Consider the following 143876-nt stretch of genomic DNA (forward strand, 5'->3'; position numbering starts at 1 on the left):
TGTGGTCGGGTGGAAAGACCATGCCTTCATTTTTCCACGGTGACACGTCACTATGGAAACTTGGAATACAAAACTCTGTGGCTCCCTTAACCCCTTCCCCTAAATGCTTTTTCTAGCTCACTTGCAGTATGAGGGAGGGAGTTCCACAGGTGAAAAGGAGAGAAGCTGGATTCCTGGGAGCCTTTGGCTGCTCAAGGCCCAGAGATCCGAAATCTAACCAACTCCCGAATCCCTGTATTCCAGAATTTGGGGGGACACAGGGTTGCCTCTTTGGACTCCACTGAGCAACAAAGTTTCAATGGAGCAAGTTGCCAAAATAAAGCGAGGCTTTTTGTAACCTTGTAACAGCAGACATCCTCCTGCGCTCACTTCCTAAGTACTAGGAGCACTTTTGGATTTCCCATGCCCAGCCCTTTGAGCCCCTTTCTACGCATCCCGAGGATTATTCCGTCTCGCTGTGTCATAGGAGGCGCAATGGTCTTTGTGCTCACGGTAAGCACTAGGGGAACCTGGAATGCCAAACACAAGGTGTTGTTCCTTCAAGGGAAGAAACGTGTAATCTGTTATCTGCCCAGAAAGCTGTGAGCAGACATGGTTAATAGCTCGGTGACCTTCACACTATCTGTGTGACAGAGACCTTATTACAAGTCAGCTTTCTCCAGGCAATCTGTAGCACTCATCTTTATGGACTTTACAAGGAGGTTTGATGTAGTCACATCGCTGTGGACTTAGCTTATTTTGTTCCTCTAAGAGATTTAAGTATGCTTTGTGGTGCACATGGGGTTGAGCTAATTAACACCAGAAGATGTTTTCACTAAATTGTGCAGTGCTTAAACATATCTAAAATGTACTACTTGGGGTCAGGCACCAGAAGTTTGAACAAACACTGGCTAGTTATGTACAAACACTGGCTAGTTGTTATGTATAAACACTGGCTAGTTATGTACAAACACTGGCTAGTTGTGTACAAACACTGGCTAGTTATATGTAAACACCAGCTAGTTATATAGAAACAGTGGTTAGTTATGTACAAACACTGGCTAGTTGTTATGTATAAACACTGGCTAGTTATGTACAAACACTGGTTAGTTGTGTACAAACACTGGCTAGTAATGTACAAACACTGGCTAGTTGTTATGTTTAAACACTGGCTAGTTATGTACAAACACTGGTTAGTTGTGTACAAACACTGGCTAGTAATGTACAAACACTGGCTAGTTATGTACAAACACTGGCTAGTAATGTACAAACACTGGCTAGTTATGTACAAACACTGGCTAGTTGTTATGTACAAACACTGGCTAGTTATGTACAAACACTGGCTGGTTATGTACAAACACTGGCTAGTTATGTACAAATACTGTCTAGTTATGTACAAACAGTGTCTAGTTGTTATGTACAAACACTGGCTAGTTATATGTAAACACCGGCTAGTTATATAGAAACAGTGGCTAGTTATGTACAAACACTGGCTAGTTATATACAAGCACTGGCTAGTTATGTACAAACACTGGCTGGTTATGTACAAACACCGGCTGGTTATGTATCAAGCACTGGCTGGTTATGTACAAGCACTGGCTAGTTATGTACAAGCACTGGCTAGTTATGTACCAGCAGTGGCTAGTTATGTACAAGCACCGGCTGGTTATGTACAAACACTGCCTGGTTATGTACAAACACTGGCTGGTTATGTACCAGCACTGGCTAGTTATGTTGAACCAAACTGGCCTCCCAGGGACCATCACGCTGCTGGCTGAGGTGGCTGCAGAGGCCGCCGCACTGTACACAAGGCACACTCATTCTTTTATTCAGCTTTGTAATATTTCTTCACTCCGAAGAACCAAAATTTGCTTGCTCTTCTCCTTTTGATGTGCAAGGGGCCAGCTTGCAAACACTCAGGTAACTGGGGCCGCAAAACCACCTCCTGCTCCTTTAGGCGTTGTGTATGAGAGGATTTACACCAGTCAGGGCGGGGGGTTTGCACGTGCTGTCTGCTTCACTCCACAAAGCGTCGGCAGCCAACCTTCCTTCCTAGGAGCAGGGGATGAAAGCGTCTGTCTGTCTGTCTGTCTGTCTGTCTCGGCGCTGTCACGGACAGCCCACTGCCATAGCTGTGAGAAGTGAGACATAGCATGGTCCTATGGTTCTCATTTACGATTCCCTCATAGTGGATGACACCTTCACACCTTCTTCAGGGGGCTGCTGGAAGTAATTCTTTTTTCTTATCAATAAGGAGAGTTATAACCCATTATAGGACTACTCTTCCTCTTCCTCTCCCCGCCCCTTCTCATCTCCTTCCTTTCTTTTCTCTCAGTTTGTTTAGGCCTCAAACATTCTCTCTCTCTCTCTCTCTCTCTCTCTCTCTCTCTCTCTCTCTCTCTCTCTCTAGTTTTATGAGGCAGGGTTTCACTGTGTAGCCTTGGCTGTCCTAGAACTCACTCTTTAGACCAGGATGTCTTTGAACCAGGAACTTTGAGTCCCTGCCTGTGCCTCCAGAATGTTGTGATAAAAGGCGTGTGCCACCACTGCCCAGCTAGAGCCTATCTTGTATCTGTTGGTGTTTTGCCTGTATGTATGAGGGTGTCAGAAGCCCTGGAACTGGAGTCAGGGGATGCTGTGAGCTGCCATGGGGGTGCTGGGAATTGAACCTGGGTCCTTGGAAAGACCAGTGCTCTTAACCACTGAGTGTCCAGCTGTGACACACATTTTTCAGTGGGGGAAATATATAATCTCGCAAGCTTTCTTTTAATAATTTTACAGTACCTATTTAATATTTAAAATATATCTATCCTGGTATTTTCTATTTAACTAGTTTGTAATTAATTACAGTATAAGATATAAGTATGTTTACTTTTTCTTAGTTACTTTTCCTTTTTATTAATTTTTAAGTTAGTATATGAAATAATGGGGTTTTATCATGTTTGATATATATAATTATAAATCATTTTACTCATATGTGCCTGTCCCTGCCATTCCTTGTCCCCCTTTTTACTTTTTACTCTTGTTAGTCTCTTCTCTTCTCCAAAATAGTCTTTGTGTGTGTGTGTGTGTATGTGTGTGTGTGTGTGTGTGTGTGTGTGTGTGTGTATTCCACACATGAGGGGAGAGAACACACATCTTTGTCCCTTGTACTGTTGCTTTGCTAAATGGTCGTGCAACAAACTGCCCTGACATGTTTCCATTTCTATCCACAGGTTTGGGGGAACTGCCTCCTGTAACGGTTCATACAGAGACTCAGAACTGGTCAAAGAGCTGAGAGTGAGTGACTCCTGACTACAAACGGGTCATTTGCACACGCACATCCACAAGCCTCAGGGAAGCCTTCAAGAGCTGCTGGTGGGGTTGCTATGGAGTTGACACAGCTGAGGCACTCAGAGACTCACTGCAGCTGTGACAACCTGCACACAATCAAACTGCACCTAAACATAGACTCTGCATGTGAGCGACATTATCTTCTGTCTTTCTTCCTCATCTCCCTGTCTTGCTTCCCTGTCCATGAAGTATTTCCTCCCTCTGTCTAGGTTCCTTCCTATTTCATATATATATAAACATATGTGTACAACAAATGTTTTAATAATTATGCACATTATAAACAGATATTATCTCTGTGTTTATAAATAGCATCTAGAGTCCTTTTGTGAGAGAAATATATTTGTCTAAATCTAGTTTATTTTGCTCCACACAATGATCCCCAGTTGCAGGCAGTTTCTGAAAATGGCATAATTTTGTTCATTATGGCTGAAGAAAACCTCACTGTGCTTACACACCACCTTTTCCTTATCCTTGTATCTGTAGATGGACATTTAGCCAGCTTCTGTAACTTGGTCTCTGTGACTAGGACTAGAATAAATATGGCTGTGCTGGTATCTCGGAAGAATACTAACACAGTCCTTTTGGGTGGGCTCAGGAGTGGTGTGGCTGGGCCATACAGTGGCTGTATCTTCAGTTTTCTGAGGTTCCTCTACATGGACTTCTACTGCAGCTTCATGAGTTTTGCTTTCCCACCATCTGTACATAGGGTTCCTCGCCACCCCCCACCTTGTTATCCCATGATAGCCATTCTGACTGGGGTGAAAAAAAATCAGTGCAGTTTTGATTAGCATGTCCCTGAGGACTAAGGATGTGAACATTTTTTTTCATATATTCGTTGGCCATTCTTGCTTCCTCTGAGAACTGTCCATTAGCTCATTCACTGGGCCCGACTCTCTCTGAGCCGACTCAGGCGTCTACTTCTGCTTCCTATAGAAATCCCACTACTGAGGGAGTATGTCAGCCAAACCAATACGGCTCTCACAAGGCCCTGCTGCCTTCTAGACCCTGGAGTCTTCATCCCTCCAAACATTAACTCTCCATGTTGAGAACTTGGTTTCTGTCTGATCATGGAGCATTTGGAAGCTTCTAGGGACCACGGTGACGTCTACCCCAATAAAGATGGCGGTGGAAGATAAGTTGACCCTGTATGGACACAAAGTGGCACACCGACCAGTGTCAACCTCTCCCGATAGCGAGACCCTCCAGACCCCTCGCATAAGGCGCATGCTCATCCCTGAGCGCAACAGGGGCGCTCCAGCTGTATAGGCAGATTTCTGTAAGTAGAATGGCTGTGGTCACCCTACCTCCTGCCATCCCTGTTACTGAAAAGTTGTACACTCTGCCTGAAGTCAGGAAGGCCTCTCTGGAGCATGAGTCCCAGAGGGAAGTCCCTGAAGCAAGAGGACAGCTGCCAGGGGTTTCCCAAGCTCTTCAAAAGAAAATAGCTAGAGGGTGAGTGGAGGAGGGCGTGAGAAGTCCAAAAGGAGAGGCCGGAAGTGGGGAGGTCGGAAGGGGCGGGGCTTGCATGATTCATTCATGCTCCCCTCCTTCCTCTCTTCAGTCCTTATCTCAGTAGTTGACTGAAAGACCACACCAGCCACCAGCTTCCTTCAGCTGTTCCCAGCTCTCAAACGAGCAACAACCCCCATGTTTTCGTTGGTTGCCATGGGGAGATAAGCATGGATGAGAATCGGGAGATGCCTGGGGCTCACAGATGGAAGAGAGCCAGGTATATTTTTAAGACATCGGGGGAAGCCCATCACTAGGGAAGGGGAGCCTTCTTCCCGGAGTAGCTGTCCAGCATCGTCCTTCTTTAAGGCCTCGTTTGCAAACGAAAAGTGGTAGAAATGTGGATTTCTTGCTTTAATTCACTACGTGTTTTAAGCAAAAAGCTATTTCGAATTTCGGTTTGGGTGCGATAAACATTGTTCACAATGAGCCCCCTCCGTCCTGACGAAGTATTTGTGAGTGCTCTAGCCTCACGGATGGCAAGTGGCCTAAAGTCATACCACTGTGAGAAACAAAAACCTTGACCCCAGGGAGCAGAGTACTGGAAGTGTTACTCCTGATGCCACTGGAGGGGAGAACGCTTGGTCCCCAGACTCGGCTTGTAACTATTCCAGATCCCTGTCTTCCCCAGGTCCTGAGTAACATTGAAATCCAGTGACTCACGTGGTGATGAGTTCAGAAAAACACTTCACCAGAACTTCGAGTTTCACTTTCTTCACTGTCAAGGGACTGAGGTAGCAGAATAAACTCCATTTTGTGCTTAAGACTCCATTCTAAGTTAATTTGCCCTTAGGGAGGCATGGCCCCCACCTTTGAGGTCTGAGGAAAATCATGAAATGTCCTTGGCAGTGGCAAAATAGACACAGCAGCTGCAGCTGGCTGACAACAACAGAGGGGGCTAAGGAAACCTAAGTCTTTCCCAGGTCAAGGTGCTCTTTTTGATGTAGGCTCCCTCCTTGTGGCTGTAAACCAATTAGCTGAAAAACCAACATTCCTTTACCCTCCCATAAAATTGCCAAGGCTTGGAAACCCCAGCTTGAGGTTTTTTTTCCCTTTAGAAACCCCTTCCCCTAGACCTTGGGGATGCTCTCCCATCCTGTTGCATCAGGAAGGTTTGTGGCCCAAGCTTGAGCTTGAATAAAGACTCTCATGGGCTTGCATCAGAGTTGTGGCTCCTGGTGGTCTCTCTGGGGTTTTCCAGGTCTGGACACAACAACTGCCCCACTGGGTAATAAACTGCTGGCAACCACACTCCACATCAAATCCCACAGCGTCTAAACAAAGAACAAGGCAAACGTGGCCCCTATGAGTGTCTAGACCTAGTGGTTGTAAATGTGACCTTCTGTGTGAAAGGGGCATTGTGGGTAACTAAGATACTTAGACTGAGGAGGCGATCCTGTGTTATCTGCCTTCCTAGATGCAATCACAAATGTTCCATTAAGAGCCAGGCGGAGGCTGGGGACGTAGCTACGTGTTAAAGTGCTTGCCTAAAAACGTACAAGCCCCTGGGTTCATACCCTAAGATCACAAACAAACACAGCAGACTGAGAAAGGAGAGTGAGAGGCAACATGTAGCATGGCTGTGTATGAACACAGAAAGAAGGAAAGAACCTGAGAACTACAGCTTAGCTCTAAAATGGCAATGGAACTGAGTCTTCCTTGGGCCCTTGGCCTCCACCCACTGGAAATCATCTCCAACTTTGGTCCTCTGGGACTGTAGGAAAGCTGGAGGTGATTCGTGTCCACGGGAAGCTAATGACGTAGCCCTGCAGTGAGCTGCAGCAGTGGTTTTCAGTGTGGACTGAGGACCTGAAGTCTGGAGGCGTCTGAAGCACCACAGAGATGCACGTGCTTAACCCCACCCTAGAACCCTCAGAACCAGAACCTCCTGGCGGGTCCCACGGGTCTGCATTTTAGCCTCACTGATTCTGCGGTTGGCTACAGTGCAGTGGTTAGCTATGGCTAAACCTTCTGATCACCAGGAAGACTTGAAATGTTGCCCATGCTAGGTGGGTCTAGCTCGTGGAGCCCAGCCCAGACCGTGTTATGGGGGGGAAACTGACGTGGAGTGCTGCCCTCCAGCACTGTGTTATGGGGGGGTCACTGTTACAGACTGCTGTTCTCCAGCACCATGTTGTGGAGGTTGCTGCCGTGGACTGCTGCCTTTTAGTTCAACTGTGCAGACCTTTGGGAATCTAGACAGACAGTCTGGAGGCTGTAAAGGGAGGGAAAGGCCAGCAGGACTTCTGCCCCCCGGGCTTACAGTCACACGCCCAGAGGGGCCCAAAGCAGCAGATACAATGAGAAGAGTGAGATGGGTGTAAGGCAGGTGTGAGGCAGGTGTGAGGCAGGTGTGATGCAGGTGTGAGGTAGGTGTGAGACAGGTGTGAGGCAGGTGTGAGGCAGGTGTGAGGCAGGTGTGAGGCAGGTGTTAGGCAGATGTGAGGTAGGAAGACATGGACTCTGGATGATCAGGAGCAGATTCTACACACAGTGGATGTGCCATCCCAAAAGGAGGGTTCAGGACCACCGGGTCAGTCAACATCCCAAGAGATTTGTTTTTAAGAGATGCCAGAAATATATTAAAATATAAAACCATCCACATTTTAACCATTAACAATTAAAACAACTTAACCTTCAACTCCCTGTTCTCTCCATGGTCCAAAGCATAAAGGCAGTGACCAGCAGTGACCAGCAGTGACCAGCAGTGACCAGCAGGCCAGCCAGGACAAGTTCTCACAGATGGCTGACAGAAGCTCCCTGTGGGTGGGATAATTGTGTCTGTGTTGACACATGGTTGGCTCTCATTGGAATTTGGCTGAACGAATAAATTCTCCCAGAGTATGTCTGTGGGACAGAGACTGCTCTGCTCATTTTACAGACAGGAACTTGAGGCTCACCCCAGTGAAGTCAACTCCCATCACAATTCAGTTCCTAGCCGTGATGATCAGCGCTCAAACCCGGGACCCCTTACTGTGGGGGATGCTGTAAGGAGCAGGTCCTTCTCTAGATGTCAGAGAGCTCTGCAATAGGGAGGTCTGGGGCATGGGCATTGGTAACAGTCATGGGCAGAACTCAGGAGCAATAGAAGCACATAAGGCAGGCTGGTCACCAGCCTCTTGTGTGTCACATGGAGGCCAGAGACTCTCAGTCCCCAAAGCAGTTATGCTGCTTTCGTGTGATTGTGCATAAGGGAGGCAGGCCTGGGTATCCCGAAAGGTAATGGGGAGGGATGGAGGGGAGGTCAGGATGGCCAAAGGCGAGCCTTCCACCTCCCAGAGCACATCTATTTTTATAGAGCTTGGTTGGGGGGGAGGCGGTGAGAAGGCCCCTGCTTCTATAGAGGTTTGGGATGGGGATGGCAGATGCTTGAGACCTCCTAGAGAGCCCTGTAACTTAAGAACCCTCCCTGATTTTATTATCCAGAGGAAATATGGGGAACTAAATGAGAGGAGATGGCTTGCAAGTGCATTATGGGACGTCAAGCAATAGCTGACCAGCATCAGACACAAACGACTGCCAAGAATCTGGATGTCCCCGAACGGTGGTCTGGCAGGCTTCCAGTAAGCAGAGTGTGTAGCTGGACATCGTAGAGACCACAAAAGTAACGACGGGGGATTCCAGCGCCCGAACAGAATCACGTCCTCCCCGGTGGTCACGCTCTACCGCACTAGATTTGTGCCTTTTCCTGATCTGGATTCTGAAATGTGGATCCGCAAATGTCCTGGAAAATGCCTTCCTGCCTGGCTGGGAAACCCTTATGGAGCTTTTGTCCATGTAGGCAGAGGGTAGGGTGGCTCGCAGGCCTGAAAAGGTTCGTGGAGGTTGCCTTGGTTACAAGGAGATCCCCATCGTCCAAAACACCCTAACTCACTCTGATTTTTAGGTTCCCACTAACATCAAAGTGTCAGAGAGATCGACCGGTGACAGGGCAAGCCACGCACACACTAACAAAGCAGTGTCAGCTGAACGGGGAGCTGTGTGTCTGAATTGGAGCACACGAGAGAGAAGATAGGGCAGCGACTGATACCTAGGCCACTCTGAGCTGTGTGGTGAGTTCAAGGCCACGAGGACAATAAGAGGAGATCAAAGCCGACAACAGCAGCAGCCACCTAAGTCAGGATTCAATTGTTGACTGGAACTTTGGGTACGGACCACTTGAGGACAAGGTAGGAGGGAAGGAATGACGAAGGACATAGAGGAGAGTTTCCGTGGACAGAGGGGCAGCCTCGAGGTACTGAGAAGGACACTTGTGCATTTATCCAGACCAGAAGCAGAGTCGGACTCCACTCTCCAGATCTCCCACAGCCCAGCTGTGTGGCCTCGGGTGAGTTCTCTAACTAACCTCTCTACGCCTGGGTATCTTTTTCAAAGAAGCAAGAGTTTGCTTCACCCACACCCCAGGCGTGTGATTATCACATGCCTCTTACGGGTCTATGCCTTATCCTTCTAGCAGCCACACCCATTGAACGTCTACCCGTAAGTGGACACTAGTACCAGGTTGGTCTATGGACCCAGACGGAACACAGCCAGCCAGGGTCAGCCCATAGCATGACAGATGAGATGACCTTCAAGTGACCCACAAGACATGAACTTCAGCAATAAATGATCCCAGCTTTAAGCGTCAGAGGGTAAGCTTATTACCCACCAAAATGGCTAAGGCAAGGCACTCCAAGCTCCTGGCACTTCTAACAGACTCTGTTCTGAGCTGTATCTGTCACTTTCCTGCCTTCAGAAGTTCAACAGTTCCTCAGTGTTTATCGGGCCATCCGTGATCACCACGACGAGAACCAGTTCCTACTCAGGGTCACCCACAAGGGTTGTGTTGTCTCATCCCCCTCAACCACTCTTTGTGGTCGAGAAACCATTCCCTAGTTCTTTACTGTTTTTTTCTTTCCTGCCCTGGTATTCAGCCCAGGTTGTCTCAAACTTGAGCTTCTCCCGCCCCAGGTCACGAGAGGGCTGGGTCACAGGTGTGCACCATCACACTCAGCACCCGCAACTAAGTCTGATGAACTAAGTTCTATCCCTGGACCTGTGTGGCGGAAGGAGAGAACCAACTCCTCTAAGTTGTCGTCTGTGCACCCCTTGCTACCACATTAATAAGTAAAAATGCTTGTCATTGTATCTACTGTAAGCAGTGTGCCAGCACGGAAGAGTGATGTTCAATGTTAACAGACTGAGGTGAGAGCCGAGATAGCCCGAGTTAGTAGTCTGTCAAGTACCTGAACTTAAGTGCTAGAATTGATGATGTCACAGGTGTGGCCTCTTTAGTGCTTTCTGCTCCCTGCCAGGTTCCTCTGCTGCCCTGGAGCCTGTCGGGTAATGTACACCTGATTCAGAGAGTTGGGGCCATTGTATGGTTTAGGAGAGGGGTCCTTCCTGAAGAAAAGGAAGGGTCATCCCCTGTCTGACCCCCACTGTCCCTTCTCCTGTCTTATGTCATGCCCGCCCCCCATGTGGGCAAGCTCTTCCTGCAATCCTGTGAGAGAACTTCTTCCGCCACAGTCCTGGAGGACTCAGAGCCGGCGCCACGGCACAATCCTTTAGAACACTGGCTGTGTCCTACTCTCCCAGTGAAACCCTGAAGGACTTTACACCCCATCAAGCACACAGCAGACTCTCCTAGGGTCCCGTGGACTGCAAGAAATGGTTTTCCTGGTGGCCATGTTTCAGCACCTGCACGGCTTACCTTCTTCAAAATGGTGAGAATCTGCAAAGCTTAGAACAGAGGAGGTCAGATGGAATCAGGTTGCTAAGTATTTTAAAGGACTCCTTATGGTCCTGACTCAGGGAACAGGTTCATTCCAAGGCCTGAATCCATTTCAGACTGATGCTTTGGACAGCCATGGCAACTAAATGAAGGGGACAGAGGGAAGTGACTCCCACAGGAGACCCCAGATACTTGTGCTAGAATGGTAGTGATTTCTCTGGTTGACCCCACTGTTTAGCCAAATTCCTGAAGCCCACATTCCCAGTCACCAGATCCAGGGTTAGCAAAGCATCTAGAGGTCCTTGTGTGGCTGGGGGTGTAGCCTAGCTGCAAAGTGCTTGTATGGCTTGTTCGAGGCCCTAGCCCCACGAAAAGGAATCCTCGGTACCTGTGCCCAGCACATTGACCCCACAGTCTGCGTCAAGGACTTCCATATTACTAGTCCTTGGCTTGGGGTTGGGTTGGGCAGTGGAAGGCTCTGCGATAGGTGGTTGGGCTGGGAGGAGAGAGGTGGGAGAGTTCCCTCCTCCCTGCTTTAGTCCCTCTGTGACATCACTTATGCTTGCAACCTGCTCCTGTAAGACACCAAGGCTTGTGGGATCTACTTCCCCACTTCCTTTTCCTGCCTTCTCAAGCAGAGTGGTAGTCAAAAATGCCTGTGTCCCTCAACACTGCAAGTGTCCTTGACCCCGTGCCCCTGAAAGTGAGCCCTTCATTCTAAGCTGCATCTTGTCACCGTGGTGTCCTGACCAGGACAACCTTCTAAAATCCCTTCTCTGAGAGAGGTCTCCATTGGGCGGGTTCTCTCCTAAGTGAGCAGGGCAAAGAAATTACAGGTTCTTTTCTGTCTAGATTTATGAAGGCCTTGTTAGTGACTTGGCTTTGCATAAGTTAAATAATTAAAATTTATGTAGATAACCCCCCCTCAATCCACAGATGCAAAGTTTTTTTGTTCTTTCATTCAACGAGTAGCTACTGGGCATCAGCAGATCCAGCTCTGACACTGGAAACATCTATAGCTATGGACACACAAGATGACACAGTCCCCGCCCCCATGGTGCACGGTCTACACGAGATGGTCTCCCAGAAGTCAGATGGCTCATGAGAGGCCGAGCTGAAACCAGAGAAGTGAGTTTCCCTAATTCTTTTAAGTCCTCAGCAGATTCCCAAAGAGATCTATAACCCGAATATAACACAGAAGCAAACATTAGGTCAGACCAAATTAGCTACCAAGTCCTCTTGGGATTTTTGAAACAGGGTCTCATTATGTAGCCCAGGGCCGTCTTGAACTCATCATCCTTCTGCCCCAGCTTCCCAAGAACAGCCTCAGGCGGGTGGCACCGTGCTCAGCTACCAAACTTCCCAGTGGATCAGAGAATAGTGAGCCACAGACTAGACGAACTCCTGAGAGATGTGCCTCCTGACACACACTCTTGGTGATACGGCCACCTGCTTCTTCTGCCTCCCCCGGTATTCTCTCCAGCCCTCTCCTCTTGTCTCTCTTCCCTGCTTCTTGTGTTTCTCACACTTTTATAATTAGCCTCACGGCAATCTCCCTGTCACTCCCTCGGGGCCTGCAGTTTGGCAGCACAGCCCATGAGCTGTTTTTATGAATGGAGAGAAAGGTGGGCGGTGAGTCCGGAGGAATGCCCTCCTTGTATTTCACCGGCAAAGACACTGAATCAACTTCAGTGCTTGGAAAATAAGGTGCTTAGAAAATAAGGACTAAGGGAGCCTTAGAGCAGTGGCTGGGATAAACTGAGGAGGGTGTGGAGAAAGCAGCAAGCCCTGGGGTCTGCTTGCTTCCTTGGGCCCTCTGAAAATATTAAAATTTCCTCAGAAAGGTTTGAAAAGGCCCCGCCAGTAACCCAATACTTCCCCTGTTCCAGGTCAGGCAGGACAAGGGCGACAGCCTGGTGGTGCCTGCAGAAAATGTTGCCTGGCTGGCTGACCAAGCAAGCCGTCTTCAACCTCCCAGCCCTGCACTCAGAGAGGCACATCTGGCTCCGGGTCCACTGACCCTCTGGAAGCCCTCGCCAGTCCTAGAACCTCTAGATGGGTTGTCAGAGCTGAAGAGAAGAAAGCCTAACATGAGAGCAACCAGGGCTGAGGAGACGGCAAAAGCCCTGCTGACAGTGGCCAGGCAGAATCCCCTGCCCTTCAGTGAGGTTGACAATTTGCTTCACAACATTCTAAGGTAAGCCCAACGGAGAGGAGATCAGAGACAGACTCATGGAAACACCGGGGACTCGATTCTCTAGAACTTACACTTCTCTATCCCTGGCTCCCAGTTCCCTGACCAAAATGATTCATGCGGTAAACAGGCAGCAGAGAGAGAGAGAGAGAGAGAGAGAGAGAGAGAGACAGAAGCAGTGGCTTAGAGTCTGGCTTTGAGCAGCTGAGTAGCGACGACGACGGTTGGAACAAGGACAGAAGGGGCTTTGGAGACAAGCTCGGGTGACAGGAAGCACCCTGGGGGTCACGGCCCCAGAGGCTTCCTCTGCTAAGAGCAGAATGGCAAAAATATCAGGATATTGCAAGACAATCTTGATTCCCCCCCAACCCCCTTCTGCCCCTGCCGGATGGAAGAGAGGGAAGGCGTGGTCATCAGTTACCTGCTGAGATTGGGAGGACACTGTTGATGAAAGTTGGCTGCGACACGATGGAGCAGAAGAAGAGTTGGAGATAAATTCCCAAAGTCATTGGATTCAGGACAACCATGCTGGCCGGGTCTGGTAAATATCAAGTCAGAGGGCAAGGCTGCTGGGAGCCTCTCCTAGCTCAGCTTTGTCCTAACTGCTTTTCCGCTCTCTCTCTCTCTCTCTCTCTCTCTCTCTCTCTCTCTCTCTCTCTCTCTCTCTCCTCTCCCTCTGCTTGCCTCCCGCTTGCCTCCCCTCCCTCTCTCCCTCCCTCTCTGTCCCCCATGCCTTTATCAAGAAAGAATGCCAGCCGTGTCCCATTAAACCTTCTCCGTACTACACAGGGTTATATTTATCTCAAGCGCTGGGTCAAATGCCCACATTAAAATTAACATGTCAGAATCTTCTCTCTTTTTTTTTGAGTCTGAGGTAAGTGGCTACGGAAAAGATGAGAAAGAGGGCAGCCAAGTCTCCAGTGTTTACCTCTCACTACCCTCAAGGGCAGATGGACTTCTTGCTCCATTGCCCACCATCAGCTATAGACTGGGAACGCACTGTCCTGCCCTACCACTGATCAAGTCTCTGGCATAAACTGCCTTCGGTGTGGACAAGCTGCAGGTCTGGGACAGTCTCGCCCACCAGTAGCAAACTCAAGTCTCGAGTTGAGCTGGGACTTTCTGCTGGGGAACTTGCATTTCCAAACAGCTGTTGCTATGAAAAGATACCCCACCCCCCACTCCCCACTCCCCACCCCTAGAGGCTGCAACCCTTTAACCTCACACAAAACAAAGCAGATGGAAACAGTGATCGAACGTTGAAGTGAGCCATTCGCTATCAAATTGTCCTTGGGGCAACGACATCACACCGTCAACTTAATCTTGGTTAGGCGAAATTTCCTGAAACAAAAGTAGTTCCAGGGGCAAGGGAGATGTCTCAGCAGTTAAGAGCATGTACACGCAAATTTTAGTTCCAGCCTCTGTGCACTGTAGCTCACAACTGCCTGTGGCCCTAAGAAAGGAGATCTGATGCCTCTGATGTCCCAGGGTACCTGCGCTCATGTGGACATACCCCACCCCTACCCCATCCTACCGCACCTCCCATAAAGATAAATAAAAAACAAAAAAATACTATTAAAAGAGTTTGCAAAGACTATTACGGTGATCCTTAGATTAAAAAAAAACAATTAAAATACTAATCCATATTCGATTAGTTTTAATTTATGTAATATACTCATTGTAAAGGTTTATTCAGATCCAGTGAGTACTGGTACTCATCTGGGGCAAGGTAAGCTGAGGCCCGGGCGGAGAGTATGACGATACCACGCTCTGCAGCTCGGAACCAGACTTGGCCCTGACCCAGATCTAAGTGGCTGGAGACAAACTGTTCCCCTGTATGCCTCTGCTGTCTCATTAGAGACAGAGATAGTTCCCTTCACAGGGTTGTTGGAAAGGTTAAATGAGATGCTGTGGGATGAACTGTACTCAGGCTAGAACTTAGAGGCAGGACAGTGAAATCCAAAGAGCTGTGGTAGGCGGGGTACAAAGATGCTCGCCCAAATACCTTACATCTCCGGTGTGTACGTCATTCAAGTACCAGAAAAAGAGCAGAAATAGATCACTGATATGACTGATAAAAAGCTGACGTGGTCACCACAGTGACAGCTGACCTTTGGGGCCCCTCAGAGACGTGCCTACAAGCCTCCACTCTTTAAGGAATTCTTAGGGAATTTCCGCTTGCCAGTGTATTTTATGAGCCTCTTTCCTATGATACTCCAACTAACCAAGGCAGAATGATCATTTTATTCAGACCCTCCCAGAAGGACTGACTCCTGCAGAATCTAGGAATCGAGGCCATGTGTCCATGAGGAAGTCACCTAGCATTTGAGAGAGGCTCACACCAATGAAGCCAATCAGAACCTGCCTCCTAGAGGGTTCAGATAGGAATGTTGGCTGGAGAATAATTCCTGTTAAACATAGGTACCACCGTACTGAGGAATTGTGGGAAACAGTCAACTGCCCAGTGGCTAGGTTCAAAAATATACATTGTTCATCAGAATGAAAATAGTAACCCATGGTATGCAGTCATATAGGAAGGGAATATACATCAGTGGTAGAGCACTTGCCAAGAATGCAGGTGGCCCTGGGTTGGGTCCCTAGCATAGAAAAAATGCAAAAATCTTTGTACCAAGAGGTGCTAGAAAAAAAATGGAACATCAACATACAAAACAGAAATGAAGAGTAGCTCTTTCTTACCTTAGCCCACTTGTTAAGAATTAGCTCAGGAGAATGATGGTTTGTATATGCTTGGCCTAGGGTGGCACCATTAGGAGGTATGACCTTGTTGTGTCACTGTTGGTGTGGGCTTAAGACCCTCATCCTGGCTGCCTGGAAGTCAGTCTTCTGCTAGCAGCCTTCAGATGAAGATGTAGAACTCTCAGCTCCTCCTGTACCAGGCCTGCCTGGACGCTGCTATGCTCCCACCTTGATGATAATGGACTGAACCTCTGAACCTGTAAGCCAGCCCCAATTAAATGTTGTCCTTTACAAGAGTTGCCTTGGTCATTGTGTCTGTTCACAGCAGTAAAACCGTAACTAAGACAAAGAGCTAGGGAGAAGGCTCCGTAAGGTGCTTGCTGTACAAAGCATGAAGACTCTAATGTAACCTATGTAAAAGCCAGACAGGGTGACACACACCCATAAACCCAGGGCTGGGAGTGGTGGATTCCGGGGGCTTGCTGGCCAACAGTGTAGAGGAATCGATGAGGTCTGGGTTCAGTGAGAGGCTCTAAAATCACCAAGATGGGAAAGTAAATGAGGAAGACAATGTCAACCTCTGATTCCACATGTGCATACGTATGGGCATGTGCATGTGCACACCCTTCCACGCTCCCACCAGACGCATGCACACACACACAAATAACACACACAACAAATGAGTAAGTAGGGACTGGAGAGATGGCTCATTGGTTAAGAGCACTGACTGTTCTTCCAGAGACCCAGCAACCACATGGTGGCTCACAACCATCTGTACTGGGATCTGATGCCCTCTTCTGATGTGTTTGAAGCGAGTGGCAGTGTACTCACATAACTAAAATAAATAAATAGACCTTTAAAAAATAAATGAATAAATATAATAAAAACAATTCGTTCAAGCTGGGCCTGCCTAGAATCACAGCTCTTGGGAGACTGCACAGGAGGGTCACAGGCTATTATAACGTATCCTAAAATACCAGTTCAAAAGAAACCATAGACCTAAATGCAGGATGGATCTTAGTGCATTGCCTTCCTACTCCCCTTGCTGCTGTGATGAACACTTGACAGGAGCAGCTCAGGGAGGTTTATTCTGGCTCCAAGTTTGAGGGTACAGTTTACCGTGGGGAAGGCATGGCAGTCAGAGTGTGAGGCAGTCGTCACATGGCACTGGCTGTCCGGAAGCAGAGAGAGAGATGTTGGTGCTCTAGGGGTTTTCTCCTTTTTATTCAGTGCAGGATCCCAGCACAGGGATGGTGCCACCACCAATCAACGTGGGTCGTCTCTATTCAGTTAAACCTCCCTGGAATTATTCTCACACGCATGCTCAGAGATGTATCTCTTAGTTGACTCTAAATCTCATCAAATTAACAACTAAGATTAGCCAATCGCCTTTAGTAACCTTAAATTATTATGTTAGAAGCACAAATCATGTGTAAGAACAGACAAAAAGACACGTTACACATGAGATGGCTAAGTGGGTAAGGTCTCTTGCCACCAAGCCCAATGACCTGAGTTTGATTCCTAGGATCCATGAAGTAGAAGGAAACAACCAGCTCCCAAAGGATGTTCTCTCACCTCCATACGTGTGCTGTGGCACACCCACACTAGTGCATGTGCTAACACACACTCACACACATGCACACTCACACAGGTGCATTTACTCACACATACACATGCACATACTCACACACATGTGCACTCGCAAACATGCACATACATACATGTACACTCACACACATGTGCACTTGCACACATGCACATATGCACACACATGTGCACTCACACACATGTGCACTCACACACATGCACACTCATACATGTGCACATGCTTATAAACATGCACACTCACACACATGCACACTCATATATGTATACATACTTACACACATACACTACACACATACACACTCACACATGTGCACATATGCACATGCACACTCACTCGCACATGCACATACACGCATACTCACACATATGTGCACGTACTTACACACATGAACAGTCATGCATGTGCATATACTCATGCACATACATACCCACATGCCCACAAAATAAATGCATAATTAAGTGAATAAATATTTTGAAGAGGAGGTTCAGACCTGTGTACTGGCACGGGAGGCTGTCCGTGGACTGCTGTGGCGTGTAAGGGATGTGGCTGTACGTCTTACTCTCCTCTCCGTATGCCACACACTCTTTTCACTCAGTCCTTTAACTGCTGAACAATTGGGCAAACTTTATTATTTATATTCACAAATAGAAAGATCTAGAATGTTGCACGTCCCACTAGAGACTTCCTTTTTTTTTTTTTTTTTTTTTTTTTTTTTTTTTTTTTTGGTTCTTTTTTTCGGAGCTGGGGACCGAACCCAGGGCCTTGCGCTTCCTAGGTAAGCGCTCTACCGCTGAGCTAAATCCCCAGCCCCCGAGACTTCCTTTTTAATCTTATAAATTGTTGTATTATGTAAATTTTTTACAGAAAAACATTTCACTTTGGTTTTTCCAGATATGGTTTCTCTGTGGAACAGCGCTGGCTATCCTAGAACTCACTCTGTAGACCAGGCTGGCCTTGAACTTACAGAGATCCACCTGCCTCTGCCTCCAGAGGGCTGGGATTAAAGGTGTGCGGCTCCACTGCTGGCCTTTTTTACGTTATGTTATTTGTATGTGTGCTTTGCACCACATGCATGCCTGGTGCCTAAGGAAGTGGTAAGCCTCTCCGTGTGGGTGCTGGGAATTGAACCCAGGTCCTTTGAGGAAACAAGGGCTCTTAACCACTGAGTCAACTCTCCAGCCCAAAATCTTACAAAATTTTAAACAATGCAAGGAATTAAATTCTATCCAACTGAGGAGTAAAGAAGAAAAAAAAAAATAGCATTTCTTCCGTAAGTCTCCAGTCCAAGTCCTTTGCCCACACGCCACAGGGGCGGGCAGAGTTCACACACAGCTCTGAGGTTTGTCTTTCTGGCACAGATCTAACTGTGGTTCGGTTCCACGGAGATCCCAGTGACCTCTGTCAGTGCACCAGCAGGCAAGACACAGAATTGGGCAGTGAGAGGCCTCAGTCTGTCCTCTGGAAACTTCTTGAATCAAGTCCAGAGCTGTAGGAAGGCGCCTCACAATATAAAGGGCTGTTTGGTGGAAAGCCGGGGCGCTCAGGCAAATCAAACACAGCGTGGGCGGCGGTCTGCAGTGGGTCAGGTTTCCTCTCTCAGGGAAGGACGATCCACACCTCCCGGAGCTCAGTCACAATAGTGGCAACAATCTTCCCCGGTACTGTGCTTCCTACACTGTGCTGGATGGGGAACTTGTTCTAAAAAGTGCTCCTCTAGAGGAGGGCGGGCAAGATGGCTCAGCAAGTTAAGCATTTGTTACACAAACCCAATCCCTGAGTTCCTCAAAAATCCACAGAGAACTGGAAGAAGAGAATCGGCTGCACCAAGAAGCTGTCCTCTGACCTGCACTTGCACCCCGTGACATGCAGACACCTATACATTGTGTCGTAATGACGTATAAGACCATGTATACATATCTATCGACATAGCCATCATGTACGGCACAATCCTAAAAGCTTTAAAATGATAATAAAGCAAAAGTCGAGGAGTTCTCACGTTGAGAATCGCTGCTGCTCTACGCTCTCAGGATGAGAACCCTACTGACCACTCGTACCCTAAATGTATCTGATGCTCAAACCCCCTTTTATTTAGTTCTATGCCTTTGCTACCATGGTAGACTGGACCTTCATAGTGTGAGTCAGAAAAATGCCTTCCTTACGTCGCTTTGGTCAATATTGTCAGACCAGAGACGGCAGCTGAGAGTAAAGTCTGCGGGCGGCAGGCGCAGCAATTCTGGAGAGACCGGCCCCGGCAGTCTGCCTAATACTGTCTTCTGTGTACGTTTTAGAGCCGTGAAACACGGATCAACCTTTACTAGAAACCAGATTCAGAAATGCTGAGAACCCAAGGACAGGTCAGTTCTGGAGATTGGGAACTACGTCTGGGTAGGGACATAGGACTGTTACGGGAGATCCTGAGTGGTTTATAACATCTGGGACTGATGATTCTGACCTTTCCCTGACTCCTGCTTTACCCCAAGTTCCTCTCAACTCCAGTCTCTCCTCCCAAGAACTTGTTCCCCTTGTGTTTCAAGTGACCAGGTGATGCAGGGAAAACCCATTTCGTTTACCTTGGCCCAAGGTTGCTTTCAAATAGTGACTCGAGGGCATGTGGTTGTATTTGGCAAGGCCTTAGAACTTGTGTTCCTAACCCGTGGAAAGTTCGATGCCGATCCAGACACCACAAGGCAGAGTGGTAAAGGGCTTTGCCCGCCCTTGGCACCTGTGATTCCACATACTGGGATCCCGGCTGTGAGAAAGGAGAGCTTGGCCAACCCTGGGCAACAGTCACTAAAGACACAGAGACTGTCACAGACCTGTCGGCTCACGATGCTTTCCCAGGGATTCTGTAAACCCTGGGGCTCTCACCCTGTAGACTGTGGTGGCGTAATCTGCAGATTCAATGTGGCCAGCATATTTCACCTACTGTTTTAGGCTTTGAAGTGCTTGAAGACACTTAGCCTACAGGGCAAGGTTTCTCCCCAGTGACAATATATATCCACTTACACAATCTGGAGCAAGAGAGGCAGATGCCCTTTTTAGAACTCTGGAATGATGAAGAAATCTATTTAATTACACAGATTGTGTAATAACATGTTTCCTCGCATACAGAATTATTCAATGTAACAGATACTTTTAAAGCACCACTTCGTGGGGTTCTATTTCCAGAACCCACAGTGGGGAGGTGGGGTGGTGGCTCACAACTGGTTCTAACTCCAGCTCTGGGGGTTCTGATGCAACCCACTGGCCCCCGCAGGCACCTATCTGCACATCGGTGGCATACACGCGCAGCGCATGTGCATTAAGAAAGGCAAAGCAAAACAAAGACAAGCCCTCCCCCCACAACGTATCCTCAGGGAATATTCTAAGTTAGAGGCGGGAACAAGCATAAGGATGACCCAGGAAAGTGAGAGAGAGGTCACGGGCTTCCTTCTGTAACCCGTTCTTTAGTAATGCATTTGACAGTGCTCTCTAAAGGGCTAAGTCTAGGAGCTGGGACTCGGCACGCCCAGAGCATGCAGAAATCCTTGTCCTTGCAGCTCGAAGGCTAAGAGGGTCTCAGAGCAGAAACAGGCCAGTAACATTCAGAGTAATGCAGAAGAGTGGAGAGAAGCATCAGAGTGGGCCACCCTGGTGCGGAAGCATCACAGAGACTGTGGGAATGTACCACGGATCTGGGGGGAAAGCCGTGGGCTTTCGAAAGCCATGTGCCACTGCTTCACCACAGTGATGGTGCCTTGTCCCCTGCCGCTCCAACCACCATGCCTGCCTTGTCCCCTGCCGCTCCAGCCACCATGCCTGCCCGCTGCCAGGCTCTCCCTTCGCCACAGTGATGGTGACTTATCCCCTGGAACCGTAAACCACAGTGAAGCCTTCCTTCTGCACGCTGCCTTGATCATGGTGTTCAGTCACGGCTACAGAAAGACACTGCCATGGCAGGCGTACGGCCATCTTTATGTTGCAGCAGAAGAAATGGAAGCCAACAGCACCGCCACCTTCCTAAGACTGCAGAGCTACAGAACGAAACTGGCCAGGCGCCTGAAACCTGTGCTCCTTACGCCACATTACTGTGTCCCAAAGCCAGTGGGTAAACGGGAGGCAGATAAGGGGTGCGGCCCTGCTCCCGGTGCAGGCGGGGTTTCTAGCCAGCAGGAGTGCCTCTTAGCTCGAAATCCCAGAGGGGACTATGAACTAAGATCAGAAGGTGAATGGCAGGCAGATTTTGGTGGCTTACCATATTGGAAGGTCGCCTCTAAGTTTAAGCAGCTGGACGATGGGGACTCACTTTATTTGACTCAGTGAATGTCAGTGCTCACTCCTGCCAGGAGCTGCCAGCAGGGACTTTAGTTTTCTACAGTCTGACAGCCAGTTCAGAGCCCCTGCTGGTCTGCCACTTACAGAGCCTCGAGCCTCACCATCCCCACTCCATCATGTTCAAATCCTCCTTATTCCCAATCTAACTGCCCCTGGCCCCAGCAGAGCCTTTGCCAAGATGGGTGTGGTCTTGCTTGGTTCACCATGGTTTCAGCAGCTAGCACTTGGCTTGAATCCTGGCTCTGCCAGGAATAAACAAGTGTGTCCGGGTTCAGAAAAGCTCATGTTCCTTTCCGAGGTTCTAATGATGTATCCAAGACTAGCATGGAGCCCCTCGGATGGGAATCATTGGATCCCAGCACCCAGACATGCCTGCTGCACTCGCTGTAGCTCTGCTATTTGTAGGCCCCTGGTTGAGCTGTGAAGACAGAGTGTGGCTTATGATAGAAACCAGGCAGCTCTCCACATGATGAGATGGGGGACACAGGCTGGACTGGAGGCTGGGGGATGCTCGGGGATGAGCAGGCAGCTGTCAGAGCCAGGACCTGGGTGAGCAGCAGTTCTCTGTTTGAGTGGCAGTCTCTTGGTTGATTGGCGGTTTCCAAGGCGATGTCTGTCCATACGCAAAGTGGCTCTGATCCATCAAGAGGATGGATCTATTTATTTTTGCTGAAAGAGTTGGCATGGATTTTGATGGGGCAGCCCAAGGTAGACATTTGAGGAGAAAGGTCTCTTCACCGGAGGCATGGATTTGGAATACTGTACTAGAATGCTTTAACCAATGCTTTGCCGTGTTGGACAAGCTGTTTAAAACATTCAGAAACAGAGATGTGTGTGCATACACACGTGCATGTGCATGTGCATGTGTTTGTGGGGGGGGGGGCTGCCAAGTTGTTTAATGGCTCTAGTTGATGCCTTCGAACTGGTAACATACTCCTGTTAGTCTTGTCAAGGCAGCTTGGCAAGAACCAGTCTCTCTTGCAGGTCTGGAGGCCAGAGCTGAAGACCAAGGCAAAGGCAGATTCAGCTCATTTCCTGGGTCTTGGTGCTGCGCTCCCAGTGAGTAGAAAGAGCTAGGGGTCTCCTTGGGGCTCTTTTATAAACACGCTCACCCCATTTGTAATGGCTTAATCGTCACAGCTAATCATCAGGCCGAGGTCCTATCTCTGCACACTGTCACGTCGGATGCCAGTTTCATATCTGAATTTACAGGGAACATAAATCTTCAGTCTGTAGCAGTAGGTAGATATGTGTTCTCTCCCTCTGAATAGATTGCTAACTTGTTGAGCAGAAAGCCCAACAGCAGGAAAAAGCACTAAGCTGTGTATAGGAGGATTCTCACCAGACTTATAGCAAATACTTCAGAAGAACCCTTTCAAAACAGAGAATACAATGCCATATCTAATGACTAAAACTAAAACAGAACAAATAAAGCAAAACAAAAACCCACTAGGAATACTCCCAGTGCAGGTGGGAGGAGCAGGCTGAAGGAGGACCTCTGAGGCCAGGAGGGGAGAGAGGGAGGAGTTGGTCCCCACAGCAGAAACAAGGGAGCTGCTGACTCCTGAGTATTGTCCCCTGGTCTCCACTTGCTCCTTACCCCACCACACTAAACTTTTAAAAGGTTAATCATTAGAAATAAAAGTATAAGCCAGGTGGTGGTGGTATATGCTTTTACTCCCAGCACTCAGGAGGCAGACAGATGTCTGTGAGTTCAAAGCCAGCCTGGTCTAGAGAGAAAAGTGGGGGGTGGTTCTAGGACAGCCAGGGCTACAAGGAGAAACCCTGGCTAGAAAGAAAGAAGAAAGGAAGGAAGGAAGAAAGAAAGAAAGAAAGAAAGAAAGGAAGGAAGAAAGAAAGAAAGAAAGAGAGAGAGAAAGTATAGGCCATTGGTCAGCATAGGTCAGGCATGGTATCACATGACTTTAATCCCAGCACTCAAGAGGCAGAGGCAGGCAGATTTCCGAGTTTGAAGCCAGCCTGGTCTACAGAGTTCCAGGGCAACCAGAGCTATATAGAGAAACCCTGTCTCAAAAACCAAACAAAAAAGAAAATAAAAGTATAATAACTACCAAAATGGATGCACACACACACACACACACACACACACACACGCACACACATATGCACACACACACATGCACACAAATACACACACATGCACAGGTACACACACAGACACACATGTGCATACACACACACACACACACACACACACACACACTCACACCTTACCAGATGAGTCAATGCTCCAGAATAGAAAGTGAAGGGAATATGCAGGATAACTAAACCATAAGATAGAAGAAAGGAGTAACAACAAGGCACAACTGCACAAGGCTGGGTGTGATGGTGCACACCCTTAGAACCAGCACTTGAGAGACAGAGGCGAGTAAACCTCTGTGAGCTCAAGGCCAGTCTAATTTACACTGTGAGTTCCAGGCGAGCTAGGACTACATACTGAGACCCTAACTAAAAACAAACAAACAAAAGTTTTAAGAATTAAAGTAAGGGAAACACTGAAATGGAAAGAAATGTGCCTGACGTCTTTCTACTAAAACCGGCAAACACACACGAAAGCAAACTATAGGTCCAGATACTTGATGAACATAGATGCAAAACTCCCCAATAAAACACCAGCAGGCTGAACAGAATAATAGCACATCAACGAGATCTGCATCGAGGCCAGCTAGGATTCATCCCTGGGTCACACGGATGCTCCAACAGAAACACACATGAATGTGATGCGTGAGGAGGGTGGAGGGGGAAAACACACAACCGTTTCAATAAACACAGAAAAAGCATTTGATAGGCTTCAGCATCCTTCATGACATGAAGAACAATAACTTAGCAGATCAAGTTAGGAGGAAAATCACACACACACACACACACACACACACACACACACACACACAATATCAGACTGAACATGGAGACCGAACAAGGGGGTTTGGGGGCACTGAAAACATTTTCTCCAAGATGTGGAACATGGCAAGCCTATCCACTCTCACCACTCTTATTTAATAAAGTATTGGGAGTTTTAACAAGAGCAATTAATCAGGAGAAACACATGGCGGCCAATTGGAAAGGAAGAACCATAATTATCCGCGTTTGCAGACGACATGATTCTATCCACAGAAGGAACAAGTACTCAATCAAAACTGTTGGGTTTATAGACATACTTAGATATTTAGCAAAGCTGGAGGGTACAAAGGCAGCATGTTAAAAACAGTAAGTTTATGCACAAATAATCAGCCTCATAAGGAGAAATTAGGAACACGATTTCATTCACGATATCCATATAAAAATTTTATGAACAAACTTACTGAGGAAATAAAAGATCTCTATAATAAAAGTTGTGAAATCCCGATGAAAGGAAGTGTAGTTCCAGAAGAAATGGAACAATACGTTCTAGTTCGTAAGCCAGAAAAATTAGTGCTGTCAAAGTAACCACATTATAAGAAAAATCTACAGTTTCAATGCAATTGTATGAAATACCAACAACTTCTTTTTCACAGAGACACAAAGCAATTCCTAGTTAATTTGGAACCTTAAAAAACAAACAAACAGGGCTGGAGAGATGGCTCAGTGGTTAAGAGCACTGACTACTCTTCCAGAGGTCCTGAGTTCAATTCCCAGCAACCACATGGTGGCTCACAACCATCTGTAAAGAGATCCGATGCCCTCTTCTGGTGTGTCTGAAGACAGCTACAGTGTACTTATATATAATAAATGAATAAATCTTTAAAAACAAACAAACAAACAAACAAACAAAAATCTGGAATGGCCCAAGCAATTCTGAACAGGGCCGAAATAAAGGGAAGGGGAAGGGGAGGGCAGAAAGGACTGGAGGCAGAGATCACCAAGTGAGGCCCGAGTTTAATCCCCAGCCCTGTCAGAAAAGCAAACGAACAAGCAAGAAAACACTGTCTCAGGAACCTGGAAGCATCACAATATCTAATTTCAAAACATAACACAAAGCTAGAGTTAGTAAGACAGCATGGTACTAGCATAAGAACAGACCCACAGGACAAAGGGACAGACTACAGAACCAGAAACTAATCCTCATTCACACAGCTGGCTTATTTTTTTTTTTCTTCCAAAAGCACCAAAAACATATATCTGAGAAAAGACGGTCACGTCACTAAATGGTGCTGGCAAAACTGGATCTGCATATGCACATGTTAAAACTAGATCTCTTCCTCTAGTGACAGGACACAGAAATCAACCCCAAATGCATCACAGGCCTAAATCTTAAACCTGAAATTGAACTTACTATAAGAAAGCATAAGGGGGGCACTCATAGGTATGTCCACCTCGAGACCTGCGGTCTGCATGCCCCCTAAGGTCAATGCAGCCCGACAGAAAATCATACGTTCTTAGGACATTTCGAGATTTCTGTGCGTTTTGTTTTTGTAATTCGATTGGGCAGGTCTTCAATATGAACTCACTGGAGGACGATGTCATGTTACAATGTCAAAAGGTCACACAAGGCCGGCTGTAGGCAACGATAATTTAGGTAGGACCGGAGGTAATGGGATTATGTCGGACTATATTATATACAAGAAACTCCTGCACAGGAAAGGAGATAATCAACAGAGCCAAGAGACAACCTACAAAACCAGAGAGTATATTTGTAAATTATTCATCTTATAAGGGATGATGCCAGAATTCCTAAAGCACTCAAAAGGTGACGAAGAACTAGGGACTTCTCACAAGAGGGCGCATGCAAATGTCCAGCTGGCGCATGAAGACAACGCCCAATTTCACTAATTGTCAGAGGTGCTCTATTCAGCCCTCTGAGCTGCCCCATCTTCATGAGATCAGCTGTGCCTATCCGCTATACTCCACCGCAAATGGGCCTGGCAACTCCCTTACTACTCTGGTCACTTCTCCCAGCCATTGTGTCAGTTCTACACAAGGTCCTGGGACTTGGGGCGGGGCTAGGGTGTGTATATTAGGGGAGACTCGATAGAGGGGCTCTGTGAGGACATGGAGATGCTGGGTGAAGACTTTGCACTGCAGCTGTTTTGGGGTTCCCCATTCCCCCATCAGTATCTCCTCATCCATGTTCTGTAAGTGAATCCAAGGAATTGGTTTTCTATTAAGAACGGTGGTGGGAATCTTACTTTGCATTTTTTAGGACCTTAGGGAAAGGGGTAGACTTTGTTCACATATCTAGGGAAGGAATTTTAGCCACAGATAACATCTCTACCACCTAGAACAGCCATGACTGGGTCCTGGGGAGATAGCTTAGTTGATAAGACGCTTGTAGCAGAAACAGAATCCAAATTCAATCTCTAATACTCACATAAACAGCCAGGCACTCCCAGCAGTCACGGCACTGCAGAGAGAGACAGGATCCCCAGCTTACTGGTCTGGCTGATCAGCCTACACTCTAAACAGCCAGCCCCAGGTCCCAGTGAGAGACCTTTCGCAAAAAACAGAGTGTTAGGCAGGGGAACGGCTCAGTAAGTCAAAGACCCTTTGCAATCATGAACACGTGAGTGGGATTACCCCAAACCCACATTAAAAAAAACGGGCAGTGCGGCCCATAACAGCAGTGCTGGCCTGCAACTCCTCTGTGGAGGCAGTGGAGGATGGGCGATCTCTGGGGGTTTGCTTCACTCAGTCTAGTCAAAGGACAAACCCCAAGTTCAGTGAAGAGCCCCATGTGTCAAAAGCTATGATGGACAGCCACAGAGGAAAACACCCAAAGTCAACTTCTGATCCCCACATGTATGCATTCACACACACAAGTGCACATACGTGTACCTGCCACATATACACAGGACTGCTATCATAAAAACGATGGAAAACTAGCCCAAGTAATAGTAAGGAATGAAAGATAAAAGTACAGCCTTCTAGCCAGGCGTGGTGGCACATGTCTTAAATCCTAGCACTCGGAAGGCAGAGGCAAGAGGATCTCTGGGAGTTCAAGGTCTGGTCTACAAAGCAAGTTTCAGAATAGCCAGGGCTATGCAGAAAAAACCCCATCTTGAAAAGCCTATATATGTATGTATGTATGTATGTATGTATGTATGTATGTATGTATGTATATGTATATATGAAATGCATATAAATACATATATGCATGTCTATATGCGCAGAACATATTTGAGTGCTAAAAAAAATGATGCCTCCATTATGACACCACAATGCTCAATTATGACATCACAATTCTATTATGCCATCACAAATGTGAATTGTGCCAAGTAGATGTTCCATTATGCCACCACCACATTAAATTATGACATCACAACTTGCCATGGTACTGCCACAATGTTGCAGTGTTATCAAAGGGCTCTACTTTACCATTACAAGGTAGCACTGTGATGTCACAATGTACCCTATGCGATCTTGCCCTGCTGTGTTGACACAATGGACATCACAATGCCCTCATTAGGACAAGCTTCACATTGTGATGGCCGCATGGTGCATTGGGAAGTGATAATGGAACATTCTTGTCCATAGCCAATGGGGCACTGTGCTGTCACAACAGAGCACTCATTGAATATTACACATTACAACGTCTCAATGATGATGTCACATCATGATGTCACAATGAAGCATTGGGTAGTCATGATACGACACTGTCCTATCAGAAGGCTGCATCACAGCATCACTGTGGGGCATTGTGCTCCGTGAAGACATCTGTCGGCTCTGGAGTGACACAAGGGAATGTTCTGACAGCAGAGAAGAGAGCATCGTGAGCACTGTGAGGTGTTACCACAACTCACCTTCTAATGACACAATGGTGAACTCTGACATCACAATTTAATATAGCAATGGCACAGTGGTGCACTGAATCATCACAATTTATATCTGTAATGCCACAGAATAGTGTGATGTCATAATCGAGCGTTTTAAAGTCACAGTGGGAGACTGGAGCATTCTAGTGTCCGAGTGGGGCAGACAGAGTGGAGAATTCTGATGCTACATTCACACCGGGACAGAAAAACAGTGCAGCAGGATCCTGATGGCGGGGTGATATATACACTGCCCTATCCCCCACGAACTCATCCTCAGAGGAGGAGGAAAGAAGCAAGTCTCTTAAGTTCTTATTGCTGTGACAAAAATACTTGAGAAAAAGATTAAGAAGGAAAAGTCTGTTTGATTCATGATTTCAGGTTTCAACCCTTAGTTGGCAGGATCCTTGCCTTGTGTGGGAGATGACAAAGAAGAAAGGAAAGGGGGGGACAGGGAGGAGAAAAGAGCTGGGGAGGGAAAAAGAACAGAGAGGGGAGGGAGGGAGAGAGGAGGGAGAGAAAGAGAAGGGAGAGAGAGAAAGAGAAGGGAGAGAGAGAGAAGGAGGGAGGGAGAGAGGGAAAGAGAGAGATTTAAAAGAGAGAGAGAGAGAGAGAGAGAGAGAGAGAGAGAGAGAGAGCAAGCATTGGGAATTATGTGAGTCTTTTGAAACTGTCCTTAGTAATGCACTTCCTCCAGCAAAGCCACACCTCCTAATCCTTCCCCAGTAGTTCCACTTGGGGCCAAGTATTCAAATACATGAGTCAATGTGGGCCATTCTCATCCACATCACTACAGCACCCTTTTGGCCTTCCCAAATAGCAGTCACACATATAGTACACACATGGTACATGAAGGCCAAACTTCCACATACATAAAATAAATTGAAAAGAAATGGAAATCACCCATGCTTTCTTCAAGACCATTGTCCCCCGTGATTAGAAGAGGAAGTTTTGAAACTATCTTTCACCTGTTCTTAAACCGCCGGCACACTGAAAACTTAACAAGGGTGGGGACTTGAACCAGTATGGCTGTGTGGGTCCCACCTGACAGATTCCAATATGCTCGATCAAGATTATCTGAGGACCCTTGCTTGGTTTCTGTGCTAATGCGGGCTGGGGACTCCATTCCTCACACATGAACAGACACAGCCCCACACCAGCAAAGGGCTTGCCAAACATCCATTCATTGACTGCAGCCAATTTTCTCTGATGTGCCCTAATAGGAGGGAACTGTCGCATGGAATAGCAGCCAACAAATAATTTAAACCTAATTTCTACTTGGTTTGGGAATGTAGCACGTGACTTCCTGGCTGCCGACTGACCTGGCTAATTCAGTTTGGTTCAGATGAATGGGCCTTTACTGAGCTAACAATGCAGCTCAGCCTTGTGCTGAGGTGTGGAAGGAAGACTGCCAAGTGCAGTGTGCCCTCCCCAGACTGTCAGACGCGGTCACTGTGCGATTGCAGGGACTGTGCTTACCAAAGGACTCCACAAGGAGACGAAGTGAAACTTCTGACCCGTTACTTTGTGGGTTGGGGCTCACCAAGTGAACAGAGGTGGGAGTGTGCTCTGTTTGCTGCTAACCGTTTCTGTGAGCAGTAAGTACACCACACGACTCTAAGTTCGGCTTTTCTATTACCCTCCCCAGAGAGAAGAGAAAGTGAGGCTCCCAGAGGCTGAAACCTACTAAAGCAGAAGTAATATGCACGCAGGCTGACCACGCACAAAGCCTTTCCCCCAAGGTACTATCTGTCTAAAATGCAGGCAGACCAGGTCAGACCCATTCTGTCCTGCAGAATGAACTCTGCCCCCAAACCCCGGGTTTTCATCTTGATCTAAAGGCAAGGAGACCTCAAGCATACGCTGGGGGCGGCCTAGAGACCCCTTCCAGGATGCACAACTGCAACAAGAGTCCCAGATGCTGCTCTGAAATCTGCCAGGCCTGTTTGTACTAAGGCCGCATCTTCCAGGTATTGTGCTATTCCCCACAATGAATCCAGCAAGGACTGGAAGGTGGCCCTGTTCCTGAGAGACATGGGACCTCTCTGGGAGAAGCTTGGCTTCATTTTCCTTGGCTTCCTCAAGCATGGACGCCTCCTCTGAGCCTTCCCCCTGAGGTCCCATTTCCATCATCACCTGAAAGCTCAGCCAGCTTTTTCAAAAGTTCCCCAGGTGTTTCCCTAGAGGACCTGGCACTAGTCACTAGTTTCCCAAGAGGACCCTGGCAAAGTCAATGAATTATCATTGGCCTGTCAAGAGGACCCTGGCTAAGTCAATGCATTATCATTGGCCTCTCAAGAGGACCCTGGCTAAGTCAATGCATTATCATTGGCCTCTCAAGAGGACCCTGGCTAAGTCAATGCATTATCATTGGCCTCTCAAGAGAACCCTGGCTAAGTCAATGCATTATCATTGGCCTCTCAAGAGAACCCTGGCTAAGTCAATGCATTATCATTGGCCTCTCAAGAGGACCCTGGCTAAGGACCCTGGCTAAGTCAATGCATTATCATTGGCCTCTCAAGAGGACCCTGGCTAAGTCAATGCATTATCATTGGCCTCTCAAGAGGACCCTGGCTAAGTCAATGCATTATCATTGGCCTCTCAAGAGGACCCTGGCTAAGTCAATGCATTATCATTGGCCTCTCAAGAGGACCCTGGCTAAGTCAATGCATTATCATTGGCCTCTCAAGAGGACCTGGGCTAAGTCAATGCATTATCATTGGCCTCTCACCCTGGCTAAGTCAATGCATTATCATTGGCCTCTCAAGAGGACCCTGGCTAAGTCAATGCATTATCATTGGCCTCTCAAGAGGACCCTGGCTAAGTCAATGCATTATCATTGGCCTCTCAAGAGGACCTGGGCTAAGTCAATGCATTATCATTGGCCTCTCAGGGGAACGTGCGTTACTTTACTTGTGCCTCCTATGGAGGAAGGGGAGGTAAAACTGTCATCCTGGCAAACTCACCAAAGGAAGTTGGCCAAGATTTTTAAAGGCTCAAACCACAAAATGAAACACAAACAAGCAAGCACCCAGAGCTGTTCCGTGTTTGCCTGTATCGCTGGCCTCAAGGCCCGATAGGAAGGCAGTGTAGGTAACAAGCAACTGACTGGCAATGGTGGAATTCACTCCCAATGTCCTTCTGTACCTTTGGGGCAGACACTTGATAGCTAGCTTTCCCAATGCTGTAATAAAATTCCTGAGAAAAATCAACAAAAGAAACATTGTCTCAGCAGATGGTTTCTGAGGGCTCAGTTTATCTTGGTAGGCCCCACTGTTTGGGGATCTATGGCAAAGTAGGGCATTTGTTAGGGAGCACATAATAGGGCAAAGCTGATGGGGTCGGGGACTAGGAAGCAAAACTAGAGGAAGGGTCAGGGTTTAATACACCCTTCGAGAACAAACATTCCCACGGCATCACTTCCTCCAATTAGGCCCCACTCTTTAAAGGTTCCTCCACCTCCAACAATACCACAAATATTTAGCATATGGGCTCTCAGAGAACACTTAAGATCTATACTGTAACAGTATGAAAACTCTGCAGCCTCGGGAAGTAATCACTGGAGGCTTCTCGGCATCTCTTGCTCCTGAAGGAGGGACACAGGTAGGAGCTGTGCTGACTCTCTAGAAGCGTACACCGACTTCTCGAGTACGAGCCACTGGGTGAGAAAGGGAACGTGTCCGGAGAATCCCCTCAGGGCTGAGGCTGTATGTCATGCACCAAACCCTGGCTTCCATTCCCAGCAATGGGTAAAGGGGGCGCAGTGGCGTGTGCTGTAATCCCAGCTCTTAGAAGGTGAAGGAGGCAGGATCAGAAGTTCACAGTCATCGGATGTGTGTCCAGGAACAAAGCTAACAAAAGTTCTGTAAGTCTGTAATGTCAGCGTCATAAAACCTTAAAAGTCTTGCTGAAGGACAAACAACGAGAAGCAAATAAAAGAACGACTTCAGGAAATTGGAAGATTGCTCTCTAATAGAAGGCGGGGCAGTGGTGGTGCGTGCCTTTGATCTCGGCACTTGGAGACAGAGGCAGGTGGATCTCTGAGTTCAAAGACAGCCTGGTTTACGCAGAGAAACCCTGTCTTAAGAAACCCAGAACAGGGGTTGGGGATTTAGCTCAGCGGTAGAGCGCTTGCCTAGCAAACGCAAGGCCCTGGGTTCGGTCCCCAGCTCCGAAAAAAAAAAAAAAAAAAAAAAAAAAGAAACCCAAAACAAAGACAAGCAAAACCTAAACAACAACCAAACACAAAGCAAACAAAAAAGCGAAGTAACAAATAAGACGCCAAACTTCACACATGTCCGTTCCCCTACTCGACCACGCAGGGATACTGTACTCAAACTACATCCTTTCCCTCCTGGAATTTGGATGCACTGACCTCCAGGGCTTGCCCCTCCCGGGATGCTCTGCTCCCAGAAAAGGCAAACTTCATCTGCAGTGGCCGTCTGCTCACTTTTCTTGTGTAAACCAAGCCCAGGCCGAGGATTTCCCCAGGTTTCCTCTTTGTGGCCCTCGTTTATCTGTTCTCCATTCTGGATCCTCCTCGAACTTTGTCAGGGCCACTTGGAGATAATCGGGAGCAGCCCCGCACTACCCAAGACCTGTCCCGGACCGGGTTTACCCAGCGTCACCTTTTCCTTCTGTCAAACACTAATTCAGTAATGCTCTCTGCTTGAGGTCTGAGCGTTGTCTCACGTATCTCTGTGGCATGTGGTACATCTCCTAGTCTCCCCTCGCCTCTTCTTTTACACATTACATCCTGACCACAGTTTCCCCTCCCTTCTCTTTTCCTAGCCCCCACTTCTCCCCCCTAACCACTCCCCTGTTTTCTTTCAAGAAAAGGGCAGGCCTCCGAAGGTTATCACCTAGCCGTGACTATCAAGCTGCAGTAAGACTAGGCAACTGCCCTCATATTAAGGCTGGACAAGGCAACCCAGAAGGAGGAAAAGGGTTCCAAAAGCAGGCAGAAGAAATCAGTCAGTCCCTGCTCTGTTAGGACCCCCACAAGAACACAGGCTACACAAGGACCGAGGTCAGACCCATAAAGGCTTCTTGACTGTCAGTTCATGAAAGAAAAAAACCTGAGTACAAAGAATCACAAAAAAACAAAAAAGCAAAAACCTGTGTGAGAGTGGAACAGAGGGTGACAGGGTGAGGGAATGGGAGGGGCCAATGGAGAGTATGGATACAGGAATGGTGTAACAGCTTTTTTTTTTTTTTTAATGTATATTGTAGGGATAAAATCCAGACTTTAGCACTTAAGTGTGAACGCAACATTTATTGTCACAATTGAACTTAAAATATGAACTCTATTTTGCCAAGGTAGAAACCTAAACTTCAATTAATTTGGGGCCTCACGTGCCCCAGCCTCTGCCCCTAGCATTGTGGGGTTTATTCAATATCCAGGCATTAGGACAGGTTTCTGGTTCTTCGACGATAGGTGATCCATCACCTCCGTACTTATTAAAAAGTCAGCTGTGGCTTCGGTGATGTAAGTCTCCTGAGTCTCTGGGGACAGTGATACTCTGTTGCTGTTTGCCTGATGTAAGTAATGTTAGTCACCATGGGGCTGATCAAACGGATGGGGGAGGTGACCTGGGCCACACAGGTGCTCACAAACAGGGAGAGATGGGAGTCAACTTCCCGTGTGCCGCACAGAGATGCTACAGTGTAGCCTGGGCACTAAAGAGCAGGCAGCGGTGCAGAAGTCCTGTGGGATAGGATGGGTGTTGGTACACAGCTCTCACAGCAAAAGTAGCAGGAGCTAAGCTGCAGCTGGGGTGAGACCATGCCCAGCTTCCTGACTCTCCCTTGACCATGAGTGGGAAGGCAGCCATCAGGAACACTTGGGGGCCAAGAGAACAAGCCTTAGGAGAAAAACCCCACGTGGGTGGAGACTAACCACACCACAGAGCCGGCTCCAGCGACAGCAGGAAGAAATGATGGATCTTGGATCTGTGGCTATTTCCATGCTATGGGCCAAACGTGCAAGCTTCCCTTCACACTGGAGACAGTGCAATTTCTAGGTGTGCCTTTCCTTGCTCCTTAACTGGAGGGGTTAGTGCTGAATTTGCAGTGGATTTGTTGACTAGCGATCCCTTTTTTCTGGACAAAAGGTCACCAGGAGGAGGGAAGATGGAAGATTGTCCAGTGGAATCTTCAAGCAGGGGCAGTGGTGCCTGTCAGAGCTGGATCCATGTCAAGCAGGGGCAGTGGTGCCTGTCAGAGCTGGATCATGGTGGTCTTCACTGTTCCTTCTACAGGTAGAGCGTGGCGGGCCATCAGTTGCTCGCTTCCGCATGACTCAGTTTTAGCTTAGTGACAGCAATCACCAAACAGACAACCCCCCAGTGGTTCACCCTTCCTCAGCATGCACTCCATTCTCTATGGCGGGCAGGGCAGGTTTCCTTCCTGCCATATCTCCAACTAGAACGTTTTCAGGCGTCTTCATACACTCCCATGGTGCTCTAGTGCAGTTGAAGTTTGCATTTATCTCACGACCTTCTTCATAGCAATGCAGTGCTGCCCCACTGCCTCTCTTAAAAACTACCGAGCACTTGGGAGGTGGATGCAGGAGGATTATGAGTTTGAAGCCAGCCTGAAGTACATACTGAGTTCCCGGGTCAGCCAATGGCAGGGTCTTGCCAAAGGAGAGGTGGGTAGGGGTGGCAGGCTAAGTTATTTTTACTTTTGATTTCTTTTTCCTTTGGCGTTCCAAGGGTTATCATTTTCTTGTAATGAACTTGAGACTTTTCCCTAAGGGGAGGGGGGCAAATCTACTGACCTCACACAATGTCCAAGATCTGGTTTTCACTATGAGTCCTCATACAACTCTTACTTAGTGAACCCCTGCAGACACGGTGACCCACTTTCCTGAAAATATCTACTGTACATGGAAGGAAGAACCACTTACTTCAAAAAGAAACCACTGCGCTTCATCCTGAATCACTGCTAGATTACAGCTGTGCTCCCTGCTGAGGGAACGCCTTTCCAAAGGCAGTGCATTCTCTGTGCCAGGCAAAACACTAGGGCTTTGGGGAGCTTTTGGGCTCCCCAAATAGCCCCATGAAATAAGACCGAGCACAGCGGGAGAGGAACTCATCCACGAGACCACATCTGAGTCATCACCAGGACTGTGTAAGCAGACGCTACTGGGCCATCAGAAGAGAATGTCTGAGACTTTGTTTTTCAGACAGGGTCTCCCTACATTAGCTCTGGTTGGCCTGTAATCCGAGGCTTTGACACTCAGAGCTCTGCCTGCCTCTGCTTCCCTGAGTGCTGAGACCGAAGAGGGGTGCTACCATGCTGAGCGTTATTTATGATTGTTGATTATCAACAAACCGACTCATATTAAAGGAGCTTTGTTTTTGAGACAAAGGGTCTTACTATATAGCTCAGGCCAACCTCGAATTTAAGATTCTAACGGTCTATCCTCCTGTGTCCTGGGATTAGAGGTACATACAACTAGAGAGAATTTCTCAAAATTTTGCCCTTCTGAGAAGTAACTCCATGATAGAATAAAACAAAGCAACACAACTAAGTACAAGGTTGTTTTTTTTTGTTTGTTTGTTTTTCTTTTTGTTTTTCTTTTTTTTTCGGAGCTGGGGACCGAACCCAAGGCCTTGCACTTTTGAGCTAAATCCCCAACCCCAAGGTTGTTTTACAAAATAAACCAGGAGTGGGTGAGCAGGTGTGTTCTTGGATTAGTGCAGACTGACCTCTGCTGGCCAGACTGTTAATTAGCCAACATTTTTTTCTTCTAAGGATAACACAGAAAAGGGGATATATTTACTCCTAATTATATCTAGCTGAGTTATACAGTTAAACGAAAACATACTAAGCACATACTAAGCCCTCCACATAACCTGTGTCAAGACTTTTTATCACATTTGGCTGTCAGGCAGGTGCCCACTGAGGTTACGTGGGCTACCCAAGCCAAACGCTCCTCTGTGATTCTGCCTATGCACTTTGGGCTCGCTACATCTAAAACTACATAAACCCGCTTGGATCAGGGCCCTGTCAGGGCCATACACTGCTTAGTGCAAAACTCTGGGTTCTCATCTAAACCTAGCTACTTCCCACACTGAGGTGGAATCTGGTACTAAGTTAGCCCATGCAGGCAAACCTAGTGTAATACATAGAACCTGAATTTTGATAGAAAGTCTTGTGCTCTGATTCATGAAAAACTCTGAAAATAACAGGTATATCCACTTTTAATATTTTAGTTCTATTCATTATCACCATCACCACCATCATCATCATTATCATTTTGATTCAAGCCCTGCATTTATCTATGCGTACAATGTGTACACCTGGTTCCCTGGAGGCCAGCAGAGGGCAGTGGGTCCCGTGAAACTGAGCATAGACAGTTGTGAGCTCGACGTGGGTGCGGGCGCTGAACCTAGGAACTCTGTAAGAGTAGCTGACTCAGAGCCATCTCTCCAGCCTCCTGTTCTAATATTTTAAAATATAGTTCTGATTTTTAAAAAATGTTTACTTTTAGTGAGAGAAATAGCTCTGTGGTAGACTCTTTGCTTAGCATGTATGAAGTCTTAGAGATTCAATTCCCAGCAACTGCAAAAACACTTTCAACATTTTCTTTTTGTTATTGGGCATTTATTGATTGATTGGTTGATAGATAGATTGATTTATCTATCTTTGTTTTTTGTTTGTTTGTTTTGTTTGTTTCTTTGTTTTTTTCCAAAACCGGGTTCTTCTGTGTAGCTCTGGATATCCTAGAACTTGCTCTGTAGACCAGGCTGGCCTTGAACTCACAAAGATCTGGCTGTCTCTACATCCTGAGTGCTAGGATTAAAGTCATGTGTCACCACTGCCCAGCTCACTTTTTAACATTTTCTAGAAGACAAAAATGATATAAAAATACTTCCATCACTAGATTGCATTAAACCTGTGAAACCCATGTTGAAGTCCTGAAATTCCAAGCTCCATTGTCATTTTCCCATAGTTGTGTAAACCCAGTTTGCGTGCACGGCCTTATGCCACGATTCTGTCTTTAAAAAGCTATTATCTGTGTGTGAGTGCATGCACGTATGTGGGTATGTGTGTGCTACAGTGTAGAGGTCAGAGGTCAGCTTTGTAGACTCCCCTCTACATTTATGTAGGCTTTAGAGATCAAACTCTGCAAGGCAAGTGCGTTTATGCTCTGACCCATTTGCCTGATTTCTTTCTGCTCGATTATCATTTATTTATTTATCCTCGGTGGCGCTGAGGATACTGAGCTCAGGCTTGGTGTGTTCGAGGCTAGCAAGCTACGTGAGCCAATCTCCAGCCTGGCGATTGAGGCCGTCTCTCCTTAAGCAGCTGAGCTCTCAGGGTGACTCAGGCTGCTGAGAGACACTTTTTAGCTCCCTTATAATCGTAAGGCAACATTATCATTGTGCCGTCTGTCAATGACCAAAACGTCCTTGCGTGGCACATGACAGTGTACCATGGATAATTTCGTGGGCGTCTGTGTAGCACGCATGCACAAGGTAGCTAAGCTCCGGTCGTTGGTTTGGAGGTGGTGTGACTTCTCTGGTTCAGTAAGTCCTTCCTGGGGAAAACATTCAACTCCTCATCTACAGGGCAAGCTCCACGACAACTGAGATTAGAACCAAGTCACCAGAACTAAAATACAAAGCAGCAGGAGCCCGCACTGCAGCAGAGAGAGCTCGGGAGCTCCGAACGCTACAGTTTTCATAGCTTCCATGGCTTTCTCCAGAAAATGACTTTAAAGGATACAGCTTTAACTTGGGGAATTAACTTGGATTTACATAAAAGGAAACCGGTGTGTAACTTGCAGTCAGACACTTACACGATGCTGTCATTTGGTTATTCATGTGATGGGATACTGTTGGTCAGTCTCTATCTCTTGACAAAATACTGGAGAAAATCAACTGGAAAGGGAGAAGTATTTATTTTGGTTCGCAGCTTTGTAAGCCGTAAGCTTTATTTTACTCTAACTTGTGTGTATGTGCACTCCTGTGTGGGTCTATGGATGAGAGCGTAGGTGCCAAAGGAAGCTGACGGCATTGACTCCCCCTGGAGTCCCTGCACTTGCAATTACAGGCAGTGGTGAACCAGTGCTGCTAAGACCCAAACTCACATCTGCTAGAGTAGTTTGTGCTCTAACCGCGGGGTCATCTTTTCAGCCCTTGCTCAGCTGTGAATGTTCCAGTCCATGGTCACCTCACCCTTTTGCTTTTGGGGCTGGGGTCCATCCTAACAGGGAAGTCATGAGAGGGCTTGCTCACCTCATGGTATGTGGCTTGAGGAGGGCATCACGCTGGGTCCTAGTGCCCAGTGACCCCACTCCCCCATCCATCAGTGCCAGGAGCTGTTGACCAAGCCTTTAGCACAGAAGCCTTTGCGACTATTTAAGATCTAAACTCAGGGGCTGGAGAGATGGCTCAGTGGTTATGAGCACTGGCTGCTCTTTCAGAGGACCCAGGTTCAATTCCCACTGTCTGTAACTCCAGTTCCAGGGGACCTGACACCTTCGCACACCCATACAAACACGCAGAATATCAACGTACATTTTTTAAAAAATCCAAAGTCATAACAAATAATGACAGCTTTAATCAATTTCTTTACTGTAAAAGACAATTTAAAGTGTATTTTTCAATACAATGTTAGCATCGTGGTAATTTTGCTATGAAAAGGAAATTCTACCTTGTAGGAAAGAGAAAATGCCTCAAAAAACGCCAAGTAGTTTATTCATATGTTGGAACGGGTGAGCCAGTGAAAATCCTAGAAGGAAAAAGAGACAGCATTCAGAAATGGTTGTATTACACTATGTCCTCACTATAATCCCTGTGAGACCTAGAAGAACTATACAGCTGTGGTAAAAAAAAAAAAGGTTTGTGCTTGGTTTAGTCAAAAAGAGCTGAAAATTAATTAGTGAGACCAGTTCATTAACACTGCCCAGCCCTCTGGGCCCAGACACAGGTTACTCTAGAGACTTAGATATCCCTGCAGAAAGCAGGAAGCAGCCAGCCATTGTGAGTCAATGGCGAATGGTGAGAGACATTCAATAAAAAAATAACAACTTGGAAGTGAAATCATATCAGAACCCCACCGGAGTGAAGATAAAAATGTTAAAAGACTGGATATAAGGATAACTGTACAGAACTACAAGTGGGGTGATAATTTATACTTTTCTGAAATATGCAAGTGATGCCCATAGGAACTAACTGCATCAGACGTTGAAGCGACCTTTAAAGGACTGGAAGGATCCCTGCCAATGCCACCGCCTGCTCCTCCTGACCCACTCCGTGTCCATCTGCATGACCGGCAGGTCCTGTTCTCAGCGTCTTTCCCCAGCTCTAATGTAAGTTCTGAGGACTCCCATGTCTACGTTTACACAAACGGACTTTCAGAAGAAGTCTATGCATCTGACGGTTTCCAAACTCGTTGCTTTGTATTTTATTGATCATTCATAAGAACCGAGAGGGGGACTAGAAGGTGGCTTCATGGACAAAGTGCTTGCTGTAAGGACTGGAGTTCAGACCCCTGGCACCACAGCAGTGCGTGTGGCCTCAGAGCTTGGGAGGGAAGCTGAGACCCCTCTGGGGTAACTTAGTCGTAGCAGTGAGCTCTGGGTTTAGGAAGAGACCCTGGCCCCGGGAAATAAGAAAGCAAAACACAATCAAGGAAGACATCTGAGGTCAGCCTCTGGCTTACGTAGTCACCGCACACGTGTGCACACACATACGTGAACATGTGCACAGAGACCACATACATACACACATGCTGGGGCAGGGAAAGGAGAGGGGAGAGGGAACGAATGATTGAGTAGATTTCTGCTCTGAAGAGAGGCTGATAGGCGGAGTGGACTCATGGGGGACAGGTATGCGGGAGCAAGCAGTGGAAGGTCCACTGTACTCAGATTAAGAATGGAAATGCGCTCACTCTGAGATGGAAGGGGGACATCACACGGCACACCTTGACGACCAGCTCACTACGGTAGCTACTGCACCGATACCCAGTAGGGTCACAGGGACTAAGTTGACTGCAATTGCACACACACTGGCTGCGCACACCCTGGCTGCACACACCACCGGCTGCGCACACCACCGGCTGCCACACCACCGGCTGCGCACACCACCGGCTGCGCACACCACCGGCTGCCATACCACCGGCTGCGCACACCACCGGCTGCGCACACCACCGGCTGCACACCAGCTGTACACACCACCGGCTGAAGACTCGCCAACACTGTGCTCACTGCATTTTTTTGTTTCCCTTCGGCTCCTCCAACTGGCCAGCTGCCTCTCAATTCAGAGCCCCAGCCCTCTCTCCACCTCCTCTCTGCTCATCATCACTGCGCAGTTCAAGCACCAGTGGGATTTCCTCTGACAGTGCATTTCCTCATTCACACTGAGGACATCACCCCGGCCTCCTGGTCCTGTGCTCTGTCACACAGCATGGAGCTGTGAGGTAGCCTACTGTCCACTTCCCCTGCTGGACGGTAGCTCTGAGTGATGAGGACAGCTTGCACTCGCTCACCTGTTACTCTAAACAGCACACACAGAAACAGCTCAACGAATACTTGGTTGTTGAATAAGCAAACAAAGCTGCCAAACTCAGAAGCAAGCTCGGCCGGCCTGGCCTGTGTGAGCTCGCCTTTCAGGAAGGAGCCCCAGAGAACACTCGTCTCCTCCCTTCTGCCCAGCAACTGGACCCACCTGGGCCTTCCGCGTGCTCTGCGGTTCGATCATGATGTTGATAAGACACGGTTTACTTGTGTCTTTCAGAGCCTGCCGCAGCGAGTCTTGGAGCTCCTCTGGCGTTTGTACGAAATACCCTCTGCCTCCAAACGCAGTCATGACCTGCTCGTAGTGTGCGTTTGGAAGCAGACACATTGGAGGGATTCTGAAAAGCAAGTTGTAAGGCAGCAAAATTAAAATCTTTAAGCTTCTAGAAACAAAGAATTCCCCAAGATTGTCTGCAAAAACCTTAAGTGGACCCACAGGACATACTTTTCTTCCAGAACAGCAGTGTGTAACAGCAGTGTGTGACATCAGTGTGTGACAGCAGTGTATACAGCAGTGTGTGACAGCAGTGTGTGACAGCAGTGTGTGACAGCAGTGTATACAGCAGTGTATACAGCAGTGTGTAACAGCAGTGTGTGACAGCAGTGTGTAACAGCAGTGTATGACAGCAGTGTGTAACAGTGTGTGACAGCAGTGTGTGACAGCAGTGTGTGACAGCAGTGTGTGACAGTGTAACAGCAGTGTGTGTGACAGCAGTGTGTAACAGTGTGTGACAGCAGTGTGTAACAGCAGTGTGTGACAGCAGTGTGTGACAGCAGTGTATACAGCAGTGTGTAACAGCAGTGTGTGACAGCAGTGTGTAACAGCAGTGTGTGACAGCAGTGTGTAACAGTGTATGACAGCAGTGTGTGACAGCAGTGTGTGACAGTGTAACAGCAGTGTGTGTGACAGCAGTGTGTAACAGTGTGTGACAGCAGTGTGTGACAGCAGTGTGTGACGGCAGTGTGACAGCAGTGTATACAGCAGTGTGTAACAGCAGTGTGTGACAGCAGTGTGTAACAGCAGTGTGTGACAGCAGTGTATACAGCAGTGTGTGACAGCAGTGTGTGTGTGACGGCAGTGTGTGACAGCAGTGTGTGACAGCAGTGTATACAGCAGTGTCTGACAGCAGTGTGTGACAGTGTATGACAGAAGTGTGTGACAGCAGTGTGTGACAGCAGTGTGTGACAGCAGTGTGTGACGGCAGTGTGTGACAGCAGTGTAACATCAGTCAGCAGTGTGTGACAGCAGTGTGTGACAGCAGTGTGTGACGGCAGTGTGTGATGACATCAGTGTGTGACAGCAGTGTGTGACATCAGTGTGTGACAGCAGTGCGTGACAGCAGTGTGTGACAGCAGTGCGTGTCAGCAGTGTGTGACAGCAGTGTGTGATGGCAGGGCGTGACAGCAGGGAGTGACGGCAGAGTGTCACAGTGGTTTATGATAGTGTGACATCAGTGCGTGACACGAGAGTGTGCACGCATTGAGTGACGGCAGTGCGTGACGGCGTAGTGTGACTGCAGTGTGTGACAGCAGTGCGTGACGGCAGTGCATGATAGTGTGACATCAGTGTGTGACAGCAGTGTGTGGCGGCAGTGTGTGGCGGCAGTGCGTGGCGGCAGCGTGGCGGCAGTGCGTGGCGGCAGTCGCGTGACGGCAGTCGCGTGACATCAGTGTGTGACAGCAGTGTGTGGCGGCGGTGTGTGGCGGCAGTGTGTGGCGGCGGTGTGTGGCGGCGTGTGTGTCAGCAGTGTGTGATAGTGTGACATCAGTGTGTGACATCGGTGTGTGACAGCAGTGTGTGGCGGCGGTGTGTGATAGTGTGACATCAGTGTGTGACATCATCAGTGACAGCAGTGTGTGGCGGCGGTGTGTGATAGTGTGACATCAGTGTGACATCAGTGTGTGACAGCAGTGTGTGACAGCAGTGTGTGACGGCAGTGTGTGACGGCAGTGCGTGACGGCAGTGTGTGACGGCAGTGTGTGATAGTGTGACATCAGTGTGTGACAGCAGTGTGTGACAGCAGTGTGTGACAGCAGTGTGTGACGGCAGTGCGTGACGGCAGTGCGTGACGGCAGTGCGTGACAGCAGGGCGGTGCGTGAGGGCAGTGTGTGTGTGACAGCAGTGTGTGACAGCAGTGTGTGACAGCAGTGGTGTGACGGCAGTGTGTGACGGCAGTGTGTGACGGCAGTGTGTGATAGTGTGACATCAGTGTGTGACAGCGGTGTGTGACAGCAGTGTGTGGCGGCAGTGTGTGGCGGCGTGTGACAGCAGTGTGTGGCGGCGGTGTGTGACGGCAGTGTGTGGCGGCAGTGCGTGGCGGCGGTGCGTGGCGGCGGTGTGTGATAGTGTGACATCAGTGTGTGACAGCAGTGTGTGACAGCAGTGTGTGACGGCAGTGTGTGATAGTGTGACATCAGTGTGTGACAGCAGTGTGTGACATCAGTGTGTGACAGCAGTGTGTGACAGCAGTGTGGGCACGGCAGTGTGTGAGGGCAGTACGTGTGACGGCAGTGTGTGATAGTGGTGATAGTGTGACATCAGTGTGTGACAGCAGTGTGTGACAGCAGTGTGTGACATCAGTGTGTGACAGCAGTGTGTGACGGCAGTGTGTGACGGCGTGCAGTGTGTGATAGTGTGACATCAGTGTGTGACGGCAGTGCGTGACGGCAGTGTGTGACGGCAGTGTGTGATAGTGTGACATCAGTGTGTGACATCAGTGTATGACAGCAGTGTGTGACAGCAGTGTGTGACGGCAGTACAGAACACACATGTCCTTGTCCTTCCTCTGCTCCACCTCAGGATTTTCAGGCACCTTTGGTGAGTTGGCTGAACTGCAGGCCTTTTATTACTAAAAGAACCTGCAGCCCTTCTGCCGGTGACGATATCCCTCACAGCTAATGTGCCATGAGCCGACAGTTCGCAGATGGCTAGTAAAGGCGGGCACCGCCACGCTGGCCTTTTTTTTTTTCCTGATAGATTTTTTAAAAATGTAGTTCTTCCCTGTAGGGCAAAACCAACCAACCAAACCAATCGAACCAAACCCAACCAAACAGTAAGTTGGCCACAGTTGTATGCAGCCTTAAAGCTGTCCCGCAGCCCTCGGACAGCACTTTAAATAGCCGTCTGCACGGTAACGGAGTCTCGGCTTTGCACAGGCTTTGGCTCTTGCTGACACTCACTTTAGTGTCCACGAGATCCAGACAGATTCGGCGTTTCTCAAAGGGGTACTAAGTCTGCGGGCTGTGGTCTGTGTGGTCACGTAAGTCATCAGGGTGCTGACTGGCAATGTTACAGAGCAGTCTGGCCCATCTTTCTTCCTTCCTTCCTTCCTTCCTTCCTTCCTTCCTTCCTTCCTTCCTTCCTTCCTTCTTTTTTAAAAAGATTTTTTTTTAATTCTTTTTTTTCGGAGCTGGGGACCGAACCCAGGGCCTTGTGCTTGCTAGGCAAGTGCTCTACCACTGAGCTAAATCCCCAACCCCTTAAAAAGATTTTTATGCATTATTATATGCATATGAGTACACTGTCACTGTCCTCAGACACACCAGAAGAGGGCACCAGATCCCATTACAGATGGCTGTGAGCCACCATGTGGTTGCTGGGAATTGAACTCAGGACCTCTGGAAGAGCAGTAAGTGCTCTTAACTGCTGAGCCATCTCTCCAGCCCCTTGCCCATGTTTCTTGTTCTCTGGTACAGCTGGCTCTTCACCTAGAGACCCAGCTGAGGGCACCGTATGGAAATAACACCATCAGAGCTGAGGTGTCGGTACACAAAACTGAACCCCAATTATCCTTGCTTGCTTTGGGACAGGGCCTTGCTATGTAGCAGACTGAACTGGAACTTAGTACATAGCTCAGGTTGGTAACCTCGACTCTGAATCTTCCCGTCTCAGCCTCCCAGGTTTCCCCCATATTTCTATTGAATCTGTGTGTGTGTGTGTGTGTGTGTGTGTGTGTGAGAGAGAGAGAGAGAGATGGGGTCTTGATATATCTTGGACCCATCGGCTTGAGTGGTCCTCTTGTCTCAGCCTCCAGAAAGAGTAGGTGGACTACACGTGTTTGTCACTACATTGCAGTCCCCTGTATATTTATGTTTATATAGCAACGTCTCAGAGAACTTTCTGTCATGACGGATGACTTACAGTATGCTGGCCACACACTACCTGTTACTAGGAGCACTTGAGATTTAACTAAACCAAGAAATTGGATTTTTAAAAAATATTTTATTTATGTATTGATTGATTGATTAAGATGGGGTTTTTTTTTTTTTTTTAGTAGCCCTGACTGTCCCAGAACTCACTCTGTAGACCAGGCTGGCTGGTCTCAAACTCAGAAATCTTCTTGCCTCTGCCTCTGCCTTTTGGCAACAGAAGATTTATTTTTATTTTATGTGACGTTAAACTGGCAAGTCGTTTGGGCACCACAAGTGTGCAGCGCCCAAGGAAGCCAGAAGAGAGCGTCAGCCACAGAGCCATCAACTATCAACAACCTCTAGCTATTAAGATGAGAGAAACTGAATTTTTTTCTTTTAAAATAAGAAACAGGGTTTTATGTAATTCAAACTGGCCTACACTTGCTGTAGTGGTTTGAATATGCTTGGCCAGGGAGTGGCACTATTAGGAAGTGTGTTCTTGTTGGAGTAGATGTGGCCTGGTTGGAGGAAGTGTGTCACTGTAGGGGCGGGCTTTGAGAGCCTCCTCCGAGCTGTGTGAGGAAGCCAGTGTCTTCCTGGTTACCATTCAGATCAAGATGTTGAACTCTCGACTCCTCCTGCACCACGCCTGCCTGGATGCTGCCATGCTCCTGCCTCGATGATAATGGACTGAACCTCTGAACCTGTAACCCAGCCCCAGTTGTTCCTTATAAGAGTTGCCTTGGTCACGGTGTCTGTTCACAGCAGTGAAACCATAACTAAGACATGTGCTATGTAGCTAAGGATGACCTTGAACTTTTGATCTTCTCGCCTTTAATAAAATTACAGGTGTGCCACAGCGTATCCAAGATAAGAAATACTGGGAGTCAAACTCGGGTGTTGTGCATGAAAAGCAAGTACTCTACCAACTAAACCACACCCTCGGTCTAGAAACTGAACTTTTCACTTTCAACTAAATGTAAGTAGTAACATGGGATTAGGAGCTACTCCACCTGTCAGCACAGTCTATATAATCAACTATAACGAAGGCAAAGAAAAGGCATGCTGTGGTGATCTGAATGAAAATGGCCGCCAGAGGCTCCTATGTTTGAATACTTGGTCCTCAGTAGGTGGAACTGTTTGGGAAGGATTATGAGGTGTGGCCTTGTTGGAGGAGGTCTATTACTGGGAGCAGGCTTTGAGGTTTCAAAAGATGCCATTCCCAGTGTGCTCTGTGTCTCCTCCCTGTGGTTCACAGTGTGAGCTCTCAGGGCTGCTCCATGCTTCGTTTTGTCCACCATCAGAAACTAACCTGTAGCCTGATTAAACTTCTTTTCCCATAAGTTGCCTTGGTTGTGGTATTTTATCCCAGCAATGAAGTAACTAATATGAATGGCTATGTGAAAACAACTGTGGAACTATCCATAAATGAAAACACCAGTGCTCTTCTTCATCCTCGGCTGTCTCGGAAACTTTTATCTGTATACCCATGGCCAGTTCTAACGGTCTTATGTTTGACTCTGCCATCAGATAATGAAGGTCTAGCTTTGTGGTAAAAGAAAGGAAGATCTTTAAGTTATAAGTAACAGGCCAGCACTGTGATGGCTAAGCTTGGCTGTCACCTTGACTACATCTGAAATCAACTAACATCTGGGCACGCCTGTAAGAGACTTCTCTGATTGGATCATTTCCGGTGGGAAGACCCACCCTCGGTCTGGGCACCCCTGGGGGACGTGGGAGAAGGGAGCTTTCTGTCTGCTTGTCCTCACTCTTGCTAGAAAGTCCATCGGCTTCTGCTGCTGAAGCATTCCTTCAGTGGCATGAGAGGCTGCTTCATCAGGATTCCAACAGACTAAAGACCTGCCCTGTGGACTGAACAACTAGTGGGTTCTTCTGCTGGGAGACAGCCATTGTTGGACTAGCCAGACATGCTACCACCTTTAAAGCACACTGATAAACTCCCTTGTAACATATGCTGGTTCTTATATACACCCATGAGTTCTGTTCCTTGAGAGAACCTTGACTAATAGAGCATCAACCGTCCTCCCTAGTGTGGTGTCAGTAACAGAACTACTGTTACCTAAGTGAAGGCATCACAGAGCTCGCTCTGAGTCTTTGCTGGTTCCCTGATTGTAAACGATCAACAGTCATGGGTAGTTGTATAAAAAGGAACCATGAAGAGAGAGAGATGGCTTCTGCCCTTTAAAGGCCTGAAGAACTAACCAAGTGTACGATACTGAGGTGCATTCCAACACAGCACACTGTTAAAAGACAAACTAAACACCGACATAATACAGTTATGGACATACTACAGTTATGGACATAATACAGTTATAGACATAATATAGTAACTATTTCGAGTTACTCACGTTGTAGCAGTTCCTTCAAAATTTAACATTTTCCCCCAGGTGTCAGCATCAAAACCTTGGTAAATTCCATTATTGTTCACTACCAAGATTATGATTGGCAAGTTGTACCTAAAGTGAAAATAAACTATGAAGATATCATTCTTTCTAAAGCAATTTCTTTTCTTAAAACTGAAATTTTTACTTAAAAGTGGACGTTCTCTGTAAGAAATTTTCAATATCAGAGAGGAAAAACAAGCATTTATTATCCAAATTAAAAAATACCAAACCACTGATAGAAACATCACCATAGCGGACTGTGTTCAAGACTTGGGGCTGGTGATCTGCTTAGCTGTGAACCCTGGGTAAATCACTGAGCTTTTGCAGCTGGTTACAAGAAAAAACGCCTCCCCCACTCCTCTGAGGCCTATTTCTAGGTGGTTCCTCGGACGCTGAAAAGTCTCCGTCTATGACTGTGCCTCGATGACAGCCAGCCCGTGCTGCACGCCGTGAGAGACGCCCAGACAACTACTTCCCAGTCCGCATCTCTGATCAAAAGCAGCCCAGCATGATCAGAGCGGAGAAAGAGCATCCAACAATGTCTTCAACAGGACAGCAAAGATAAAAACCTAAAAAGCTCCAAAGAATGGGCTTTGTTGTCTAAACGTATGTAACTTCTGAGGGCTTGGAGTCTCAATAAAACTAAGGAAACCAATGTGGTAACTGTGCTCTGTGCTTGGAGGGGTTGTCATCCCTAGAAAGCTAAATTCTCTCCGTACGTCATCCTTTTGGCATATGTCAATTGGTTGTCAATACAGACCTCTGACAGGCCACACCTTATAGGGTCATGTAGTCCAGGCTGGCCTTGAACTTGCCATGCAGCTGAGGATAACCCTGAACTCCAGATCCTTCTGCCTCTACTGCTACCTGGGGACTACACAGTGCATTGCCAAACCTGGCTTTCTTGATCTTGACAATTTTATATATAGAAGCTCTGAAAGTCCCAGAATGTGATTCACAGAACCCTACTGAAAGCTCTAAGCAGAACGGTTTTATTACAGCTCAAATACAGCTGGGGGAGGGGCTGACAGAGCCCTCGGCTGATATGGTGGGAGCTTCTCCATGAAACACTGGACGCTGCTGTGCAGGACCCCTGCTTGTGAAGCAAGCGAGTCTTGTAAGACTTGTAGTTATGAGCGTGAAATGCTATGATCTACAGCCCTGCTTTACCTGCAGATGGTTTCCACTTCCATGCCGGAAAAGCCAAAGGCACTGTCTCCTTCCACACCGATGACCCGCTGCCCAGGGCTTCTCTCCTTAGCCACCACAGCAGCTGCAATGGCAAATCCCAAACCAACTCCCATTGTTCCAAAGGAACCGGCATCCAGCCTGAGGTAAGAGCAGAGCTCAAGTTAAACCCTATACAAGCACACAGTGCAGTGTTAGCACAGACCTTTCGGTCTACGCGTATGTAGCTTGTGGGAAAAATGAATAGACAGTTTCCTTCTATATAAACTTTTAGGACATAAGGGGCTAATTTGTCAAGGAGAAGCAGCATGAAAGGAAGCAGCCACTCACACTTGTTTGGATGACGGTAAATCTACTCTTAGAGCACTGAGTATACAAATTATCACACGATACCAAGGACTAACACGCATGAAACTATGAAACTATTAAATCTCACTTCAGAACATACTTATGAGCAAGGCAGTGGTGGCCTGCGCCTTTAGCCCCACACTCGGGAGGCAGGGGCAGGCGGATCTCTGTGTTTGAGGCCAGCCTGGTCTGCAGAACGAGTTCTAGGACAGCCAGGGCCACACAGAGAAACTTCGTCTGGAAAAACAACAACAAAAGAAACCCACGTACGTGGGGCTGGAGAGGGCTCCAAGGTGAGCAGCGCTTGATGCTTTGATGACCTGAGATTTATTCCCAGGACCTCCATGGAGGCTTACAATGGCCTGTAACTCCAGTTCCAGAGGGTCCAAGAGCCCCTTTCTTACCTCTAAGGGCACCAGGCAGACATGTTGTACACATACAAATACAGGCAAGCCACACACATAAAATGAAATAGATCCGAAGAAAAATTTAAAGTACATTTTTTAAATGCGTTCCTATGCACTAGGCACGCACAGCTTTCAAATATTTTTCATAATTGGCTTCACTGGGGTTTCAAATCAGACATGTTGTCCTCTCTTTCCTGGAGTCTCACCGGTGACGAGGAAGGTAGTTCTGAAGCACAGTCCGTCCAATGTCCATGGTGTTTGCTCCCTCGCTCACTATGAAACAGTTCCTGGGCAACTGTTCTTGAACGTGGTAGAACACTGTGTAATAATTCATAGGGAGGGATTTTTTGGAAGCTAATTCCTAAAATAGCAGAGGTGAGTATTCAATAAATTATATTGGGACACCATGAAAATAACCAACGACAATAAACTATTATCATAGTTTAATACCACCAATAAGCTACGAGATTCCAAGACGGCCGCACAGCAGCTACTCTGAACTGTAACAATCCAGACCCACACTAACAACGATGTGCCCTACAGTCCCAGTTGGGACGAGCTGGGGAACCTCTCGTGTCCTGGAGAGTCGATGCACCTCACCCTATCAAACACCTGGAGAAGGCGCACAGTAAAGATGGCTGAGTGACAGTGGGTTCAACAAAACAGAACAATCTTACAGGTCACTCTTCGCAAAACACTGTCTTACGTAGTTTTCAGAATATTTCTATCTGAACTATGGCCCTACGTTTAAAACCAAGATGCTAGGATTGCAGAAGATGACCTGGGAGCCTCTCTCACACGCTGTAAAGGAGCTCTGTTACATCTGCTTTTAGAAGTCCCTGAGTGAGAGAGACATAGCAAGGTAGATGTCTGCAGACAGCCGCAGCCTGCCAGCACTGGGAGGAGCCACCGTGCTTTATTAGTACCAGTCCTGACTGGTCCCGGCACTCCAGCCTCGCCTGCGCTAAGCCCTCTGCTGGAGATTATATACCCAAGATGCACAGAGACTGCACACCCATACAGAGACAGAGGGGCAAACCCTGAGGGGATCCCGGGGCATTTACGATAACTGAGAAACAGAACTGAGCCTGCGTCCTGGCAGTAGAAATGGCCACAGTAGAGTTAGGCACATAAATTCTGCTGTGTTTGGCTGAAAATACAAACTTATTCTATGATGACAGATATATTAGGGAACAAAAATGCCCAACTCAAATATCGAATTTTCAAATGTATGATTCCATCGGGAGGAAATCCTAGGTCAGGCTGAAGAGGCGGGTCACTGGTCAGGGACGCTTGTTGCTCTTCCAGAGGACCCAGGTTGGGTTCTCTGTACACACACGGTGATTCACACCTACTTATAACTCTGCCCTCCGAGGGTACTAGGCACACATGGTGTACATACATACACACAAATACTCATGCATCCCACCCGCCAAAATAAAATAAGTGACTTAGAAAGAAGAAACCCTAGGTGTAGACTGAAGACTTCACCCAGCTGAACCAAGACACAGAAATACACAACACTAAAATTTAAGAAAGCAGCACCCCCTGACAATGAAGGAGTCTGTATGTACGATGATTCTGACCAGGAAACACCAAGCCCTGTGGAGGTGACTGACTCATGTGGTGCTAGCTAGTAGGGCTCAGGGTGACTTCAAAGCTCATCGCCAAATCCTTCACTAGGGGGCAAAGCTCCAAGGCCAGAGGGAAAGGCAGAAGAATTCCCAGCAGTGACATAAAAGTTAAATGGCAGCGTGTGTGTGTGTGTGTGTGTGTGTGTGTGTGTGTGTGTGTGTGTGTGTGTGTGTGTGTGTGTGCGCTTGCCTGCGCCATGCATGGGGGAGGATTATACACTGATGAAATTTTCCATTTTGAAGAAGGAACTAGCTATCACACTCACATGCCTTGAAGGAGAGATATCTCAAGGGCAGATGGCCATCTCCTAACATGCTCTGGGATATAACTGATATTCTGCACCAATCAAACTGACAACTTTCCAAGGTCAGACTTGTTTTCTTCTACCAGTTCCCACGGCACTCCCAAATCGTGACTCTTCGGATGCTCAACCATGCAGGGAACTCGAGGCTTTCAAGGTAAAGTACACACTAACATGTACACATACACAAGGGCATGTGCAGATTTTTTTTCTTATTTCCAGTTAAAAACTGACCTTTAGATTCAAAACAGGTTTTCTCTGTGTAGCCCTGGCTTTCCTAGAAACTCACTTTGTAGACCAGGCTAGCCTCAAACTCAGAGACCTGTCTGTCTCTGCCTCCAGCTAGGATTAAAGGTGTGCACCCTATGCCTGGCTTCATTACCATTTTTATCAGCTCTCACCCCACTTCTGGTTTGTGGACCTTGTGAGTACTGTGCCCCGGCTTTTTGATCCCCAAGCTTCCAGAGTAGTGCTTCCTACAACTGTCTACAACGTCAGGGAAGGACTAAGGAACCCATCAGCCTGACAGGATCTTGAATTTCAGCGTGCCCCGAGTTACCTTGGATACGGCTTCATTGTTCTTCCTTTTCTCCCTCAGAGTCTGCCACCATTTGCTGTCTGTGGGGTACTGCCATGGATTTTTAACAAATTGTTCTAAAAGCTAAAAGAAAAAATAAAAAAAACAAAACTTAGGGGTTGGGGATTTAGCTCAGTGGTAGAGCGCTTGCCTAGGAAGCCCAAGGCCCTGGGTTCGGTCCCCAGCCCAAAAAAAAAAGAACCAAAAAAAAAAAAAAAACAACTTTTCTTTCCTTTTTGAAAATAAACTTGAGTGGCCGGAACACAGAACTCCTCCTAAAGGAGGCTCGCCACCCACTGCTCTACCCTTCCCATGCTCACACGCCTGCTTCTCTGCCTGCAGAGAGCGCCTGACCGCAGGTCGGTGGGCAGTGAGCCCCATGACACAGACCAAGGGCTGCAAATCACCCAGTGGTTGCACACGTGACAGGGACAGTGCTTGCTTCTCAATGCTACGCGCTCCACATGACAACTGTACAAAATCAAGTGACAAAGGTGACCCTGTCTGACCTCCTGCTGCAATCAAATGTATAAATTATACAAATAGGAAGTCTGCCAAGTCACTGATTACAGCTTGAAGGGTAAAAAAAGATCTCTTTATTACCTGAAAATATACTGTTAAGATTTTTCCCACTGTGTGACAAGTCAAATTTAATTCCTTTAAAAGCTATCGAGTAATTTTTTTTTCAGAAAGCTAAATTCTACTTAACTGAATTCTGGTTTGAACGACCTTAAATTTTTATATGTTAAGTTAGCGTTCTAAAATGCTAATGTCCTCAAATATGAACAACATACAGCGAGCTGAATTTACCAAGTTCAAAGTGACACTTGGTTTTCCACTATAAATTTAGTTAAAAGTTGACGTCACTAGACATGCCACCAAGAGAATCAAAAGGAGCATTATCCAGAACTGATTGCTTTAGGGACCCATCCCCAGAAACTAAAACCCAGGGAAAGGCCCTTACCTGTTTAGAAACAGCATTTACATCTCCTAGCAAAGTCACCGAAGGCCTTACATTATTCCCCAGTTCTTCTGCACAGATATCAATCTACAAAGGAGGAAAACCCAAACAACAGCCATGTTCGGTCATTTTTGTTTTGAAGAAACGTTCGAAGGCAAACCTATTTTATTTTGTGTGTATGTGTTTTGTCTGCATGTATGTCTGTGTATCCCATGTGTGCTGGTATCCAAAGAGGGCATCAAAGACTGAAGTTACACATCATGGTGAGCTGCCATTGAGGGCTGGGAATTGAACCTGGGTCCTCTGGAAGAGCAGCCAGCTTACTGTGCTTGCTCTTAAAACCCTTTGAAAGACTGCTATGATGCCTCAGTGGGTAGAAGGACCTTCCATCAAACCTGATGACCAACCATAGGTTGTCCTCTGGCCTCAGCTTGTGCTAGGACATGCAAGTACACATACACATATACATGTACATATACACATACATGTACACATGCACATGCACACATACATGTACACATGCACATATACATGTATACATGCACACATACATGCACACATACATGTGCACATGCACACATACATGTGCACATGCACACATACATGTGCACATGCACATATACATGTACACATACACATACATGTACACATGCACACATACACACACACTAAAGAAATGTAGTTAATAAAAATAATAAGCAACAGTATTACTAAAAGCTTCAGGAAGGACTAGAGAGACTGCCTAGACGTTAAGAGCCGCAGCTGCTCTTCCTGAGGACCTGGGTTTGATCCCCAGCTCCTTCTCAGAGGCTCAGAGTCACTGCTAACTCTAGATCCAGGATCTGACGCCATCATCTGGCCTCAGGGCACAGGAGCACAGGCAGTCACGGGAGAGGAGAGAGCACTTTCCAGGGATTCAGTTTAATGGCAGGTGAAAGCAGTCATTTAGAGATTACAAAAGGCTGACAGTTTTGGCCTCTGAAAGGCATATTCACCCCTAACAAGCCTGAGGGTGTCTCTTCAACCACCATCCCACTTAAGCCTCTCTTTCCCTATCTTTAAATACAGTGGAACCATGAAGAGGCAAATTATCCTTTTCAAACTACTCAAAACTTGACTTTGAAAGCTTTTCTGGTTAGAATTAGCACAAGACACCTTGTAGGCTTGAAAGGGCAGCTTAACTCTGGTACCTGCAATTATGTTAGATAATTTGTAAAAATCTATTTTTGTCAGAAGAGAAAAGGTTCTTTACAAAAGCAGAGAAGAAAGCAGAGCTCACAGCGGCTGAGAGGGAGAACAAAGCCCATCTGAAGGCCCTGCTCTGAGTACCTGAATAAACTTCACGTCGGCCTGGTACCTTGGCGGCAGTCCAAAATGTAATATCCAGTTGAGTCTTGCACCAAACAACACAATCACATCAGCAAACTGCAAAGCCCTATTTAAAAAGAAAGGAACCTGGTTTAACAAGAGCGTACTAGTGACACTTTTTACGTGAGTTGTTCTAAACTTCTTAAAATATTTAAAAGTCTAAATAACTTGGAGCTTCTAGAGTAAATCTGATCTTTCAGACTAAAGTAAGTTTTGGGAAACTGGGAAGATGGCTCAGTGGACAAAATGCTTGCTGTGCAGGCATGAGAAGCCGAGTTCGGATCTGTGGCATGCACACAGGAGCTGACCACTATGCTACACATCTGTGTTGAGCACCGGGGGCAGGACAGGTGAATCCTGGGAACAGGTGCCTCGTCAAACAGGCAACTGCAGGTCCAGTGAGAGAGACGCTGCCTCAAAACTAAGGAGCACATGAAGGAGAGAGAAAGCGAAGATCAGCTTTGACATCCACATGTGCACGTGTGTGCATCACCCCAACACACACCCCATCTCACCTATGCATACACACAGGCACATGATGTGTTGCCAGTTTGTGTTGTTTTGAAGATAGGGTATTGCTTATTTAACTAACCCTGGCCTCTAACATGATCCTCCTCCCTGTCCCCTCAAATGCTGGGGTGACAGGTGTGTACCACTATGCCTGGATATGTTTTCTAGGAGCAGGTATTTATAAACATCACTCATATTCCAGAATTCCCCACCCACCCAAGACTCAGTATCACATAGCCCAGATTGGCTTCTGATTCTTTTTTTTTTTTTTTTTTTGGTTCTTTTTTTTGGAGCTGGGGACCGAACCCAGGGCCTTGCGCTTCCTAGGTAAGCGCTCTACCCCTGAGCTAAATCCCCAGCCCCTGGCTTCTGATTCTTGATGTAGGAGGATGACTTTGAACTTATGGTTTTCTTACTCCTATGACCTCGTGATAGGATTAGAGACACGTACCTCCATGCCTGATTCAGGAGTGCAAGACTTCACACCCTAGGTAAGTGCTCTCCTAAGAGAGCTACACCCTCACCCTAGAATTGCTTTCTAAAATACACCACGGATTTCCTAATGCACACATAATGGAGACCAGGCTGTGTGGTCACAAATTCTCAGTAACTTGCTCATCTAAATTCTGCTCCGTTGCTTTGTGAAAATTCCAAGGAGTCTGCAGGTGGCTGTATGTACAGATGCACACTAGGTGCCCGAAGGCGGGAACTGTGCTAGTGTGATTCCAGGTGGAGAAGTTTCACAAATACAGAAAAAGACAGAAACTGAGTAAGAGTCCAAACTCCCGAGTGAAGCCTGGAGGCACACACCCATCAAGGCTCCCAGTACTGTGCCCCGAGCCCTTCCATTTCTTCTGGTGAAGCCAAACTCATATTCATTCTGGGCTCTGCCACACCCTGTTCCCCACATCCTGTCCACCCCTTACCCCTCCCTCTCTTTCCTCTCAAATTCCTTCTCACAAAGTCACTCGAAGCCCTCCAGAGATCTTCCTTCCCAACTATATTCCTTCTCCCCTCCCTAGAGTTTCACTGTGCTGGCCACTAATCCTCCTGCCACCATATTTAGCTAAGAGAACCCTTGAAAGTAGCCAGAGGTAATGAGAGACTATGTTCAGGAGAACCGTGATACAAATAACTAAAGGGTTTCTTCTAAAACCACAGGGGCCAGGAAAAATAAGTAGTGTCTTTAAAAAATGGAAATGTTCAGAAAACAGGTATGTTCAAAATGACATGGGCTTTTTAGAACTCTTCTCTCAATTTATCAAGGTTGCAAAAAAAAAAAAAATTAATCCAGTGTAAAATCTGCCAAGCCATCGTACCTAAAACCCGAAACGCCACGCACCTGGATCTGGCCGCACCCACACAGTTTGGGTGGTTGTCAGGGACGACACCCTTCCCCATGGGAGTAGGTAAAAATGGCAGATTGCACAGCTCCACCAGTTTCCGGATGCTGTCCTCTGCATGGGAATAAGCAGCGCCTAGAATACATGCAGATCATGGGATGTCACGCTCTGTGCTCGGAACCTCAACCGCATCACAGGAATGTGCTTTCAGATCCCGAAGCCCCCTTCTGCGCAGAGCACCAGCTTGAAAGAGAAGTGGACGGTGGCAGTTGTTTGGAGGAACTACGTCTAAACCAAGAACTGTATCTACTCCCTGCTGCCGTCGCCTCCCTGCTCCCCGCTCTGGGCCTATTAAAGTACTACCCACAATTCCTGGGACACAGGTGGGTAGGGAAGACCTCTGCCCTGAGAAACAAAGACTGGAAACATTGCTCTACAAGTAAACCCCTTCTGCAGTCTGCTGTGCAGGGTGTGTGTGTGTGTGTGTGTGTGTGTGTGTGTGTGTGTGTGTGTGTGTGTGTGTGGTGTGTGTGTGGGGTGTGCGTGTGTGTGTGTGTGCATGTACTGTGTAGGATGTGGCTATAACAGGCTAGCCTAAGCAGTCTCATACCTGCTTTTACAACTATATGTTGCAGAATAAACCAAGCCCTCAATGACCCTGAAAACAACCGACTGTTTAGACATAGAGAATAATTTCATTTCTGAAGTCATCGTGACCACTACTGTCTTTAGTTACTTAATTTTTTATTCTTTAGAGCTAATAGCACACGATCCGTTTCTCTATGGAATCCTAGTAAGAAGTACAGTGTACATCCGGTTTCACTTCACACTCTGCACTAAGAGGCCATCTTAAGATTCTTTATTATGGATATGTGATGAAAAATTGTCTTTATTTCAGTCAGTAAGTCTTCTTTCTTTTGTTTTGTTTTGTTTTTTGGTTATTTTGTCTGTTTGTTTGTTTGTTTCTCTGTGCAGCCCTGGCTGTCCTAGAACTCGCTCTGTAGACCAGGCTGGCCTTGAACAGAGATCCGCCTGCCTCTGCCTCCCGAGTGCTAGGAAAGGTGGGCAGCACCACTGCCCGGCTCCAGACAATGTCCTTGCTCCCTCTCTTGTTTTCGTGTCTTTATTTATTCAGCCCTTTCCTCCTTCATGGCCTTCGCTGCCCTTGTCTATTGGAAAACTACTAATTTTCCATTGTCCAGCTATGGCGTCCTATCTCCTCTTGCACGTCACCTACAGAACCTCCCTTCCGGAACTGTCTCACTTCCCAGTATGCAGCGCACTCTAACAGGAGCTGTGAGGACGAGGAGGCAGCTCAGTCAGTAAGGTGCCCGTGGTGCCTGCATGAGGCTGAGTTTAAATGCAGGGCACACTTCTGTAACACTAGCACTGAGGGGAGGGGACAGGTGGATCCCAGGAGATCTCACCGGCCATGTTGTCTAGCCAAAAGGGGGAGTTCCAGGTTCAGTAAAAAATGCCAGAGGAAAACACCTGAAGTCAGCTTTCGGTATCCACATATGTACATACATAAAAATGTTCACACGCATACACCATACGCAAGAAATACAAAGAATTTAAAAGTGTACTCCTTTAATCCTAGCAGTCAGGAGCAGAGGCAGACAAAGCTCTGTGAGTTCAAAGCCCACCTGGTCTACACAGTGAGTTCTAGGACAGCCAGGACTGTCTCCAGCAAAACAAAACAAAATAAAACAAAACAGTAATAATAAAAACAATTAAGAGTTTACTAGCCCAGCATGGTGCACACCTTTAATCCCAACACTCAAGAGGCAGAGGCAGGTGGATCTCTGAGATTTTGATGCCAGTGTGGTCTATATGGTCAGCTCTAGGTCAGTGAAGACCATATTGAGACCGACCCTGCCTCAGACAACCAACAACCAGAGCACTGGCCTCCTATACCTGTTATGAGGTGCAGTTCCCTTTGGATGGAAATTACGATTTCACTGTATCCTTCATGAACTCTGCCACATTGTAAGCACTCGTCAATGAATGCTCCTCCAAGGAGGAATGAAGACTCAGCCCACCGAGTGCTTTCCACCCTCATTACTATTAATCACATCCTAGTTAGGTGGCCGCCATCCTTCACACGTCAGGTGATGAGGCTCCAAAGTGATTATCTGCCAGTCAAAAAAAATCAGTGCATCATACAAAGCACTGAGCGCAGCACTGAGGTTTCCTTCATTGCCTCCAGTGGGCTAGAAGCCAGGATTTAAAACCAAACGTCCTAGCCCCAAGGTGGGTCCTCAGCACCACCCTGGACTACAGCCTCAGCACCACCATCTTCTGTAAAACTCTCCTAAGCAGCTGAAATGGGTGAGCTTGCTCGCGGGCAATCCTAATGGTTCCAGGGGGGCAAGCAAGAACAGCAGCTGTATTCCAGCCAGCCATGAATCTGGGGTATATGTGAGCCTGAGGCTAACCTAGGCTACATAGGAGATCCCGTATCAGAAAAAGAACACAAAGGAAAGGAAAAACAACAATAATAAATATAAATATGTGTTGTATGACACCTAAGGGGTCAGCGATTGGAACACAGGACCAAAAGCCCTCCAGATATCCAAACCTTTTAATTTTCCTCTGGGACACCACCTTAAACCCTACCTATGGAAAAATCGTCACATAAGATTGTTTATCACAGTCGGCAAACAAACATTTGACAGCAAGTGTCAATGTGTATGCTTCAATGTTAAAATTGGGTTTAGGAAATAATTTAAAGAAACATATTTCTTCCAGGGGCGGTGGTGGTGTTTATACAGATCTTTAATCTGGAAACAAAGGTAGATGAATCCCGAGTTCGAGGCCAGCCTGGTCTACAGAGGGAGTTCCAGGAGAGCCAGGGCTACACAGAGAAAACCTGTCTCAAAAAACTAACGAAACAAACATACTGTAAACAGCTTACAAAAACACAAAGCTGCCTGTATAGCATGATCATAGTGTGTAAAATAAAGTACTAAGGCCAAGGCTGGGTCCCCAGATGGAGCGATCTCTTTTTTTCCTAAAAGTTTTGTATATTTTCCAAAATCTTTTGTAATGGAAAAAATACATTTACTTCTAAGTCAAGAAGTGAAACTTTTCTTCTAGAAGTGAGGTCTCTGGGTCACAGAGGGTAAGTTCTATGATTTGAAATCGGATGAAAAGACCACTTATCCCGATTACGAGCAGAGGGCACGTAACAGAGAGCAAGGAAGACGGTTTACGGTCAGCCTTCCCTCAGCCTGGGAGGTAGAGCTCCGACTACCTTTCCCGATGATGAGCAGGGGCTGCTTGGCGCTCCTAAGAACAGAGGCTGCCGCACACACAGCAGAGGTTTCTGCCAGGCTAAGTGGAGGTGGCATGCAGCACTCCTTGTACCTGGAAAGAAAAATGGTGTCATAATCTTTAAAAGAGGCTGTGGGGCTGGGAGATGGCTTAGCAAGCAAAGGCACTTGCCACCATGCCTGATGGCCTGGGGACCTGAGCTCAACCACTGGGCTGGTGAAAGGAGAGCGTGGAAAGCGAATGAACACACACACACACATGCACAAGCACGCACACACACGCATACACACATGCACGTATGCACATGCACACACACACGCACACACACGGACACACACACACACGGACACACACATGCACAGGCACACCCACACGTACATGCACGTGCACACACACAGGCACATGCACACATACACATGCGCACACACACGCACACACACATAAATGCTTTTGGCTGAGTTGTGGCTCACATCTCTCTAATCCCAGAACTCAGGAGGCAGAGGCAGGTGGGTCTCAGTAAGTTTGAGGCCAGCCTGGTCTATATAGTGAGTTCTAAGACAATCAGAGCTTAAAAAAAATGTTTGGGGGGCTGGATAGGTGGCTCAGTGGTTAAAGCACTGACTGCTACTCCAGAGGTCATTTCCCAGCAGCCACATGGTGGCTCATAAACATCCATAATGGAATCTGATGCCCTCTTCTGGAGTACGGTCATGCATGCAGAAATAGCACTCATACACATAAAATAAATACGTCTTTAAAAATAAAGAGGCTAGGGCTGGAGAGATAGCTCAGTGGTTAAGAGCACTGACTGCTCTTCCAGAGGTCCTGAGTTCAATTCCCAGCAACCACATGGTGGCTCGCAACCATCTGTAATGGGAACCGATGCCCTCTTCCGGTATGCATGAAGAGATCAACAGTGTATATGTGACATAAATAAATAATTTTAAAAAATTTAAAAAAAAGAAAAAAAAAGAGGCTAATTTTAAATTTTCTGACTGTGAAAATTTCAAATTTTTAAGGTAGAAAACAAATTAATACATTCTATATACTGGGCCATGCACGGTGATGCACACCTTTAATTCCAGCACTCAGGAGGCATAGGAAGGCAAATCTCTTTGAGTTTGAGGCCAACCTGGTCTATACAGATAGTCTGAGATACACAGACCCTACCTAAAAAGAAATGGCATAAACTCGGTAAAATTATGCAATGAGAACATCATTTTACCACATCTGTATCACTCACACACACATACACAGGTGCACAGAGCTCTCTCCCCCTTGAATCTTGAAATTCACAGCAGGAATCAGACCTTTTATTTTTAAAAGTTTGCAAATGCAACTCTAAACGATAAGGACCCACTTTTACACAACTATAAAGTCCTTATGACACATTAAGAGTTGTTCCTTAATATCAGGTAATAGCCAGCCAAATGGACAACTGGCAGAAAGAAAGTCTGGGCCAGGGGCACCCAGCAGGAATGTAGACGAGTGGTAGTTAGCATAGAAATGAGTGACTAGGTAAAGCTAGCTGCCATTTATTCTTGCGACTTTCAGAACACAAGGTGAGGTATTACTATTATCTCCTTCTCCAGGTTCCAGATGGCACATGGCAGAGATGGCCTGTACCAGTGTTCTGTCGCTGAGGTCCCTGCTGTCACCACCTCACCATTCCTGACTCCACTCACAAGTAAAATAAATTTGCACCACTAAAATAAAGTTAGTCAGGCATCACAACAGGCCTTACTAAGGACATTGTAACTCCAGAGTATCTCTGTATTGAAGTATCTGTGAAGGACAGCTCCTCGCAGTGACATATCATTCATTCTCACACAGAAAAATGGGAGGTTACAGATTTCTAACTTCCCTAAGGCTCACCATCCCTCATTCTCAGTATTATTGTGATGGCCATATTCAGGTAAGCACTCAGCTCTTGTGTTCTCAAAGGCGGAAATTACGCCAGGATACCGGATATCCTGACCACGGTCTGTAGCCATTAGAGAACCATTTCCATAACAGCAAGGCCCACAAGAGTCGATTTAAGAAATACTTTTAAAACAATGAGACACTGCTGGGTTGATGGCGCATGCCTTTAATCCCAGCACTTGGGAGGCAGAGGCACAAGGATCTCTGAGTTTGAGGCTAGCCTGGTCTACACGGCAAGTTCCAGGACAGTCAAGACTGCAGTGAGACACCGTCTCAAACACACACACACACACACACACACACACACACACACACACACACCAACAATGAAGCATGTTCTGGTGTTTAACAAGTAAACTATAGCAGGAATGGGACCTAAACAATGTGCATGAAGCTCAGGACAGCAGTGCACACCTGCAGCAGTGCACACCGGTAGTAGTACACACACCTGCAGCAGTGCACGCCTGCAATCCCAGTACGTGGGAAGTGAAGAGAGGATTGAGTCTGAGACCAGCCCAGACTATATAATCGATCCAGTCTCAAACCTCTGAAGACGAGGTTCACCACGCTGATTAAGAGCACTGTGGCTCTTCCAGGACCTGATTTGTCTTCCCAGCACCCACACGGCTTACAGCTGCCTGTAATTTCAGCTCCGAGATCTGACGTTTTCTCTGACCTCCACAGACACCCACACAAGCAGCATACAGCCACACGGACACACACACATATACACATAGATAGAATAGAATGAACATTTTAAAAAAAGAATTGTTTCTATACTTCTGGATCTTTCTAAAAATATTATAAGAGAAAGTGTATTTTATTCCTAAGACTAAAGAAGTATCACTTAGGGGATTGAGGGACCCCAGTAGCATCTTTATCAAAATGAATGATAGCGAGTGTGATTTTTTATACTTCTTTTACTCAGTGTCTAAGAAATACAAGTAGAGGACAAGCCTCAGAGCATCTTTTTTGGGATTAGCAGGCAGACACCTTTTCTGCTGAGCTTTTCAACAGAGGCTCCTGGGCAAATAACTGCAAGTGATGGATTCCAGGAATTAGATGTAGTAATGAATCCACAAACAGTTACCAGCTAAGACTATTTTAATGAAGAGAACTAAGCCTTTTGGCTGGGATTCAGTTTAGTTACAAAATCATCAAAAAATATTGAGACACTTGGAGATTAACTGATGAACTGCCAGCTAATTCTTTTTAAAGAGTTAAGTATGATAGCACAAAACTTAGGAGGAACTGTGACTGATTCTTACTTTATAGAAGTCGCGCTCTCCTGGAGGGTCACAAGATCTGCAGGAACGTCAATGTAACAAGCTCCCGGGCGACCATAGATACTGCTCCTCACTGCCTGTTTGTCACAAACAAAAGACTTTCAATGCTCAATTATCACATCTTCTTGAAATTAATTTAAATGGATAAAATGAACACTAATTTTTCTTGAGGTATTCTTAGTTGGAGAAAAAAGTTATAGTTAAAATAAAAATGTCCTTCATTGACTATATTTTGAAGGATATTTTCATCTTACAGAAGATAAAGAATTCCTGTGGGGCTCTGAAATGCATACTCTATCACACTTGAAGAATACCCATGAGGCCCTGCTTGGTTTACGTGGGAACACGGACTTTCCCCCACTTCTTAACCTTAATCACTTGGCAGAGATTTTAGACCATGACGATATGTGTCAAATCAACTGGTTTAGAAATAGCTCAAACTTAATTTCACGCAAAGCCCTTGCTAGCTAACACTAATTCACAGCATGCTATTTAATTAACTAAAAGAGAAAGATGTGCTTACATGCGGTAATCCCAATATCTTTGCAAATGCTGACACAATTACTACCCAGGACCTTGTTGTTCATCCATCTTTACTGTGCTTTAACTAAAACGATAATTTATGAAGCTAACATACAGGAGAAATGTTTTTCTAAAAATAACTTACTTTACCTCTGTTTCAATAATTAAATGTAATGGCAGTGAACATCAGAATGAAAATAGCTTTTTAACAATGTTATTTTCATATCTGGTATGTTCTCGTCTTTCCATTAAGAGCAGCAACAGCAGTGCTGGAGGTGTGGCTCTGTAGAGGCGCACGTGCTAGCCGTAGCGTACACGCGCTCAGCGTAGACGCGAGCCTGCATCCGTCCCGTCCCGTGCCGGAAGAGCCTTTCAGTAAGACGGTACCTTTTCAATAACAAAAGGAATGTGCTGAATGCTGCTTGGCCGGGCAGAGAACTTGGAATATAATCTGCAAGCTTCAACCTATACAGAAAATGAAAATTACTTAAAGTTAGCTCACCATATTATTGTTCTCGTAAAGGAAGACAAATGTTTAAGTCATTGCCGCTTACTATATTTAGAGGCGAGAGAAAACGAAATGTGGTTTTTGTTTTTATTTGTTTTTTTGAGATTACCTAAAAAAAAAAACAAAAAACAAACAAACAAAAAACCAAAAAAACCATTCAGATCACAATCAAATGTCTTCCTCAGGATAATTCTGGAAACAATTCAAAACAACACACTGTATTCAACTCTCGGGCTGGCAAAAATGAAGATAGCACACACCATGTACCACATCACAGAAGCACAGGCAGTCACTGACTGCTAAGGGAGCACAGGGAAGGCTCGCCCACGAGGCCCCGCTGCAAACATGCAAATCTGTCTGTTGCCTTGCTATGAGGAACACCGGAGTTGCAGGCTCTCCGACTCAGTGCCTCCGCGCGGTAATGGTCTCCGAAGTGCGAAGTGCGTGGAGAAACTTTCCCTCCATACTTTTAGTATGGAGTCTACAGAAAGGACGGCGGCCTCAGTCCCACAGGCTTGAGAGAGCCAATGTCATCCTTCGGGTGTCAGACGCTATGATCATGTCCTTCAGCTTTAAGAACTTACAATAAGTCTAAGATATTTGAATTTTGGGGTTGGGGATTTAGCTCAGTGGTAGAGCGCTTGCCTAGGAAGCGCAAGGCCCTGGGTTTGGTCCCCAGCTCCGGAAAAAAAGAACCAAAAAAAAAAAAAAAAAAGATATTTGAATTTTAAATCAAACTGTTTTAATTTTTAGTTTAAGCCAATAGACATTATTCCTTTTAGGAAGCTATACTTTAACAGCCGACATTAATTCTCTGTTCTTTGCTTCTTTTTTTTTTGGTTCTTTTTTTCGGAGCTGGGGACCGAACCCAGGGCCTTGCGCTTCCTAGGCAAGTGCTCTACCGCTGAGCTAAATCCCCAACCCCTGTTCTTTGCTTCTTATCAACATGATTATTGTAGTATCTTACTCTCAGTTCCTCCAGCTCCTTGTCTGCCTGCATGGCACCGGCTTCCCACCATGATGATAAGGGACTGAACCTCTGAAACTGTAAGCCAGCCCCAATTAAAGCTTTCCTTCGTAAGAGTTGTCGTGGTCATGGTGTCTCCTTACAGCAATGACACCCTAAGACTCAATGTATGTGGAGTGAGGAGGTAAGAAACACCACGTGGGTTCTGGGCTCTGGGCTTGAGGGCACGTACCCTACTCATTGTGCTATCCTCCCTGACCTACATTTTCTTTCTTTCTTTCTTCCTTTCTCTTTCTTTCTTCCTTCCTTTCTTTTCTTCCTTCCTTTTCTTTCTTCCTTTCTTTCTTTTTCTTTCTTCCTTCCTTTCTCTTTCTTTCTTTTTCTTTCTTTCCTTCTTTTCCTTCCTTCCTTCTTTTTTTTCTTTCTTTCCTTCTTTCCTTCCTTCTTTTTCTTCCTTCCTTCCTTTCTTTTTTTTTATTGTCATTTTGAGACAGGGTCTTGCCAACCTAAGATAGTATCAAATGTATGATCTCCCTGCCTTGGCCTCCTAACTGTTGGGAATATTGCTGTGTGCCAACACACCCAAATCTATCTCCAAATTTCCTTCCAATTATCAATTCTACTTTTCTGGATATATGGGCATCGCTTACATACCGTTGCTGTTACTTGATAATAAAGCAATAAACCTTTGTTTCCCAACAGTATAAAGGCATAATTTTCCACTAACGTACATAAAAGTGTATTTCCTATCATATAGAACTCTGTATGAGGCCTTGGGCGTGGGAGTGGGAAGGAACATGCACAGCTTCACTGCACTCTTGTGTCCCTTTCCAATCTGCATTCTGTGGCTATTTTTTTAGATTTATTTAATTCTGTGTGCGTGAGTGCTTTGCTCGAATATAGATATGCGTATCACGTATGTGTCTAGTGCCTGTGGAGATCAGAAGAGAAGGTCAGACCCCCTGGAACTGGAGTCACGAATGGTTGTGAGTCGATGTGTGGGTCCTGGGAACCAGCCCAGGTCTTCTGCAAGCACGAGTGCTCTTAACTGCTGAGCCGTCTCGTCAGTTCCCCCTGCGAATTATTTTTGGAGCTGCAACATTTTGTTGATGAATTTATTTTTTAACTTTTGAAATGCTTTTCTTTTCTCCTAAAATAAGAATAAATGTATACCAGATGTGATAATTTTGAAAAGATTTTTCTTTTAACTATTTCTGTAAAGTCCGAGGGATGCACCATTTTTACTCTTATATCTTTCTATGTCAAGGAATGGATTTCAGTTTACAAACCAGGATGATTTTGGAGGCACTGGAGAGAGGCCCAGCAGGTGATGGCACGCACTGCTCTTCCAGCGGGCCTGAGTTTGGTTTCCAGCACCCACATCGGGTAGCACCCACATCTGTAACTGCAGCCTCAGAGGTCTGACACCTTTGGTCTCCGCATTTACGGGCACAGACCCACATGAAGATAAACACAGACGCATAATTAAAAATAATAAAATAGATCTCCTTTAAGGGCTGGAGAAATGGCTCAGTGGTTAAAAGCACTCGCTGCCCTTCCAGAGAAACCGAACTAGATTCCCACCGCCCATATGGCAGACCACAGCCACCCATAACTCCAGTGCTAGGGGATCTGACGCCATCTTCTGGACTTCACAAGTACCATACACGCAGGGCACAGACATGCATGTGGCAAAGCACCCATATAAATAAATAAAATGAAAAATTCAAATCATGTCAATTTTGGTATATTTCTTTAGATGTTTTTTTTTAATTCAAATGTGTATTTGAGAGTGGTACCACAGGAGCTAGAAGGGTGCATCAGATTCCCCGAGAGCTGGAGTTGCAGATGGATGAGAGGTGCCGGGAGCTGTGCTCTCATCTCTGCAAGAGCAGTGTGAGCTCTCACTCGCTGACCCACCTCTCCAGCCCCTAAGCTCTTTCTTCGCACAACCTGATACGGTCTTATTCAGAAAACTACCTCACCCACTTGCAATTTTCCTTCTTTGTCTTTATTTTACAGATTAAAGTTTTTTTTATCATATTTGTTTAGCTCTGTAGTCTATGAGGTGTACGTGGTACACGTGGAGGTCAGAGACCAGCTTGTGAGAGTCAGTCTCTCTCCTCCTACCATGTGTGTTCTAGGGATAGAAGACTGGTGTTCAGGCTTGGAGGAAGGAGCCTTCACCCACGGAACCGTCTTGCCTGCAATACAGATTTGTACGTATGTATGTATGTATGTATGTATGTTTGTATGTATGTATGTATGTATGTGTGCATGCATGCATGTATTTTATAGATTTTTTTTAAGTTGAGTCTGTGCTGACACAAGCTACAGTCATTTGAGATGACTCCTCCGTCAGACTGCCTCTAGGCAAGTCTCTAGGGTGTTTCCGTGATTAATAACGGTTATAGGTGGGCCAGCATACAGGAGGGCAATGCCACCCCGGGGTGGGCAGTCCTGAGCTGTAGAAGACAGGCTGGGGAGCACTGAGCAGCAAGTCAGCAAGCAGCATTCCTCCCTGGCCTGTGCCTCAGGTCCTTCCTGACCTCTGGGTGATAAAAACAAACCTTTTCCTCCCCCAGCTGCTTTGGTCAGTGTGTTTCATCGCAGCGACAGAAACCCCAACTAAGATAGTGTTTTGCGTTAGTGGGACTTAAGGGTGGCTTGGACGTCAGCGGCAGGTGGATACCTGAGGAAACTCCTGGAAGGCTCCCATTGCTTCTTGATTCCTTTCAGAAGAACCACCAATCACAATCAAGGGCCTGAAACAGTAACGTTTTAGAAATGTTATTACACGTGAGAATATATGGGGGCTAGAGAGATGGCTCAGCAGTTGAGAGCACTGATTGTTCTTCCAGAGGACCCAGGTTCAAGTCCCAGCGCCCACATGGCAGCTCACAACTGTCCGTAACTCCAAGATCTGACACCCTCACACAGACACGCGGGCAGAACACCAATGCATGTAAAAAATAAAATAAAAAGAGACTATAGAAAGCATCCAGCAGTGTCCAGTGTACAACAAAGAATAACTGCGAGTGACTAAGACAGAGAACAGACAGAAAACTTCCCTGAAAAGCTAGAGGCTAAAGCAATCCAAGAAGCAAACTGATATGAGAAAGACTGTCCTCAAGTTCAGAAAAAATGAAAAATGTAAGGCAGAGATTCTCAGCCTGTGGTTGCGACCACTTTGGCGAACCTCTATTTCCAAAAATATTTACATTACAACTCATATCAGTAGCAAAATTACAGTTATGAAGTAGCAACAAAATTAATTTCATGGCTGGGGGTCACCACAGCACGAGGAACTGTATTGAGGGCCACGGTATTAGAAGGTGGGAACCGCCGACATATTTGCTTTTTCTTACATCGGCTTCTAGGCTTCCGGGCTGAGGGACAGGAAATGAATTTTATATCTTTACTGCTCCTGAGATGGGGAAAAGACATTTTCTATTTCCCTGTGAGTCTATTTGAAAAGGGAAAGATGAGTGAGAGTTCTATTCTGTGTCTTAATGCTTTTTTAAAAAAGCATAGTTAAAACTTAAAGTTATTTAAAAAAAACCCAAAACCCTAAGGTAGATTTAAAAAAAAAAAAAAAAAAGGCAAGGAAAGAAGACAGAACAAGGAGCTGGAAGGAGCACAGAGAAGGTCAGGCCTCGTGGATGAGGACCCTTGTTGCCAAGCCTGATGAAGTGCGTGTGAGCCTGGCGCCCAGAACCAACCTCTGTGGGTTATCCTCTGACCTTCACATGTCAGGTCCCGTGTGTGCACACATCACACAGAGAGACAGAGAGAGAGGGAGAGGGAGGGAGGGAGGGAGGGAGGGAGGGAGGGAGGGAGGGAAACAAGAAAGAAACTGTGCAAAGAATGAAAACGACACCCTTCACATTACAAAGAGACATTCTGAGTGGATTAGAACAGTGCGGTGGTTTGGCCCATAGACTCAGGTCTTGGCCACAGGGAGCAGCACTATTAGGAGGTGTGCCTTGTTGAAGGAAGTGTCACTATGGTGAGGACTTTGAGGTCTCAGATGCTCAAACTATACCCAGGATGATACATAGTCTCCTTCTGCTGCTTGCAGATCAAGATGTAGAACTAAGTCTCAGTTTCTTCATCCATGTCTGCCTGGATGCTGCCATGCTCCCACCATGATGATAATGGACTGAACCTCTGAAACTGTAAGCCAGCCCCAGTTAAATGTTTTCCCTATAAGCATTGCCATGGTCATGGTGTCTCTTCACAGCGATAAAATCCTAACCACGACAAACATAATCCCCTTCATCCTGATATTACTGGTAAAGTAGCTGAGAAAAGGTCAAAGGTAAGGCTGGAGAATCGGCATTAAGTAGCATATAAAGCAAATTTTAATATAAGAATATATAAATGTCTTACTAACCAGGCAGAACAAGATGAAGAATTAAACACGTCTATATACTGAGCTGGGGTGAAAAACAAGACAAAACAACAAAAACCAACCAAACTAACAACAGCAACAGCTCTTGGTTAGGTATGGTGGTACCGACTGAGGCAGGAGGATCACAAAGTCAAGGCCTGCTTGGGCTAAGGGATTCCAAGCCCGCCTTGGCCAACTTAATGAGATTCTGTCTCATACACACAAAAGCTTAGCTGAGCCTAGTGTCACATGCCTTTAGTCCCAACACTCGGGACACAGGCAGGCAGATCTCTTTAAGAACTCCAGACTTGCTTGGCTTGGTAATGCCTTGAATCCCAGTACAAGGGAGGCAGAGGCGGGTGGATCTCAAGGCTAGCCTGTCTACAAAGCAAGTTCCAGGACAACAGCAAGGGAGACACAGAGAAACCATGTCTAGAAAAAAGAGGAGGGAGAGGAGGAAGAGGAGGAAGAAGGGGAAGAGAAAGGGGAGGAAGAGGAAGGGGGAAGAGGAAGGGGAGGAGGAAGGGGAGGAAGAGGAAGAGTAGAAGTAGAAGTAGTAGTAGTAATTCCAGGGTAGCCTGATCCATATAACATAATGAGGCTCATTATGAGGTTAATTATTGGTTCAATAGTTAACCAATTTAAAAAGTATTTCTTCATTCAGAACCACATGCACTCTGCATGCTCACGTGCACAAATACACTGAGTGAGAAACTCTTTAATTATTTCTCTCTCAGTAAAGGAGTTAATAGAGTTTCTTCTTCCTCACAATGCAAATATTTAAAGAGCACACTGTGTTCTGCTATCCATTAACACTCGTCATGTCAGTTACTTTCTTATGTGTCATAGAAGTATCCATAATCCACTCTTCTACTCTTCCTAGCAAGTTTCTTTTTTAAAAGATCTATTTATTTTAGTTATATGAGTTCATTGTCGCTTTCTCCAGACACACCAGAAGAGGGCACCAGATCCCATTACAGAAGGTTGTGAGTCACCATGTAGTTGCTGGAAATTGAACTCAGGACCTCTGGAAGAGCAGTCAGTGCTCTTAACCGCTGAGCCATCTCTCCAGCCCGCAAGTTTCTACAGTTCAGGGTAAGTTTGTTAACTACTGTCCTCACGCAGCACACTGAACCGCAGGCTTTGCACCCCTCCGCCCCTTCTTCCTGAAGGCCAGACCACTTCCCAGTTAAGTACCCTCCTCTCTGTGTCTAAGCCCTGCAAAGGTTGGTTTTTCTCTCCCCAACTCTTCCCACCCTAGATCAGTTCTACTTGGTTAAATTATGCAAAGACACATTAAAAAGTGTCTTCAGCAAGAATGACTTAATTACCAACAGTTCATGTTTGCATTCGCCATGCCGCCCAAGGCGTGGATGAGGCCAGGACCAGAAACAACGAGGCATACTCCTGGCCTGGAAGTAAAGCAGAGTTCATCAACAGCAGATCAGACTTAATGGCTGGAGGAAAAAAAAAAAGAGGGTAGATGCCAGCAATCCCAGCTCGAAAGGACCAGCTACCTAGTCAAAGGATGTTAGGGTTTCCATGGAAACCTCTTGGCGGTCAAAGGAGAGACATGCAGGTCTTTACTATAATTGCTGAACAATTATTAGGATATCATAATTAAAAAAAGAGGAGCATCAGGGGTTGGGGGTTTAGCTCAGTGGTAGAGCGCTTGCCTAGCAACCGCAAGGCCCTGGGTTCGGTCCCCAGCTCCGAAAAAAAAACAAGAGGAGCATTGAGTGTAAGATAGAGTGCACACTATTACTTCCCCATTGTATTGTACTAACCTCCTCACAGTTTGCTCTAATTATATTTGGGTTAGGACAAGTTGACTGATTATAGAGGCGGATTTTGACAGCCACATATATTTTCTGTGATTTTTTTTTCATTTCCTAACAAATACATATACCAAATCTTTGTGAGAAAAGTGATCCTAAATACATGGTTTCCTCCAAATCTTTCTTTCTGAATGCTTTCTCTGGACATAACTTCCTGAGCTTAAAGCACTCGGTAATAAAGTGTCTCTAGGTCATTCAGTCGGTAATAAAGTGTCTCTAGGTCATTCAGTCGGTAATAAAGTGTCTCTAGGTCATTCAGTCGGTAATAAAGTGTCTCTAGGTCATTCAGTCGGTAATAAAGTGTCTCTAGGTCACTCAGTCTACCACTTTTCAGTTACAATGTAATAATCTTTTAGTCTTGAATAACATTAACACAATTCTCAGCAGAGATCAAACACCCAGAATGGAACCACTCAATAGAAAGTGCACAGTAGCCGCCATAGTCCCTGGGCGGTTTGCTATGACAGGGACTCCATGCAGTCACTGAACACTTACTGTGGCTAGTGCAGCGAGGAGCTCTGGTTACAATGTTCCTTATTTTGAATTAAATGTGAAGAGTCACCCATTGCTAATGCTGCAATACCAGTCAGTTTAATTCCAAAGTTTTCAAGATAAAATTTTCAAAATTAACTTTTAGCTTGCTAAAATAATTATCGGTCCAGAATCATGTAAGGCATAAATGACTATAATTTAAATGTTTTTTCGGGGCCAGCAAAAAAAAAAAAATTAAAATATTGTTTATGAGTAAATAAAGCAACAGAAGTAACCCAGAGACTGTTTTAGAGGACCGAGTTCTCCTCGGGCTCAAGTTCAGAAGGTTCCCATTAAAAAGGAAGGGCTGGGAAATCTTGTTTGATTATATAGCACTTAATTACTATCTTCAGTTTTAGAAATAAAAATGCTTAAATCAGTGGCAAGAAAGGGTAATACAAATGTTATCAGAGGCCCGAATTCCACCCAAAAACTATGTGAATGTAGAAAAAAAGTAGAATATATGAAAAAATCTTAACAGTTGTGGAAATATAGGATTTTAGTTTTTCTTCCTTATATATTTTCTAAAATGGTTATTTTTAAAAAGAATTAATTTTTAATAGAAAATGAGGGGTAACTGGTTAACACAAATAGACTGGACTATGCTCTGGCAACCTCACTTTGGAACCAAGCCTTCTGCATACAGTTCTCACTTCTTAGTAACACTATCTTCTATAATCTTCCTGAGACAACTAAGCTTTCAGTTGAAATATATATCTCACTATATACCCCACTCACTCAATGATGCGAATGAAGCAGCCTTTATTTACCTGCCCGTTAGGTATCCAACTGCAGAGGCAGCGTAACAAGCCTACAAGAAAGGACAGCAGGACTTAATGACACACACAGGACCCGTGGCATAAATACGAGGAATCTATTACTAAGAGACACGTGGAGCTGGCATGGTGGCGCACACCTTCGATCCCAGCACTCACTCAGGAGGCAGAGGCAGGTGGATCTCTGAGTCTGAGGCCAGCCTGGTCTACAGAATGAGTTCTAGGACAGCCAGAGCTACACAGAGAAACCCTGTCTTGGGAGGGGAGGTGGGGGGATGGGAAGGAAGAATTAAAACACTGCTCATATTTATGAGATGTGATAGTCGTAAACTTCAAGGACTGGCTTAAGTGTCTAGGGGGTCTAAATTTTAGTTTTTCAAGGAATTGTCATTACTACCATTCATACTATTCATTACTATTGATAATATCAACTTACAACTGCTTAAGTACCTTGGGGATCGATAGGAATTGATTTCTTATTGATCATGTCTGTCTTCTCACTCTTCTTTGAAGGGTTAATTTCTTTGTTTAGAGCCTGGTCTCATTACTTAGGCTGGCCTTGAATTAGCCGTGTAGCCCACGGTGATTCACATGTCTGAGCCTTCCAGGTCCTGTCATCTTTAGTTTTTATGCTTTTCTGTATTGTTTCCTAGCGTCCGCTCATATATTCGTTATGAGTTTGATTTGCTTTTCTCTTCCTGGTGCCTTGGAAAAAGAGCTGATGGCATTGGCTTTAAATCTTTACTAACGGAGTCACTTCAGCTATTTCGCCTAAAAGGTATTTTACCTTATGAATTATATTTGATGTGCATTTCACTATCATGGATTAGAAATATTCTCCATTTTCCACTGTGATTCTCCTAGCCCATTAGGGAGAATTTTGCACATTAGGGTCTATAACGATGTCCCATTCTCATTCTTCACACTGGTAATCTGTTTCCTCTGTCATCCCTCATCACTTTGGCTTGAAGTCTGCACATACCTATATGGGCTGGTGAGTGCTGCTCCATTTTATGTGTGGTTTTTCTGCTATCCCTGGTTCTGAGTTTGCTTCCACATGGTCAGGTTACGCATCATTTACTGTATATCTTCGAATTCTTAGCAAGCAAGCTGGTGACGTTCTCTTTACGGCTGTCATGGCTATTTTTGTTTGTCCTGTTTTGAGACAAGCTCTCACTCCATAGCCCAGGCTGCCCTTGACTGCATCAGAAGCCTCTTAAGCTTCGTGAGCTCTGGGATACATCTGGGAGTCACCATGCCTGGCCATTTTTCCCTGAACTGTGTCCCTCCAGTTAAGTTAACTTAACACTAAGTTAAACGAAATACAAGCTGCCCAGGAAAAACATTGAGTGCATTTTTAAATTATTCTTTGTCTAGAACATTATAGTGTTTACTTGTGTTATCTTAAAATAATAGTAAATTGCATAAAATGTTTGCTAAAATTAATATACTTGTTTATACGTTGGGAATGAGTGTCCACTTATAGCACAGTAAAATACAAAACATATACAGAAAAAACACTTCTCTGGCATATGCCAAACGTTGAGAAAGAACAGATGGCTGTTGTTGGTTGGGTTTTGTCGTTGTTTGTGACAGGGTCTCTCTGTGTAGCCCTGGCTGTCCTAGAACTTGTTCAGTTGGTAGACCAGGATGGCCTTCAACTCAGAGATCCACCTGCCTCTGCCTCCTGTGTGCTGGGATTACAGGCGTTAACTACCGCTACCCTACGAGAGACAGCAAACTTTACTATCATTAAAAGAAAACAAAACTTCCCTACCAAACTACACCCCTTCACAGTCCACACAGTTCTCAAGATATGTCTGGAGTCAAAGTGTTCTGATTTACAGCCTAGCTCTCCTACGCTCTACTGTGCAATTTTGACAAATTACTCTGCACACTGGCTTCCTCAGCTATCAAATGAATAAAATTCAGAGCTCTCCACGGAGGATAAGGTCAGGAAGCTCAGACATGTAAAATGCTTAGAATATAGCTAACTTCCTGGCAATCTCCTATCTTCTTGACTACTCTAAGGACCTGATAATAATCAATATCCAAGCACACCTTTCTCTTTAGCGCAAACCTGCTATTCTGAGCACTTTCAAATATTCCCTTTGAAAACCCCACCATTACACCTGCCATCTTCCCCTCTAAACGGTCTCCTCTCTCTATTCTAAACCTCAGTCAGTAGCCTTACCGTCTCGTCAGAAGAGCCCCTAACCTGGGGATCACCTCTAGCAGAGCTAGTCTTGTCCTTCGTAATAGGCAGTGCCTATTTCAAGACAGCTCCTAGGTCGTCCTCTGTGGGATGCTTTCTCAGAAGGCTACGCTTATTTGTGTGTTTATTCAAGTCTGCTGGTGTTGTACTAGGGAAACCCAGAGCACTTGGACGTGTTAGCAAAGTACCCTCCCACTGAAATCTTCCGTTTCAGCTAAGCAGCTACGGGACTGCAGTTGTGAGCTGTGGATTTCCCGTAACCGTCCTGAGGCCTCACTGCCCACCCTCACAGCCTGCCGTGCCTTTAACTTATACCAATGTAGCACGGACAGGCCATCACTCTATGAGCGATCTTCGCTGTCCCAGTGAGGACAGCCAGTCACTCTCTGTGAGACCACTATCCCCTTTATGTATCCCTCTTACGAAAATTGTTCTACACTGTCTTTTTGTGTCTTACCCTTATTTTCCCAAATGACCAACTTGGAGTTGGAAAATAAACCTTATTTCTTCTTTACATTCCCTTGTTCCACTGCTTATATATCAAGCATAGACACTTAGTGCACGTCTAATGCATGAAGAAGAAACACAGTCTAGAAAAATAGCAAACTACAGATCAGCTTCTCTACTTTCTCATGCAGGGAAAAGAATAGAAGGTTGGCTCCAAATAAGGAAACTGCACGTGTACAGTTCAGTGGCCAAGTGCTTGCTTAGTGCACACATGGTCCAGGGTTCAGCACTAGGGGGGGGGGGGATAAAAGTGTAAACAACACTAATTAATACCTACCAGTCTTCTGATTAAAGACACTCCCTGTAAATTTCAGACCTTGTTGATAAATGCCTTCCGATTAGCAGATAATGTAGTGAACACTTATATTACATAAAGACCTTGGTCAGTGCTGCGGGGTTTGAAAACAGATGAACCGTACCCACTGGAACTCACATCTGACGGCAGAGAAAAGGCGGCAAGAGGGGCCAAGAGCATAGATCAAGACAGCAGTGACGGCAGCGGAAGGGACGGCAGTGTGTGTGTGTGTGTGTGTGTGTGTGTGTGTGTGTATGTATGTATATGTGAATCATGTGTATGTCCATGGAGGCCAAAAGAAACCATTAGATACTTTGGAACCAGAGTTATGGGAGGTTGTGAGCCACCATGTGGATGCCAGAAATCAAATATTGGTCTCTGAAAATGCAACAAATACTGTTAACTGCTGCGCTATTTCTTCAGCCTCAATTCTTGATCTCTTAAATTATTTGTGTGTGTGTGTGTGTGTGTGTGTGTGTGTGTGTGTGTGAGAGAGAGAGAGAGAGAGAGAGAGAGAGAGAGAGAGAGAGAGAGGGGAGGAAGGAGGAGGGGGGAGGGGAGGGGAAGGGGGAGGGAGGAAAGTGAGGACAACTTAAGTCAGCCTGAGTGTGTGTGTAGGTCCAAGACAACATGAACCAGTAATCTCCTTCATTTTTCCAGTTAGGTCCTGGAGATGATATTCAGGCTGTCAGTGCTTTGAAGCACTTCGTCTGCAGCAGATACTTGATATTTCTGCCAGTGTTGCTGAGAGAGGTTGAGCTGCCAGAGAAAAACACTGCAAGTGGGATTCATAAAATGCCTCCTTTGCTTTTCCCTCTTCCGGGTACGCCCCCAAAAGCGGGGGTGGGGGTGGGGTGGGGGCAGAACGCTGAGGGAAAGCACCTGACCAGGTTAGAGAGCCCTGGGTTCCAATGACGGCACTGTCATCTGTAATATCTTCCACTTTATGTAGCATGAGCCCTGGCTTTCGATCATTAATGCCACATCTCTCTGACATCTATATCATGTATGTGAACCACACCAGATACTGGCAGTACACCTGCCTAATGATGAAGCAACATGGCTTCTCTGCTCGAACTCGCAGTCTAAAGTGAAGTGAGACCATCCCGTTCGATTCTGATATTTGTACACTACACAGCTCCAAACTCAGGAATGCCTGAGTTCAAATGACACTACCAAACGACTCACGTTGGTCAAGTTTGACTTAGTCGCTCTGCTTAGTCGAGAAGGATTAACGGTGGTACATGCAATGCTTCAGAAGCGATGGGACGCTGTGTGCACCGAATAGCATCGGTACCTGTGTCAACACTCACCGCTTGCTCATTCCTCATCCCAATGTACTTGATGCCCAGTTCCTGGGCAGCAAGGGCGATTTCGGTCACGGGGATGCCTACGACACCGAACATGTACTCCACATCCTGGGGATAGGATGGAAAAGGGCCGGTTGTCAGGTGGCCCTTGGGAGGTCCCAAGAAAAGACCAACAGGACCCCCGCCTCCTTGCCCTCCGTCTCTATGACACTAGGTCCTGGCCTGCCTCAGCAGAGCCTTTCACACCCGAGGGATCCATCGTACTTGCGTTTTTAGGGCCTGGGCGATGACTTTAGCACCAGACACCTGCTCCTCGCTTCTGTCGCTACCCTCTGCCGAGTTACTTTCTGACATCTTCCACCTAAAGCTACTTCAAAGCACTCTCGCGGCTTACAGATTCACTAGGCGAAGAGTTGGTCGCACGTTTGTTGTTGGTGACACCCGCTTCTGACGGACAGGAGGGCAGCCCAACGGATTTAAGCAAGCAGGAGAAGGGGCGGGACGAGAAGTCCGTCCTCGGTGAGGCGATCGTGCAAGCACGCCCATTCTCCAGTCAGTCTTTTCCGGACTCCGCCATCAGCTGGAGGCGGGACAAGCCGGAGACCGCGTCCTCTGCCGAGCAGGTAAGAAACCCAACCTCTGAGGCTGCCCGCCACGGTTTTGTCCCCCACTAGGGTAGCTACACAGCTCAGTCCCGCGTAGGTGCGGAGAAGGCACATGCGCGCCTGGAGGATGAAAGCAAACGGAGACCAAGCGAGGAGGGGGCGTGGTCCCAGCGCGCGTTCCCGCCCCCGCCGGAGCTTCCAGCTGATTGGGAGCAAGCTGCGCAAAGGCTGCTGGGACGCGGGTATCTTGGAGCGTGTAAAGTTGGGGAAAACTGGCTTTTGAGTACTGTTGTCATGCTCCTGTCTTCTGGTTTCACAACTTTGTGGTTTTGCACCGCACACCATGAGCACCTTATAGAAATCTGTGAGCCGAGGTGTGTCCTTAATCACAGATGACACCGAAATTGCTCGTCAAGAGATAATCTTATTAACACCGCAGCTGCTCCTGCCCTCTGCCTGGTTTATACTTATTTGTTCCAGTTCGGTATCACTAAGATCGTTAGAGCCATTAGTTAATAATTAATGCATGATTGCTTAAATTTTATCGAAGTAATAGTGTTGGTTGTTTTTCTACTTACTGGTTCAAAGCTAAGCCTGCTTGACCCTGGTATCGCACACTGTGTAGACAATAGTCAATCCATGGTACCTTACATGGATTCTTTTCTCAGAAGAATTACTGGCAGAACACTGTATGAAGTACAGAATGAACTCTGATGGGAATAAATCATTTGTTTTCTTTTAAGGATCAGTCTTCAACTGGCCAATTTTGCCATTTGGCAAAGAGAAAAACCACTGGGCCAGTTACTGCCTTGCAGTTCAAGGTACGGCATGCCATGCTTCTCTTGCCTGTTACAGATTCAGCAGAAATGTTGTGACTCCCTCTTCCAAGGCCAAAAGTCACTGCTGTTCCAATATAAGGATCCCAGCCAGCAGCTGTAATTTATGCAACGTACCCTGTGTGAACTTTGAGCATGTTAATTATACATACTCTCTTATTTTTGTTGGCAGTATGCTTGGAAGTCTCTCTGTTGGATATTTTGGTGAAATTTGGCATCGTAGAGCCAGATGTGGTGGCTCGCACATTTAATCCCAGCACTTGGAAGGCTGAGGCATATGGGTTTCTGTGGGTCTGAGGCCAGCCTGGTCTACCTAGTGAGTTGAGTTGTTTCAGGATAGTCAGGGCTATGTAGAGAGACCCTGTCTCAAAAAGAAAGAAAGAAAGGAAGAAAGAAAGAAAGAAGGAAAGAAAGAATTTTATTACTCAAAGAAAGACTAAATCTTAGAAAAAATACTAGTGATTGAGCCTAGGACTTTGTACTTATTAGTCAAGTACTCTACCCTGAACTACATCTCAGGCCCTAAATTTTAACTTTCTTAAAAATTAAAACGGGGTTGGGGATTTAGCTCAGTGGTAGAGCGCTTGCCTAGCAAGCGCAAGGCCCTGGGTTCGGTCCCCAGCTCCGAAAAAAAAGAAAAGAAAAAAAAAATTAAAACACAGAGGTTAGAGAGATGACTCAGTGTTTAAGAGCAGCGGCTGCTCTTCCAGAGAACCTGAGTTCAATTTCCAGCAACCACATGGTGGCTCACGACCACCTGTTATTGCAGTTGTTCCAACAGAGCCGGTGCCCTCTTCTGGCCTGTGAGGGCACCGGGCACACACGTATTATGCAAACATACATGCAGGCAAAATAGCCACACACATGTAATAAAGTAATACTACTAATAAAGGTAGCATTAGTGACCTGTTCTCCACCCAGCAAACCCAGGCTTCAGAGTTCAGATAGTGATTGCTTTAGGAATCCAGCTTTGGGATGGTGAGGAGTGGCTTGACAGCTTTCTTCCTTCTGAGGGGTGAAGATAATCTCTAGGGAGCTGGGTGATTTAGAAAGAGTTGTAGGCAGGGTGTGGTGAGGCAGGCCTATGGTACCTGTACTCAGGAGGCCAAGACGGGATCTCACGTTTAAAGCCAGCCTGGGCAACAGAGTGAGACCCTGTCTCAAAAATAAATGAGTTTTTAAAAGAGTTATATATAATATGTATAGAGAAGATTCAAAAGAAGGCAGCTTCTATAGGCAGTGACTCCATGGGTCCCCAAATTTTGATTTTTTATCTCAGTCAGTTCACAAAAACACTAGGAATCCTTGTGCTCGAGTTTAAACATAACCTGGCTGGACCTGTGAAGACCAATCCGTTCTTTACCAAAATGAAGCGCTCGGTCATCAAAGGAAGAATTAGGGTCATTTGTTCTCCTGACTTCATTTTGTTGTTATGGCAAATGCTATGAGTAAACGCATGTCCGGGGAGGGCAAAATTTATTTTTTTTCTTACACTGCCAAGTCACAGACCATCTTTGAGAGACAGTTGTCAGGGTAGGAACTCAAGGCAGGAACCACAGAGGAACCTACTTGCTGACTCCCTCTCTGACTTCTCCAAGACTGATGCTTAACTAGATTTCTCATGCAGCCCAGGCCCTCCTGCACTGGTTAATAGTCATCTTCATTCGTCCCTCACAGACGTGCCCACAGACCAGCCTGGTAACGTGAGTTACTTGATGGGGACTCATTTCTCAGGTGATTTTAGGCTGTGTCAAGTAGAATGGCTAAAAGTGAAATTGGCTGACAATTAATAGAAAATGGAAGCTGAATACTTCTATTATGTGGGTTGAGCCAGCATCTTGTGCAAGCCAGTGTTACTCTACCACAGGGTTACTCTAGCATGATAGTGTACTCTATCACTATAGTATTATAGGACTACGAAGTCTGCTTTACTAACCCTGGCCAATGCTAATTTTCTTTTTTTTTTTTTTTTTTTAAAGGTTTTTCCATGTCTTTTTTTTTTTTCTTAAGATTTATTTATTATATATGAGTACACTGTATCTGTCTTCAGACACACCAGGTCTCATTACAGATGGTTGTGAGCCACCATGTGGTTGCTGGGATTTGAACTCAGGACCTCTGGAAGAGCAGTTGGTGCTCTTAACCTCTGAGTCATCTCTCCAGCCCGCTAATTTTCTTTCTTATCTATACCACTATAGCAGTCGCCTAGTAGCTTAGTGTTAGTAGCCTGCTTTTCTGTGTTAAGACGAGGTTTCACAAAGCTGTCCTCCGGGTGGGCCTTTCCGTGTTCTCCGAGTAACTGAGATTACAGCACTGTGCCACCTGCAATCAAAAAGCCAGGAGTAAAAAATAAAGACGAAACTTATATAAAGCACTGTTTTTCAAAACAGCGCTTAACACCATACTGCCGGAAATGTGCTGAAGGAAACATGTCCACAGAAATAATGTAAGAAAATGGCCGGTTGGGTAAAACTGGTTAAGTTGACTTTGTTTACTTCTCCTGAAATTTATGAACTGTTCCGTAGCAAAGCTTAGAGATAGGCTTGAAGCAAAAAAAACAAAAAACAAAAAAAAACAAAAAAACGAGTAAACAATAAAAAACAAGTTTACGCTCTGAAGTTCTCAGGGACAGGTTAGTAATAACTCAGTGGTGAAGGTTGAAAGGCTCTGAGCCTCTTTTCCTAGTGCCCTCTGACCTAGAGAACACTGGATTCCTGCCCGAAGCCTGAACTTTGCTTAGCAGTGTAACGCACCTGGCACTGAGGCCATGAGCAATGTGGAAGAAAATAGGGAGAATCCGCTTTTCCTGCCTTATCTATTCTTTCTTTTTAAGGTAAAATTGAGAGAGTTTGAACACTAGCAGTAACCACCACAGTGATTTTCTTTCTCGTATATAAAACGGTGACAATTCTAGGTGTGGTTCGAAGGGTTGGGATGGCTCGGCAACACAGTGTTTCTCCTTGGAATAAACCCGCAAAGCTCCCAGGGTGTGGGGTTGGACTGGGGACAGTTCGTAATGAAAGACTTAAGTCCAAAAACATGTTTCTTCACAGTAGTCTTTGAGCTCCTCCTTGGGGCTTATCCACAACTTGCTGATTTCTTAGAGTTAATATTTATGATATCTTTCAGATGCATGGAAGGATCAGAAGTTACTCCATACCCATAAACCAGCCACTAGTCCATAAATACACAAATGGCCCCTCCCTGACTGCATCTCCCTTCCCATCCCATAGAGGAAGCCATTCCTTTGAATTTAATGTTTCTCTTACCTGCATTATCCACTTTTTATAGGGTCTTCATCTATTTCTGTTGTTGTAAGAGAGTGCATGAGAATAGGAATTAATGGGGTTGGGGATTTAGCTCAGTGGTAGAGCGCTTGCCTAGCAAGCGCAAGGCCCTGAGTTCGGTCCCCAGCTCTGAAAAAAAGAAAAAAAAAAGAGAGAGAGAGAGAGAATAGGAATTAATTTTTTGCTCTGTAGTGCTGGGAAGGTAGTTGCTCTACTTCTAAATTAGATCCCTCTCCTTTCCCCTCCTTTTTATTTTGAGACAGGGTCTGTTAGTTTCCCAGGCAGGCCTTGAACTGGTGATCTTTTGGCTTTAGCTTCCCAAGCAGTGGGGATTATGAAGTCTGCTTTACCAGCCATGGCCAATGCAAAGTAATTTACAAAGATGCTACTTTTTGCCCACTTGTCTAGCAGCTCTGAAGTCTAAGAGCCCATTGCTGGCATCTGTTTTTGGTGAGGACCTCAGAGCAGAGAGGCCAGCAGATATCTGAAGAGGAGGGAAACAGCAGGCCAAACTAGAGGTGGCTAACTCCTCCCTACAGTAAAAGTATTCATGAAGATGGGTGATTCAGACGTCTCCCAGGAGACCCACCTTCCAGCATGGCTGTGTTGACGGTTCCAACACATGATCTGAGGGAACATGTTCAAACAGGAGCAGGCGGTTAGGTTACTTACTTTTCAGGGTATGAATAATATGCTCTGAATGTATGTTTGTCACCTATGTGAGAGTTTCTGTGTATAGTACGGGAATGGAGCAGTTTTATCAGAGGTTGTCAAATTGTTCTCCAAAGCCATAAGAACGTCATGCCATCATTATGTGAGAACTTCCATTTTCTCTATTGGTTGGAAACGTAGTGTTTTTGTTTGTTTTTGTTTTTGTCACCACCGTAGCTGGGCTCATTCATGGGTCTCTGGTCATTTGCTTTTCACCTAGATTACTCTTACACTGGCAGTTGACAAACAAGTTTGCCATCCTGGGCACTTGGCATACCTGCCACTGAAAGAGGCGTCTCTCACTATCTAGACACCTCGTTTCTTCATGTGTAAACTGGAACGAGCCCCATTGTGTAAGCCTTTGTTCGTTTGGTCGTGTCCCATGAATTACATGGCTGAACTTAGACCAGACTCTGAGTTCATTACGTTATGAGGAAATAGGGAACTAACCGATTGCTTGTATAATAGTCCTTTTGTGATGATAGTTGTTCAAGCACCGTTTGCAACAGCTCATTCCTTTATCTTATTCCTTCAGATACATTTTATCACTTTAGATCATGCCAAATTTCATATGTGTGTTACTTTTCTGTTGCTATAAGATACTGTAACAAAAAGTGACTTCAAGAAAGAAGAGCATTTACAGTGCCAGAGGAATAGAGGCCAACGTGGCAGGGTAGCAGGACCAGGAAGCTGGCTGATGGCTGATCACATTTCCAACAGCTTGGGAAGGGGGATGAGGGGGGAAAAAGAGAGGATGGGTTACCATATGCAGGAAATGGAGTGAGGCCATTAGCCCTTAAAGCCACCCCCAGTGACATGTTCCTTCTGGAAAGACTCCACCTCCAAAAGGTACCATAACCCCCTCAAATAGTACCATCAACAGGGGTCAAGTGTACAAATACATGAACTGTGAGGTACATTTCTAATTAAAATCATATATATATATATATATGTATATATATATAGTCTATTTCCACATATATATTCTATGTATAATATATATATATTACACCAAATAAAACTTTCTATTATTTTCCTCATCTAATACTTATATCATACAGTTGTATTTGTCTATTTTGACAATGTGTTCATAGTTTTATTTTGTTAAGACAAGATTTCTCTATGTAGCTGAGGTGGGCCTGGACCTTACAATCCTCCTGGCTTAGCTTCCCAGGTGCTGGGATTGCAGATCTGAGCGTCCATGCCTGGCTTCTGCTGTGGTGTCTGTGTGTGTGTGTGTGTGTGTGTGTGTGTGTGTGTGTGTGTGTGTGTGCGCACGCGCACGCGCACACGCACGCATGCGTGTTATGCACATATTTGTGTGAACTATGCAGTTGTATGTTGAGGTAGATGTTGAATGTCTTTCTCAATTGCTCTCCACCTTGTTTTTCGAGATGTGGTCTCTCCTGAACCCAGAGCTCATCGATTCAGCTAGTTTGGGTGCAGCCTCCCTTTCCCGCAGTGTTAGATACCTCCCCTACCCCCCTTCACCGCTTCAGCCCACAGTCACTGGAGATCTGAGCTCGGGTCCTCGTGAGTGCATGGCAGGCACTTGACAGACCGTCTTCTCTATTAGTTTTAAGAAAATAGAGAGGAAGAAGAACCTATAGACGAGGCACGTAAAACATCTCATTTTTTCAAAACATTAAATTTCAAACACCTAAATTAATGTATAGTAGGTGACAGAGCTGTTTTTAAAAATGCAGAAGCGGTGCTTTTAAAAGTCAGGGTTGGGGCTGGAGAGATGGCTCAGCGGTTAAGAGCACTGACTGCTCTTCCTGAGGTCCTGAGTTCCATTCCCAGCAACCACATGGTGGCTCACAACCATCTGTAATGGGGTCTGATGTCCTCGTCTGGTGAGCAGCAGTGTACTCAAGTACATAAAATAAAAAAATCTTAAAAAAAAAAAAAAGAAAAGAAAAGAAAAGAAAAAAGCCAGGCTTACAATTGCGTGAGCATTTATGGGGAAGGTTTGTCAGATTTAACAAAGGAAAATCAAAGCCTGAAGTTCCGCTTTTGATTAGCAGTGGGTTCGTTCAGTATAAAGGTGCTCTTAACATCTGTTATGTGAGACTCGGTTCTAACTGGGCTTCCTGTATCTGGCAAAACCATGATTTTACTCAAAGATGGCCCAGCAGTTTACCTTGGCCAGCCTTCCGTGTAACTGTAGAGGTTGCCAGGCAGGGTGTTGGGTGCAAAGAGGGGGAACTGGGAGTACCATCCTGCGTCTGTACCATGTGGTACCTAGAGTTCCCACCACAAGGTAATCCTGCACATGCGCCAAGGGCAGCAATGTGGAGAGAGAAGGATCTGAGTCTTGGCGGAATCCCTCATGAGAAGAAAGTCCTGCTGTATCCTGGGATGCCCCCGGTAGCATCCGTTTGCTCAATTGCTTCATAGAATCCCTCTTGGAACCTTCTGGTCCTATTTTGAGATTGGAAGATGAGGCTTTGGTTGTTGGACAGGGGATGATGGGACCCTGACAGGCTGTGGGTAGTGCTTGTTTCCTAACTGTCGTTTCTTTGGTCCTTGCCTCATCTTAGTTTTTTTCTGAATTTTACGTGCCGTGTGTGTGTGTGTGTGTGTGTGTGTGTGTGCGCGCGCGCGTGCACGAGGGGGGGCTTGTTTTGTTTTTATGTGAGAAGGACCTTACTGTGTGGGCATAGCCCAGGCTCTGGAACTCAGTACCTAGCAGCCCATGCTGACCTGGAACTCCCCGCAATTGCACTGCCTCAGCCTTCCAATTGCTGGAGATTTTCTAAGAGATTCCTCATTTTAGCTAAAATTCTTCATTATTTTCCCTTTTCTATATGTATTATTTCCTCTTTATTATTGCTTATTTTTAAATTTCTCCATTTTCTCCATAATCAGGTTAGCTGATAATGTTCAGTTTCCTTTCCCTCACTCTCGGGACCTCTGGCTGGTTTCCTCAGGCCTGCATTGCCAAGTTTTCAACGTTCCCGTGCTGCTCTATAAACAGAGTCCTTGTGTTTATTTTATACCTGACTCTCCTGCCGTAGTTTTTGCATCCACTTCCTGCTCTGCAGAACTTAAGCTGCAGTACATTTTTTTTTAAAGAAGAAAGTCTGATCAAACCGATGAGACTAATACTCCCAAGTTCTTACATCTCCAAACCCATTACCAGCCAAATCTTAGCATCCTATAACAGTTCTAAGTCCTATTTTCTGTTTTAGAAATGATTCTGTAGACTTTTGCTAACATTGATGTTACTGTGATAAAGTGTGAGAACAGTCTGACTTTTTGCCCTTAAAAATGCCTTTTGGGGGGCTGGAGAGATGGCTCCGTGGTTACGAGCACTGGCTGCTCTTCCAGAGGACCTGGGTTTTCTTCTTAGCACCCACATGGTGGCTTATGACCATCCGTAACTCCAGTCCCAGGGGGATCTGACGCCATCTTCTGGTCTCCTAGGACACTGCACACATGTGGTGCATAAGTGCAAACAAAATACCCATACCTATGCAATTAAATCAATCTTTGTAAGAAATTGTCTCTAGCTAGGTCTAGTGTTGCAAGCCTACAATCCTAGCTCTTGGGAGGCTGAGGCCGGAGGTGTATGAGTTTGAGGCTAGCCTTGGCTACATAGAGACGCCATGTCTCACAAACCAAAGCAAACAAAAATGCCTTTGATCTTTTAATTTAGCCCCCAAATGTTCTCTGTCTTTGGTAGAAAGACCTTTCCTAGGCATCGTCTTCCTTTCTTGAGTTTTGCCGTCTTGTTTTGGTCACTTGAATCTGCTTGTGTTCCTGGAGAACGTTCTTCAGTTATATCCTTGAATATTTTTCTCTGATCTGTTATGCAGTATTTATGGTATTAAAAATTGTCTTTGCACTCACTATACAGATTAAAATAAGACCCATTTATCCTCTGAATGTTTATGTGGGTCGGAGTCTGAGCAGGGCTTTGGACCTGTTTCGTCTCTTGCTTTCCAGGCTGTGGATGAGGTGTCAGCCTGAGTTCCAAACTCTACCATTGGAAAAACAACTTTCCTTACAGCCTTAGGATTCACAGTGACTTGCTTACTTAAGGACATCTGGAATGTGTCACTTTAAAAGCATCTGCCTTCTTTTAAAGGCCTTTCCACTTGGTGCATCTGGGACGATCTCTTTGGATGAGCAGAATTGACTGGCATGGGACTTCAGTTGCATGGTGAAGTCCCTTAAAGTTTCATTCATTGTTGGCTAGAAGCAAAACGTCACGTCTGCGTGCACCCAAGGAAAAGAGGCTTGCTTATACAGCGCGGTCCCTGGTATGGTGCCCACCACACATGATTATACAGGGAGGCCCCGATGGCGTGCCCACCACACAGTCCCTTTGTTTTCCTGGATCTCCTGCCACACTTTCATTGGAACTTACCCAGTTGTCGTCCTTACAGATCATTTTTCCTTCTTAGGTCTTTATTCCCTTTCATGGTGCTCATGTTTCTAATTCTTGAACATTTCTATTGTTTACTTTATTTACAATATCATCTAGTTCCTTTGACTTTTCTATATTTGTCTTAATGGGGGGGGAGTTGGGGGAGACAGCACAGTTCATTTTCGGAGGCCAGAGGTAGACATTAGGGGTATCAGGTATCTGCCTCTATTACTACCCATAATCTCTTGCTGAGCCCGGAACTTGCAGATTCAGCTAGACTGGCTGGCCAGGAAGCACCTGGAATCGGCTCATCTCCACCCGTCAATACTGGGGTACTCATCTCCACCCGTCAGTACTGGGGTACTCGTCTCTACCCATCAGTACTGGGGTACTCGTCTCTACCCGTCAGTACTGGGGTACTCATTTCCACCCGTCAGTACTGGGGTACTCATCTCCACCCATCAGTACTGGGGTACTCGTCTCCACCCGTCAGTACTGGGGTATGATGCACAGCAACATATGCTTAGGTGGGTGCTGGGATCTGAACTCGGGTCCTCACGCTTGCCACAGCCACTTTACCTACCATGCTGTTTCTCTGGCCTTATTTTTTCCCTACTTTTTAAATTAGGCTACATTTCTGTTCTGTTCTCCTTTCTCTCTGTTTCCTTCCCTTCCCTTTTCTTCTTCAGTTTCTTTTTTTCCCTTCCTCTTCCTCTTCCCTTTAATGCTTTCCTCTCTTGTCTATTTTGTGCGTTGTTTTTAAAATATAAAACAGGGTTGGGGATTTAGCTCAGTGGTAGAGCACTTGCCTATGCGCAAGGCCCTGGGTTCGGTCCCCAGTCTCCGAAAAAAAAAAAAAAAAAAAAAAATAAAGGGGCTGGGGATTTAGCTCAGCGGTGGGCCTTACCTAGGAAGCGCCAAGGCCCTGGTTCGGTCCCCAGCTCCGAAAAAAAAAAAAAAAAAAAAAAAATAAAAATAAAATATAAAACAAGAAAATGTTATTTTGTCTTCACTCATTGTTACTTTGTCTTCATTGTTACTTTGTCTTCATTCATGGCCACGTTAGTTACACTTCTTACTGTGCTTAGGGAATTTTCTGATGAGTAATCTTCTATTTCTTTTCTTACTGTGTTTTTCAAAGCATCTTTGGACTTTTGTTTACTCCTTTCAGAGTGAGTCCCTGCTGTGCTGCTTGGGTTTGTTGGCGGAGTTTACGTGGGAGATAAACAAGGCTCTGTTGATAATTACCTTCTCTGAGCACTTTGAAGATAATCTCACTTCTTTCTCTGATATTGAGAAGTTCACTATGGTTCCGATCACTGTAAAAAAAAAAATCACTGTATCATTTTTTCAAATTAAAAGATGCTGTGGGGGGGGGGACAGCCCATGTCAGGCACATGTGTGGACATTCTGAGACCAGCCCCTGAGATTGGTCCTCTCCTTCCGCCTTTAATTGGGATTTGTGAAGTGAACTTTGGGTTGCCCCAGCTTCCCACCCCCACCCCCACCCCACCCCACCCCACCCCCGTTGAGCCATGGGGATGATCCCAAGTAACAAAAGATCATTGTATTCCCATGAGAGCCTCTGTGTTTCCTTCTTAAAATCTTCAGAGATCCACAGTCCCACAATACTGTGGTAGCCCTAGTGTTCTTCTTCCTTATGCTGACTTTATTATTTTGCATTTCATTATCAAACTTGAGGCTATTATTCCCGTGTTTATCACTTTCTGTATTTACTGCTTCTCAGGAATAGTGTGGGATGCCGAATAGACTGACCCTGTCTCCTACCCTCATTCTTTGTTCCTGTAATTTCTGGGATATATATATTAAAATATATATATTAAATATATATAATATGTATATTAAAATATATTTTTTAATTGAAAGATTTACTTTTTAAATTTTATTTTATGTGTTTTGCCTGAATAAGTGTACCTCATGCATGCAGTACCCAAGGAGGTCAGAAGAGGGCATCAGATCCCCTGGAACTGGAGTTCCAGAGTTAGCAGCCATGTGGGTGCAAGTGGTCTTGACCCCTGCGTGCCTCTGCAGCCCCTTGTTGGCTGCTCTAATTCTCGTGTTTTAGGGACCTCTCCACCTGACTTTACTTGCCAGAATCTTAATCCTTGGTGCACTCTAGAGCCCAAGACTTGGCTGCTTTGGTTGAAATTAATGAACTAGACCATCTTCACTTCCATTACGGTCATCTGAATTCGCTGGTCCCATTTTGCTGGATGTTTTTCTTAGCTCATGAGTAATAATTTCTTTGAGTGTTTTATAATTTTGTGTTGACTCTGGTCGCAGGGCTATCCTGAATTGCCTGGGTCAAGAGTTCCTATAGAGGGGATGTGGACTGGCTTTTCCCGGCCTCTCAGGACCATGGACATCTTCAGCACTTGGCACTCCTTTATCCTGTTACCTGGGTCGTGTATACTGTAAGAATTTGAATTCCAAACTCAGTGTAAACAATAGCTTTGGTCGTAACGTCTCTCGAGTGTGGTGCCCACAGCCAAACTTTGCATGGCACGTGGGCAGGCTGCTGGGAGACCCAGAGACCAAAGACAATACTCAGACACAAGGTTCATTGAAACTTATTAACACGGAGAGTCCAGTGATGATTGGCTGGAGGGTGAAGGCCCAGCGCTGGCAGACCGGAAGTCACGAGCGCACACATGCGCTCCTCACGCTGTTTCCCCCGCTTCCTCACGCTGTTTATGCTGCAGAAGGGGCTGAGGGTTTGCCGACTAAGCATTGGTCTGTCTTGTTAGATGTCCTTGTTTCCTGTGTGGTCAGAATCCCAAGGCCGAGCTGCCTTTAGAGGGTGTCTAGGGAAAGGGGTCTTCCTGGTTCTCACAGGTGACAGCCATGGTCTGTGGTTCCCAGCATGCCTGTCCGTGTTCTTACCAAAAGCACTTACCAGGGCATTCTGGCCCTGGCCCTCCCTCATTATCCATGTTTGGGCCAGAGATGGATTCGTTCTGAGGGACCAGCTTGGAAGATGCTCTCCCTTTCTTTTGGGGTGGTGGGGTGGGACTCTGATGGTGTTTATTTTTCTAATCAGAGTCCAACATGAGGTAAAAAAGAGTTTGCAGGTCCAGGCAGATACTTTTCCAGACAGGCAGGTGTTTCTGTTTTCCTTCTTTGCAGGGAAGGAATAACTCCTCACGTCTTCTTAGCCGTATGCCCAGATCTCACTGCAACCCTGAGATTCTTTTCTGAGACTGTCTCTGACTATCAGACTTCTTAGATCCAAGACTGGGGAATGTCGGTCTTATGTCACCATTCTGGTTTCTAACTTCTAACTTACTTTATATTTCAAAGGCTTTATTTAAGAGAAATTTCTAGGCTCATAGCAAAATGGAACAGAAAAACAGTCGTCCTGCGTCCACTGTCCTGATTCGTCATTAACAGCATCCGGGGCCAGAGTGTGTGCACTGGGTTCAGCCGATGAGCCCGCATCGGCCTGCCATCCTCCGGAGCCTGCAGACTACAGTAGGATGTACTCGGTCTGTTGTATCCGCAGACCGTCTTTGGTAACGGATGCCGTGGTTGTGGGCATTCCTGACAGGAAGGAAAGGCTGTGGAAGTCCAGCGGTGTAGCAGACCTGGGCCCAGAGCTCAGTTCACCTGGCCTCAGGTACACACAGCAGTAAGAGAGGCTGCTCCCGAGGCCAGACAGTTGTCCAGTGTGAGATCTTGGCTGCCAATCTCTGCTGTAATCCAGAGGTAACAGGGCTGACTCCTTACCACAAGGCGGGGTCACCGACTGCTACGTGGGCTCCCTGCTGTCCAAAGGCAACTGTCGGGCATTCAACTCTCCTTGTCCGGCTGTGTCGTACTTACTTTTCTATTGCTGTGATTAAACACACACACACACACACACACACACACAATGCCAAGGCAATTTATAGAAAAGTTATTTTGGCTCTCAGTTTTAAAGAGTCCATAGGGAGTCAGACATCTGAAGCAGGAAGCTGAGCCGTCCAATCTTCAACCACAAAGACAAAGCGGGGGAGGCAAACAGGAAGCAGTGGGCGATGATGAACTCTCCAAGGTCCACTCCTTAAATGACAGATTTCCTTCATCAAGGTCGCACCCCCTCTCTGATCAGTGACACCAACCAGGAAGGGAACGTGCAAATATCCAATCTGAGTTCTTGGCAGTGGCTTTGAGCACCACTCACTTCCTCTCCAGATCGTTTGTTTGTTTGTTTGTTTGTTTGTTTTGAGACAGTCTTGCTGTAAGCCTGTGTTTGCCTTACCCTGGCAATCCTCCCTTTCTTGGCTTCTTAAGACCTTTTATTTGAAGTTGCTTTAGCCAGATAAGGGTGAAAGACGCTCTCAGCCATGTCTGCCCTACTGAGCATGGATCAAAGGGAGTCTTCATTTCTGTTAAAGTAGGGGTTTTGTTTGTTTCCATTTCATCACTTTTTAAATATGTTCTCAGAATTTCCCTCATTTGCTTATATATCTGTCTCTTGTCCCCAGTGTCTATTTTCCCTCAGTAGAGCCCTAAACCTGGTTGTCACAGTTATTATAACGCCATTCTGGTCTTCGCTGTCTCTTTGAGCTTCGGTTTGACTTTTTAATTTGTTGTCGCTGTTGCTGCTGAGAGATGACAGTGTGTTCTGGTAAAGCAAGCAGGTACTGTCACCAGGCAGTTAGTAAAGAGGTGGCGTTACGGGGAGCCCTCCAGGGAACATCGCTCAGACGCTCTGTCGACAGGCGGCTGGGACTACACTCAGGTGTTTGGGACCCAACTGCAGGGGCAAGTGTTTGGAACACTGGGTTTTTAAAGGCAGAGACCGCAAGCTGATATCTCTGTCAGCAGTTGCGGGGGGGGGGGTTTGTCCCAGCAAACAGTTTATCAGAAGATAGGCTGTATGAGTAGCTGCCGAGGACGTCTCCACAGGCAGTTTAAAGGAAGCTAGCATATATCTGGAACATCTTGACCGAGGGTTCCTAGAATAGGGTTGGGTAATTTCCCTCAGGGCTTACCATCAAGAAGATCAAATTCTAGCTCAGTCTAAACTGCCCACAGCAAGAACACAAGGCAGAAGAGTTTCTGCACTGTCCTGCCCTGTCACAGTACCAAGAGAGGTGCCCTAGAGTTGACAGTTACACCACGCGCTGTCTGTATCCTTGTGCCTTTGACCTTGAACTGGGGGCTTCATCCGTGCATAGGGCTCTCCCACCAGATGAGGTGGGATGGCCAGAAGGAGCTAATGTGAAGAAGCATTTCCCTCTCCCACGAGGAAGTTGGAGAGGGCTGAAGTTAGCATGTCTCTTCCCCCAAGTCAGTTAGGCTCAGATAAAACCTCCGAGGTTAAGCTCTGATAAGGCGATTTCTTACCAGGGTGGGCCTGCTGAGGAGCAGAACCTCTGCCTACTTTCCCCCCTGACGCTGGCGGGGGAGGCAGGGGGTTCTCTAATCTTTGTGAAAATCAGTAGAGTCCTAGAGGCGGACTCACACTGGCCCCTGGTCTGACGTCTCACCCTCACCATTCTGAGCCTCCTGCAGGCCTCAGTTACAGGTTAGGCTCCCTGCCAGGTTCTGGGGGCCAAGGAGGTTTCTGCTCCTCAGTGTCTTCAGGCAATGGTCGGCTCCAGGGGTTCAGTTCTCTGCCGTCGCTGAAGAAGCCCTGAGCCCCAGTTTGTCCGACTCATGTTAGGCCACAGTCACAGTATCTGTGCTTTCTGTGGGCCAAACTCGAAACTTGAACTCTATGCTATTTTTTAAATAGTTTTGATTTATTAGAAAAATAATATAACGTTGTAGAGAACAATTTTTTTTTTTTTTAAAAGATAGGTTCTCTCTATGTAGACCAGGCTGGCTTCAAAATCATGGCGCCCACCTGCCTCTGCCTCCCCAGTGCTGGGATTAAAAGTATGAACCAACGTGCTCAGCTAAGGAAGTGTTTTAAGTAATCCTGGCACAGGAAGCAGAGGCAGGAGGATCACTGTAAGTTCAAAACCAGCCTCCTCAGTATATCGAGAGGCTGTTTCAAGACAAAACGAAACATTGTAAATCACCATAAAATAACCCGCGTGCTCTCACCCTTCCCAGTCTTCGTCAACAGCGTACACAGCTATCCCCGTTAGTGTACACACTAAGCACATTTCGTTGTCAAGGTCTTCTTAGTTCCGCTTGAAACGTCTGCATCCTGGTCTGTACGGCTGACGTGGGTTTTTCCATGACTTTATTCCTACTGTGTTTCGTTCTGCTCGTCACGTTCCTCTGCTAGACAGGATCTCCATCCAGTGCTACGAAACATAAAGCGGCGAGGGTACCCGGTGGGCCCATGCCGAGGTGTGCCCTGAGTAACGGCACCGTGCAACTGATCTGCTTTAAAGGGGGGTTATTGGTGGAAGGGGAACGGAGTAAAGACCTGGGAAAGGGTAGAGGCAGACAAATGGACATGTACACAGACATACGGACAGACAGACAGACAGACAGACAGACAGACAGACAGACAGACAGAGGCAGAGCCATGGGCGGGGGGGGTCAGAGAAGGACAGAAAAGGGGAAAGAGAGACCCGCCAGGAACATGGGGGAACAGACACACAGAGAGAGCACTGGAGTGGCAGTGCTGCGTAATGGCGTAATGACGTAATGACGTAAGTCCTTGCCAGAGCCTAGGGAGTCACCCGTAGGCCGACATCCAGATCAGCCGTGTCAGTGCATTGAACACTGAGCACTCCATCAGAGCTTGGCCATCACCTCACAGATGAAGGAACGATCGCTTAGTTGTAGGGCCTTATCGTATTACAAGGATCCGAGCTGGTTTTAAGCTCCCGTCTATCGAAACTTGAAAGCGCGTTTTATTCATGCCCACAGATGTTTTCACTCCAGCACCTCAGACTTCATTTGAATGACTTCCTAAGATCAAGTCCCAGAGCAAACTGTGACTCACAATACGAATTCTCAGACTTGTTCATGCCCCTAAGAAGGCACCATTAGCTCTTGACTTGCTTGCCTTAGTTTTTTTCTAGACTTAAAATTTGAGAAGGTGCCCGTTTGAATTTCTGTTTTATAGGTGAGTTCAAAGGCTTTTGAAGTGTTGATGATTCACTTTCTTGTTAAGATCTGTCTTCCATCATTGTCCGTTTAAATGTTGCCTTTTTAAAAATGCTTTTGGTTTTCAAGACAGGGTCTCTCTACATAGATAGCCCTAGCTGTCCTTGAACTCACTCTGTAGACCAGGCTAGCCCAGCTGCCTCCGCCTTGCTGTCGAGGTTAAAGGTGTGCGCTTTAAGTGCTGGCTCGATGTCTATATTTTGCATATAGATTGTTTTCATCATTTTAACTGCTTCAACTCTTAGACGTTTGTTCCAAATTTCTGATGCCCAATTCTAATTTATGATCTATTAATTCCGAGTTAGGAGTGGTTTGTTTGTACGGGTCGCCAGGTGTTTGAGCTCATTTCCAAATCGTTCTTTAGTCATCCCTGGTTTGCTTATTTAGTCGACCTTTCCTCCCCTTTTTTGAGCACGGCATAAAAAGGCTGCGTGGGCGTTTTCAAAGGCAGATGTGGGTGAAACCCTGCCGGTGGCTTAAGTCCCTTTCTAGTTAAAGGGTAATCGCTCTCCTACCCAGGAAGGAACTACAATGCCTTCCTCAGCTTTGAAGTTGATGCTAGCAGTGTAGAGCCTATAGCTTTCCTGGGAGAGACCAAAACCCCCCTTCCCAGTGTATCCCCAGTGCCCACGGCACGCCCCAGGTCTGCAGGACCTGGCCCCTCAAACTTGGTAAAGCAGCAGGATTTAGGAGGTCCAGCCACATGCCTGTCCTGCCAAGACTCTGGGATGCACAGGACAATGGAAGCGACCCACATAATTCCCGACTTGACCACATCAGCCAGACAGAAAGCCTGGTGCCTCTCAGGCTGGGGTGCAGGTACCACACGCTTCCCCCAGCTCTGTACTGCTGATCAGATACATAGGCCTGGGCAGGGGGCTGCCATGTTCATCACGCTCTGCCCTCTGACTGAACACCACCAGCTTCTCTCATGGTGGAGCGCCTATGTCCCACACAGTGCTGTGTCACAGGCCTCCTCCTACTCTTGATCTAGGAACTGACCGCATCAAGACCGTGAGTTTGTCTGGCCTCTCTTCCTGAGCCTAGTGACCTTTTCCAATATGTCCCCCCTCAGCTTTTCAATGGAGAAGGGGCCTTTGCATGTGGCCCCTAGGCCTCTCGCTTTGGCCTTCTTGTTTCAGTCTCTTCCACACTCCCTGCCATCGCTCTGGTAGTGTTTCTTAGACTGTCCTATGACGGACATCATGTGGATGTGAGAGTCGGGATTCTCTGGTATTATTATCACCTACTGCCTGCTTCTGGTCTTCACTCCTCACTCTTGAGATCGCAGGCAGGAGCCCGGGAACACTGGCGAAGGCGTTTGGTTCTACCTGACAGATCCATTGTTCACCTAGAGATTGGTGCCCACCATGCATTTAATAGGAAAGGTCGGCTTTCCTGTTGTCTGTCCTCTGAGTTCATCTTCCCAGACAGGGCTGACCGGTGGCTCTAAGCCTGTTGTGTTGCAGCCTTCTGGTCTTCTAGAGGGTGGTTCTTATGACTTTAATTTTAATGAGTTCAACAGGGTAATGGAGGGCAAATTTCCACACGCACTCCCCAAACGATTCCCTATTGACGCCTATTAAGGCTCACTTCAAATAATTTTTTTTCTTTGGAGCTGGGGACCGAACCCAGGGCCTTGTGCTTGCTAGGCAAGCGCTCTACCACTGAGCTAAATCCCCAACCCCCAAATAATTTTATTTAAAATGAATTCGCGCAACATGTTGCCCAGGTTGGTCTTGAATGAGGTTCTCCTCTTGCCCCAGCCTCCTGAATGGCTGGGATTATATAACACTATTCCTGGCGTTTGGCAGATTCAGTGATGGGTCTTGGGGGCTTTGAGCATTACAGAAGAGTAGCTATCTGGGGGTGCCGCACTGTGGACTCTCCTGACCGCTTGGCCACAGTCAGCTTTGGACTTCCTTCCTCGTGCTTTCCGTGCACTCCAATGTACTCGAGAAAAACATTATGCTGGGTAGAGTAAGGCTGGGTGACTTCTCGGAGAATTCGATGTGCTCTGCTGGCCCGCTTTGTGTGTTTTTAATCAGGGACTCTGGAGTGAACACAGTAGCGTTGGTTATCTGAGGGTGTTCCGGGCCTGGCTAAGGTGAGCACCAAGTCTGTTAACCGACTGGCTGGCTTTGTTCCGTGTCTGTGCCTGCTAAGACACCCTGACCCAAAGTGACTTCTGGCAGGAATGAGTGTATCGAGCTTACGTTCCAGGCCACAGTTCAGTATAGCCGACAGGTAAGGCAGGAGTATCACACCCACAGTCTAGAGCTGAGAGGGAAGTGCGCGGATCCTCACTAGCTTGAATGCTACTGGCTTTCTCCTGTCTTAGACTATCGATGACCTAGAACTGCCTAGAACAGAGCGCACAACGGGCTGGAGCTTCCCCCATTCATTAGCAGCACACACATCCTCTTAGGCCAGCCTTCCCGGGAGATGCTAGGTGTGTCCCAGCACACCGGCCAAATGTTGCCAAATGTTGCGAGATAGTAGAAGTGGAAATGGAAAGGAAGGAATAAAAAACAAAACCCATTGCTACTGCCTCAAACGCCCACTGGTGTTATTCTCAGTTTGTCCACCAGGTGGCAGTCACACCTGCAAAATCAGCCAGCTGGGTTTTTTGTTTGTTTTTTTTCCCCATACAATGGTACAAAGACCGTCCTCACCTTAAATCCTGTGACACAGCAGGAAGATACTTACAGTAATGAACCTGGACCTAGAGTCCTGCACATGCTGCCCAATGCTGTACCATGGAGCTGCACCCTTAGTCCAGGAGGTTTTATTCTACTTAAATTGTGAAGGTATTCCCCATTTGAGAGAGAGAAAGACAACATTTAGGTTAACGTGTCACGACTGTTGGATTTCTCTTTTGGCTTAAGACAAGTTTTTCTAGTTGGTAAAGCAGAACTTAGCCCCTGCCCAAGCACAGTGCAGAGATGTTTCTGCCTATCATCGGAAAAGTGAAGCCACAGTTTACCGGCGTACCTCGGAGGACTGGATAATGTTACTTATTGTTCCTTGTGGGTTCAGCCGAGAATTCCCATCAACACTGATTGTCCTGCTGTGTTTTCCTACACATGACCTTTTCAGCTTCCAGGCTGTCATCCAGATAACGCAACAATGGCTGTCTCACAATAGAAAGGCAAGAATCCGGTCATTGTCCAGTCCACGGGGCTGGCTATCTCTGCCGTCCCAGTCTGAGGCTGGGGTCCTAGAGGATCCCTGGACTGTGGTGGTTTTCAGTGTACACTATCCTGAAGAAGTTGGATTTAACGCCATCAGCAACAGGACAGGTGAACCCGCCACTTAGAGTGGGGGCCAGTGGGGGAAAGGCAGTTTCCTTCCTCCGTGTCCATGATGTCTATGTACCTGGGCTGTCACCAGGAGGTGGGGCCCAGATAGAGGGTAGATGTTCCAGCTTCAAATAATCTGACTAAGAGAATCCCTCGAAGGAAGGAGTGTCTAGCAGCTTGGATTTTAGTTGATTCCAGATGTAGTCGAGTTGACAACCAAGATTAGTCATAACTAGTCCACCACCGCTTGTCAACTTGACACACAGTGACATCTCTTTATGTCGTGATTCATTTCCAAATGAAAACAGTAACCAGGTCATAATTCTGCCTAACCCTTCTGATGGGGTGTGGGTGGAGGACTTCAGGCCATTGACTAGACTCTGCTTGTCTTCCTGTAATCTCACCGGCCACCATTTCCCACCGGCCACCATTTCCCACCTGCCTCCTGTGCTCCAGCCACCACTGCTCCCCTGGCCATTTCTGGAATGGAGAGGCATGCTCCTGCCTCAGTCCCTCTGCATGGATGCTCCTCCTCCTGACTTCCTGTGCCATCACACACCCACCTCTGCACACCCACATCTCTGTCAGCATCACCTTCCTGTTGACTCTCCTTCCTCACACCGATGAAAATGGTACCCATTTCCTCACACTGAAAATGGTACCCACTCTCAGGGCCGGCTTCTCCTTTGCTCCTGCTGCTGTCTGCCATGCTGCTTGCTCTGCACCCAGCCTCCCGTGCACTGGGATGAGCTCCAAGAGACCCTGTTTTCACTGCAGCCTTTCTGACATGTGCCTGGGCCTGGCTCAGTTGGCTAGTATATGGATGTCTGACATGAGCATCTTCCTAGAAGTGCGGTACCGCAGAGCCAGGCCCTGTCTCAGAGCAGAGCACACCCACAGAAGGCAGATACCTTGTTTCTACAGCTGGTATGGCCCGGGTCTCTCTTCAGTCTCTCATGTTCCTTCAGTAAAAGGACTGTTACCACCATGTTGGGCTTAGGGTCAAGGTCCTGACCATCTCAAAAGACGGGTTGCTTTTTGGGTTTCCAAGAACTCCTTGACCCCAGAGCCCTTTGTTCCAGGGACCCTTGTGTCCCTGTACACATGGTTATGAGCCAGCGCCTCGAAACTCTCATCTACACATATCTGAACGTGCTGGTCCCTCCTGTCCTCTGTCCCTCCCTCCCTCCCTCCCTCCCTCACACATGCTGGTCTCCAGCCTCTGTGTAGGATGACCTTAAATTTCCTTTGTTTTTGTTGTTGTTGTTGTTATTGTTTTTTGTGTGTGTGTGTGTGTTTGTGTGTGTGTGTGTGTGTGTGTGTGTGTGTGTGTGTGTGTGTGTGTGTGTGTGTGTGTGTGTGTGTGTGTGTGTGTGTGTGTGTGTGTGTGTGTGTGTGTGTGTGTGTGTGTGTGTGTGTGTGTGTGTGTGTGTGTGTGTGTGTGTATGTGTGTGTGTATGTGTGTGTATGTGTGTGTGTATGTATGTGTGTGTGTGTGTGTGTGTGTGTGTGTGTGTGTGTGTGTGTGTGTGTGTGTGTGTGTGTGTGTGTGTGTGTGTGTGTGTGTGTGTGTGTGTGTGTGTGTGTTTTGGGGGGGTGCTGGTTAAAGCCAGGGCTCTGTGTCAGGCTAACACTCTGTCAGCTGAGCTACATTCCTAGTCCCCAGGCCTGTCGTTTTAAGATGGAGCCCCTCTGCTGCTGCTGAGCCCTTCAGTGTCCTTGTTAGGTTGGTCCCAGACTGTCTGTGAGACGCCAAGTGCGGAGGGAAAGCCGGCCTCACAGCCTTAGCGAAATGTCTCCTGCTTCACCGCTGTTTGGGAAGGGCGAATTCCTGAAGCTATTTTTGTTACAGTTACTCATTCTCTCCTTCCCCATTAAGCCCGAATCTTTCAAGCATGGATATGTGGTTAAATGTGCATAGTGTCTAATTATTGATGTGCGCATGCGTGCACACACACACACACACACACACACACACACACACACACACACACGTACACGAATGATTGCCACTTAGATCTTTCTTACTGGATTCTTCCCACAAATAATACAGATTTTATTTTCTGAAAATAGAAAGGAATGCGGTCTCTTGCTGGCTCTGCTGTGCCTTGTTTTGCTGGATTGCATGTTCTTAGAGCTAGGTGATTTGTATCCTAGGGCAGGGCTCAGCCTCAGTGGTAGAGCCCTAGGCTGGCCTGTGTGAGACCCTGAGTCTTATCCCATCCCCTGGTGCACATGCAGAGACCCGTGAATGGTCTTCCTAGCCCAGGAGTCCTGGCTTGCTCCTACCAACGCCTGCCCCACGTGTCTCTACCTCAGCTCTTCAAGAGGCCACGGACCTTGGACTTTAAAAGTGTTGTCACTAGGACTGTGACGTCACCCAGACTACCCCCCATTAGCATCCTTTCAAAGTGGGATGCAAAGTCGGTTTTTTTTTTTTTTTTTTTGAGTCGTTTAAAATTATTCCTTGGTGTCTTTAGAGACAAAGTTCCAATAAGAAAGCTTATCAATTATACTTTTGTTAACATTCCAAAACTCATGACTGCTTGCTCAAAGGCCCCTTGTTCTTACCACAGAACATTGCTTACAGGGTCCGGATGAGTGGCAGCAAGCCCTGGTCTTTGTATGGGTACATTTATCCCCGAGGGAGACAAGAAGCAGTGTGAGATGAGGGCTGGGAGGGAGACGGCCTCTCCCAAGGAGCGTTTGCTGTTGAAGGGTTCTGAATGAGGATCTCTAGGTCTATTCTGTTGCTGAAATAATTGTGGGTTGTTTCTGGAACTTTTTAGCTAAATACACAGAACTCCCAGTAGCCTGTGGAGTTTGTTTGGGAATTGCAAACATAGGCGTCTTCGGTTGAAGTTTGGACAGATGTTATTTTGGGCCAGGGTGGCGCTATTTTCTCCTTAAAGAACAGCAATGGGATTCCTTGGTTTGTCAGTTACCTTGGTATTGAACCGAGATTCCTGGGCACTTGTCAGCCCGTCTGTCTCCACGGGGCAGCTGCCTGGCTGCGGTCCACTGCCTGATCAATTTCCGTGCCAAGGGAGGGGCTTTAGTCTGGAGGCCCCGGGTGGCTTTCAGATCCTAGCCCTGCAGGCATGGTGGTGCATAGATGTGACCCCAGTCAGTAACACACACAGTTATTCGACGTAAATGTTTCTGTTTCTCGGGTGGAAGGAGAGGGGATACAGAAATGTAACTTACTTGTGTCTACTTTCTCGTGCTAAGTAGAGTCTACTCACTACGAAAATTCCGATTTATTTTCTAGAAAATCCCATGTTACCATTATGAGAAGGATTTTCTTTCCAAAGCGGTACGTCCTTAAGCAAGTGATTCGGAGTAGCAGACAAAGCAGAAAACAGTGAAAGCCGTGTGCGGGACTCTGACAGGGAGACTTCTTTATGGCTGCCCTGTGGGTGACACAGCAGATGCTAGAATTCCAAACCGCCCCAAATAAAAACTGAAGAATATCGGCTAGGAAGCTGCCCTGCGTTCGGGAGCCTCAGGACCATCGCGGCTGTCCTAGAGGGCTGACCTGCAATGCTATGTATGTAAGAAGACTCGAGCAAAGCATCATCAAATATATCGCAGAATTGTGCCCAAAATTCAGCCCAGTTCCTGCAGCGCAGGGTAGGTGCCTGACTAGCAAGGCAGTGACGCACTGCAGGCTTCCTGCATGCCGCGTTAGAACACTGAGGCAAACACCGAGTCTGTTTTGGAAATGTTCTGAAGCCAGTCTATTAACACAGCGAGCCGTTTGAAACGCAGCGCTACGTGTTTGGAGAGAAACACACGGGCTTTTATTAGGGACATGAAACAAACTCTTTGAGCCCCAGCATCGCTGCGGGCGAGTGTAATTGCCAGGATTAATAAATCACAGCTGCGAAAGGCTGTCCTTGGCAGCCTTCCTTATTCAGCTCTTCTCTCTTTGCCGGTTCATTTCAGATTTACGGTCTGCATTATGTCTGGAGCCCGCACTGCGCATGCGCTCTTCTTCCTCCTCGGCTGTTCTGCGCTTGCGTTGGGCGTCTGCTCAGCCTCCCTGGAGCACCGCGAGGCTGAGTACTACGTGGCTGCCGTGTACGAACACCGATCGGTCCTGAGCCCAAACCCCCTGGAGCTCAGCAGCCGCCAGCAGGCCCTGGAGCTCATGAAGCAGAACCTCGACGTCTATGAACAGCAAGTGATGGCTGCAGCCCAGAAGGCAAGAGCAGCTTTCTGGTCCTGAGCCGGGCTCAGGGCTCGCAGAGCCAGCAGCTCTGAGTGAGGAAAAAAAAAACCCAGGCTCCCAAGATCCTCCTGAGAAATCGGGTCAGCTTGCAGATGGCTGGCTGACATCTTGCTACTCAAAAGTTAGTCGGTGGACCAGCCCATACGTGGCAGCTGGTTAAATCAGGCCCCGCCCCTGGCCCCCAGAGCCAGAACTTGCAAGGTGTCCCCGCGGAGTGTTTGGTCCATGTTGGAGAAGCAGTGCCTAGTTCACTGATTCATGTGCCTTTTCCTGGGTATCAACAGCGAATTATAAACAAGAGCTGGGGTGCAGGGCTGGGGCTGTAGCCAAATTTTCAAAGCCCGTCCCTGGGGTGGGGTGGGGTGGGGTTCTGATATTCAGAAAGACAAACAAACAACCTTGAAAGCCCTTGAGCACAGGGAACCCCATCCACTGAAAAGGCATTCAAAGCTTATGGGAACTTGAAAGAGCCCACAAAAACAAAGGCTGTCTGTCTGCACATTGTCTGCACTTCATCCAGATGGGGAGCCCTTAGTCCAGACAGAATAGGACCCCAGGCCCACACCTTCCTAAGAGCTTCCTGCTCGACTGTCTTTCCTTTTCTGCCAACCAGGAAGGGTGGGGTGGAGTATAGGCTCCCCTGGGACAGGGCAGGAAGTGCTGCTCTCATAAGAAGCTGTGGGGTTGGGAAGCCTGGGACCAAGGGAGTCTGGGCTTCCTCCCTGTAGGCGTGGCCCCCGCTAAGCCTGCTGCTTGCGGAAGGCCTACTGGGCTGAATGGTCAGCGAGCCAAACTTCTCAGCTGCTGGCATAGACCTGGCCATGCCAGTCGGTCCCATTACCCCCACTCCCTCATCGCATGACCTGAAACCACACAGCTACCTCGTCTTGGTGCGTTTTAAAATCCTGAGTTAGTCATTGTGTATGGTCCAGCGCTCCTGATGGATGGCGCTCCTCTCTTGGCCACCTTCAGTGTTCCCAGGTCCACGTGTTTCATTGTGTAACTGTGGAAAGGTTTCTTTTTTTTTTTTTTTTTTTTTTTTCTTTTTTCTTTTTTTGTTTTTTTGTTTTCATAGTTCTGACCTTGAGCTCAGAAAAGTAGCTGAGTTCCCTCTTCTGGGCACCTGGTGAAAGCATCGTCGTCCGCCCCCCCCCCACTCCTCCACCCCCACCCCCCACCCCCCCACCCCGGCGAAAAGCCTCAGCTTCCAGGCCTCTCAGGCTTCATGCTTAGAACTGTGGTCCACAATCCCGATGCTGTGTGACTAGGGTGGGGGGCAAGCTTCTCTCAGCTTCTCTTATTTCAGATGTTCTTCCCAGGACACTTCTGACAGTGACATCACGCCACATTTCCAAGGCACTTATGACTCCTGTTCCTTTACACACAGAGCCACGTGCTGTCCTTCTGCACTTGGGCAGTCAGTCAGCAGACAACCTGCGCAAGCCTTCTCACCTGAGCCTGATGGGCTATTCAGGGATCTCCGCTGGCAGCATTCATACATTTGATACTTGTCCCATTTATGTCCCTGCTGAAGTCTGCGTAAAATAAATCCCAGCTGCACCTTCGGGTCCCCTACCAGCACTGACCCAGACAAGGGCAGGTCCTGTGGTGCCGGAGTCAGTGGCACAGTGCCACCTCAGTACCCTCAGCGTCACCTCTTCTGGCTTCTCCATCTGTCCACCGTGACTCACCGAGTCCCCTGCTTAGAGCTTGCATAGACGCTTCCGTGAGTCATGCCAGCTGCTCTCAGGGGTGCTTCTGTGCTGTCAGGTGCCTCAGCACCTCGGCTGCGTCTGTGGACACAGAGTCTCATATCAGACTCACCTAGGGCAGGAGTTCCTCACACGCCAAACGAGGGACTGGTCCCCCGGCACTGAGGGGAGATGAATCAGACGGCCCCTTCCCAGGGTTGGTGGCCTTCGTTCTTCAGGAGTTTCTGATCTCCTGCCAGGCCACGGCTGAGGTAACGGAGTGCAGTGTGTGGATGTAACTGAAGAGGCTCCATCAGATGCCCTTCAAGGCTTTTACCTTCCCGAATAGAGGGAAAGCTCTCTCCAAATAGAATTTTCAAGAAGTCAAAGGTGTGACTCAGGCAAATACAGAATGAACATTTTTTTTTTTTTTTGGTTCTTTTTTTCGGAGCTGGGGATCGAACCCAGGGCCTTGCGCTTCCTAGGTAAGCGCTCTACCACTGAGCTAAATCCCCAGCCCCGAACATTTTTATTTAACGCGTTAGACAGTGGTGGGAATTCGAGGGATTGAACCGTTGCCTGTCGGCCCAGCATTGGCTTTGGGGGAATTCGATGCTAGGCACAGATGTAGCTTTCAGTGTGAAGACCTTTGTTTTGGATTTGGTTTTGAAACACAGTGTCATCTGTTAGCTAGCCGGGCTTTGAGCTCAGGGCCCCCCTGCCTCCGCCTCCCACAGTGCTCTTCTAAGTAACAATCCAACAGAGGCCCATTCTGTCCACAGTCAGGTCGCCCACTTTAGGGAGCCTGCTAATCTGGAAGGGCTAACCTGCTGCATCTTTTTTATCATAGAGGTTGGATTCACATGATCAGTAGAGGAGGAACGGTGGTGTCTTACATATGGGGTGGCCATGACAGATGGTATTTCTGGACGTTCTCTATAGGAAAGACACACGCCACACAACACATCATCTCGTGTGTACCCAGATACACAGAGGGAAAAGAACAAGCGAAATGCTAACAAGAGCACCTTTGTATTAGGCGGTGTGCGCGCGCGCATGCGTGCACGCAAAGGGGGCAGGGTGGAGAGTTTGGAGCTTGATAACCAGAAGGGGGAAACCCTAAATAACGTCGCGTTGCACTGAGGGAGTAGGCGTTATTGCCCGATGCCTGCGCCCTCTGCATTGGGTCAATGTTCTAGGCTTGACATTTTAATTCACAGAACTGGAGAGCCCCAGCAGAGTGAGGTGCAAAGGGAGAGCTGAGGGCAGACCTGTTTGCTTCTCTCTCCCTAGGTTGCTGTAGATGGCACAGGGAGCCCAGTGTGGGGAGAAACCTATAGCATAGCCAGAGCCACTAAAGGGACTCCCTTAGTTCAGCACACTTGGTACTCATCCACGGCCCCCAGAGTCACTACTGGGACTGCTCGGCGGAATCCTCTCTCAACAAAAAGTGCAGCCAGGACTCACCCACATTCCAGTCAGCCGTTTTATGGATGGGGCCCACATCGGTGTTTTCCCCTGAAGTTTCCCAACTGACTTCAGATGTGGGGGAGCGGATGAAATCCGAGAGAGAGAGAGAGAGAGAGAGAGAGAGAGAGAGAACTGTTCACTCAGTGAGCCCTGTGGGCGGGCCTTCAGCAATGCAGCCCACTCCTTCATTCAACCACGCATGCTCATGGGTCTTCCTAGAGGACACGGAAACGTGGGGCCATTGTCCTGCACTTGGGCAGTCAGCTGATGACCTGAGAACAAGCCTTTCTATCTGAGCTGAGTCAAGCCACCATCTTTAAAGCCCTGGTCAGTCAGCTTGCTGATGTTTGGCCATGAAGGACACGCGCTCCCCTCACCTCATGCCACCCTCTTTTTACTTCCAGGGTGCGCACATTATAGTGTTCCCAGAAGACGGTATCCACGGATTCAACTTCACAAGAACATCCGTTTACCCATTCTTGGACTTGATGCCATCTCCCAGGCTGGTCAGTTGGAACCCGTGTCTGGAGCCCTTTCGCTTCAATGACACGGAGGTAGGTGAGGAGTCCAGCAGACTGAGCGGAAACCAGGTCCGTGGCCGAGAGCCACCGCGTGCTGCCTGAGGTTTGAAGGAGGCTCTGGGAGCCAAACCACCAAACCCAAACTCCCCAGGCCCCGTGCTGATACGGGACATTACGCAGATCTTTCATTGGGAGCCACACTAATCGAAATATATTAAACAAGTCATTAAAAAAAAAAGTTCAGGGGCTGGGGATTTAGCTCAGTGGTAGAGCGCTTACCTAGGAAGCACAAGGCCCTGGGTTCGGCCCCCAGCTCCAAAAAAAAGAACCAAAAAAAAAAAAAAAAAAAAAGAAAGATTCTGTCTCAAAAAAAAAGTTCACACTGCCTGGCTTCATCCCACGCCAGAGCCTTCCAGCAATGCTGTGCTGTGTCTTTGTCTTTTCTTTTCTTTTCCTTTCTTTCCTTTCCTTTCCTTTTCTTCTTTTTTTTTAACCTAACCCTCGCCAGCATCCTGTCTTATAGGAGATATGCTACCTTCTTTTTAACTCTCGCTATTTCAAGTTTTCCCGTAAAACCCTTGGCAACGGAATTTTCCAAATTACACACAGTATATTTTTAAATGCTAAATTTAGAAATTAAAGGTGTTCATCGTGCTTTCTACATCTCCAGCACTAGCTTATGAGCCTGTTTTTCTGCCCTTGGGTCAACACAAGGTGGACCCCTCCCTGGAGCCTCTGCGGTTCTGACAGAGGTGACAAACATCTCACTCCGATTTCCGTCGAGTCGTCACTCTTGAGTCTAAGCAGGGGTCCCGGTGCTTCTTATATTTGTCCTGTGAGTCACCTGTGCAGATAGATCCTTTGCATGTTCTCGAAGCTTTTCCTCACTGACTTGTGACAGCTGCTCATATATTATAGACACAGTGCAGGACTATTTTTTTAAATAAATCTTTTTTTAACATTTATTTATTTATTATGTATACATCATACAGCTTTCTGCCTGCATGTATGCAACTACAGGCCAGAAGAGGGCATCAGACCTGATTATAAGTGGTTGTGAGCCACCATGTGGTTGCTGGGAATTGAACTCAGGACCTCTGGAAGAGCAGACAGTGCTCTTAACCTCTGAGCCATCTCTCCAGCCCCAGGACTATTTTTTAATCAAAAATTTTTATCAAAAATGCTCCCCACAAAAGGCAGGATTTAAACTCATCTCTTGTATGCATTGCCCACCCCAGGTCCTCCAGCGCCTGAGTTGCATGGCCATCAAGGGAAAGATGTTCTTGGTGGCCAATCTTGGAACAAAACAGCCTTGCCTGGGCAGCGACCCTGGGTGCCCACAGGATGGGAGATACCAGTTTAACACAAACGTCGCGTTCAGTGACAACGGAACCCTCGTCGGCCGCTACCGTAAGCACAACCTGTACTTTGAGGAAGCCTTCGATAGCCCTGCTGACGTGGACCTCACCACCTTTGACACGCCGTTCGCCGGCAAGTTCGGTATGTTCACTTGCTTTGACATCCTGTTCTTTGACCCCGCGGTGCGGCTTCTCAGAGACTTTGAGGTAAAGCACATTGCGTACCCCACGGCCTGGATGAACCAGCTGCCGCTCTTGGCAGCCATTGAAATCCAGAAAGCATTCGCCACCGCCTTCGGCGTCACCGTTCTGGCAGCTAACATCCACCACCCGACTCTGGGGATGACGGGCAGTGGCATACACACCCCTCTGAAATCCTTTTGGTACCATAACATGGACGACCCCGAAGGTCACCTTATAATTGCCCGGGTAGCCACAAACCCACAGGGCCTCGTTGGGACAGAGAATACAACTAGTGAAATGGACCCGTCCCATAGGAAGTTCTTAAAAGTCCTGTCTGGGGATCCGTACTGTGAGAAGGATGCCCAGGAAGTGCGCTGCGACGAGGCTGCCAAGTGGAACCTGAACGCACCACCTACCTTCCACTCGGAGATGATGTATGACAATTTCACCCTGGTCCCCGTGTGGGGAAAGGAAGGCCACCTCCAGGTGTGCTCCAACAGTCTCTGTTGCCACTTACTTTTCGAGAGGCCTGCCCTGTCCAAAGAGCTATATGCCCTGGGTGTCTTTGACGGACTCCACACAGTGCACGGGACCTACTACGTTCAAGCCTGTGCCCTGGTCAAGTGCGGGGGCCCTGGCTTTGACACCTGCGGGCAGGAGATCTCGGAGGCCGAGGGCTTGTTTGACTTTCATCTGTGGGGGAACTTCAGCACCTTATATGTCTTCCCTTTATTTCTCACCTCGGGGATGACCCTGGACACCCCTGACCAGCTCGGGTGGGAGAGCGACCACTATTTCTTGAGGAAGAAGGGACTGTCCTCCGGCCTGGTGACGGCAGCTCTCTATGGGCGGTTGTATGAGAGGAATTAGGAAAACTGTGGTCAGCAGGCTGGGCTGCAGGCTGGCCTTGCCTTCCCACGGACCACAGATTCCAAACACTGGGAAAACCGCCCCTGTGGCACTGGATCCCACCCTGGGGAACTGTAAGAAGATGGGAGAGGCAATTCCTCCTTCCTTTCTACATAATGACTGAGACATTTTCTGGTATTTTCTATTCACATTATTCTTTTTCAAGCCACACCCTCTTACCACTACTACACAATTGGTTTTAAAGGCTAAGCCAAAAAAATAAACGTCAGCTGCCATTCTACAAACCCACAGGATACTAGATGGTTTTCTTTTGTCTTGTTTTGTATATTTCATTGCTAAGCTAGAGACGCCGTGTGGATGTTCCCCAAGCCCTAACACATTCCGAGCTAAGAAACGCACTCTCAGAGCAAAGCCGTATAAAGGCTGCTGTGGTGATTGTCCCTATTCTGGCCAGCAGGAACTCTATCCAGAGGAGGTGGCAATGCCAGAGCCACTAGCAGTGTCAGAAATGTAGTCCTAGGAACAGCTTTTCAAAATAGAAGAGAGGCCTTTCTCACAGCTGCCTTGCTGTCAGTAGATGGGCGTGTGGGCGGGCCTCGGAATAGCTGGAAGAGCGCCCCGGTGGGGAAGGCGGGAGGGACTGGAAAACTTGAGTAAAAGAATGTTTCTGTCTGAGGCGTCTCATCTAGGGATTCCAGACTTTTTAATACATTGGCTGAGCTTTGCTCAACTGTGTGGGATACAGTGACACTGGTTTAGTTAAATGTGTACCAATAGGTCTCCTCTGCCCAGAGTGGCCAGGTTCCCTACAAGCTAAGGGAGCTGCCTGGTCAGCCTGCCGAGGTCACACACTTTACTTAGCCCAGCAGCAGCAGGCCTTCTCCAAGGCCCCACCGGTGCACACAGCAGGGGCTGCCACAGTGTTCCCCACTAGAAACTGACAGACAAGGTCAGAACAGTGAAGGCATTTATAGGCCACTGATGTCTAATTTGTGTCCAACGTTCAGAGCCATTTTAAAAAGGTATTACTTCTGGGTAGAGTAATTGTTTCCCTAATATTTTTTTTATAAAGTGTAGAATGGATAGCCGTGTGTGTGTGTGTGTGTGTGTGTGTGTGTGTGTGTGTGTGTGTGTACTTGTACCATGGAGTGTATTAGTGAGAATGAGGTAGAGGCAGGCAGATGTCTATTCAGGACAGCCAGGGATACATAGTGAGTTCCAGTTCTAAAACAACAACGACAAAATTACCAAACTGAGATGAAAACTGAACTCTTCCCAACCTCTGGCAGGGAAGGCCCTGTTCTGGTCCTTGGCAGGGCAACTAAGCGTGTACCCTGGGTTCCAATGAACGGCTCTTATGAATACGGCCTAGGCAATGGGTTTACACCTTCAGATGCTGTCTCACCCCTGGGGCAAGCACAGGCATCACGCCAAAGCACAAGGCTTTGGTGGCGCCGGCCTGGGTTGACTCACTGCTTGCAGAGGCTCGGGATGAGTCAAGTCTTGAGGAAATGAACAGCTCAATCCCTCAGGAAGTCCTGGGAGTCCTTCGCCCTAGGAAGTCCCCCAGGAATGGTGCAGGACCTCTCCCACCAGATGACAGTCCCCGCCTGCCCTCCCAGTGCAGACTTTGCCAGCAGGCGGGAGCTGGCAGGCTGGATGTGGCTCCAGATGTGGCTCCTCAGTCCATGCTGCTTCCCTGCCCCCAAACCTGGAGAGAGAGAGAGAGAGAGAGAGAGAGAGAGAGAGAGAGAGAGAGAGAGAGAGAGAGAGAGTCTTAAAAATGCATATCACGGGGTTGGGGATTTAGCTCAGTGGTAGAGCCACTGGGTTCGGTCCCCAGCTCTGAAAAAAAGAAAAAAAAATGCATATCACTACTTCATGCCAAGATGACCCAAACCTGCACGAAAAGCAGGTACAGGAAGCGGCGTCCTGAGTGCTACATCCAGTCCTCCCAGTAAGTGACATCTCATACCCGTCAGATTTTCATTTGTCCCTGTTGACTAGCGCCCAGACCACTAAGGACAATGCAGAAGGAATCACTCATGCAGACAGAAGGGCCACAGCTATGATGGGGGGTGGACAAGTGGACTCTTACGGTGAAGGGAAGTTGCCAGATGGCAGAACAAAGGGTGGGAGAATGCAAGAAACCAAGCACTTCAGGGGAAATACACCGATGACTAATGGCTGCACTATGCCATCGTTAACTACGGGTCCTGGAGTTCAGGAAGCAAATGGCAATTCTGACCACAGCACGGGGGCAGGAAGCCAAGTGTATTTTTGGTGGAAACAGACTTGGGGGAAGTGGCTTAGTGTGTGAGGGTTCTTCTGTAGGTACAGCCGTGCCCAGCTGTGGTTTTCCTCACAAAGGAAGTTGGGGCACAATAAGATATCTTCACACGGAGTTTTACAGCTGTGCCCCCAAAGAAGGCAAGAAACAAAAACAAACAAACAAACCAACAAAGAACCAACAACAGTCTTCTTGAAGACGGTCACCCAGTTCCGGTGTCTACACCCATGCCACAGGGACAGACATGTTGGCTGCTGCCAGCAAAGAACACCCACCTGGTGACCCCTTCCTTCACGGGTGAAAGAGCATGAACGGTGTTGGCTAACTATGTCTATCGTAACAAGTCACAAAGTCAATAGCTTTCCAATAAACGCCAAATGGATTTTATGGTCACCGTAAGAAGTCTTAACTTAGCTGCCAAAGAATTAGTAAGGGCAGGACTTTGCTGGAGGCACCGGAGAGCCACCCCTTGGCTGTGGCACACGGGCCAGGGCAGGAACAAGACCTAAGACTGGTCAGCCAGATGGCCAGTTGTCATGAGAGGTGACCTGGTGCAAAAATTCCACGTATCGGGACAGCAGAGAGCCACCCCTCTCGTTCCCACTGAGGTTTAGAACGAATGGCCTTAGGACAAACACGGGTTTTCAACATCCAACATTCACAGTCTATATATGGCAAAATAAAGTCACAGCAGTTAAAAATGTACAAAGGGGCTGGGTTTATACCAGGCACCTGAGATCCTAGCCCTTAGGACGCTGAGGCAGGAGAATTGAAAGACTGTGGCCTTCCTTCCTGGGTCAAGTGAGCTCTTGCCTCAAAGGGGGGAAAAATATACACACACACACACACACACACACACACACACACACACACACACACACACCCCAAACCCCATAAACCAGTGAAAAGCGTGTTTGAACTCAGTGCTAGGAGCACAGTGTGACACACCAAGGACTGCTTCTGGGCTCCGCCTTCAGCCTTCTCTTCCAGGCCAAAATCTGCTGCCAAGACTTGACAAACCGCCCAAGCAGGTTACAGGTCATTATCTGTCACAAGGATGCCTATCTGCTGTCCTGGGGTCCTGATGTGTCACCTCAATTTTCACTAAGCTACAAGCAAAAACGTGGCTTCCCTCGTATGTAAGATAGCATGAGTGTCCACACGGCACACTGCCTCTAAGGCTCACACTCTGTAGGGATGATGAGAAGCCCAGGCCTTTACAGTATCCTCATAGTCACTGAAAGATGGCGCCTATAAACATTGTCGTTTGAAGATCAGCTGCAATGGGGGAGGCTCTAATTCTTTAAAAATTGTTGCTGCAGTAAAAGATATTTTGCAACTCAAAACACACAATGAGAATGAGGAGTCCATCCATGTGAGAGGCTGTGTTAGACTGTGGTGTGAGCTGCGTGAGAAAAGACCATTTCCTCAGAGACTGCTTATTGCCTCAGTTCACATAAATATTGGGTTTAAATTCGCGTGCACGCTCATACACACACACACACGTGCAGATGCACACACACATGTGCACATGCACACACATGCACACACACACGTGCACATGCGCGCACACACACACACACACACACACACACACACACACACACACACACAGACGTGCATTCCCCAAAACAAACTGCTGACGGGTCAGCACGGTGCCGCAAGCCTTTAATCCTCACACTTAAGAGACAAGGTAGATCTCTGAATTCCAGGCCAGCCTGGTCTACATAAATAGTGAGATCATGACTCAAACAAAACAAAAACCAGAACAACCAAAAACCAAACAAAACAAAAACAAACAACCCCCCAAACAAATCAAAACAACCCATGGTGACGGTTACTGCATTCCCACAAATGTCTAAGCCACCATTTCTGGTCGTCACGTCTATTATTCCAGAACTTTGCGGGTCCTGATCAAGGAAGTCTGTGCTCCTTGCTTTAGCTCTGGAAAGGACGCTGTGGCTGCTTTGAAACCAGGTTATGCACAACGACACCACCTTCTGTCTCTGGGGGCTTCCTCCTGAGAACCCAAACATTTCTGTGAGAGAGAAAATGCAGGCCACGTGTGCGGGACCACAGGGTGAGAGAATGGGGTCCCCAGACTCAGCCCTGGTCGTCTTGCAGCCCCAGCAAACACTCTGCTGCCCCCTGAGAAACAGACTCCATAACCCCAGAGGAATTGTGGCAGATAAAGGCTAGAGGCAAGCCATCTCCACGCCCAGGCCCGGGCTGCAGACTTGGCAGCAAAACTAAGTGGCGGTTGTTGTTTGGAACCACTACACTTTAGAACGGCCTGCTGTGCAGCCATCAGTCATAGCTGGCATCGGGAGCCACGTGGTTTGGGCTACTTGACAGTCTTAAAAAAAAAAAAATAAAGTATGAAAGCCCAGCGAGGAGACATTAGCAGCTACTGTCTGTGTGCCCTGTGGGCTGCGAAGGATTGTGGGTCTCTGCACAACGGTGACGGTGTTGAGCTGGGGGTGGCGTGGCCGTTTGAAATGGCTCCCTTGGCTGCTCCTGAGTTTCAGAAGCCCTGTCTCCTTCTAAGTCGCCCATACCTCTCGAGCAGCTAGTGGGCTCACGGGGGCAGAGTGGGATAAAAAAGGGGGAGGGGAGGGGGAAGAGAAGGGGGAGGAAGAGAAGGGGAGGGAGGAGGGGGAGGGGGAGGGGGAGGGAGAGGGTCTTTTTGAGTTACTCGTTCTAACTTTAGTAGCCTCTATTTGTAGTCCTGTGCCAGGCTGGCTTTGAACTCCTGAGTGGGTAAGCGAGGAACGCACCAGGGAGATTTGCGTAGAGGTTAATTGGCTACTGTAGCAGGTTGGGATAGGGTTCTGGATAGGGAGGTGGGGATCAGAACAGGAGAGATCAGGTTTGGGGAGGAGGAAGGGAGAGAATGCTTTGAACTTCCGGCTTCCAATCCCTGGGACATGGGATCACGTGCTTCACTGTTAGATCACAGCCCGCCTTGCTGCCCTTGCGCCACCCGCTTCCCGGTTTGCCGCTCCAAGGTTAGTCTTTGGTCCCATCAAGCGCCTGCCTCTGTCCTCTCAGATGTCTGGCAGCCTAGGTAGGATGCCATGGAATGAAGATGCCCAGCCTCCTGAAGAGCTAAAGTTCTGGGGATTTGGAGGGAAGCTCTTTCCTCTCTGTCCCTTCAGGGCCCCATTGTGCTGTCCATGGTATGATGGCATGATACGTCTCTCCTACTGCTCTGCCACTCCATGCCCCGCCATGGCCCCTATGACCCCTAAGGTCTCTCTCTCTCCACGAAACTGCTGTTTTCCTCTGACGCTGTTAACAGCCACCACATTTATCCTACAATTAGTTAACAACAACAACAACAAGCCGGCATTTATTTGGGTGGGGATATGGGCAGGACACAGGTACCATTGCGAACTGTGGAGGTCAGACCTGCAGGAGCTGATTCTCCCCTTCTACCGTGCGAGTTCTGGGGATTGAACTCAGGTTGTCAGACTTGGAGGCAAGCCCCCTCTGAGCCATCTCAGTAGCCCAAGGGTTTTTTTGTTTGTTTGTTTACTTGTTTTATGTTCAGACCTCAGTCTCGCCTCCCTCCTCTCCTCCCAGTTCCTCTCCCCAACCCCATCTACCCCTCCTCTGTTTCTCTTCAACTCCCGCAAGAACACCAAGCTACGTGACTGTTACATCTGGTGCAGGGCCTACACCGTCCCATGCAGGCTCCCTGCTTGACAGTTCAGCCCTTGTGACAGAGCGCCTACGGGCTCAGGTTAGTTGATTCTGCAGGTTTTCCTATGTCCATCACCCCTAGGGCTCCTACAATCCTTCTTCCCTTTCTTCTGAAGGGTTCTCCAAGCTCTGCCTAACGTCTGGCTGTGGGTGTCTGCATCGCTTTCCACCAGCTGCTGCCAGCCTCTGATGACAGTCGGTCTAGATGCCAACTGGGAGTACAGCAAATGTCACTGGGAATCATTTCCTTGACTATTTTGCCAGCTGTGTTTGGGTTTATCTTAGGTCCTCGGGCTGTCCAACTGCTGATTGCTGGCCCACTAGGCAGTGTTAGGGATGGGCTCCTACTCGTGGCGTGGGTCTTAAACTGGACCAGTCGCTGATTGGCCACTCCTACAGTTTCTGTCCCACCTTCACCCCAGCACATCTTGTGGGCAGGACAAAGTGTATACTGCAGGTTCTGTGGCTGGGTGGGGAACACATACATTTCTACCCTCAGGCACATGTTGAAACGCGTACTTAGACATCAGCATCTTTTAAACAACTAGACACCGGCCTTCAGAGCAAACTGTTTAGACAGCCTGAGTTCACAGCCGTGCCGGTTCCAATTATAGGGTACGCTGCTGTAACCTTGTAGGCAGGGGGAATTGCGGGTCTAAGGTTTTGTGGCTGGGTTGGTGTACCGATCCCTCTACTGGAACTCTTGCCAGGAGATGGCTGGTTCAGGCTCTGTATCCCTTGTTGCCAGGAGTCCCTTATAGATTGCTGATAGTTCCCATTGCACAACAGATGGCCCCCCTGCCCCCACACACTCCAGTCGACTCTCCCAGCTCTCTCTCCCTCTGTCCTCCCCAAACTTGATCCCTCCTATTCTGATCCCCACCTCCCTATCTAGAACCCAACCCCCAACCTGTGGCAGTGGCCAATTAACCTCTATGCAAATCAGCTGGGGCAGCAGCCATGGTGCATACACACACACACACACACACACACACACACACACACACACACACAGAGAGAGAGAGAGAGAGAGAGAGAGAGAGAGAGAGAGAGAGAGAGAGAGAGAGAGCACACAGCCCTATATTTTAGAATGCCTTAAACAGCTCAATGGCTGGACCACTCACGAGCCTACATGTGGCTAACACTCCCCTCTGATATTCCTGACTTATTAGTTACTAAAATCCATCTTCCATTTTCGCCGCCCTAGACCCAGTTAGGGGCCCCCTGGGGCTGCTCTTCCCCAGCTCTTACCTGATTGCTGTGCGCTCTCTGCTGCACCTCTCAGGCCTGGACTTCACTCCTTTGCTGGCATGGCGAGTCTAAACCCTTGCCTGTGAATCCTAAAGTCCCACCTCTGTTTCCCTGCCTAGTTATTGGCAGAGAGCAACTTTATTTACCAATCAAAGCCAACTGGGGACAGGGACCCTCAGTGTCTTACATGTGGATTCTTGTGCAATTTTGGAACCCCAATTAACATAATACAAGCGTTAGATCAAATCTACAACACCAACCACCCTTGAAGTCTACTCTAGTTTTTCTTCACAGTGAGATTCATGCATCCCCCTTGAACCCTCCTTGTTCCTTAGCTTCTTTGGGTCTGTGAATTGTAGCATGGTTCTCCTTTATGGCTCATATCCACTTATAAATAAGTATATACTATGTCTATCTTTTGGGTCTGGGTTGCCTCACTCAAGATGATTTTTTTTTCTAGTTCCACCCATTTGTCTGCAAATTTCATGATGTCGTTTAACAGCTGAGTAAGACTCCATGGAGTAAACGTACCACATCTTCTTTATCCATTCTTTGACTGAGGGACAGTTAGTTTGTTTCCAGTTCTTGGCTATTACAAAGAAGTTGCCATGAACATAGTTGAGCAAGGGTCTTTGAGGATAGAGTATCCTTCGGGTGCAGCTGAGTCCTGCTAGAGATCCATTCCTACGTTCTTAAGAAACCGCCAAATTGATTTCCAAAGTGGTTATACGAGTTTGCACTCCCACCAGCGATGCAGGAGTGCTCTGCTGGCTTAACGTCCTCACCAGCACGAATGTCACCTGAGGTTTCTTATGTTAGCCATTCTGAAAGGTGTAAGGTGGAATCTCAGAGTCGTTTGGATTTGCTAAGGATGTTGAACATTTCTTCAAGTTCTTCATGGCCGTTAGAGGTTCCTCTGTTGAGAATTCTCTGTTTGGATCTGTATCCCATTTTTAAATTGGGTTATTTGGTTTGTTGATGTCTAATTCCTTGAGTTCTTTATATATTCTGTATATGAGCCCTCTGTCAGATGTGGGGTTGGTTAAGATCTTTTTCCACTCTGTAGGCTGCTGTTCTGTCCTCTGGACAGCAGCCTTTGACTTACAGAAGCTTTTCAGTTTCATGAGGTCCCACTGATTAGTTATTGATGTCAGTGCCTTTGATGTTGGTTTTGTTCAGGAAGTTGTCGCCTGTGCCAATGCCTCAAGGCTATTCCCACTTTCTCTCCCATCGGGTTCAGTGGATCCGTTTGTTATGTTGAGGTCTTTGGACTTGGACTTGAGTTTGTGCAGTGAGGTGGACATGGATCTATTTGCATTCTTCTAAATGCGGACATCAGCTAGACCAGCGCCATTTGTTGAAGATGCTTTCTTTTTCCATTGTATAATTTTGGCTTCTTTGTCAAAAATTAAGTGTCCATAGGTGTGTGGATTGACTTCTGGATCTTCGATTTGATCACATTGCCTGTTTTATGCCAATACCATGCAGCTCCTATTACTATTGCTCTGTAGCACAGTTTGAAATCAGGGATGGTGACACCTCCAGAAGTTCTTTGATCGTACAGGATCGTTTTAGCTACCCTAGGATTTTGGTTTTTCTACATGAAGTTGAATATTGTTCTTCCAAGGTCTGTAAAGAATCTGCATTGGAATTTTAATGGGAGATTGCTTTTGGTAAAATGACTATTTTTACTATGTTAATCCTACTGATCCAGGAGCATGGGAGATCTTTCCATCTTCTGAGATCTCCAATTTCTTTCTCCAAATCATGAAGTTCTTGTCATACATGCCTTTGGCTTGCGTGGTTAGTTACACCAAGATATTTTATCTGTGGCTGTTGTGAGTGTGTCTTTTCCCTGATTTCTTTCTCAGCCCGTTTATCATTTGTACGAAAGAGGGCTCCTGACTTTTTAAAGTTAATTTTGTATTCAGTCACTTTACTGAAGGTGTTCATTAGCTGTAGGAGTTTCCTGGTAGAACTTTTGGGGTCGCTTATGTGTACTATCAGATGATAATCTGCAAATGGCAATATTTGACTTCTTCCTTTCCAACTTGTATCCCTTGATCTCCTTTAGTCGTCTTATTACTCCACCTAAAATTTCAAGTACTGTATTGAATAGTTCTGGAGAGAGTGGACAACCTTGTCTTGTCCCTGATTTTAGCAGAATTGCTTTAAGAGTCTCTCTACTTTGATGTTGGTTACCAGCTTACTGTAGATTGCCATGATTATGTTTAGGTATGTCCCTTGTGTCCCTGATCTCTCCAAGACTTTTATTATCAAGGATGTTGGATTTTGTCACAGACTTTTTCAGCATCTAAGCAGATGAAAACGTGGGTTTCTTTCTTTCAGTTTGTTTATATGATGGAATACATTGCCTGGTTTTCCTATATTGAACCATCCCTGCATCTATCAGATGAACCTTACTTGATCATGACGGATGATCTTTTTAATGTGTTGTTGGAGTTGACTCATGAGTATTTTATTGAATATTTCTGCATCAAGGTTCATGAGGGAAAATTGGTCTGAATTTCTCTTTCTTTGTTGAGTCTTCGTGTGGTTGAGGTATCATGGTGACAGTGACCTCATAAAATGAATTTGGCAATGTTCTTTCTGTTTCTATTTTGTGGAATAATTTGAGGAGTATTGTATTAACTCTTCATTAAAAGTCTGGTAGAATTCTGCACTAAAACCAACTGGCACTGAGCTTTTTGGTGGTGGGGGACTTTAACGATTAATTCTCTTTTTTTTCTTAGAGGTTACAGGTCTTCTTTATCTGATCTTGATATAACTTTAGTAAGTGGTACCTATTGAGAAAATTGTCCATTTCTTTTAGATTTTCCAGTTTTGTGAAATACAGGTTTTTGAAGTGAGTCCTCATTGTTGTTATGTCTCCCTTCTCATTTCTGATTTTGTTAATTTGGATATCCTCTCTTTGCCTTTTAGTTAGATTGACTAAGGGTTTGTCTATTTTGTTGATTTTTTTTCAAAGAACCAACTCTTTGATTGCTACTTTGTATTGTTCTTTTTGTTTCAATCTTAATTTCAGCCCCGAGTTTGTTCATTTCTTGTTGTCTACGCATCATGGGTCTGTTTGCTTCTTTTTGTTTTAGAGCTTTCAGGTATGCCGTTGAGTTATAGTATGGGATCTTTTTAATTTCTTTATGAAGGTTTTAGAACTATCAACTTTCCTCTTAGCACTGCTTTCAATGTACACATAATTTTGGGTATGTTGTGCCTTCATTTTCGCGGATGTCTAGAAAGTCTTTAATTTCTTTCCTTATTTGACCAAGTGATCATTTAGTAGAGAGTTGTTCAGTTCACAGAAGACTTTCTGTTGTTGAAGTTCAGATTTACTTCATGGCGGTCTGATAAGATACATGGGGTTATTTCAATTTTCTTGTATCCACTGAGACTTGCTCTGTGACCGACTATATGGTCGATTTTGGAGAAAGTTCCATGAGATGCTGAGGATGAAATGTTCTGTAGATAATCTGGTAGGTCTATTTGAGTCATAACTTCTGTTCCATTATTTCTTTGTTTAGTTTCTGTCTCAATGATTTGTCCATTGGTTGAAGTCTCCCACTATTAATGTGTGGGGTTTGACATGTAATTTAAGCTTTAGTAATGTTTCTTTTACAAATGTGGATTCTCTTGCATTTGGGGCATAGATGTTCAGAATTAAGACATCATCTTGGTGGATTTTTTTTCCTTTGATGAGTACGAAGTGTCCTTCCTCATTTCTTTTGTTTAATTTTGGTTAAAAGTATATTTTGTTAGATATTAGAATGGCTACACCACCTTGTTTCTTGGGTCTACTTGTTTGGAAAGTCCTTTTCCAGCTCTTTACTCTGACATAATGTCTACCTTTGATGTTGAGATGTGTTTATTGTGTGCAGTAAAAGGATGGATCTTATTTTTTCATCCATTCTGATAGTCTGTGTCTTTTTATTGGAGAATTGAATCCATTGATATGAGAGTTATTAATGCCCCATGATAGTTAATTCCTGTCATTTTGTTGTTGTTGTTGGTTTTGTGTGAGTTTCCTCTTTTTTTGCTTTTTCTGGTATGACATTAGTTATTTCTTGTGTTATCTTGGGTATAGTTAAACTCCTTGAATTGGAGTTTTCCTTCTAATATTTTTTATAAGGCTGGATTTGTGGATATTGTTTAAATTTGGTTTTGTCATGGAATATATTATTTTCCTTCATCTATGATGATTGAGTTTTGCTGGGTATACTAGTCTGGGCTTGCATTTGTGGTTTCTTAGAGTCTGCAAGACATTTGTTAAGAAGTTGGGTGTAAGTCAATAGGTCTGCCTTTATATATTACTTGGCCTTTCCTCCTTGTAGCTTTTAATATTCTTTCTTTGTTTTGTATATTTAGTGCTTTATTATGTGGTGACTTTTTTTCTGATCCAATTTATTTGGAGTTCTGTAGACTTCTTGTACATTTATAGGCATCTCTTTCTTTAGATTAGGAAAATTTTCTTCTATGATTTTGTTGAAAATATTTTCTGGGTCTTTGACCTAGGAATCGTCGTCGTCGTCGTCGTCGTCATCGTCGTCATCGTCATCTCCTCCTCCACTTCCTTCTGTTCATATATTTCTTAGGTTTGGTCGTTTCATAGGGTCCCAGATTTTCTAGATGTTTCATGTTAGGAACTTTTTAGATCCAACTTTTTTTTTGATTGAAGTATCAGTTTCTTCTCTTGTATCTTCTATGCCTGAGATTTTCTTTTCCATCTCTTGTGTTCTGTTGGTGATGATTGTGTCTGTAGTTCCTGTTCCCTTCCCTAGATTTTCCATCTCCAGGGTTTCTTCCATTTATGATTTCTTTCTTGCTTCTATTTCCATTTTCAGATCTTGAACAGTTTTGTTCATTTTCTTCACCTGTTTGATTGTATTTTTCTGTATTTCTTAAAGGGATTTATTAATTTTCTCTTTAAGGGCCTCTACCATCTTCATAAGATTGGATTTAAGGTCATTCTCTTGTGCTTAGCTGTGTTGGAATACCCAGGACTTGTTGTATTAAGGATAGCTGAACTTTGGAGTTACCACATTGCCCTGAATATTGTTAATTGTGTTCTTTTGCTGGCCTCTAGTCATCTGGGTTTGGGGTTATTATAGGTTTGGGTTCTGATTTCTGAGTTTATCCTTGTTAAATGGATGTTTTCCCCCTTGGTTTCTGTTTCTTCCCTGGTTTTCTGGCTTGAGTGGTCTGGGGTTTTGGTGACCAGTGAATTTTCAGATCTAGTAGGGTATCTCTGATGGAGTTTTTGTATTCTGTGTGACCTCTTGGTTTTGGGTGCCAATGTTGCCTCTGGAGTTCCAAGTATTTGTGTGGCTTCTGGAATTCTGGGTACTTGCTTTGTCCCTGGAGTTCCTAGTATGACAGGGCCTTCAGTAAAGCAGAAGTGTTCTGCCAGAGTTGAGAGTCCAAATATGGGGGGGTCAGGGCAAAGGGTGCTCTTGGGGAATGTTGGATTGGACTTTAAGTAATATTATCAGGCAATGGGCTGTATCTTACCTGGGGTTCCCTAGTATAGTATGCCCTCTGATAAAGCAGAAATCTGCCTGAGTTGTGGACTGGAATATGGAGCCCAGGGGAGAGGGTGCATTTTGAGGCTGTTGGGTAAGCTTTAAGGAGTGTTAGGGGGTGATGAAGCCCAAGTTTTAAAAAGCACTATCGGATACATGAAAACCAAGAAATAAAACCACATCCATAGATAATAGAAAAGCATATGTTTTCAGTAAAAAATTAATGCATCTTCAAAGAACAGTTGCAATCCAGAATTTCCCACAACCATTAAAAGAACAAAGAGGGTTGTGTCCTCTGAACCCTGATGTGCCTTTCATGGGAACTGGAGCAAACAAGGCTGAACCATGCCAAGAGTTTGACGTATACATGAGGCAAATGGCTGAACTGTAAACAAAGACACACTTGTATGAGAACCAATACTTTGGCATCATAAATGAGGTCAAAAATGTAAGAAAAATAGTTGCAGTTAACATACACTGTGACTACTACATTCTACAAGCACCGAACATTCTATCTTAGATCTTTCCGAGGAAGGGGCAATGTATGTGGAACATGTAAAATGGACATATGTAAATACAGACTCATCCCTGAAAGGTAATTCTATGAAAAACTAAGAAGTTAAATGACACACCAGATTTAAGAGAACTGTTTGGGGAGTTAAGAGAAAGTCTGGTTTCTTAAAAATTTGCTGTGCGACCTTGGGTACACATATGTCTTTACCTCTCTGGGCCTAAGGTTCCTTTCTGTGGGGTGGGGGAGACTAAGCCAGTGCCCTCAGATCCTTCCATTCTTTGGTACAGTAAATAGGAGGAAATAGCATCTATAGGACTGGCTCTGACTATAGAAAACCTTGTCAACAAGGACCTAATCTGGCACCTGAACCCTGTGCCCCAGGCTGAAGGCTGCCTACTCTTTCAGCTCATCTGTTTAGGAAGCTTAGATTTTTTTTTTCTTTTTTTGGAGCTGGGGACCGAACCCAGGGCCTTGTGCTTGCTAGGGAAGCGCTCTACCACTGAGCTAAATCCCCAACCCCAGGAAGCTTAGATTTTTTTTACAGCTGGTACTACCACTTACTGATAATTGAAGGAGCTACTTGGAGCCATCGATGCTCAAAACAACTATTGCCTTTTGTGCCTTAAGTTGGGCTGTTTAGCGGTGCAGGATCCTCTTAAGCTAAGGGTAGAAGCTGCTTCAAAGGCAGGTCCTCCACAGTTGCATGCCTGGTAGAGGGGTTGGGAAACAGAAAGATCTGAGGGGCTCTCCCCTCTTTGCTGCTCTGTGTACCATACTGTGCCAAGTGGGTCTCAGGAAAGCTGGGACTTCTAACTTGATCTTCACGGGTAATGGATTCAGGAAGAGGGAGCCTCCTTCAGTTTCTTTTTTTTTTTTTTTTTTTTTAACAAAATGACTTAGTGTGTGTGTGTGTGTGTGTGTGTGTGTGTGTGTGTGTGCAAATACAGTGCACATATGGAGGTCGGAGGACAACTTATGGGAGCTGCTTCTCTTTTAGACTCCCAGGCTGTCAAATTGGGTGGAGAGCATTTTATTGGAGGAGCCAAGTCACTGCCTGTGTATCCATGTCTTTTGTTTTGTCTTTTTATTTCAGTACTAGGAGTGGGAGCCAGGGCCTTGTATATGCTGGCGTTTATTTTCATATTATTCGTGTGGATGAGTAAGCCAAATGTGTGCCCCAGCGAACACGTGGCAGTCAGAGGACAAGTTTGGGGGAGCAGGTTCTCTCCTTCCACCGTGGAGATCAAACTCAGGCTGCCTATCTCACGAGCACCTATACTGGTGGAGTCACCTTGCTGACCCTGTTGTTTTGTTTTGAGGGGAGAGACAGGGTTTCATATAGCCCGAGCTGGCCTCAAATTCGCTATTCGAATTCTTTAAGGTTGGGCCAGAAATAGACACAATGACACAGCTGCCTCGGGTGGGCGGTTGTTACTCCAGCCCCCCCCCCCTACAGTCAGAGGGATAGAGCACATGTGCCAGTCAGCAGCTGCTGAGGGCACCTGTGGCCACCGTAAGCCTGTCTCATGGTGGCTTCTACACCATTGGCATGTTTACTTACAGTTTACTAGTATGCCAGTTGGAGTAGCTAATTTAATGCCTTTACTCTAGAAGATATTATTTTAATTTAGTTGTGTGTGTGTGTGTGTGTGTATACATGTCCACTCAGATGCCCAGAGGCCAGAAAAGGGCATAAACCCCCTGGAACTGGAGCTATAAGTAGTTTTTACCCACTTGATATGAGTGTTGGAAGCCAGACTCAGGTTCTCTGAGAAAGCAAGCACTCTTACCACCGAGTCCTCTCTCCAGCCCAAGACGGATACTTTTACTGACCGATTTCACAGAAGAGAAAAATCAGGTAAGAGGCTAACAATGCCCCTGAGGACCCCTTCCCCCAAGGTTGTATATGAGTGAGATTTTGAAATTGGGTGATCTGTGCATGAGAAATTAACAAATTGGTTAAGAAATGTCTTCTCGTAAATCACTCGGTTTAAGGATAGCAAAGACAAGGCCCGTCTGAGCACTCTGCAGGAGAGAGGAGTCTCTCCCCGCGTCAGGCAGTGTCCTGACACATAGGTGTCCTACATAGGTGGATGGTCTCAGAGGCTGGTCCTGCCTGTGGGTGAGTGAAGGGCTTCTGGAAGGCATCCCCAGAGCAGTCTGGCAGTTTCTCTGGGCAGGAAGCTTACGGACAAGGTGGAAGTCCCCAAGCAGCCAAAGCACACCAGGAACCGAGGACATAACCTGTGTGGCAACGCAGACGAAGGGAGCAATCCTCAGTGGACAGAAGGGTCACCGTGCTCAAGACAACAACAGTGCGTCTGCCCAGGATGTGTGCCAGCCCTTTCAAGAGCGTTTCTCTGGTTAATGAAGGAGTCCTTTTGCCTATACCTCTTACCTGAATGATGCCACACTGCCCCACACAGAGAAACAGTATTGCTTGGGAATGAAGGTGTCTGGCACCAAAAAAAAAAAAAAAAAAAAAAAAAAAGTTGCCAGGCCATGAGGCCCAGCTTCTCAGCACAGCACCTAGTGTTTTCTTGCCATGCTTTGGTGAGCCCCCCGCTCATTTCCTAGATACCTGGATCACATCTTTGGGGTCACAGCTACTCCAGAGGAGCTGCACCTGCCTTAGAAGGCGGTACTGCAGGCAAGACAGGGCTTAGAAACCTCGGCTGCTGCAGCTCTCCTCAGTAACTTGGCAAGGTGCTAGTGATTAGGGCAGTGCAGGATTTGGGACTGGCCTGTACGTGGGGGACTGTGATGTGACCCATCTCCAGTCAGCCTTGAGGAGCCCTCCTGGGCGGCCCTGTAGTGCTCCGTTAGGCTAGGTCTTCACCAGCAGCTGCCGAGAACCCAGAGGATACTAAAGCAGAGCCATTCTGGGAAGGAGGGCACTCTGGACCCTAGGGCTCCTGGGTAATTTTTCAGACATCTGTCACCCGCAAGGAATGGATAACTGATGTCTCTGAGAGTAGACTTGAAGCTACCCCTGGCTCCACGGTCCCTAATATCCTTCCGCAAAGGCGTCTCCTTTCTCAGACTCTTGCATAGCAAATGTGCATTTTGTTCCATAGTGGACCCAGACCGAGTCGGTAGACTTTAGATGACTTTCGAGTGACCCTATTCCCTGGAAAAAATACAGTCTTCTTTAGGAGACAGAATGTCATAGCAGCAGAGTTTTTGGCAAGTAGCCTTTCAGGAGTGTTCCCCGACACCAGACCATGTCCCATGTCCTCTGCATGTGTCCCTCCTACCGACCTTCCACAATCCCTTCTCAACAAAAACAAGAAGCCCCAAGCAACAGCAGTCGGGGAGACAAACGAGTAGGAAAGACGTTTTCATTTTACAAACAAAACCGAAAACACGTGAAGTTCAGAGAAGTTGAATGACTAGTCTTTTTTTCCTTCTTCTTTTTTTCGGAGCTGGGGACCGAACCCAGGGCCTTGAGCTTGCTAGGCAAGCGCTCTACCACTGAGCATTTTAAATCCCCAACCCTGAATGACTAGTCTTAAAGTCACATAGCCACCAAGTCGCTGAGTTCAGATTCTAGGCTGACCATTATGTCATTTAATCCTTCCCATAAAACCCCAGGGTGGAGAAGATGGCTAACCTTTACTCAGTGCGCACCACACACCAGCCCTTTTCTATGAGCTCTCACTCAATTCCTGCCACATCTGCAGCTGGCACAGCAGCACTGCTTCACAATGCTGTACCTCACGACTCTGCATGTCACTGTCATTGCTTCGCAGCCAAGAAACAGAGGCAAGAAGTGGAGAGATGGCCCAGTCTGGAGGTGACACGGTCACAGCCATTGGGAAAGGCAATTTGCTTCGACCCCTCCACGGATGTCTGCTTTAAGCTCTGCCACTCACGACGGGATTCTGGTTCCTCTTGCCTGAACCCCAGGCCATACTTTTCATGACTTGAGACACACGTAAAACACAATTGCCCGTGTATCTAGTATTTCAGTAGAACACTGACACTCCATTAAGCACCGTATATATTTCTGTATAATGTGCTTTGTCAAAGAGTGCCTAAATGTCTCTATTATCCATGCTGACATGGAAATATGTGGTAAATGTTTAAAGGATTTGCATTGGAAAATACAGAATCAATTTAGTGCTTCGTGGTCTTATAGCAGTAAGATTGGGCATTTCTCTTCATAGTATCAGAGTGACTTTGCTGCCCCAAGCTTCCTGTGCTGGTTCTCCAACCCAGCTCCTGCAATCCTTGCTCCTGTCTCTCTAGAGATGCCTCTTCCCACAAAAGTGCCAGACAGAGTATGCAGCCTGTCTGGCACTCCACTTGGTAACTTGCATTTGTGTGTTGTATGTGTATGTATGCGAGTGTGTGTGTGTGCACATAAACATGTGTTATGTGTGTGAAGGCACCTGCCATTGACATTAGGAGCATTTGATTTCTCCCCACTTAATTGTTTTGTGACAGAGTCTCCAGTGAGCTCACCCTTGGGCTAGACTGGACATTCAGTAAGTTCCAAGAGTCCTCCTGTCCCTGCTTTCCCAGCTTTGAAATCTGGGAAACGTGCCTGGCCTTGAACATGGGTCCTTGGGATCAGAACTCAGGTCCTTATGTTGTGTGGCACTTTACTGTAGCATGTGGGTTCTGCTACACCACTTTGAGCTCCAGGGGAGTCGCAGGCATGCACCTGTCCAGGAGCTACCTCAGACCCTCAGATAGAAAACACACACACACACACACACACACACACACACACACGCATGCACGCACATGCATACACACACACATGCTCCAGTTAATCTCAAAATGCCAACTGGGCACTCTAAGTCTCCCCCTGCTATCCCAGGCCCAGTTGGGGAAGAGGCCAGAGGCCACTTACCTGAGAATTACATGACTGGTTGGGTTCATCTCCTCCACTACTTCTTCCCTTTCTCCTCTCTCCCAGTCTTCCGATTTGCCTCCTCTCCCTAGACTGTGGGAACCTGCAAGTCCCATCTCTTTCTTTCCCACAAAGCATTGGCCGCTGGCATCTTTATTGATAGATCAAAGACCAATTGGGGGCAAGGACCTTCAGTGTCAGTGAACACTGATGAAAGCATCAGAACAGCTCCTTGTAACAGAGCAATCACCCCAGTTCCATGATAGGCCATTCCTTTAGCTCTGAATAACACTGGATGTACTAGTATACTTGGCCTTCCTGCTGAAGGCCATTTTGGCAGCTCTGAAGTTTGGACAAGTATGTAAGCTATAAACATTCATGGGCAGGCCTTTGTGTGGTCATACATTGTTTAGCCCCGTTGGGTAGCTAGCAAAGAGCACAGTTGCTGAACCGTGTAATATATGAGTATGCCTTAGTTTTTTGAGACAGGGTCTCTCTATGTGGCCTTGAAGCTTGCTATGTAGTTCAGGGCTGCTCTTGAACTCAGATATACACTTACCTCTGCTTCCCTATGTGCTGGGGGATTAAAGGTATGTGCCACCATGCCCAATAATGTTACAGTTTTGTAAGAAACAGCCAAAGTGTTTTTCAAATTGGCCGAAACAGACATTTTGAGCTCCCACTAGAAATGGATGGATCCCCCCTCCCCCCAGCAGCATCGTTCTGTGGTGTCGGTGCACAATGACTCTTAGGGCAGCATCCAGGCTGAGAATATCAAACAATGGCTTCAATTTAGCTGTAATTATTTTAAGAAAGGACAAATCCAATTAATATTTTAAAGAAAAAATTGAAATTTAGATTTTTTTTAAGTAATAAAACCACATGATGAATCACACTTTTGTCAAGCCTGACAGCACAGCAGCGGGGAATCCAGATGGCTTTCCTTGTTTTTCAGGAGCCTCGGGAGGAGGATTAATGGCAGGTATTGCAGTTGAGGACATTCAGGTTTACAGTATCTTGTTGCCTCCATCTTCAAGTCGGATTCCTTCTCCAAGGTCAAGATCTCCTCCTGTGACTCATTACTATTTTTTCCTGAACTGTCTTTTTCATTCTGTCCAGAAATAAACATTGTTCTTAGATCCCGAACGAGGTGTCAGTAAAGGAGTCTGTCTGTTCATGAGGCGAGCAGAGGGCTCCTGAGTGGATCAGCAGCGAGCACGCTGTATCACCTGCCGACGACTGCTTACGCCAAAAGGCGAGTGTGGGGAGAGGTGGCTCCTTCCCTCCACTTCTTCTGTTGCCTGTGTTTCATGTCTAAAGTTCCTCCGTCTAGAAACCAAGGGCTGGCTTACTGTACCTGCTGGGGAGAACCAATCAGTTGACTAGTTCAAACCTTAACTTCCTTTTTCTTAACTATATGTTTAATGACACCAAAGGAAAACCTTTTGTCCATAGACTGACCTTGTCCTATGCTGGTGGGGTTGCTGCTTAACAGGGGGAAGCCTGCTGATGGGAATGTCCACCCACAGCAGCAGGTGACTCACAGTCAGCTGTTGGCTGGTGGGGGCCTAGGGGAACTCAACTCCAGTTATGCTCTTTATCCCAGTCTATTCAAAACAGTAGGGAGCTTACCTCTTCCAGGTATCTGTCTGGGGGCCGGAATGCCAGTAACCAGTTTTAGCATCCACGTGGTGGGTGATCCAAGGCAGGTAGCCGATTGGGGGGGAGGTCAGTGTTTAAACCTGTTGATGGGGTGGGGTGAGTCCAGATACCTGCAGGGGCTGCTGCCAATGGCAGCCAGTGATGAGAGAAGTGTCCTCTCAATTTACTGGGGCTGGCACTCTCTGTGGCCAGAGGAAAAACTACGAACTCTTTTAACTCCCTGGGGCTGATGAGAAAGGAAAAGCAAGAACACACACACAGACACAGACACTCCCCCACAGACACACACACACACACACACACACACACACACACACACACACACACACACACACACACACACACACACACACACACAGACACACACCACCCCACACACACTCCCCCCAGACACAGACACACACACAGAGACACACACACAGACACACACAGAGACACACAGACACACAGACAGAGACACACAGACACAGACACAGACACAGACACACACACACACACACAGACACACAGACACACACACACGGTGGGTGGAGCAAGCTCCAACACACCCATACAAGCTTTCTATATACATACACAGTTGGTGGATGGATGGGACAATATTCCAACCTCCATTCACACAAACCTTACACATATGTACACATACACATAGTTGATGGTCGGAAGGAACACGCCAACCCCCATACTTTATTTTTTTCCCACAGCTTATATATCTCAGCAAAATCTTTTAAACAGTATAAAATTACAATGTGATTATCTTTTAGTTTTCTTCTGGTGAATGATTATGAAAAACAATGTATTCTCCAGTAGCTTTACAAGTAATAACATTATGTAGTACAGGTAAAGAAAAATTCCCCAAAACCCATGTATATTCATAACTAAGAAACCTGTTACAGACGAACAAAGTATGACAGCGAGTAAGGTAGTTTTTCTTCCTCAGCCAGTTCCTCTTACCAGCAGGCAGCCATACGCAGTTACAAAGAAAGGAGTAATTATTTGATTACTTATCTTTAAAAGTAATCGTCTAAGAATTTTAAAATCATAAATCTAAGCTTTTATAATCAGTCCTGTCTCCCTTAAGTCCTCAGAGTGCACATCTACTGGTCAGCAACTCTAATAAATCAGGAAGCGGAGGGCAGACCTGGGTGTAAGGAATCACTCAGTCATCACCGCCCAGCCTCAGAATCACACCGGCCAGCGCTGCCGCTCTTCTTGTCCCCTGACCATAAAGGTCCTAGCTTAACTAATAAGAGTGTGCCTTGACTTCAGTCTGCTTTCTAAGATTTTTTACATCAGAGCCAGTAGTAATAAGAACATCTCTACATAGCCTCACTAACAATCTTATTTTTCCGAATGTTTTCTGAGGTGGCGGTCAGTCCTGATCTAAGCTCTTTCCTAGAGTAGTGACTGAGACATTAATCTGCTCCAGCAGCAACGCCTGCAGGAGATAAGAATTATTAGTGTGAGTGCTGGAGACACTGCCCAGGGAGGGGCTGGAAGCCCCCTTCAAGTTTCATATGCTTCTTAGTCTAAGAGGGATGTGAGGGCAGCAACAGAGCAAAACACACTAGCATGAAGTCCTCAAGATACGCAGTCCTCTGAATCGGGCCACACCCATGCCCACCGATGTGGCTGTGGTAGCCCGAGGGCTGCATTCCATGAGTTCTAAAGTTTGTCATTCTTCCTGCTTGGCCCTCAGCATGGGCTGGGTGTGGGAGTGCTCCCCTTTCTCAAAGAAGGGGGGGGGGCTGTAATCCAGATGTAAAGTGAATAAATAAGTTAATGGAAAAAACCTGAAACTCATTTTAAGTTTAAAATAGAAATATTTTAAGCTTAAATCACTATGCAAATTTTGTTTCAAGATCTAATAAGGACAGCAGACAGGAGCAGAATTAGAAACCCTCTGGGGAAGTAAAACTTTTTGCCTTGGTAAAAACAAAACCAAAATAAAAACAGCAGACAGAAATACAGCCCATCCTCTACAATTAATATGTTAAAAGGCATTTTCTTTCTTAGAACAGAACAGAACAATAAAACAACCAAACCAACCAGGATCCAGAATGCAACAGTGCGGTAGCCAGAAGCCAATGATGGACAACCCAAAGAACAAGGACTCAGTGGACGGCTGCCGTCAGACAACACTACAAGGACACAGTGGACGGCTGCCGTCAGACAACACTACAAGGACACAGTAGACGGCTGCCGTCAGACAACACTTTACGCCTTCATCTTTTCTATTTTGTTTTTAGAGTTATTTACTTATTTAATGAGTTCACTGTCGCTGTCTTCAGACCACCAGAAGAGGGCATCAGATCTCATTACAGATGGTTGTGAGCCACCATGTGGTTGCTGGGATTTGAACTCAGGACCTCTGGAAGAGCAGCCAGTGCTCTTAACCACTGAGCCATCTCTCCAGCCCTCTTTTCTGATTTTTTAAAGCCAGCGACTACCCAAACGTTCTCACCTCCCTTTAATCTAACATCTCTTTGGAGGGGCCAAGCAGAGATACGAGAGACTAGTTCTATTGGGGGCTGTGGTGGGCAGAGGTAAATGATTCCTCCGCACTTCTCCAAGCCTCTCCGACCTGCAGATCCTACCCACATTAGAAGGGAGTCGAGAACTGAACATGAAGGTGGCACACACTTGTGCAGCACCCACAAGGTGGAGGCAGGGGATTACATGTTTGACGTCCTGTCTCAAAGGAAACAAGAGGGTACAGGGATGAAATGAAGGCTTCCGGGTACAACCAACTGACTGGCACACCATCGCAGAACTAGGTAAACTGGAAATGGCTCCTAAACCACGCTCCCCTATCCTAGAGGCTGGGTTTACCAGCCACTTGCTAAGCCCGAAGGAGCAGATGTGATGCTTGGGGGACAAATCATGCCGTGTGCTCAGAATTCCTTCCAGGCTTATGAAAACTTTCCATGTAACTTACTGCATTTCAACCTGGGTTCAAGGGCGAACAAGATAAACAGGTGAAGACCGGCTCCTAAGAGGTGGCAAAGCCCTGTGAAGGCCCAGGCTTGATGCAGCCTTTCCAACAAGCCTCTGTGAGCCTTCCTACAAAGGCACCAGGGCTATTTTAAGCAAGTGAGATGCAGGGTGCTTAAGATGGCAACAGTGACTGGGGTGAGCAGGTGGCAGGCTCCCTGGCTCTACTCTGTCACAGGGTGAGTGACCCCCTCCCCCCTTTTGCTTCTCTACACCCAGAACCTCGGCTCCATTGCAAGCAGCAGGTGCTCGGTGCCAGTTGTGACCAGATTCCTGTTTATTCTAAAGATAGTGAGCTGTGAGAATCAAACTGAAGGGGGTTTAACAGTTTTGAAGTCAAGATAACCCAGAAGGTCAGCACACGTTAGAGATCATTAGGGAGGAGGAGGGCTGCCCGCAGCTGAAGGCAGGTTTTGAGCATCAGACTGTGGGCAATAGTTACTTTGTCTTCTTCCACGTTAAGTGCTATTAATAGTTCCTAATAGGATAGCCATGGGGAGTAAGAGAGAACATATTTCAAGCATTTACATCTTATTGTTACATGCAGAGATGATTTCAAAGATTACTAAAACCCCATTATCTGTTGCCCCAACCAGCTATTACTGTTTATCTGTTTCAATGCCAGTCACCTAAGCTCTGTAGAGCTTGTCACACTCATTTCACACTTGGGAATGCCCCATGCTGAAGAGCACCACGTGCCCACACTGCCCTCTTCCAAGCACTTCCAGACCACTAGCCCTGCTCTTGAACCTAGGAAATCACTTAGCCCTCCTTCACCTGCTTCAGTCAGACTTGTCCCTCAGTGTCCAGATTCTGTGCAGCCTCCTCCATGCAGCTCGCTGTCTCCTCTCTCCCAGGGGTCCTGTTCCTGCCTCCCTCAGCAGTTTATCTCAGTCACACTTTATCATTTTCTGCTTACAGCATCTCAGGATTGACCAAACTGTCAGCTGCTACAGGATACCACCACCATTCTGCCGGCTCATAACCCAAGCACAGAGCAGGCAAGGAATACATTCTTGGTGAGTTAATACATTTACCATTTTGGTAAGTTCAAAAGTCTGATGTAACGTCACTAAGAAGCCAATGAGTTCTTAAGGACAAATACCGCAGCTGGGCATGGGGCCCAGACCTGTAATCGCAGCACCTGACACAGAGAAGCATCAATTGGCATTCCTCCTAGGCTGTAGAGACTCACAAACAACCTGCAAAAAACTTGTCTGAAAATCTGCCGGAACTTAACACATTTTAAAGAGAAAACTCCTTTAGATGTAGAAAAAGAAAGACACTTGATTTTTTTTTTTGCATTAAAAATTTTTATTTCATTTAAAAGATCCAATATAGGAAGCCAAATTTACCCCAAATTTACAGCTACATTTAGAGATCTCTGACTAAATGGCACTGTTCGAGGTCACCTGTCACCGTTAGCTCCCCCAAAGTTATTTCTGAGCAAAAGCTGGTATTACTGTAATACACTTCTCAGATGTCACTTTTCACGCAGAAGTTAAAGGCTGACAGGCTTTCCCCTGGTGGGCAAGGATGAAACACAACAGAACCGGGTCCAATGCTCTGTGCACACTAGGTGTGTGTAACTATAAAGTAACGGTGGCGCTGTGCTTGGCTCCTGTGTTTATTCCAAACACTGGTGTTGGTCAACACTTTCCGGGATAGCACTTCAGAATTCCCCTCTTCCAGTGCACACCACTGTCTCAAGCCAGTGACTTGGCTACCACAGGCAAAGGAACAGCTTTTCTAGTTGGCTGGTAACAGCACAAACCACCTCCTGAAGGCTTTCAGTTTTGGCATCATTTATTTAAAGTGATGCAGGATCTTGGTCTCTACATACATACGAGAATAAATTAAAAGACGAGTCTGTTACTTTATAGCTACATCTTTGATTTCAATAGATGTGGAGACAATGTGTCTAATGTCCATCTGGAAATCACTTCAGCAAAGAAGTCAACAGCCTGTGAAAGAGAAGACATGGCAGAGGGTGGAAGAGTTACCCTTCCAACATTCTCTTGGAGGACAGAGCTGGGCCCAAGGACAGAAGTTACCGGGAGGGAGGCTTCAACTCCATTAAGGAGACCTTCCTAACAGAGCTGCTCAACAATGAATGGACTGCTCGTGAGGTAGTCACTGAAGTGTTCAAGGTGGAAAGACAACCTTGGAGAAGGGACTCCTGCATTTGTTAAGAGGTTAGACTGGATGAACCTCAGGTCTCTTTCAATTCTGAGATTCTAGAAAATTCCCTCAGGGAATTCAGAAGAGAATTCCTAAAAGGAAAGAGAAAGCACACATAGGGTACACTTTTAGAATCCTCTTGAGTTTTCTTTTTTAAAAGGTACAATAGAAAATGTAGTCTACGGTCTTTTAAAATGCATATTTACCCTTCTCCCACTATTAATTAGGAAGGGTTCATTATGACTTCTTTATATTATAAAGAAAAGATGGAGATTATATTTATAATTTTGTAAATATTTTAGAAAAATGCTTAAAATCTAGTAGTCAATGCCCTAGAAACTTTATAGATTTTTAAGTAATATGCACAGATACAAATACATTATTCATTAAATACAACTCACGTCTGTGTTTTATTATACTCTAAAATATACAGGAATCTTGATGTACTGAAAGAGTGCAAGTAAATACAGTATTCAAGCAGTCACTATTTCTATGTACATGCTCAGTAATTCTTCAAAAACCCACAAAATTATCAAATAGATCAAAATACTGTTCTGTGTTTTCACACTTTATATTCAGAAAAACCAGCTGATAATTTACAATGTCGTAAAGTTCCAGTTCACAATACAAAAAGGATAAGATGAAATTGGTGTCATTCTGTTGCAATGTACGGAACTTCACCAGCTCTATCAAGACCCCTCCCCCAGTGTGAAGTCATTGTTCCTGGGAAAGTGACAGGTACAGTAAAAGAACCCAGAAAAGTCATTTAAAGTCAGCCTAATGTCAGCCTCTTCTCTATTACCTGAAAGGCAGTCTTCAATTTGGCAGGCAAGCTCTCTGACAGAAAGAAGCTGCAATCTTGCTATCTAGATCTGAGTAGAACGTAAAGCCTGTTGTTGTATTTTAAATATTGCCCAATAGAGAAATGCCTTCCAAATGACCTGATTCTGCTTATGTTACGAATCATCATCAAAAGCAAACGCCAGTGCTTCTGAAAATGAAACCGAATGGTTTGATGTTGATTTTTATAAAGAAAACATCTGAAGCTGGGCATTGGTGGTGCACGCCTTTAATCCCAGCACTTGGGAGGCAGAGGCAGGTGAATCTCTGTGAGATCAAGGGTAGCCTGGTCTACAGAGTGAGTTCCAGGACAGCCAGGGCTACACAAAGAAACCCTGTCTTAAAACAATAAACAACAAACAACAACAAAAGAAAGGATGTATTTGAGAACCTTCCAGTACTATATTAAATCATGAGAGGAAGCAGACATATTTTTACAGTATTTTCTTTTACATAAAACATTTAAAATCCCAGTTTGTATAGAATTCAAAACCAGCTTTCAAAAATGTTTCATAACAAGTTTTAAAAATTTTTTTAATTTTGATTCTTGCTTTGCAAAGTTGAAAGATTAAAATAAACGACAACAGCTCCAGCCAAAAGGCGGAGGCCCCAAGTAACTGACGTGATACAGATGTGCCATGCACAGAGAGGCTCACACAGTTCTCTCCCAAGGACGGCTGGGTTACAAGAGGTGAAACAGCCTGCTTTTAATTTCATTAAAAAATTTCCTCCATGGAATTCCTTAAACAAAAATAATTCAATTTAAAACTAAACCACTCAAATGTGGGCACAGACCTGAACTCCTCTGCATCTGTCTCCAGTACTCTCAACCATGCTGCATCCAGTCAGCTGGTTTTGAAGTCTATAAAAACTGAAATTTAAAAACTTTTATATAAAAAAATGTAAAACACACCCACTTCCTTTCATGGTTCAATACAGTATTGGGAGACTTTGAAATGTTTTCTTTATAAAAATCAACATCAAACCAAGTCTGGCTTCACTTTCAGAAGCACTGAAGTTTGCTTTCTCATTTCATCTATTTCTGATTCCACAAAACGGAGTTCTAATAAAAAATCTGTACGTTATTTGGTCCTTGGCAATTTGGTGAATACATAATGCCTATTATACCAAACTTTTATTGCATTTAAATTTCGCTGTAATTTTATGGGTAAAATTTAATCTAGTGTTTTTATCTTTCTTTACAGCAGTGTTGCCCATGTAAGCAGGTCAGGGAGCAGTGTCCCAATTTCTGGCACTGCAAAGCCAATTAAAGGATCCCACAAAGCAATCGACATCACTGTGTTTTCCACTGGTCAAGTCATTATTAAGATTCTAGAAGTTCCTTTTGCAAAACTTGCCTTTAAGACTCTTCTTCCTAATGTCATCATGTTTCTTCTATTCGTTCACTGCGTGATCTTTCTTCAGGTTGGATTTGTGTATGATAAGAAAAGTGCTTTTTTCCTGAAAAAGCCCGGTTTGGAGTTTCAGTGTCAGAGCTTCCCTAGATCTGCAGCTTGGCCATTCAGTAGGTCTCAGAGTCAGAGTCGTTGAGCTCGTCCACATCGGTGTACAAGTACTCCTGTTCCCCACCAATGTTGTTGAAACTGCAGTAGGAGCTGGGTTCATTCCTCATGATAGGCAAGGCTTCAAAGCTAACTGTTTTTGAGGTGTTGGTATAACGGTTAATGGCATTGAATGTCAGGGATGTCAATGGGCTATTTGACGAGACAGGCATCATGGTGGCCAAAATGAGAGCCAGGCAGTCAGCCACATCCTTATTGGGAGCACAGGCCAAAGCTGGGGTGTAGCCTAAAATTGAATTTAAAATTTAAAAGTTAACATCCTAAGATCTGCAATCTTCACACACAGATTTATGGCTTACATCAGATTGGGTAGATAAAGTCACAACTGTCAGTCAACAGAGAGAGAGATACAATCCTAAGAATGTGGGGCAGGAGGAGAGCTTTCACACTAAAGTAACAGAAGAGGGAGGTAAAGCCTCACAGTGGGTGCTTCCTCCAACTGACCCATCTCCAGCCCAACTCAGGAGACACAGAGCTCTTAGAGTGAGAGCGAAGGGAAGAAAAGAACAAACAACAATCAATAACCCACATCAGCCAACTTTCAGTGAGTCAAGGCTTTCTGTAATTCCTATCTGTATAAATTAATTCTTACGTGTAAACATGGAAGGATACGAATTAAACCTTAAGGAGATGATCACTAACTACCAACTGAATTCCAGAAGTCAAATTTTAGTGTGCTTGTCAGTCACCCTTAGATGAAGACGATGGCAGGAGTGGGTGGGTGTGGGGATGGCTCAGTGGGTAAATACCTTGTAAACCTGAGAACCTAAGTGCAGTCCTGGATCCATGTAAGTAAGCCAGGCACAGTGGTATGCACTCAAAATCCCGATACTGAAAGGACGAGTCCCTAGGACCCCCTGGGAGATACATCTACGTAAGAGAATGGTAAACTAAACAGACGGTTAAAAGCCCAGCGCCCCAGACAAGCATTTCCTTTTACCTTAGCAGAAAAATCTCCTCAAATATAAAGAGCCCCGACCCCAGCATCAACGGGAAAGCCATGGAGACAGCATGTAGTAGCTGGGTTGGCACAGAGCTAACCTTGTAGCTGAGCTGGGACAGGATGGTAAACACTGCTGAGATGGTGAGTTCCAACCATCCCACACGAAGTGCTGGGCTTTCCTTGTTTTAAGCCAGGTGGAGCCAAAAGGTGTTGGTGTCACAGACGCCTTGAACTTTTAGACTAGCTTCGCTTAGTGTTGCCCTGCGCTCTACTACTGTGCTCAGGCTGCAGCGGTCGCAAACATACGTACTTCAAAGGACATAGTTTGTTTTAAAACAGGATGATTTATCGCAAACCAAATACTGATATAGCCACCAGCCAGACCGAGAACACGGAAGGAGAATATTACCAGTCTACACAAACACCACACGTCTTTTCCTGGGCCACAGTGTGGTAAGCACTATCCTGACCTTTTCTTTCTGTGTCAACAATTTCATTGTTGCCTAGTTTTTTGAACCAATAAATGGAAGCATATAGTAGACATATTTTAAAATTTGACTTTTTTTGATTAATTAGGCAAGGCCTAATAGTGTCATGGGTAACTATAGTCGGATAATTTCCACTGCTGTATAGTATTTTAATATATGATCATATCACAGTACATACATGTAATTACTGGGCATTTGGTTTTTACCTCTTCCGCATTCTCATCGTCATGATGGATGCATTACTACCTTTGTGGTTTGTTAAAGGAACACCTAGCTTAAGTGTCTGGATGGACTGGCGACAGAGACTGACGGCCGAGCGTGACACCTGAGTCACCTTGTCAGAATGCCTGAGCGAGGGCTCCACTCTCACTCTCCCAAAGGCTCTGCTGAAGATGTGAAGGCAGCAGCGGCTGCTACTCTTACTCTAGGCAAGCGGAAGCCAAGTCCTTAGAGGGGCAGCCCGCCCTCTCCATTGGGACTGCACCTCTCAGCAGTGCTTCACTGTGAGCAGGAGCTCTCTTCTACCTGAGTCGTGTGGTTACAGAAGTTCCTGAGGACACTCCACGGGTACACGACACGCTCTTCCTTCTTTAGAAAACACATCTCAATACCACAAACCCCATTTCTGGGAGTGGACAAAGGCACTGCATCTTGTCCTTTTTGTTTGTTTTCCAAGACAGGACTTCTCTGTGTGGTCCTGGTTGTCCTGGAACTAGCTCTGTAGTTCCAGGGTAGCCTTAAACTTAAGAGATCTGCCTGCCTCTGCCTCTGCCTCTCAAGTGCAGGATTAAAGGAGTGAGCCGGCACCATGTGGCTTATGTTGTCTTTATTTACTCTTCAGAACATAACTAATCATCAAACCATTATTACTAGAGTAACTTGTAATTATCACTATACACAATCATAAAGTGAAATGGGCATTCATTTGACGTGTGAACTACATAATACCTCAAAAGGTAACAGAGGCTAACTGGGTTACCACTGGAGACCTTTTTAGTAACAGGTTTGGTGCCCTTTCCATTTCTTCTCTCTCTCTCTCTCTCTCTCTCTCCTCTCCCCCCCCCCTCTCTCTGTGTGTGTGTGTGTGTGTGTGTGTGTGTGTGTGTGTGTGTGTGTGTGTGTGTGTGTCCTGGGACTTCCTAGGTGCACCAGGCTGTTCTCGAATCCAGAGATTCCCCTGCCTCTGCCTCCTGAGTTCGGAGATGAAAGGTGTGCCCCCACACCTGGCCTCTTTTTAATTTCTTAAAAAGACAATATAAACTCTTAGAAATAGTCAACAATGACCCACATATCAGTAGCTGTCATAATGTGCAAAATGTGGTCAAATATTAATGTTTGTATTTCTGCATTTAAATCTATGCAAGTAGTTACATTTCTAGAAATATCTAGATTTTGCTTTGGGCTTCAAAGCCTTACATTTAATTGCTTAGTTTCATTCGGCTTTGCTATGTCCCCAAATGAGCTTCACTCTTTCCAATGGCTCAGTGACACTGCAAAGTGTCGTCCATAAAAGGTTCCAAAGCTTCAGTGGATATGACTTCACCTTCAAATACTCGTCTCTCCCCAAGTCCCGAAGAGCCTATGATTATAGCCTCTAGAAAACACATCCACGGTTCTCATTCCAAGATCTCTACTTCCGTGCTGGCGGCCACCTGCCCCTCCGAGTATCACTTCCCATCTGGTCTGGTTGCTCCCCTTTCTGAGGAACTGCCATCTTCCTAATGCCAAGACAGACTGCTCTCATGTCTGCACTCATCCCAAGTTCTGCCTTTCTCAATAGGCTTCCTCAACAGGAAAGAGACAGCAGGGTTCTCTGCAAACTAATACGGAAACCTGCAACTGGACAATGTGTAGAGAGGCTTTGGGGCACTTAATACCAAGTGGAATGGCTTCATCAGACCTCTCCCCAGAAGGCTCTCTATGGGAGAGGAGGGGAAGTGTTTAAGAGAGAAGAGGTGGATGACCCCAAGGCCCCCATCCCTTAACAAAGAAGCTATCTGTAATTTATAGCCACTGGAGTGTCAGAGTACATCCACCATACACCAGGGCAGGCTCCATGCCCACAAGTAGTTGGTCAACCACTATTATTTTTGTATTTTTAATTTTTTTTTTATATTTTGTAGGACTTTATGTCCCATTTTGCTTTAGACATTTTTTATCTTATTGGTTATTTTGTGTGTTTGTGTTTTCTGAGAGAGCGAGAGAGCGAGAGAGCGAGAGAGAGAGAGAGAGAGAGAGAGAGAGAGAGAGAGAGAGAGAGAGAGAAAGAAAGAAAGAGAACATAAAATTGGGTGGGTAGGAAGGTAAGGATCTGGGAAGAATTGGGAGCAATGGTCAAAATATATTATATGGAAAAAATTATCAATTAAAAAAAAGGTTTCCTCTCTATTTGCTGTCTTGAAATGTCTCATCTGATCTTGTAGGGAAGGGTCAAGACCCATTAATGTGCCTGTATACAGAGTAGCCTATGTCATACTTATTCTGCACAGGCACCTCAGAACTTAACATGTCCTGGCATAATTACACATGCACTGGACCCTGAACTCTTCTAACAGACACTATCAGTGAACACAGATAACAAAGATGATCCTTTGCTCTTACGGAGTGTATACTCATTCTCATGGAGGAGACACACTTCAACATGGAAAAAAGCACATTATATTTACTAAGTTACATAGACAGTTTTACTCAAAATAAGAGAACGCTGATCAGGTTGAGTGGGACTAAGAAATCTGTGACACAAATAGGTTAGTGGTTAAGCTTTCGAGGGGATGGAATTTGAGTTATGATTTGAAACAGGTGAGGGATTTAATCAAAGAACACCTGCAGATCAGAGTGTTCCAGGCAGAAGACAGAGCTAAAACAAGGATTATGATGTCTGTACTGATTCCATGGTAGAGGAGCTGGAAGGGAAAAGCAAGACAGAAAGGACAAGCTTGGGAAGGAGTGGAATACTTTGTAGTTCACTGTGAGAACTATAAATAAACTGATGGGAGAAACATTTCTCATGTGTTTTAAGAACTACCTGTGAGGGCAGAAGCCTAGAAAAGGACAGACAGTGGACTTACTTTAAAGGGAGAATCAAGCATAGCTGGTGGGCTGCACACTGGGCATGAGACACCGAGGACAATCCCTTAAGCTATGAAGAAGGGGATTGTTGACAACTGAAATCAGGAGGGCTGTTGGAAGGGTAAGTCTGCAGAGGGTAAGGAAAAAGGGCTGACAGTTCTATTAGACATCTATATGGTATTATAATTAAGCAGCTAGACAGACATGAATGCAGACACTGGGGAAGATCATTCCTAAATAAAAGGTTAGCAAGTCTCAGCAAGGAGTTTTCACAATCAAGGGTAGACAGACAAGAAAAGCAGCAAGGACTAGGACTCTCCAACATTTGTGTGGAGTCCCTAAAAGCCAAGTGAAGAAAGTTTAGCAAGAGGAAAGGAGTACTCACATGCTCAAACTGGCCTGCCAAGTGAAACACGATCTGACCTGACACTGTAGAGAACCGTCAGGGACCCTGACGAGAAGTTTCACAGTGTGGTGGGACAGAGGCCTGCCTGCCTACAGAAAGCCAGTTCCTGAGTAGTCCTGCTGCAGTGGAAGACAGAGTGGCAGCTGGGAGAGGTTGTGAGATCAGTGGTTGTTAAGGTGGCAGATCTCTGAGGGGCGAGAGGCTTGGGGTGCAGTTCAGTGGAAGAGTGCTCACAGTACTTGATTCCAACATCACAAACACGCAAAGTGACATTAATAGGGAGTGATGGCTAAAGTGATAATCTCTAACAGGAAAACAGTGACAGAATTGAATTTAACAGTAGAAGGACTGGCTTTGTCTACAAACAAGACACATTAGCAGGCTTTGGTAAATATCTGTTAAAAGAACAAAAACTTGAACAATAGTGGTGAGCAAATAGGAAATATCAAGCTTGATCTAAAATAAGATATGCGAATTCAGAGCTCACCTATCAAACATACGTTTTTTGTTCCTCTTGCTCTTATTTCTCTACTACATAGAACTCCTCAATATTAATTTCAACACTCTTCTTTGCACAATAATAAAACCCACACCATCGAAAGCTGGCCAAGGGCCGGCCATGGAGCCTGCTTACCGTTCTCATCGACGGCAAGCACACTTGCCCCTTTCCCCAGGAGCTCCTGGACCACCATTGTTAGCCCGTTTCGGGCAGCAACATGCAGAGGTCTGTGGGGAAAATTGTACATTGATGTGTAGTGAACGCATAAACACACACCTGGCTGTCAACAAACACTTGGCCAAGTCGTGAAGACCTAGAGATACAAACCTGAGCTCCCCCAGCTCTCAGTCAGTGAAGACAGGAGGGAGAACAGCACCTCCACAGAAAGCACAGCCTTGGTAAACTCCTATGTACTACCTGCTGGGCTGGATGTTACTTGCATATATTGTATGTAGTCTTAAGGGCTGACCATCGGTATTGGACTGATGTGCTCTTCCCTACAGAAGAACATTCATACTCTGGGTATTCCTTAGGCACTAGTGGTGGTTTTTTGGAAGGGGTTGAGCCTCCTGGCTTTCCCTGGTCCACTTTGGCACAGCTGTCTTTGTCCTTGTTGAGGTCATGTTGAGGCAGTCATTGTGGCAAGATTGTATAGGTGCAGCTTCTGACCTTACTACACGGTACACTCTTACAAAATATTCCCTGGCTCTGTGGCTCTCACCATCTGTCCGCCCCCTTTCCCACAATGCTCCCGAATCCCAGGAGCAGGAGTATTTTATACATGTGTCCATTGGACTGGATGAGCAACAGTCTTAATTTACTGTTTTAAGAAATGAAGCTAACGAATACACTATAAGACTATAAACTTTTATTCTGCAGTATCGCAAATTCAAATAGTCTTTAAAAGACGTTTACTGGCCCAGGGACTAACATTTGAACCTTTGAGGGATTTGACTAAACCTAGAATGTGAACTATTCCAATCTTCTTTTTAAAACCAATGGGAGACATGGGTTTAAAATCTCAGTCCAACTCAAGTCTTACTGCTTATACTCAAAGGCTGATTCTTTCTGAAACCTTTTTAAGCTTATAACACACACACACACACACACACACACACACACACACACACTCTCTCTCTCTCTCTCTCTCTCTCTCTCACAGAGACAGAGCTTCTTATCGTCATATAGCTAGTATGAACAGCACTTTTCAGCTGATTTTGATAATACACAGAATAGCACTACCTTCCCTTAGAAAATTATATGAGCAGACTGAGAAAAAAAAATCAATATTAAATGTTGTAATTTTAAATCACAACAATGTTGCAAAGCTAAAAAATATTTTAAATATTAGAGCTTTTAGCTATATGATTTCAGAAATGAGTTCTGACAATTATAAAAATTATTCTTTAAGTGGTTTATAACTGACCTATTTGTCAGTTTTAAAAGTGAATCTACCTTTTTCTAAAATTGTAGAGATCACTAGATTTAGTTAGACAATCAGTACTCACGTTTGCAAGGCTGCGTTGGTGGCATTGATGAGGTTTCTATCTGTTATCTTTTCCAGAATTAACAAGGCACTAGTTTCATGACCCTAAAATTGTGGAAAATAGCTCTTAAAAAAAAAATCACACAATTAAAAATAAACATATAAACCCAACCATCTCTAATATTTATACAATATTACACATATACACAATTTTTCCAGGCTAATGTCAAGTATTTACTCACAGGTATTAGAAATGGAAATAAGAAGACAAGTCAATATGAAGTGCTAAGCTTGTATTTGAAAACCTAGTGAGCCAACACTCCCCTGTAAGGTCACCCCTACCTAAGTAATCATTAGGTTTGCTTCCTGCTTGTGTTTGTTTTGGTGAACTGGAAAAAGGCCAACGAACAGTAACCATGAGAGTCTACCCTTAATTGATGCGCGTACCTTGCCACAAGCCAGGTGGAGGGCGGTGTTTTTGCTCTTGTCCTGCAATGTCAGATCTGCACTGGCGCTGCTAACCAGCATCTCTGGAGGAGAGAGCACATCAGTTCAGAAGCTTACCAACGTTCCCTAAGCTACCAGAGACTCACTGTAGAGTTCAGACTCTTACCAACGTTCCCTAAACTACCAGAGACTCACTGTAGGGCAATGGAGACACGGAGCAGAACACATCCCTCCCACAGATACTTAACTGCATATAAACCCTATAACGCATATTACTGTATAACTATAGGGAACTTATATATAATAATCAACATTTTGGAGTATTAATACACTTCAAACATTGTTTTATATGCTCTAGATTTATAGGAACTTATTCAACCCTCACATGATTTATTTCAAGGAGATGCTGTCATTTTTCTTTTTTTGCAAGTGAAAGAACTGAGGCAGGGGGCTACCTAATTAGATCTAGGACTCATACTCATGCAATCTGATTCCATAGCCAATGTTATTAAATCATGAGGTTAAAGCTAAAGAAAGCTTTTCAGCCAGCAAGGGCAATGCTCCAACATGAAAATGTGGAAAGGTGAGAAGCACTGGAAATCTAAGTCACACACAGGGAACAGAATACAAAGAATTCTTACGCAGCTCCCCCTTTCTCCCCTTTTTTAATTCTAGGGTTGTGCTTTACTACCTAGTCCGCCGTGGCCTTCTACTTCTAATCTTCTGACCGGTACTTGGGCAGCTGAGTTTATAGCAGCAAACTAAGCTTGGCTCGAAACAATGTTTCCTTTCTTATAGAGACACAATGTAACCAAGGCTGACGCTCAAACCAGAGGCAGTTTACTGCCTTAGCCGTCTCTAACCAGTTTCTTTACCAACTGTATTGGTCTGTCCGTTTTCTGCAGCCATCATGAGAGGGGTTTTTCCGGTAGAGTCTGCAGAATTGACCTGAGCGTTCTGGCTGAGCAGCAGCTGTAAACACTCCACATGGTCTGTGAAGGCGGCGGCATGGAGAGGAGTCCTGGGACACAGTAAAATAGAGGACAGAAGCTAAATGGCACACACACTGGAAACAAATATTCCTTAATTTACAACAAACAGTTTTCAAGGGTTTACTTAGTATGTTACAAAGCATTGCTAAGAAACAAGCTCGATGGAACTGAGTTCTAGTTCATATATGTACTCTACAGAATCTAAAAATCTTCAACTATCAATTGTCTAAAATAAGGATGAACTGCATAAGATTGCTAATACTGTTATCATCAAAGAAAACCTAAAAGAAATGCTTACCCCCAAACTATTACTTATTACCATTGTTGCACTGACTTTTCAGTCTGTAATCCAATTTAGAAAACTGTTAACTTTTAAGCAATTTTCTCTGGTTTAAAATCATAAATTTCTTCAAACAGGAGAGTAACCTTTATATTTTGAAATAAAGTGATAAAAATTAAAATTCTCTAATAATGTAAAAATTTTAAGATGATAACTTACATTTGTAAAATCATGTTTTCAATTAGTTGTGCGTTCTCTACAAGCTCTCAAACAGAAGGTTGACAGCTGCTGTATTTTCTCTTATTGAAAGTAATACTGGATGATACTAATTGGAATCCTACCTTCCCTTTGAGTCTGGGGCATTCACAATGCTAGCTCCTAGAGTATCAATAAGCATTTCAGCAGCTCCTTCATTGTCATTGATCCTGGACAAGAGAACAAGGTCATCAGTCTCACAGTAACGATGTTTCTTAAAATGAACAATGTTTCTTGAAAATGTGATTCACTATGGCTTTACTTACACAGCACAATGCAGTGGACTAAAAGCATTTCCATCTATTTTCTGGAAAACATCCTGTTCTAAAAGTAGTTCCACACATGTCTCATGACCTAATAGGTATATAAGAACTAGATATTAAAATACAATACATATTTGCAACAATCTCAAATACATAAAAGTACCTAGAAGGAAAAAGTTTAAGTCCCTGCTTGAACCTATCTCCATTCCTTAGCCCATAACTAATATAACTAATGATCTCAAAAGCTCGAGAAAATTTCTAGGCATATACACCTGGCCGTACACTTATTTTTCTTTTTCTTTTTTACAGCTCAAATCGTTTATTTTTGCAACTTTTCTTTTCAATTAATAAATGGTATGTACCTTTAGGACAATTTCCTAAAACACTAGGTATTATAAAAAAAGGGCAAATATACTGACTTCTGAGAGAAATATGCAGAGAGTCTTTAAAAAAAAGCAACCTTAAAAACATAAAACAAAAACCCAACAAAATAATGAATCCCAAGCAAAACTTGAGATTCTCTTAGCCTGGGAGCTGGTTCTCTCCTCTCCTACGGATTCCCAGGAAGCAAATCTAGGTTGGCAGGCTTGGTGGCAAGCACCTTTACTTGGTGAGCCATTTTGTGGGTCCCTCCAAATGCTATTCTTGTGACGATTTCTAAACTT

General features: G+C 46.2%; 3 protein-coding genes across 6 annotated transcripts in view; 1 reads left to right on the top strand and 2 right to left on the bottom strand.

Moving 5' to 3' along the window:
• Positions 1–38649: 38649 nt before the first annotated feature.
• Hacl1 (2-hydroxyacyl-CoA lyase 1) lies at positions 38650–76790 on the bottom strand. Its single transcript, XM_032919110.1, has 17 exons — positions 76413–76790; positions 76152–76256; positions 71816–71856; positions 70008–70088; positions 66976–67048; positions 63196–63273; positions 62269–62363; positions 59058–59170; positions 55801–55936; positions 53910–54015; positions 52584–52667; positions 51602–51703; positions 49313–49467; positions 48334–48492; positions 47128–47235; positions 40778–40964; positions 38650–38840 (listed from the first exon to the last, which is right to left on the bottom strand). Exons 1-17 carry the CDS (start codon positions 76500–76502, stop codon positions 38808–38810), a joined length of 1746 nt encoding a protein of 581 aa, XP_032775001.1. The 5' UTR covers positions 76503–76790; the 3' UTR covers positions 38650–38807.
• A 220-nt stretch (positions 76791–77010) lies between these two features.
• Btd (biotinidase) lies at positions 77011–106956 on the top strand. 4 transcript variants are annotated; one of them, XM_032918945.1, is made up of 5 exons: positions 77011–77574; positions 99613–99657; positions 100290–100548; positions 104141–104290; positions 105496–106956. In XM_032918945.1, exons 2-5 carry the CDS (start codon positions 99632–99634, stop codon positions 106666–106668), a joined length of 1608 nt encoding a protein of 535 aa, XP_032774836.1. In that variant the 5' UTR covers positions 77011–77574; positions 99613–99631; the 3' UTR covers positions 106669–106956. The 4 variants fall into 4 exon arrangements, with proteins under 4 accessions (XP_032774836.1, XP_032774838.1, XP_032774839.1 ...); XM_032918947.1 differs by having other exon boundaries at positions 77504–77574; positions 99613–99891; XM_032918948.1 differs by lacking the exon at positions 77011–77574 and adding an exon at positions 79306–79323 and having other exon boundaries at positions 99613–99891.
• Positions 106957–130780: 23824 nt separating this feature from the next.
• Ankrd28 (ankyrin repeat domain 28) overlaps positions 130781–143876 on the bottom strand; it is a 79195-nt gene continuing 66099 nt past the window's right edge. The window contains exons 22-28 of the mRNA XM_032919302.1: positions 143215–143302; positions 143035–143118; positions 142297–142442; positions 141422–141504; positions 140997–141079; positions 139624–139715; positions 130781–134309 (exon numbers count right to left, since the gene is read on the bottom strand). Coding sequence (XP_032775193.1) covers positions 134023–134309; positions 139624–139715; positions 140997–141079; positions 141422–141504; positions 142297–142442; positions 143035–143118; positions 143215–143302 — 863 coding nt within the window. The 3' untranslated portion in view covers positions 130781–134022. The remainder of the gene's footprint in view (positions 134310–139623; positions 139716–140996; positions 141080–141421; positions 141505–142296; positions 142443–143034; positions 143119–143214; positions 143303–143876) is intronic.

This window comes from Rattus rattus, chromosome 13 (assembly GCF_011064425.1).
Source record: "Rattus rattus isolate New Zealand chromosome 13, Rrattus_CSIRO_v1, whole genome shotgun sequence".
Taxonomy (NCBI): Eukaryota; Metazoa; Chordata; class Mammalia; order Rodentia; family Muridae; genus Rattus; species Rattus rattus.

Bases quoted from the DNA above. Each gene is read 5' to 3' on its own strand.
- Hacl1 (XM_032919110.1), bottom strand. From the start codon at position 76,502: ATGTCAGAAAGTAACTCGGCAGAGGGTAGCGACAGAAGCGAGGAGCAG. The intron at 71,857-76,151 runs GTGAGTGTTGAC...CCTTTCTTGTAG, and splicing joins GGATGAGGAATGAGCAAGCG to GCTTGTTACGCTGCCTCTGC. The intron at 59,171-62,268 runs GTAAGAATCAGT...TTTTCTTTCCAG, and splicing joins GAGAGCGCGACTTCTATAAA to GTACAAGGAGTGCTGCATGC.
- Btd (XM_032918945.1), top strand. From the start codon at position 99,632: ATGAGAAGGATTTTCTTTCCAAAGCG. The intron at 99,658-100,289 runs GTACGTCCTTAA...GGTTCATTTCAG, and splicing joins AGGATTTTCTTTCCAAAGCG to ATTTACGGTCTGCATTATGT. The intron at 104,291-105,495 runs GTAGGTGAGGAG...TGCCCACCCCAG, and splicing joins TTCGCTTCAATGACACGGAG to GTCCTCCAGCGCCTGAGTTG.